The sequence below is a fragment of the Heterocephalus glaber genome, unplaced genomic scaffold, assembly GCF_053883595.1.
Source record: "Heterocephalus glaber isolate CG9 unplaced genomic scaffold, H.glaber_assembly_v1.0 deba00001773, whole genome shotgun sequence".
Lineage (NCBI taxonomy): Eukaryota > Metazoa > Chordata > Mammalia > Rodentia > Bathyergidae > Heterocephalus > Heterocephalus glaber.
In genome coordinates, this window is record NW_028258463.1 from 7,135,238 (window position 1) to 7,276,559 (window position 141,322).

At 47.6% G+C, this 141,322-nt stretch overlaps 4 protein-coding genes and 1 long non-coding RNA gene across 13 annotated transcripts in view; 3 read left to right on the forward strand and 2 right to left on the reverse strand.

Annotated features, from left to right (window-relative positions):
• Window positions 1-721: 721 nt before the first annotated feature.
• Window positions 722-71,785, forward strand: Spop (speckle type BTB/POZ protein). 8 transcript variants are annotated; one of them, XM_087202507.1, is made up of 11 exons: window positions 722-956; window positions 39,260-39,310; window positions 50,746-50,888; window positions 51,496-51,617; window positions 53,576-53,727; window positions 53,841-53,968; window positions 61,410-61,587; window positions 64,420-64,475; window positions 65,123-65,245; window positions 69,015-69,157; window positions 70,559-71,785. In XM_087202507.1, the coding sequence occupies exons 3-11, from the start codon at window positions 50,811-50,813 to the stop codon at window positions 70,701-70,703; spliced, it is 1,125 nt and encodes a 374-aa protein (XP_087058633.1). In that variant the 5' UTR covers window positions 722-956; window positions 39,260-39,310; window positions 50,746-50,810; the 3' UTR covers window positions 70,704-71,785. The 8 variants fall into 8 exon arrangements, with proteins under 8 accessions (XP_087058633.1, XP_087058628.1, XP_004859713.2 ...); XM_087202502.1 differs by lacking the exon at window positions 39,260-39,310 and adding an exon at window positions 2,973-7,024 and having other exon boundaries at window positions 728-956; XM_004859656.4 differs by lacking the exon at window positions 39,260-39,310 and having other exon boundaries at window positions 728-956.
• Window positions 71,786-86,969: 15,184 nt separating this feature from the next.
• On the reverse strand, window positions 86,970-90,902 carry Nxph3 (neurexophilin 3). Its single transcript, XM_004859655.4, has 2 exons — window positions 90,665-90,902; window positions 86,970-88,576 (listed from the first exon to the last, which is right to left on the reverse strand). The coding sequence occupies exons 1-2, from the start codon at window positions 90,716-90,718 to the stop codon at window positions 87,869-87,871; spliced, it is 762 nt and encodes a 253-aa protein (XP_004859712.1). The 5' UTR covers window positions 90,719-90,902; the 3' UTR covers window positions 86,970-87,868.
• Window positions 90,903-93,895: 2,993 nt separating this feature from the next.
• On the forward strand, window positions 93,896-95,887 carry LOC147821028 (uncharacterized). The gene is made up of 2 exons (XR_015447755.1): window positions 93,896-94,575; window positions 94,890-95,887. It is a non-coding gene; the product is annotated as an uncharacterized LOC147821028 (long non-coding RNA).
• Window positions 95,888-119,300: 23,413 nt separating this feature from the next.
• LOC101724845 (large ribosomal subunit protein eL38-like) lies at window positions 119,301-122,288 on the forward strand. The gene is made up of 2 exons (XM_021240321.2): window positions 119,301-119,476; window positions 121,984-122,288. The coding sequence occupies exons 1-2, from the start codon at window positions 119,376-119,378 to the stop codon at window positions 122,246-122,248; spliced, it is 366 nt and encodes a 121-aa protein (XP_021095980.1). The 5' UTR covers window positions 119,301-119,375; the 3' UTR covers window positions 122,249-122,288.
• An 8,100-nt stretch (window positions 122,289-130,388) lies between these two features.
• Window positions 130,389-141,322, reverse strand: part of Ngfr (nerve growth factor receptor) — a 15,836-nt gene continuing 4,902 nt past the window's right edge. Inside the window, exons 2-6 of one of the 2 annotated variants that reach the window (XM_004859654.4) lie at window positions 140,387-140,528; window positions 137,380-137,739; window positions 134,276-134,528; window positions 133,073-133,233; window positions 130,389-132,498 (exon numbers count right to left, since the gene is read on the reverse strand). In XM_004859654.4, the coding sequence (XP_004859711.3) occupies window positions 132,197-132,498; window positions 133,073-133,233; window positions 134,276-134,528; window positions 137,380-137,739; window positions 140,387-140,528 (1,218 nt within the window). In that variant the 3' untranslated portion in view covers window positions 130,389-132,196. The remainder of the gene's footprint in view (window positions 132,499-133,072; window positions 133,234-134,275; window positions 134,529-137,379; window positions 137,740-140,386; window positions 140,529-141,322) is intronic. The other variant, XM_087202162.1, reaches the window with a different exon arrangement.

Consider the following 141,322-nt stretch of genomic DNA (forward strand, 5'->3'; position numbering starts at 1 on the left):
GACCCACGGGAGCTAAAATGTGAGGCAGACGGGGGACCCAGGTGTCCAAGACAACAAATCGTCACCAAATCAGCTTCCTTTTGGTTAGCCCACCTATACACCTTGCCTTCTCTGGAAAGAATGGGTTTTATTTCCAAACGCTAATTTTTATTTTTTCCAAATGGTAATTTTTAAATGGTACTCTAAAGAGTCTCTAGTATTAGAAAGTTTTAAAAAAAATTTCTTTTGAGACAGGTCAGGCTGGCTTTGAAGGTAATCTAGGCTGGCCTCGAACTCACGGCCATCCTTCTACCTCAGCCTCCTAAACTCTGGGATTATAGTAGTGTGTCCCATGTCTGGCTAAATTAAAAAACATTACACCGACAGGATTTTTTTAAAAAGGGTTATCCATGTAAAAGGCGTTAGTAATCTATAAACGCCTCGCAAACATAAGCTCCAGAAACAAAACATCTTTATTGTTCTGCCGCCCACCTGGACCCTGGACTTGGTGCCTCTGTTGGGTCCTCGCACCTCGGGGCAGGCTCCTGCGCCCTGCACGCGACCCCCTCCGAGTTCCCGCCTCTTTCTCTCAGGCCCCTCCCTCCCCTCAAATCCCCAGTTCCTGGCTGGGCCCCGGGACAGGACGCGTGCGCAGTAGGGAAGGTAGGCGGGGTCTCGAGGCCGAGGGAGGAGGGGCGGGAACGGTGCGGGAGGGGGGCGGGAGGAGGAGGCCGCGCGGGGAGGGGCCGGCGGGTACGCGCTCGCTGCGTCGACGTGCTGACGCCAGGACGCCTGGCCGGTGTGTGTCGGGGTGTGTGTGTGTATGTGTGTGTGTGTGTGTGTGTGTATGTGTGTGTGAGTGTGCGCGCTCCGAGTGTGTATTTGTGTATCGGCGGTCCCGCAGGTCCCGGATGTTGCGGACAGTATGAGGCGAGCGCAGGGGGACGGGGACCAGCAGCTGTCGCCGCCGCTCTCAGGTGAGTTGGAGGGAGGAGAGTTGAGGGCGGAGGATGTCCTGTCGGGTTGGGGGGCGCCTCTCTTGAGAGGTGACTGACCCCACTACCCCCTCCGCACACGGTCTTCTCTGCCCCATTTCCTACACTCGGATTACGTGGCCTGCGAATGCCAGAACCTAGTTCACCGTCCCTTCTCCCTATCCCAAGCATTCAGGAGACACAAACGCGCCCCCTAACTCCAGCCCCCCCATCACCGCCCAGCCCCATCCCCCTTGCCAAATAGTGAGCTGTCGCCTGCGGCGAGATGGGTGACTGCGCATGCGCGAGTATGAACGCGCTCGGGGTGCCTGCTCGTTGCCCTCCGGGCGCATGCGCATCGCTGTGTTGCAGGGACCTGCGGAATAAAGAGCTCCCTGACTGCGCCGACTTCTTCCCGGGCAGTGGGCTAGACTTGCTTCCCAGCTTGTAGTTCCTATCCAAGAGGGAGAATTTAAATTATGTGAGGGCCTTAAGGACAAAGCACTACTCAAGTCTGTTGCCCTAGAGACTCTCGGGCTACCAACATCTTCCAGAGCCAACGTGTCCCACGCTGACCCTTGTTTTGAAACTGGCACTGCAACTTCTAGTTCTAGGATTACTTTTCCTTTCTCAACTCCCATCGTCACACTGTTCTTTTAGTACAGACTTCCCCGAGATTTAGGAGTAGGTGCCCCAACCTATTTAATTATTCTGGCAGGGGATTTTGATAGCCTTGCTAAGGACTAAGGGTCATAGAAAAGAAACTTAAGAAGGGAATTCCTTTCCTTAAAATTCTTAATTACTCTCACGGCACTGGATAAAGAAGAGATAAACAGCGCACACAATTTAAGGCTTAAGGTCATAAACTGTAAATTAAGACGTCCAGATTTTAATTTACCGGTCTTAACGATTTTCTATGACCTATTTGCCTGTACTTGGTCAAACTTTTTCCTTAGTGCTTTCATTCTAGCTCTGTGCATTGTGGATGCCTGTGACTGTCAAGTGGAAACAAAGGCACCCTGAAACAACTGATGAATGATAACTTACCTGGTGGAGGTTTTAAATAATGAGAGATTTTTTTTTCACGTTGACAGATACCAAAATAAATGTAAGGTTCAATCATATTCCATTGATTTAGGACCTGGGTTTCAATTGGCAGATTACACTCGGTCCTTTAATTTGCTCCTGTATTGCTATTCTTGGATACTTGACTGTGTCTTACCTCTACCATCAGAAAGAAAAGATAAACTCTTACTAGCAAAAACGTTTGCCAGATAGTGTTGAAATGAATAGCTAAACTCTTGTAGGGGCGCACAGCGAGAAGGGAGGGACATTTTCTGTGTTTTTCAGTTATCCTTGCCAACCTTATCTTCTAGCTGAACTGGGAATGGGACATATTAGCCTTATTTTTTATTTTCCCCCGTGTTCTGCTTTCCTTTTCTACTTCCAAGGTGTTTTTTGTTTTATTTTGTTTTTGGCTGTCATTCTTAATCCTAGGACTGTGATGGTGAACTTTAAATGCTAACAAATAGCCTGCTGTGGCATGCATGCCATAGGTTTGCCACCCCTACTTTAGGATCTCATGCTTTTAGGCCTTAAAATAAATAAGCAGACAGACATGCATGTATATATATATTTTTTTTCATCAGCTCTGGACTTTAAATGGTTCAGCTACCTTTTGTGCTATCTCTTGTTGTCATGTCACAGGTGGAGCTAAAAGATGATAGGAAGCACAGGGACTTGGGGTGCATCTGTTGTCCTCTGTTGCTAGGAAAGAGCTGGAGCTTTTCCTTGTGTGAAGACTGAGGACAGTATTCCAACAACTTCACACTTACGGTTGCGGGAGTTGGTTTCTGTTTGGTAACTTGGTGACTTCTCCTTTTAGAGCAAACTTTACAGTGGCTGATTTGGTAATCGATAATATTTAACATTGCCCATTGTTCAGACTCGATCAAGGTTCTGGTAAAAATCTAGAAGTGAAACTATTATGGTAATAAACGCCTGTCTTCTCTGATCTAGGATGCTTTGTTCTTATGTGGAAACATTTCATCTAGTTGGATTCACTGAGGCCTCATTTACAGTTTTGATGGTTCAAAGGCATGGAATGCTTTTGGGATTAAGATAAGTATTGTTAATTCGTATTGATGTGTAGAGCCTTGTTTTTAAAAATCACCCTTTAAAATGGTTAACACATGTATATACATATGAAACAATGCAAAAGGTGCACAGTGAGGGAGTGCAGGTCTTCTGGCACCCCCTTTCATCCATCTTGTGCCCTCCCTAAAGCAGCATATTGTGTATCCTTCCAGAGGGAGCCTGCAGCTACCCACACAAAGCCTATATATTCTTTAGTATTTTTTTTTCTGTTTGTTTCACACAAATAGTAGATACTATGCTTTTTATTCTGCACTTTGCTTTTTCATTTACCTTGGTGATCATTCCATGTACTATATATATACAGCATCTCTGCCTTTTTGAAAGATGGCAGGTATTGCATTGTGTAGTTGTACCATCAATTCAGCCAGCACACTCTCTCATTTATTTAGTGGTTTTTGAGACAGGGTTTCACTGTGTAGTTCAGGCTGGCCTTGAACTCACTGTGTAGCCCTGGTGGCCTCGGATTTGCAGTGATCCTCCTGCCTCAGCTTCTCAGAGTGCTGGAAATAGAAACGTGTGCTACCACTCTTTTGTCTATTTCATTTTATTTTGAGTCAGGGTCTCACTAAATTTCCCAGGCTGCTTTAAACTGTGATTCTCCTGCCTCAACCTCCTAAGTACAGGTGTGTGCTGCTCTTAGCAGCTGCTTTTTTTAATGTTTAAGTGAAAAATTTTAAACATACATAAAAATAGAAAGGACAGTGCAATAATACCCTATAACCATCACTTAGATTCAACAGTTGTTTGTATTCTGTATTTGCTTTGTGTGTATATGTGCTATGTGTTTAGATATGTAATATATAAATTTTTATATTTCAAGTCATCGCAACACTTCCCCCATAAATACTTCAGATGCGTCTCCTTGAAGTAGTCATTATTTTACTTAATTGTTGTTACAGTACTTGTCGCAGTTAAGGCAATTAACAGTAACCCTAATATTATGTAGTATTCAGTTCATGGTCACCTTTTCTCAGTTGCCTTGAAGATGATACTTTTTTAGCTGCTTATAGTTTTTTCTTCAAACATGTCTCTTTCGTCTTTTTAAAAATCCCAGTTTAGTACCCATAACCATTGGGGTTTTTTGAAGAGACCAGACCACTTGTGTTGTAGCATGTATCACTCTGGAAATTTTCTGGTTGTTTCCTCACAGTTTCATTTAATTTGCTCTTTTTTTTTTTTTTAAGTACCGGGGATTGAACTTGGGACTTGGTGCTTGCGCGGCAGGCGCCAAAACCACTGAGCTAAATCCCCGGCCCTAATTTGCTCCTTTATCCCTGTGTTACACTTAAATTGGTATAAAGATCTAAATTCTTTTTTTTTTTTGAAGCAGGGTCTTGCTTTGTAGCCCAGGCTGGCCATGAACTTTTGAGATCCTCCTGTCTCAGCCTCCCAGGTGCTGGGATTATTGGTGTGTGCCACCATGCCTGGCTGTGATCTAAATTCTAAAGGTTTAGATTCTGATTAAACATTTTTGCTAAGAATACTGCTCTTCATTCCATCATACTAGGAGAAATATATCACAGCCCTCTCTCTTTGATGGTACCGCATCTCTCTTTGATGATGATGTTGGTTTGATCATGTGTTTTAGGTGACAGATACTCTTCACCTAGAATATTGTTTTTCCCTTTGTAGTTAGCGACTTGAACAGTACCACTCTGGCACTGCACCATTTATACTTTTCCAGCAACCTTTCACCAAAGGATGATGGTCCTTGCCTGAATCGGTTAATTCACTGGTTGTTGCAAAATGATGATGTTCTAATTGTTCCATGCCTTTTACATTGATTAGTTTTCAATCTTCTTTAAAAATTTTCCTCATCCCTTAGGAATAAATTGTAGTTAGTACTAAAAAGTTGAGACGGCTAGGTGTGGTGGTGCATGCCTGTAATCCCAGCACTCAGGAGGCTGAGGCAGGAGAATCACTGTGAGTTTGAGGCCAGCCTGGGCTACATAGTGAATTCAAAGCCAGCCCAAACTACATAGTGAGACCCTGTCTCAAAAAAAAAAAAAAAAAAAAAAAAAAATGGAACAACTTCTTAATTCTTGCCCTTTAACACTTTTCTGAGAAAGGAGATGGTATAATGGTCATCTTAATGGAAGTAAATGAATTGTTTCTTTTTCCCTCCTTTAGTAGCATAATGAACTCATGGATTTTAATTTATTGTGTTTTACCAGCAATTACAGGCAATCTTTGTAATGCACAAGATGTTCCATATTTGGCTGTGGAAACTCTTTCAGCTGAGTGTATGTATGAATGCTTCCTTGCTTTCTGGCACAAGAAGTTCCTGGCTCGCTTTGTATTTTTCCTGTCCCAGATGTGGACCCCTTGCTTTACTTTTATATCTGTCTCCCTTTTCAGTAAATTAGGTTGTTCATCTTCATTATGGAGCTTCTGGAATCAAATTCTAAAAGCTGCAGCTGCCTTTATCTTGACCCAGTGGACCTAGTGTTTGTTTGATTCACTTCCGTGCCACTGGTGTTGTGCCACTGGTGTTGTTCGTTTCTAGATCTTGAAACTCAAGTTTCTTTGTGGAACACAGGTAGTATATCTGAAGATAGCATTGCTCTTCACTCCATCTTAACAGACGGGTAGCTATAGCAGAGATGGGGAATTTTTTTCCCTCATGAAGAAAATTCTTTTTTTTTCTGGAATGAAAAATACACTGAATGAAATTTAGAGACTGAAATTGTGTGCTTATAAAGCTCTGTTGGGGATGTGGCATTTTTATTGTTATATAAAAACATTTTTGTGTGTATATGCGCCAGTATGTTTTTCTTCCCTTTTCCTCATTTACACGCATTTCTCTACACAGTTGGAGTGTTATGTAAAATTATGCTGTAATAGCATATTTTTTTCATTATCACTAAATTTTCATCATAAAAAGGGAGGAAGACAAATTGTTTTTAATGAGGGAAAATTTTCAGCTAGGCTGTGAACTCTGATACCCAATAACTTGGGGTTTGGAATAGTGCCGAATCCTGTGAATTTCTGTCCTGTAGTGTGAATCACAAGTGTTGGTGCTTCCATGTTTCTGAAAATTCACCCCACTAATGAAGGTTAATACAAATGACTGACACAGTAGAATTGCATTCTACAGCTGCTTTCAGAGACTGGACTAATTCCTGTTCTAGTAAAAATGTTACTCTTCCATGCACAGTGGTATTTTCACTGATCTTACTGATTTCAGGTTACATAAAGCCAGACAATAACAACATTCTGGTACTTACTGGAAATTCATGTTTTGTATTCTTTTTCTTTTTTGGTACCAGGGATCGAACTCCAGTCCTTGTGCTTGCAAGGCAAGCAACGGAACCACTGAGCTAAATCCCTGGCCCAATGTTTTGTATTCTTTTTACAGTCTTGTCATATATAGGGTTACTAGTGTCAACCTGGTTTCATAACAATATTGGCTCCATATTAATTCTGATTGTTTATCTGTGGAAGCACGCCCGTTTCTTGTGTTTGTTTTCAGGCATGGTGAAATCACTCCAAAAGGTTATGTGGACACATTTTCTTTTTTTTTTGGTACTGGGGATTGAACTCAGGTCCTTGCGCTTGCGCAGCAGGCAGTGAAACCACTGAGCTAAATCCCCAGCCCCCACATTTTCTAATAAGATCTAATAGCTTCTTTTGTATTTATAAAGTTCCCATTACAGGGAAAAATTCTAAAGTACAAACTCTTTAGAAGATGCTGGGGCCATCACTCTTACAACCATAGCCACATTTTGAGAGAACTGGCAAGGAGCTGCCCCTCGGCTGTCTGTGGCAGAGCTGGTCCTGCAGCTGTGGGAGAGCTGAATGCAGGCCTCAGAGTGGGAAGGATCACGTTCACACGATACCTCTTGCCAACAGGGAAGACCTTTGCTCATGGATAGTTTCAAGAAACTCTTGGCATAAATCTTCTTGCATAGCAGGTACACCAGAGAAGTACTTGGCAGTTGTTTCCTGAAATTTCTCTGATTTCTCCTTTGTATCTATTTTATTTATAAGAAGAAAAATGTATGCGTAATAACTCATCTTAAATTGAGATTTGTATACTCTGTTATTTGACATTCAGAAACAGCCATGTAGAAGTTTTCTGTAAATAAAACTAATTTCAGGGCTGGGTTGAGGGGTGAAAAAAACCCCAAAAAACTAAGTTCTTCAGTGTAGAACATCATTTATACTCCCTTAGGTTTTAAATTATAAAGTACTTTAAACATATAGAAATATACAAAAAAATGAAACATATAAAGAATAATATCACTCATATACCTATCAGCTATAGCAAATCTTAACATTATGTTATATTTGCTTTTAGATATTTTGATAAATAAAACATAGAAACGGAGTGACCTTGGTGTGATCCTATTTGCCTCTTCTCCTTCCTGAGAAGTAACACCTGTCCTGAATTTGGTTGGTGTTCAACATTTTCCAACTGTGCTATATAATCCTATATATAATTATTTAATATTTGTGTTTAATATAGTTTTTGAGATTTACTTAGGTTGAGAGGTGTAACTTGAGTCTGTGTTAATTGTAATATTTTTTTACATGAATAATAAGCGGCACCATTTATGTATTTTGTGTTGTCATTTAAGATATTTAAGGGCCGGGGAATTACCTCAGTGGTTCCGCCACCTGCCTCGAAAGCGCAAGGTCCCAAGTTTGATCCCCGGTACCAAAAAAAAAAAAAGCAAAAGCGTTTAAGATATTTACAATTTTATTATTATTCATAAATTACAGCATATTATACCCGCTACCCCTTTACTTTCTACCTCTAGGAATTTGACCGTTCTTGATGTCTCATCCAAGTGGGATCATACAAAATTTGACTTTTTTGTGTGGTTGACTTGTTTCACTTAGCATAATATCCTAAAAATTCATGTTGTAGCATGTGCCAAAATTTTCTTCATTTTAAAGGCTGAATAATAGCTCATTTTGTTTATCCATTCATCTGTTGATAAATGCTTGAGATGTTTTCACCTTTTGGGTATTTTGAGTAACATTGCTGTGAACATGGGTGTACAGTATTTTTTCAAGACCCTGCTTTCAGTTTTCCATTATAAACCCAGAATTGGAATTCCTACATCATACAGTCTCTCTCTCTCTCTCTCTCTCTCTCTCTCTCTCTCTCTCTCTCTGTCTCTCTCTCTTTCTCTCTTGTGTCTCTTTCTCTCTCTTTCATAGTGCTGGGGTCAAACTCAAGGCCTCACACATGCTAGGCAGGCCTCTACCTCTGAACTCCCTCCCCGAGTCCTTTTTTTTTTGGTACCTGGCATCGAATTTGGGACCTTGCACTTGGAAGGGCAGCACCACTGAGCTAAATCCCCGCCCACCCCATTTTACATTCCCTCTTTCCAACTGTGCACAAGGTTCCAAGTTTCTACATCCTCACCAACACTTAATTTTTGGCATTCTTTTGTTTGTTGTAGTCATCCTAATGGGTGTGTTTTGTTTTTTTAACTTTATCTTTGATTGAATCTGAATTTAAAATTTAAACATAATAGATTTATTATGTTTTCCCTTTATGGTTTGATTTTTGTCTCCTGATAAAGGAAATCTCTCCTATACAGTACTGTGGTATTAGTTATGTCTTACATTTTCTTCTAAAAGTTTTACAGGGCCGGGGATTTAGCTCAGTGGTTTCGCCGCCTGCTGCACAAGCGCAAGGACCTGAGTTCGATCCCCAGTAGCAAAAAAAAAAAAAAAGAGAGTATCTTCAATAAATCACTGGGCTGGGGATTTAGCTCAGTGGTTTCTTCCCCTGCTATGCAAGCGCAAAGACCCAAGTTCGATCCCCGGTACCAGAGAAAAAAAAAAAAGTTTTACAGTTTAGCTTTTCACATTTAGGTCTCGAATCCACCTGGAATTAATTAATTAATTAATTAATTGTACCAGGGATCAACTCAGGACCTTGTGCTTGCGGGGCAGGCAGCAGCACCACTGAGCTGAATCCCTGGCCCCAGGCCTGGAATTTGTTTTGATAGTTGATATGAAGTAGGAATAAAAACTTTTCTTCCCTAAGGATAACCCTGAAGTATGAATCTAATTTTCTTGTTCATTTTCCATAAGGAAAACCTAATGGCCCAGCATCATGTATTGAATAGTTCATGTTCTATACAGCTTTGTATGTTTTCATGTAGATGATAGTTTTTATCTGTGTTTTCTCTATTCTGTACTGTTGGACTGTTTGTCTGCCTTTTGCTGGTACTATACTGTTTTAACTAGCAGAACTTTGCTGTAATTGTTCTTATCTGGAAAGGCAAGACTCAGTACCTTTTTCTGTTCATCAAGCTCCCTGAAAAACCTGGTCAAGTTGTTACATGTTAGTGAAGCCATTTGCTGTCTAAATGCATTCTCTGGATGTATATACAGTATAATGGCCTCTAAAAAGAAAAAAAAAAGGCCTTCCCTATCTGGCTACTGATTACTTGTTCTGAATGAGCCTGTAATTTCCATTTAATTTTGAGTTTTGTGGGTGTGGTGTTTAATATGGAAGGGAGCCATGTTATGAGTTGGTATCTTGAATAAAGATACCAAACAAAAGTTTTGGTAAAGCCATTGAGGTTCCATTTCCTTATAAGTTTTCTGGTTGTAGGATACCAGGAAAAGCCGAACAGCCAGCCTTCAGAGAGGGCTGGAAACAAAACCGTTCCAGGGACTTAAGCAACAAGAGTTAATGGACTCCTGCGTTCTGTTGTAAATAAACTTTAGTCTCCAGGAGGATTAATTCAGATTCCTGAGGGAGATCTGCGTTGGTCAGGCTAAGGCTTGATTTCCCCTGGGTCAGCTGTCTGCCCCAGCTTCAACTCCAATTGTAGGTGGAGAAAGGGGAGGTTTGGTACACACAGCAGTTTTGGGAATGGCTGAAATCAGATATAGATAGATTTTCTTAAAGTAGTGGCTCTCAAATATATTGCTCTTAAGACTACACTTTTAAAATCTATCATACCATAAAGAGCTTGGTTTATGTGGGCTACATATTGATATTTATCAAATTAAAAATTAAAACAAAACATTTTAAGACTATTGCTTTAAAAATAACAATAAACTCAGCTGAGGGTGGTGGCACATGCCTGTAATCCCAGCACTTGGGAGCCTGAGGCAGGATCACTGCAAGTTTGAGGCCAGCCTGGACTATATAGTGAGTTCAAGGCCAACTTAGACTACATAGCAAGAACCTTTCTAAAAAATAAACAAACAAAAACAAAGAACCCCCAACAAAACAATAAACCTAACTGTTACAGTTTATGTGTGGATGACCCCCAAAGCCTCGTGGGATCATAGGTGGGGCTTTTGGGAGGTGATTGGATCATGGGGGTGTGATATTCTTTGGTGGATTAGTCTACTGATGAGTTCATAGCTAAATGTGATTGGGAGGGGAAGCCTGATTGAAAGAGGTGGGTCACTGAGAGAGTGGCCTGGGTCTGCCTCTTCTGTGCCCTTCCCCTGATTGCTCTCTTTACTTCCTGACTGCTGTACCACCCTGCTGACTGTGGAGCCACCAACGACCAAAACCTCTACAAACTGTGAGCCATAACCAACCTTTCCTCCTGAGAGTTGTGGGTGTTGGGTATTGTGTCCCAGCGATGAGAAAGTAACTAGGACATCATCTCATATTAACAATATATTTCTATGAAAAACATCTTGAAAAAAATAGTGAGAAGAGTGCCATTTTTTTTTACATTTTTGCAGATTAGGTATCCAGTTTAACAGAAGACAGCTAGATTCTCATGTCTGCTTCAGATCCAATCTGATATGATTGTTTTGATCAGTACATATGAAGAAAATATGGCTTTAAAGAATATGTAAAAGGTATATGAAGAAAATATGACTTAAAAGGTAATTGGACAAGGGAGAAGTATTTTATAACCTTTTAAGAAATTGTGCTTGTTCTCTGATAATGTACCAAAACTTGACAAGTGTTAGTTTCTTGTAAGTTAAGTTACAGTGTGGACTCTGAAATTATGTTAATGTTAATGTTACAGTGAAATCCATGGGTGTGTCTTGTATTTGAATGGATTATTCATTTATTTAAGAGATGGGGTCTTGCTGTGTTGCTCAGGCTGGCTCCAAACTACTGGGTTCAAGTAAGCCCCCCTTGGGACTACAGGTACATGGCTGAATGGATCTTTTACCCATACATAATTTTATAATATCAGGCACTGGTCATTTAGGAAGTGTTGGTTCACTGAGTGTGGCAATCTTCCAAATATTTAAACATTTCACATGACAAGATAAAAAAAACTCCTACATTAGTTAATATCACCACCCATTTCATGAGAAAAGTTTGGCAGTACTGTGAAACTGTCAAGCAGCTACAAGTTTTCCAAAATTGTAAATTTTTTCATTAAAAGCTTAGATTTTATCATTGGCAACAAATACTGTCAGTTGTTTTCCCTGACATGACAGACTTACTCCATTTTTAAGAAAATGTCTGTTAAATATTCATGTCTGAATAACCAGTTTGTCCTTTGTTCCAGGAAAAAGTAGTGTTCCATGAAAAAAGTAGCTTCTTGAGCTGGCAGTGCAGTGCATTTCCTCGAAACCATTGTGCTTGAGTATTCTGTGAAGTGCTTTGTGCATAAATTTCATTACACAGAATATTTAAAAGCCCTATAGTCAAGAGTTCAAATTTAATAAAATAGTTTTTGTTGTTTCATCAAGAACATTCTCAGTGCAGTTGACTCTTCTCCACTCAGCTGTGCATGGTGGTAAAAGAATGACCAGTGCAGTTTGATGCATGATCTTGGTTTATGCTAAAGCACCAGCAGTTTTACCCATTGTTGCATTTGTACCATCAGAGCCAATGTCAACAAGTTCTTAGTATTACTATGAAAATAGTTTTGCCTCATGGATCCTTTGAAAGAAACCTCCAAGAATCTGTGGACCACTCTTAGAACTGCAGTCCTAGGGGAGGATGTGGATGGAAAAACAGAGGTCTGTACTTTAGGTACAAGAGTTGTTTCATGGTTTAATTTTACTGGATTGCTAGAGTAGTCACTTAACATCCCTTAACGTGATGTCAGAATGAATGAGATATTTTATTTTTAAATTTATTGTTATTTATTTATTTATTCATTTATTTATTTGGGACAGAGTCTCACTATGTAGCCCGGGCTGGCCTCGAACTCATGGTGATCCTCTTGCCTCAGCTTCCCAAGTGCTGGGACTATAAGCTTGTGCCACCACGTCTGGCTTGAATGAGATATTTTTTAAAAACATAACATTTTCAGATTTCTAGTAGAATAGAAATGTATCCTTAGAAATTAATGTTTCCAAATGTCAGAGTTTAGAGTCTTCAGATTTTTAGCCAGATAGTTTTTCAGGTACGTAGTAATCCTAGTATAAACCATTTTAATAAAACTTACGACATTTGTATCATGCAATAATACACACTAACATTTTTTTAAGCAGATTTTTCTTTTTCTTTTTTTTGAGGAAGGGTCTTGCTCTGTTACTCAGGGTTACCTTGAATTCTTAGGCTGAAACAGTTCTCCTGTCTCAGCCTCCTGAGTGCCTGGGACTAGGGGTGTGCTCTACCTCATCTGGCAATTGAATATATTTTAAAAATTGCCTTTTGATCTATGTACAGTGGTGCATGCCTGTTATCCCACCTTTTTGGGAGGCCAAGGCAGGATTCCAAATTCCAAATTCCAAGGCAGGCCATCCTTGTCAACTAAGCAAGACCTCAGGGCTTGGGGCTGGGAATGTTGCTCTGTGGTAAAGTGCCTCTGAGTTCATTCTTCAGTATCCCACCCCCCCAAATTGCATTTGGGAAAATTTGCTCTAAAAATTGCATTTGAGTAGGTACTGCCTTTCCAGAAAAGGCATAGAAGAAGAGAAGGGATAGAGGTAAGGGTGGCAGTCCCTTCCAGCCTTATAGCTTTTGGTCATTAAAGAGTCTTGCTAAAGAGGAACAGCACACCCCCCCCCCCATATGATTTACAGCAGAGAAGGGGGCAGTGATATTAACTGACTTCATTTCAACAAATATGTGCTGAGTGACTGAAAGCAAAAGGCACTGATGGTCAGGGAGGTGAATGTTCTGAAGTGAGCAGAATGTGAAACCAGTATATATATTTGGTGTCTAGAAAAAGAGATGATTTAATTGGGGAAGCTGAGGTTAGAGCACTGTCTTTGTGAAAGCGATAATTTTATGGGATTCTGAAGGTTGGAATTTTGGTTGGCAGAAATGGGAAAGGGAATTCAGACACAAGGTATGTCATGACTAGCATTGTTAGGGTCAAGAATTGCTGTGTTTGTTAGGACAATGTGTGTATTGGAACCCACGAAGAGCATGGTATCACTGAAGCAGAAGATGCATAGGGTATTGGGAGACAAGACAGGAAAGTCAGTTGGCTCAAAACATGCAACGTTTTCTATCATTGCCAAGCATGGTGACTTATATATAAGTCATGGAGAGATATTTAGAATTCTTTTTTTTTTTAGAAGAATTCTTGATTGAAGAAATAATACGATCAGAGTGTGCTTTCAGAAATTTTATTTGACCTCATTCATTGATTAATTCATTCATTGGTTAATTTTTGAATAGCTACTCCGTGCTTTGTTAGCATGAGGCAAGGTATATTGTGGCCAACCAAACTGAAAATGTGTACTCTCATAGAACTTGCAGTCTAGGAAGGGAGTTTCAACAAATAAGCACAAATAATAAACTACTATAGATGATATGAAGGGAAGGCATGAAGTGCTGTTAGAATAATGGAGAGATTAGATTTCTTTGAGGAGCCAGGGGAGGCCTTGCTGAGTCGCTGAATGTTGAGCACCTACTGTGCACCAGGTGCTATTCTTGACCCTGGGGATGTAGTTAAAGGACAAAGCAGGCAGGTGCCCCAAATCTGTGGAGCCTACACTGAGGCAGCAAACAAGATAAATAAAATATATGTTATGACTGTGTGTCCCACGGAGAGAAATAGAACCAGAGAAGGGGTAAGGGGTTTGGGGTAGAAGTGGGAGGTTGCGGTGCTAGGTAGATGAAGGCCTGTCAGAATCACTGCAGAAGCGCTGTCTGAATACATGTCTGCAGGAGGAGTGAACTGACTTTCCAGGTAGAGGCGATGGCAGGGCAAAGCCACGAGGCACCTGTGGGCCTGGCGCACTCAAGAAGGCGTCCAGGAGGCCAGTGTGGCTGGTGTGAAGTGAGCAAGGGAGAACACCATGGAAACTGTCAGAATTGAAGAAGTACAGATCCGAAGAGCAGACCCTGCAGAGCAATTAGTGAAGTCCAGACCCCGTAGTGCTAGGATCGCCTGCGGAGCTTTTAGAACTCCTGATGCTTGGGCTGTGCCTACACTTTGGAAATAGGAATCTTTGCAGGTGGGATCCAGTGGCAGAGGAGATGGAAAGAAGTGGATGGATTTGAAAAGTATGTTAAGAAAGAATCTGTTTAATTATAGATTGAATGTGGGGGTTGAGGGAGAAGAAAGTGTCAAGAATGACTCCCAGGTTTCTGGCTTAAGCAGCTGGATGGGTAGAGGTGTCACTTACTTAGATGAGGGTGGGAGACGAAGAGGAATGGGAAAAGTAGGTGTGGGATCGGAGGGAAGATCAGAAATCAGGAGTTCAATTTTAGACATGTTAAATTTGAGATTCGAATGAGGCTAAGTATAAATATGTTCAGTAGGCAGATATGTGAGTGGGGCTTCAAGTGAAATCAGAGTTTGAGGTCGTAAATTTGTATATAATCAGCTTATTGGGGGCTTTAACGTGTCTAAATGACATCATATAGGATAAATTTGTGGAAAAAGAGCCGGAGGTGTGGAAACTAGTTAGCCTGTTGCAGTAATCTGAGCAAGAATCGGTGTTAGCCTAAACTAGGGTAGAGGCAGTGGGACTAGAAAAGAAAAAAGTAGGTTGGAGATTCGAGGACTTGTGGAGCCTATACTCAGTGGGAGCGGACAATAGGCAAGAAATTAAAGATAGCATTGAGATATCTCACTTGGATGAATGATGCATCAGTAGAAGATACAAAACAGAATGAGCTGGTTTGGGAAACAAGAACGTTTAGCTTTGGATGTTTTGACGTTTGGGAGCAGCCCCTCACAAGCAGGCCATTGCATCTTTCATGTTGGATGTTGAAAGAAGAGATGAGGTTCGAAATACAGATTTAGACATTCATTTTCATACATTGAAAATAAAACAATTTCATTTATATAAAATTGATTCACCCTGGGAGCAGCAAGATCTATGATACAACAGCATCCACAGTCTTTATTACGACTTTTGAGGCTCTCTGTGTCTGGTGCTGTGCTGCCTTACTTTCTCTTCTAGTATGCGCAGCTAAGTCCTCTCGCAGGGGTTTTGTATGTCTTGTTTTCTCATCTTGACTCTTCCCTTTCTCTTGGTAGAGGGATAGGGGTGCAGAGAGAATTCAGAAGTTAGTATCTGGGAAGTGGAGAAGTTCCAAGATATCTTGTTCAGGTGTAGGAGTAAGCATGAGTATATGAAATGGAAAGGGTCTGGGAGCCCATGAAGTTGAAATCCTTCTAACACAGAGTACCATGTTAGTCTTAGTGTACTCCTAAGATGCCAAAGCAGTGATGGTACCCCTCTACCTTGGTGGTTTGTGACAGAGTGGTAGCAGTGGTGATGATTGACCTTTGGCTTGTTGTTTTTTTTGTTTTTGGTTTTTGAGACAGGGTCTTGCTATGTAGTTCAGGCTAACCTTTAACTCACTGTGTAGCCCAAGCTGGCCTTAAATTTACTATGTAGTCCAGGCTGGCCTAGAATTTGTGGTGATCGTCCTGCCTCAGCCTCCCAAGTGCTGGGAATACAGACATGTGCCACCATGCCTGGTTTACAATGAACATTTCTTGAAGTCTTACTGGGCATTTCTTTAAATATATATACATGTATATATGTGTGTGTCTGTGTTATATTTATATGAGGTAACATTAGAAAAATTGGGTTATGTATGTTGTTTTAAAACTTGCTTTAAATATTCAGTGTATTTTTTTCGTGACACTGATAAATCTTAAAATACCCATGTAGAAATCTGTTGTATGGATACATCATATTTTATTTTGCCAATTCTCGACCGGTTAATTTCTTTCTTTTCCAGTTTTTGCTTGTAATTATGTTGTCATGGCTGTCTCTGCACATAAATCTTTATATACTGACCAGACTGATTTCATGGGATTGATTTCTCAGGTGGAATTACTGTGTTAAAGAGGGTACAAATGTTACTACCTTTTTTCTAATTATTCTTTAAATATTTTTATAGTGGAAAGGTATGTTAACATCAGTAGACTTTTTAATTAAAAAACTCAATTGCATTCTTGTAGCAGTTGTTCTTACTATTTGATAAGTTGTTTAAGTTCTTATTCCTAGGTGTCTTTAGACCTGTCAAAAGAGAATTCTGGTGTAAGGAGGGCCGGAGACTTAGCTAAGTGGTTCTGCCACCTGCCTCGCAAGTGCAAGGTCCCAAGTTCGATCTCCAGTACCAAAAAAAAAAAGAGAGAGAGAGAGAAGTCAGGTGTAAGGAAAGACATATGTGGAAGAATTACAATTCCAGTTCTATGTTGTCAGTTCCTGGGTTTAAGTAGTACTTATTAATTGTGAAGAAAGAAGCAATAATACGCTAGGAATTCAGAGTGAACTGCATGGCAAGATAGAGCTCGCCCTGGATCTGGAAGGATAGTGTTCTGATAAGAGGTAGGAGATCGTGGGTGGTTTTAGGAGTGGTGGGTATAAATGTGAGAAGGGCATATGATGGTGTGAATGAGCTGACACACAGGGTGGAGTCAGCTAATTGGAGAGGAGGGTCAGTGCTGTGACATAATGGAAAGGCATGTATGGGAGTGAAGTTATATCCCAGAGGACTGCTTTTATTTTTAGCACATCTTGAGTTGTACAAGATGGAACTATAAGATAAAGCAGATGTGTAGATGTGTCCTAATTTAAGCAAATTATGTACTTGAAATCACTTTTTATAAGAAATATAAAGGGTTGATTATATGTGAACTTCCCAATAACAAATTTATTTTACTTTATCATTTGATAGACGTGTGGCAGTTTTTGTGGATCTTAATTTCTTCTATAAAGTCAAAGGGTTTAGGCAAGATATCTCTAAAGTGCTTTTTGATAAGGGATTACTACATAATCCTTGAGGAATAATACCTTGATTTTATGAAATAAATTGACCTGAGTTAGGTTGGCACCCACTTCTAGCTCTGTAGGTACAATACACCCTCCTATCTTTGGGAACAGAATCCTATTTGGATGATTCCCTAATGGCCTGACAGACCTAGATGACTCAACTTTGGAAATTCTGTTGTTCATCTCCCTCCTTTTTTTGCAGTGCTGGGGATCAACCCAGGGTCTTGTTGAGGCTGGACAAGCACTCTACCACTGACCTACATCCCCAGTCATTTTTATTTTTAAGACAGGGTCTCGTTAAATTGCTCAGGCTAGCCAGGTGTGGTGGTGCATGCCTGTAATCCTAGCACTCAGGAGGCTGAGGCAGGAGGATTGCCATGAGTTCCAGGGCAGCCTGGACTATATAACAAGCCAAGCCCTTGTCTCAGAAAACAAAACAATTGCTCATGCTGGTTTTGAACTTGTGATCCTCCTGTCTCAGCCTCCCAGGTAGCTGGGATTATTGGTGTGTACCACCACACCTGGCTTATCTTTTCTTTCTAAATCTTATTTTATAGATTTTCATTTGGAAGAATTTTATAACTGATGACTGAACTGTAAGAGGATGCTGTGAGGTCAAGGGGAATGGTTTTGTTTTGTTGTTGTTGTTTTGGGGGCTTTTTTGAGACAGGGTCTCACTGTGTAGTTCAGGGTGGCCTTGAACTCACTATGTAGCCCAGCCTGGACTCAAACTTGGGGTGATCCTTCCTGCCTCAGTCTCCTGAGTGCTGAGTTACAGGCATGTGCTACCATGCCTGGCAGGTCAAGAGGAATTATCATATAATAGTGTAAATTATCCTCATGTAAATCATGCATCAAAATTTATCTAATACTGATTGGCTTTCTGTCTTATCTTTTTTTTAATATAGTCTCACCATGTAGTTCAGGCTTGCCTTGAACTCACTGTGTATCTCAGGCTGGCCTTGAAGTTGTGGCAATCCTTCTACCTCAGACTCCCAAGTGCTAGGACTATAGGTGTGTGCTGCCATGTCCAGCTTCTATCTTATTTTGAATTTACTCCTGTGGTGTCTTAAATGTATGTCTAGGCTATGTACATCTTTTTTATTAGTTTAGCCAAAAGATAATTTTGAATGTAAATTTTTTTTGGGGGGGGGGTACCAGGGATCGAACTCAGGACCTTGTACTTGCAAGGCAGGTGCAGTAGTGCCACTGAGCTAAATCCCCGGCTGAATGTAAATCTTTAGGAAAAATGGCACAGTGTATTTGAAAACAAAATATTAAGGATTTACTGGGTATGGTGGTGCATGCCTGTGATCCCAGCACTTGGCAGGCTGAGGCAGGAGGATCACTGTGAGTTCAAGGCCACCCTGGGCTACAGAGTTCACAGACTAGCCTGAACTACATAGTTATACCCTGTCTCAAAAAGCCAAAAAAAAAAAAAAGAATTATTTTTGGTCTTTTGAATTATATATATCACTTTTTACCTCCCTTTGTGTGGATGAGTGAGAACTGACTAGTTTTTTCTTAAATTCAGTGACTTTCTCTTTAAAGTACATAATCATTTTCAAAACTGATAAGTAGCATACTTTAAGCATTTCTGTCCTAGCATCACAGTCTTTGACTAAATTGTACTGCTTTTGACCAAAATATTGCATTTTAGGGAGAACCAAGGTAAGGCATGGTAAGGTGACCACTGAAGCCTTCTGACAGGTGCTCCTAGGATGCTGTTAGCTGAATAGGATCTTTTAGACTCAGCCCTTGGCCTGCAGTTTTGTTGGTAAACACAGTTTCCTCCTTATCACTAGAGTTGATTGGTATCAGCTAAAGTAACTAAACCCAAGGCTTGATGCATAAACCAGAATGCCATTTAATCAATGAATTTTGAGGGGTAGTCTTTTCCATGACATGGAAAACATGTCTGATTAGTCTGTTCCCTTCTTAGTCAAGGTATTATTCAAAAATGAATAATATCTGATGTTTACTGAGCACTTACGTAATGTGGTAGATACTGTTCTAGACCATGTGTTTAACTCATGTATTGGTAGGTATCTATTTTACAGACAGGAGTCTGAGGCACAGGCAGATCTTTAAGTAACTTGCCTGAGATAACAGCTAGTACAGTTCTGTGCTGTGCTGATCAAAGATCCCTCAGGGGGCCAAGGGGTGTAGCTCAGCGGTAGAGTGATTACCTAGCATGCAGAGGCCTGGGTTCATTCCCCAGCACCGGTAAGCTTAAAATCTTAACAAAAGGAAGTAAAAATCCTTCAGGCCACTTTGTCCATTATGATGTATTCACTCATTCCTTGTTCAAACATTTGTTAAGCATCTATTATTTGCTAGACATTGCCTACACGTCAGGCTTACTAAGGTTAATATAAGCTAGCAAGGGCTCTCCAGGGACTCTCAGTCTAGCGGGAAAGGAAAATAATTACAACAGCAAGAGATCTACACGTTGAGAGCAAGGAGGAAGCATTTAATTCTATTTGGAGAGATTAGAGTAGCAGTTTACAAAGAAGGAGAGGCATTTTGGGCAGATGAAACATATTCAAAGATGTCATAGTGAAAAACAGCCCACTGGGCAACAATGGAAAAGGAAAGTACTGCGTTTCATGTAATGAGACAGTTTAAAAGTCATCAGCTAGGCTGGTTGTTGGTGGTGAGGATCAACAGTTTGGGGTGTGTTTCTGAGGTAAAATTGATAAGATGTTATTTACTGATGGGTGGGGTTAGTGGAGGTGGAGTAATGAGAAAAAGTGGGGAGCTAAGGCTGTCTTCTAGGTTTTTTGTTTGAACCACTTGCATGAATGTGGGATCACTGGAAAGTAATCAGGGTTTTGCAGGACGATGGGCTGTTTTTGTTTTTGTTGTATAGTTTGAGATGTCTGTGGGATAGCCACTGGGAGGTGTCACCAGAAGTTGGTTTGCAGTACAGAAGACATAGGCATGGAACTCAGTGAAATGAGGGAGTTTGTAGGATGGTTTGATTGTGGCAAGATCAAAAGAAGAGAGGGACCATCCGTTATTCCTCTGCTTCCAGTTAATATTTGTTTAAATTTTTAGATCCCATTTTTGTCTGCTGTAAGTCAAGAATTCTTGGTCTTTTGAAGTAAATACTTCTGTCAGGCATGGTGGTGCTTGCTTGTAATCCTAGCACTTGGGAGGCTGAGGCAGGAGGATTGCCCTGCCCCCAAAAACCTGTCCCAAAAAACCAAACCAAAACAAGAAAAATGAAGTAAATGCTTTAGATAACTCATTATTATGGTGGTTGTCCTAAAATTCAGCCTAAAATTGTTTTGTATCTTAATTTGTGGTGATGGTGATAACATAACATTAAATTTACAGAACTGCATACCAAAATAGTAAATTTTACTGTATTAAAAGTTATAAAAAGAAAAGAGAAATGCATCTGTAATTTATCCTAGAATTCACGGATGCTCTACTTTTGGTGCCCCCCCCCCTTTTTGGTACCGGGGATTGAACTCATGACCTTGAGCTTGCCAGGCAGGCACGCTGCCACTGAGCTAAATCCCCGGCCCTTGGTGCCCTTTTAACAGGATATAGTTACCTCTTTTTATAATGCAAAAATCCCCTTTTAACAAATTTGTCTAATTTTGTCATCAGTTCTTGGACCAATTTGGCAGGTAAGAAAATGGGTGAGTTTAAATTTATCTTTTCTCTTCCTACTTGGTAATATGTAAGAGAGGCAATTTAGGAAAGACCTACAAGTCCACAAATTGTAGGCATCGTCCTAACTCCAGCCTTTCTTTTACCAATAAATTATGAATTTTTACCTATAGTTTGTTTTAAAAGGTGTTTTTTTCCTGCTGCGCAAGCTCAAGGACCCAAGTTCAATCCCCAGTACCAAAACAAACAAACAAAAGATGTTTTTTGAAATTTCTTTTTTAATGAGCTTTCATCTCCTTCAGCTGTAGTAGGAATTGAAATAAAGTCATAATTTTGTTCCAAAATAAAGAATGAGAATGGCACTATCATCTTTATTGCCAACTACAATATAGAGATAGTTTGGATTAGATAAATTAGTATCAGCTGTGAAAGTCATAGTTTATAGACATATCTATAGAAGTGACAGGGCTAATAATATGTCATAAGTACATTGACCATCAGTATTAAGGTTACAAATAACTTTTGGAAGTTATTTGCATACACAGTCTGATTGGATAAACTTTGCTGACAGCAATGGTCAGTAACCAGTAAACACTTTGGTTATTAGCTGTCTATGGCCAATTATGATGTACTTTCTTTTATGACATGTAATTTGCATTTAACATAGCAACCCAACTAGACATTGCTTCAGTTTGTTTTTGAGAGTATGAGCAAGCTGTGTTAAGTTGAATGTCTTTGGTTTGAATTTTGAATTAGTTTCAAGTAGTCATTTATTTTTCTCTCCTTGATCCATTGCCACTTAATACCATTCTCAAGTCCAAGAAACAGATTTCTGTGTGTCTTAGGAACAGTAGATGGTATTGAAGAATATAATTATTTAATTCATTTGAGGCCTGCCTCTTTATTGTATGATTGGGATGTTTGTTTTTCTTTGGTTTAAAATTTTTATTTGAAAACTCTCAGCCTTAAAATTTTTATTTACTAATCTGTGGAATTCATTGTGATATGACTGAATATCATATGATATGAGAGGTGGAACTCTTTTTTTGTTGTTGTTGTTCTTTTTTTTGGTACTGGGGATTGAACTCGGGACTTGGTGCTTTTGAGGCAGGCTCCAGAACCACTGAGCTAAATCCCCGGCCCTGGAACTCTTAATAGAGTAAAATTTGCCAGCACCTGGAAGACTTTTTCTCCAACTGCAACCAATCTGAAAGGGCTCACCCATCTCAGATGCTAATACCGGGGGCCAACCAATCCTTATGTGATCTCAGTATTCTGTGTGTCCACTGATGCCTCATTGGATGCCTAGAGCTATCTGTTGTGAGCCTGGTGTCTGCAATTGGGACCTGACAGTAATTTGTGGTACAGTCACAGCCAACTCTAAAAGACCAGCCTCATTTTGAAAGAAAAGGTCTTGGTATGTCTCATAAATTGCCCTGGCTGGACTTGAAGTTGGATCCTCTTGCCTCAGCCTCCCAGAGGGCTGGGAATACAGGTGTGTGCCACCACGCCTGGCTCATATACTTTACTAAATCTATATTCAGAGCTAAGACAGAATTGCACTTTTGGGGAAATTGATAGACTTTGAATATAATACCTATTCTGAATAGAAATTTATTTTCTGTCAGTAGTTTTTATAAGCACCAAGTACTGCAAGGAAACATCAATGCTTAAATCTTTTAAAACAACAGACAAATACCATATTTTATGTCTGCCACAGGTTTGGTTAGTCTGTCCACTTAATTTATAAAATATATTTCTGGCCTTTTTTTTTTTAAGTCTAAATTTCACTGGCTCTTCTACTTTAAGGTTTTTTGGTCCACACACATGCCCTTTGTTTTTTGGACAGTCCCTGGCCTCCCTCAATAGAAAGTACCAAGAGATCAGATGCTCAGTGGAGAATTACACTGGAAGTACTGTATATCTTGGCATATTTTGCAGGGCAACTTGGCAATATCTATCAAAAGAAATAGTATGCATGCTCTTGGTCCTTGAGTACTTATGTTCAAATATACTTATTGGTTATGTTTGCAGTAGCAAAATAGTGGAACCTTCACAACTGGGTAAGTGGAATGGTATGCAACCATTAAGAAGAATAGATATGGGCCCTATATGGAATATGTGTACATACACACACACACATATATACGTACATTTATTATTTGCTGGTATTTGTCTGTTGGGGCTTGTATTTTGATGTCTCCCCAAAGCCTCATGCTCATAGGTGGAGCTTTTGGGAGGTGGCTGGATCATGTGTGTGGCTGAATCGTGTGTGGCTGAATGGTTTTACCTAAGACAGACTTTGGTACCAAGAAGTGGGGTCACTGCTGTGACACTACCTAGCCATGTGGTTCAGGAGCCTTTGGAACTGGCTTGTGGGAAAAGTTTGGAATGGTTTGGAAATGCCAGCTGAAGAAACAGCCCTGGAATGCAGTAAGTCAAACTTGTTGGGAGATTCTGGTCAGAGCTCAGAAGATCAGAATGCCAAAAGAAATGCAGCTGGTAAAAACCAGTCACAGGAGATTTCAGTGGGGAACACGGACTGCATTGGCTGTTGGACTCTAGACCATGTGTGTCATGCTTTGGCAGAAAATTTGTCTGTATTTTTCTCATGTCCAGAGACTTTGCAAGAGACTAAGTGTGGTATACTAATTAATCTGGTGGAAGAACTTTCAAAGCAATCTAACGTTGAACCAGTGGCATGGCTACAGTTGGGGGCTTTTAACCAGATCTTTGTTGAGGATCAAGGGAAAGAGCCCAGCAGAATGATTTATAGTTTTGAGTTTGGGCTGGGGATTTAGCTCAGTGGTTCCTATGCCTGCCTTGCCAGCACAAGGTCCTGAGTTCAATCCCCGGTACCAAAAAAAGAAAACAAAACAAAGTTTTGAATTTGCCCTGAAAGAAAGCTCCAGTAAAGGTGCGGCCTGCAGAGATAGAACAGAGAGAGAGCTTGGTTGTAGAAAAGATTAGCAGTAAAAAGCCATTTATTTTGGAAGATCACAATAGAAAAGATGGCCTGAGGGCATCACAAGACTGGGCAGGACTTCACCCTTTGCAGCCTCAAAGTTGCAAAGGTGAAAGACTTTGCTTTGAGAAGAGAACCCCAAGGCTACATGGTCCAGAATGACATGGCCTAGGGAAGTTGTTCCTCGGGATTGGGTTCATAGCGCTCAGCCAGCTGGACATTCAACCCCTACAGCCAGAGAAAAGAAAGCCTAGTTATTGCTCCAGTTGGGGGCAGACCTTGTCATCATCCATGCAGTGCTAGTTTTAGGGGCATCAGAATGTAAGAGTTGTGGGGTCAGAAGGCTTCCACCCAGAATTCAGAAGAAGGCCTGACAAGCAAGGCAGTTTGCCCCTGAGAGGTCAGTGTGTAAAGCCACGAGTATGAAGCCAGAAGTGCAGTGGAGACTCCAGAAGGTTGGAAAAGCCAGGAGTGTGGATCATCCAAGGAAAGCTGCAAGGAGTGAGCAGAATTAGACTGAGAGAGAAGCCATGAGGGCTGCAACCACTGGCAGTGCTGTAGGGATGGAGCCAGCCAAGCCTTTCGGAGTTCACATTGACACAGATTGCTGGACGTGGAGCTACAGGATCTAATGTTTCCCCTCCTGGATTTTGGTCTTGCTTTGGCTCCATACCTTTTTATCCCCCTATTTGTATCTTTGAGAATAGGAATGTTTTTCTTGGGCCATTGTATGTTGGGAATGTTTAATTTTCTTTTCACTTGTGGAGGGGCTTGAAGCTAAGAGTTTGCCTTAAATCTCAGAGGAAACTTTGGATTTGGACTTTTCAGCAATGCTGAAACTGTTAAGACTTTGGCGACTCTTACAGTTGGACTAAATGCAATTTGCATAAAGGGATGCTCATGAGTCTTTTGGGGAGCCAGAGGCGGAATGTTATGGCTTGTTATCTAGACATCCCTCAAAGCCTCATGCATTCATAGGTCGGGCTTTTCTGAGGTGGCTGGATCTAGGGTGTGTGATGCTGGAATTAGGGATGTGTGATAACTAAATTAGCCCACTGATTGGTTTAGCATAATTCTGGGTGTGGATGATGGAATCCCCACCCTGGTAATGTTTGGCACCAACAATTAGGCTTGTAACCTGCATGGTATAAAAGAGAAAGGAAAGTTTGATGCTGCTGCTTCTCTGCGATGCCCCTTTGCCACAGTGCCTAGCCAACTGTGAGCTGAAATAAACCTTTCCTATTAACTTGTGGATATTGGGTATTTTGTCCCAGCAATGAGACAAGTAACTAAGACAACGCCTTTTTTGTTTTTTGAAGATACAAAATAGTGATTGGTCAAACTGAAGTGGTTAGAGAAGTGGAAACATTGTCACAGAGTTGGAAGCTGTATCAAGTATGTTATACTGTAGCTTTTTTAAATAGATACACTAGTGTTCTATAAAACAGTCCTCAGGAGCCAGGTGTGGTGGCCCACGCCTATAATTCCAGTACTCAGGAGGCTGAGGCAGCATTGCCACAAGTTCAGGCCAGCCTGGGCTACATAATGAGGTCAAGGCCAGCCTGAACTACAAAGTGAGACCCTGCCCCCCAAAACCAAAAAAATAGTCCTCAGGAGCTTGCCCAGACTTTTCTGGGGTTTTTTGGGGGTTGGTTTTGTTTTGGTACTGAGAATCGAACTTAGAACCTTGTGCTTGCAAGGCAGGTGGTGGAACCCCTGAGCTAAATCCCTGGCCTTGTTTTATTTTTTTGAAACAGGGTCTCACATGTAATCCAGGCTGGCCTTGAACTGATTGTAGCCCAGGCTGGCCTCAAATTTGCTGAGATCCTCCTGCCTTGGCCTCTCCAGTGCTGGGATTACAGGCATGTTCCACCACGCCTGACCTTGCCCAGACTTTTTAAACATAGGTGTACTATGTAATCAATATTAGTATTTTGTAAAGTGAGGATTATTTCATTTTTAAAATATCTTTTTATAACCTAATGCTACCTTTAGGATCTTCTCTATAAAATTTCGTTTCTGAAAAATGATAGGTGTATAGAGATTTTGAGTTTACTTTGTGCCATTTATCTGGATAACATAAATGGACACTGGAAACAATCAGTTTTGGCAACAGATTTTCTGATTACTTTAGTCTTGTCACTAAAGAAGCCTGAGTGATGGATATTTAAAAAAACAAAACAGTGATCGGCTTTGGGTTTTAGAGAAGGGTTTGGGAGTTTAGAAGGAAACTTAGTTTTCCCCTAGAGCTTCCTGTAACTTTGGAATTATGTTTTGTATGTATTTGTTTTAGTTTTTTAAAAGCATGTCTGTGTTTCCAAATGTGCATAGAACTTTAACACTAGAAGGAATCCTAAACATACTTCTTGTACAGTAGCCTAAAATTTAAAGATGAGAAAATTCAAGTTTAGGGAAATCTGCAAAGCCTGCACTAGAATTCAGGTCCTAAGAGCAGCAGTAGCTTATGACTATATTGGCTTGTTCCATTCTTATTCGAAGTTGATTTAACTAATGTGTGTTTCTCACTATGAAAAATTGATTTTGAAAGACTCAATAAAATTTGACCTTTGTAAGACAATTCTTTCTCTCTCTCTTTTTTTTTTTTTTTTTTTGGAAAGGGTCTTGCTATGCAGTTCAGGCTGGTTTTGAACTCACTATGTAGCCCAGGCTGGCCTCAAACTTGCAGTGATCCTCCTGCCTCAGCCTCCCCAAGAGCTGGGATTACAGGCATGTGTTGCCAAGACTGATTTGTAAAACAATTCTTCAGTTAACTGCCTCTGGCCATAGAGATAAATGTTCTGGTTATCTGGTGTGGCTCACCTGTCATCCCAGCAGGATAGGAGGGAGAGGCAAGATTGCAGATTTACCCTGCTTGGGCACTTTGATTTAGCAAAACCCTGTCTCAAATAAAAAGAGGGCTGGGGAGTGTGAAGGGGGTTGAAGGAGGGGATAGCTATTTAATTTTTCCTCATATTTTTAAACTCTGAGGACCCAGTCCCTAAAAAGTGAATTTGAAATCCTAAGTATTATTTGAAGTGACTTTGTACCTCAAGTTTAGAGCTTCTGTTTGATTGAGTACATAGTTGACTATTTTAGATTCTTAAAATTGATTTTACTGTGTTTTTTATTCCATCTTGGGCCAAAGAAATGGAGGGATAGTCTTTGTGACTTCTAACTGGCTTGGTATTTAAAGGCGAAATTTGCTGTAAGGGATGGTAGGAAATTGTCTAAAGGAAGAAATTGTATATACGGAGGAGATGCTCTCATTTCTTGAAAATATGAGTAGTTCCTTTAACTATAAGTTCAGTCTTTTCCTGGCTCTTTTTAAGGCCAGAAACATTTTCTCCTTATTGAAATCAAGCAAAGAACTTGGTTATGGTGAGACTGGCAGTTCAGTGTGGGACCCGACATTCATACTGCTGAGGGCTAGGGGCTGGGAATTTAGTTTAGTGGTTTTGCCGCCTGCTGCGCAAGTGCAAGGACCTGAGTTCGATCCCCAGTACCAAAAAAAAAATTGGCCATACTGCTGAGGGCTAGCTGTGGTGGTACATGCCTGCAATCCCAGCAGTTGGGAGGCTGAGGCAGGAGAATCACTGTGAGTTCAGGGCCAGCCTAGGCTACATAATGAGTTCAAAGTCAGCCTGAACTACTTAGTGAGACCTTGTCTCAAAAATCAGACTGCAAAAAAAAAAAAAAAAACAGACTGCATTCAGTAAATATTTCTTATGGTTGATTGACTTTCATGCTTAAGCAGTAAACACATTTACTATTAGTATTAGTTGTTAGATTTAGGATTGAAAATCTAGTTTACTTGTTACTTGTTAGTTTTACAAGTGACTGCATTATAGGTGGGAAAACATATCCTTCCAGAATTTAAGGGATTCATGAGCTTATCTCAAAATGAATACTGTAAATAATTGATAGTAATTTCATTAGGCTGATAGGATGGATCTTTGCTTTGAAGCAAAAAGTTTTCAGAGAATAAAGAACCCCTTACATCTTGAACATTAAAGTCTGTGTTGTTCTAGTCAATAAAGATTTGGTTCAGTTGAAAGGGAGAAAAGATTATAGGGGTCGAGAACAAGTAGATTCACAAATTTATCTCTGTACCTCTGTATCCTTAGGGAGAAATCCAGTTTGTATGGCCACTTTGATTAATTTTGTTCTAGATGTGGACTGAGCATTGGAATGGGGGCTTGGCAGTTGAATTTGAGCAGTCGCGTTAGATAACCCCGGAAAGCTAGGCTGAGGGCTGTCAAGTTCCATGTGTTTCCTGGTTTGTTTCTAGTATCCTTTCTGATCATGGAGAGTTTGGTCCTTTTGGACCGCATAGTAATTGCAGTGCCTCACGGGTCTTTTTTGCATTATTTCAGTTAATCAGTCATTATTGAACCTACTGTCTTTGCAATCTGATTGTGTTTCATAAATGCATTCTCTTTCAAAAGTGAAGGTGAAGACTCACTTTGAAACTCTTGAGCCCAACATCATCTTTTCCCAACATAACTGGGAGAAGATGCTACGTTAGCCTGAGTTCTGGTCACAGCTCTGCTGCTGGCCTTGTCTGTATCATATGCCACATTGGAACAGCCACTGAGGTGCTTTGAGGTTCGGGTTTCTGATCTGTAAATTAAAGTCATTTAGCTACCTGTATCTCTAAGACTCTTTTTTTTTTTTTTTTTTTTTTGGTACCAGGGATTGAACTCGGGACCTTGCACTTGCCAGGCAGGCACCAGAACCGCTGAGCTAAATCCCTGGCCCAATTTTTGGTTTTCTTTTTTTTTTTTTTGGCACCAGGGATTGAACTTGGGACCTTGCACTTGCAAGGCAGGCGCCAGAACCACTGAACTAAATCCCTGGCCCCTACCTGTATCCCTAGAGTTATTTTATTAATTCATTTATTCAAACAGTTATGAAGCACCTTTTGTATACCATCCAAAATGTAGGGTACTCTAGGTAGAGTCCTTTGCCCTGAAAAGAAGTATAGTCTTGCTAACTACTTTACTTAATTCAGATGAGCTCGCTCCTTGACTCCTAAAAAATTTAGGGTTAGTAAATTTTCTCAAGTTTTAGTGTTACTCCATATAGCATTTTTTAAACGGTTGGAATTTTTTAGATCTGCACCTCCAAAAATACTGATATCTCTACCTTTTATTTTTCTGTTTGTAAACTAGTTTTCTATCCTAGAGAAAAGATCCCAGGGCCGGGGATTTAGCTCAGTGGTTCCGCTGCCTGCCTCGCAAGCACAAGGACCTGAGTTCAATCCCCGGTACCAAAAAAAAAAAAGAAAAGAAAAAAAAAAAAGAAAAAAGATTCCAGCTCTGCTCCAAGTATGATCAGTTGTTTTCTGTAATTGAAAGAAAAAAATTTATATCTGGTGCAGTAAAGTGACTGAGTACTCAGAAAACTAATGATATATTTATTCCTTTGCCTCCCAGAGATTGAACCTAAGGCCTTGCAGATGATGGGGAGAAACACTCTATCACTGAGCTGTACCCCAGCCCTAAACTAGGGATTTAAGACAAATGCAAAATACAGTCCAGAGGCATGATAGGGTTTTTTTTAAAAAAGACCTACACAGTGTTAGAAGAATATTTTCTGAGATTAAGTATAGTTTGCTTAAAACTTTAATGCCCAAAGAGGAAAAAAGCTTAATGGAGATCCTGTTCATGCTAAAAAGAAAGACCAGGAAGCTGCTTCTGACTGTCATGGGCTTTATCTCAGCAAGCCCCAGTATCCAGGTTCTGGTTCTCAGCTCTGCAAGAATAAACTGTCATTATTATAGGAGTACCCAGATGGTGACCAGGCTACAGACTTGAGACAGTTCAGTGGATTAATTCACATGAAAAAAATTCCTAGGAGGGGTAGGGGTGAGGCTGCTACTTTTTGACTGTAGTCAGAGAAGACCTCTTTGGAAAGAGGTGGTTTTTGGACTTCAGACTCAAATAACAAGCAGCTAGCAAAGTGAAGATCTAGGAGAAAGGTCTTCCAGGCTGAGGGAAGAACAAGCAAAGCCCTAAGATGGAAATTCGCTTGGTGTGTTCATAGAAGGCAACCAGTGTGTTTGGAGTTAGCTGTGTGGTAAGGGAGAGGGGTGTGTGGTGAATTTGGTATATAACTTACTTAAGGACCCTAGAAGGTCAGATAGGTTGAATTTTATTCCAAGTGTGGTTAAATAGAGGAGTGACATTATCTGGTTGACATTTTAAAAGTTTGCTGTGGCTGCTATGTGGAGAATAGATCAGGCTTTAGAGGAAGCTGAGAGATCAGTTAGAAACCAGTTAACACTGTTTATGGGAGAAGCTGGTGTGGACAGAAATGGATAATGCTGTATGGAATATGTTGAGAAGCAGGGCAACTGACAGAACTTGCTGATAGGGTATGAAAGGGTGTTTGGCTTGAGCACCTGGGTTGAAGATCGTGCCAGTTAATATTTTAGTCATGTTAAACATGTCCAATGAATATAATTAAGGAATTGTAGAAATTGTGTTTTTTAATTCTGTAAACTTATAGCAGAAGACAGATGGAACTCTCTGGAAGGAAGGACAGTGGTTTCTTGAAACCTCAGACTAGAAAATTGCTCTGGCTTGTTAAAACAATAGACATTTTATTTATCTATTTTTAATAGACATTTTATTTTAAAGAATTAATGATGGTGAAGTGCTGATGCATGAAAAGTCACTCTGAATTAGGCCATGGCGTGTTCTCCCAGGGTTCAGTCTGGGAAGTAGGCACGAGCCCATCAATAACTTACTGAGGTCTCCATTAATAATGGTGATCAGAATGCAGCAGAACCAAAGAACATACTTTTCTACAGAGTTGCCACTTAAAAATGAAATGAGAATTGGAAGCTAGGATATCTAAGTTGTCTTCTCTCAGATACCTATGTGTTGAGTAAGATTATCTGATCAAAGAATCAGGATGTCAGAGGATTACAAAGTATTGGATTAGTAGTTAAAAGGCTTGGATTCTAATTCAAGCCCCTTAGCAGCCACATGACCCTGACAAATAGGAACCTCTGAGTTTGTTTCCTTATTTGTAAAATATTTGCTCTGCCTGCCTGACAGAGCTGTTAAAAGTCCCAAATAAGATCATGAATGTTAGAGTACTCTGAAGTCTGGAAGCATTGAGTACACTGCTGCTTTTGAGGGAGAGTTACATTAGCCTAAAGCGTTTAACTCCAGAGGTCCTAGGAAGGCCTTGGAGGAGGAAGTGCACTCCCTCGGGCTGGCGCTCACTGCTAGGAGTTTTGAGGTTACAGTTGCCACTAGACCGCAGTACTCTTTGTACTGGCTGATTCTGAGTGGCCTTACAGTTCCCAGCTGAGTGATTTGGGAAACAGATGACCGTGGATAAATTTAAGTGCTATAACGATGATAAATATACAAGTAAGTTTGATTTTATTCTTTCATTTGATAATTACAACTTTATTTCTAGCCATAATACTAAAATGAAAGGCAGCAAAATATGGTTCGTAGTTGTTTACTTTTTAAATGTTTCCCCCTTTACGTTTGGGCTATGGAGTGGGATTCCATTTGATTTACTTGGAAGTATCCTTTCCTCTAAGTGAAAAGTATAAACACACCAGAAGCTTATTGGAAGTTGAATCAATGGAAGAAGAAAAAGTGTTTAGGGGTAGAAAGAGGAAAGGAAGAGGGAGGACAGACAGACTTGAAGAGGAGAAAAGGCTTAAATTATTTCAAGGAAGCAGAAGTCTCAAGTGCTTTTTTTAAAAATCTGTCTTTGAATTTCAGATACTAAAATTTGAGGTTACTAAAGAAGGAGGGGATTGGTCCTGAGAAGGGAAATGAATAAAATGAAGGCAAGGGCGGACTAGTTTCTCCAGGAAGTTAGCATCCTGGAGGGAAAGAGAAGGTGCCGTGTGGCAACAGATTCAATGTAAGGGTTCACAGACTCTGAAGAAGCATTGGGTCGCTATGAATGTGTTTATTTAAGAAGTACTTTCTTACTGATGTGTATGAAAATCAGTCTCTTTACTCCCTTTGATTAAGTACTCTGCTTAATCACATGATGGGAATTATACTTCCTATCAGCTATACAGAAAATATTTTACCAACATAGGATTTTCATTACTGAATTCCTTGGCTTTTTGGGGTTTGATTCAAACTACATTATTATCTATGTAAAATATTGCTCTGGCTAGGCACAGTGTCCTGCACCTACAGTTCTAGCTGCTCTGGAGGCTGAGCCAGGAGGATCACATGAGCCCATGAGTTCAAGGCCAGCCTGGGTTATATAGTTAAGATTTTTTAAACCCCTCAAAGACACACAAAAAAAATCCCCTTGATGATGTTTTGTTTTTAGCTTTTCTAATTTACCATTTTCTCTGAATTCATTGATTCGAAAAGCTTTTTTAAAAAGTCAAACAAAAATCGTGACATACTGTCTGCTGAAGTTTCTTTTATTCACTTTTGGTTCTATTTCCTACTCTGGCTCTGCAGAGAAAACCTGCTGCCACGAATGTAGTGTGTGTCCTTCCAGTGCAGTGTAGGTCTGTGTATAAAGATGGATTACTAGGCCGGGGATTTAGCTCAGTAGTTCCGCCTCCTGCCTCACAAGCGCAAGGACCCGAGTTTGATCCCCAGTACCAAAAAAGAACTTTACATAAAAGTTATATTTATATGGGATATATATGTGTGAATATAAAATATTTATATGTATGTAAATTCTACAGCAGTTTCATTTTGTTTTGAGACAGGGTCTTGCTCTGTTCCCCAGACTCTGGCCCCAAAGTCCTGGGCTCAAGCCATCTACCTGCCTCAGCCCCTCAAGTAGCTGGAACTACTACAGGCAGCTTACTGCACTTGGCTCATTTATTCTTGTTTTTTAAAATCTGTCCATGTTGGTACACATAGACTAGGTCTCCCATTTTAACTGATTTACTCTTTTTTTTGTTTTGGTACTAGGGGTTGAACTTGGGTCCTTGTGCTTGCGAGACAGGCGGTAGAACCACTGAGTTAAATCCCCAGGCCCTACTGATTTGCTTTTATTTTACTGTATCAATATTTCAGTTTTTCCATGTCTTCTTGGATAAATATTTAAATTGCTTTCATTTTTTTGTCTTTTTAGACAAAACTCCAGGAAACAGCCTTGTACATATCCCTTCTGATTTTCTTCTTCTGTCCCCCGCCCCATTAGTTGCTTGATTTTTGTCTTAAATATTTCAATGTTTGAATTCTCCCACTTGGTGCAACACTTTAGGATTTGAGAAAGGGAGAGAGATGAGGAAAACCTTTCGTAATTTGAAATATCAGTCCTCTTTTACCATTGTATGAGAGGCCCTGAAATTTCTTTCCTTAAAGCTTTTTTTGGTTCGTTTTTGTTTTTGGTACTGGGGATCAAACTCAGGACCTTGCTTTTGAGAGGCAGGCGCAGTGCCACTGAGCTAAATCCCTGGCCCTGTTTTTTTTGGTTTTGTTTTTGGTTTTTTTCCCATTAAGTTTATTGGTACATTTTAGGTATAAAATACAGTTACATTCATCATTAAGACCTTTTACCTTTACATGATGTATCTTGGTTTTTATTTTTATTTTATTTATTTGTTTGTTTGTTTATTTATTTATTTATTTATTTGTACCGTGGATTGAACTTGGGTCCTTGAGCTTATGCAGCAGGCAGTGAAACCACTGAGCTAAGTCCCCAGCCCTTGTTTTTGTTTTTTAAGACCAGGTCTTGATATGTAGTTCAGGCTGGCCTTGAACTGACAGCAATCCTCCTGCCTCAGCCTCCCTGGTGGGGGATCATAGGTGTGCAGTACCATGCCCCAGTGAGATTCGTTTTTTTTTTCTTCGAGATTCTTTTTAGAATCTGATAAATGTAACAACTTTTCATTTAAACATTTTGTATTTATGTCTCATATCCAACAGCTATTTTCCATAAACTTCAAAAACTATTCACTTTTTCTTTTTTCTTTTTAACTTTTAAACTCCTAGGATACCTTAACCCACCAAATGTGGAACTATTTAGTGATTACTGGTCCAGTTTTTGTAGTTTTCGTGTTACCTTAATAATTTAGCATGATCTAGACATAGCTATTTAACAGTTTCTTGGAGCAGTCTTACCCAAAAGCATTTTTAAAATATGCCTTTCTTTTAAAATCCCTTTAAGTTGATATTGTTCACGCTTCATAGCAGTTTCCATCATAGAAGAGAAAACAAAATTCCATGTCATTAGTGTTCCAGTAAGAACATAATAATCTTCTAAAAAAGATTTCAGATAAGAATATATCTTTAAAGAACAATGTGTTTCAGTGGCCAAAGGTTTTCATTTATAAAGTTTTCTCTGAAGTCTTTAAATCTCCTGTGTTTCATTCTTTATTGTGAGGATAAGTGTATTTTTTATTTTTATGCTCCCATGTTTTTTCCTCTTTAAACCTGGATCCTGTTCAGAGTTTCTAGCACTTGGAATCCTGAAGTGTTACAAACGAAAACTGTTACTCTTGTCTAATAACACTCTGCCTGCCCCAGTGTTTGAGAAGGGCTTCCTTTCTTAACAACTAGTTTGGGCAGCCACCTGTCTCATGAATATATGAACTGTCTTTAAGAATTTGAGAATTTGTGTGCTGAGCATTTTTTTTAAACAACCAATAAGAGCTTAAAATGGAAATCAAAATAAATATAACTCCAATTTCAGATGCCTGTGTATTTTTCTCTCAGATCTGTTCTCAGGATATGGCTCAGATCCTGAGCATTGTGCCTCGAAAGCACCTTTGGATCTAGGCTGCCTCTCATATTAATCTGGGTGATGTAGCCCAGCAGAAGTACCCATGTATCTCCCTGCACAGAAGTATGTATCCCAAGGCAATTTTGCTTAGTGAGTTATCTTCCTTATGCCATTGGAATCACTAGTATGAATGGAGTTGGTTACCTGCTCATTGTCACATCTTCCTCACATTTTATGTGGCAAAGAATATTCCTATCTGAAATCTTTCTTTAGGAGAATATTATGTTCTTATTGGAGCACTAACACTGTGAAGTTTCGTTTTCCTTCTACTTGCAACTCTGCTATAAAACATTTTTTAGTTCTTTAGTCAAAAATAATTTTTTTCTAACTGTAGATACTCTCAGGATATTTCATCTGGATTCATAACAGAAGACCTTATTTATTGCTTCCATGAGGGTCAAAATATAATGTGAAGAACTTCTTTGAAATTATATTTTGTAGGTGTAATTCATTCACTCATTCTTTCTTTTCTTTTCATTTCTTTCTTTCTTTTTTTTGAAATAGAAAAAAACCCAACTATGTAGCTCAGGCTGGCCTTGAACTCACTATGTAGTCCAGGCTGGCTTTGAACTTACTGCAACCCCCCTACCTCAGCCTCCTGAGTGCGTGCACCACCATGTTTGGCTTGAGTCTTTCTTATAGAAACCTTTTTTCTGACTATAAAAGTAAAATGTGCTCATATTTTATACTTTAAAAGTAACAAAAAGTATAGAGGAAGCAACTGCACAGTCTTAATTTTCTGTATTATCAAGTAGTTCCTGTAAGAGGCCAGTTTAACACTGCACCAGCAATACATAAGAGTTCCTATTTCTTTTTGCCCTCAAGAGCATTGTTATAATTAAAAACATAGGGCTGGGGATTTAGCTCAGTGGTTCCACTGCCTGCCTCGCAAGCGCAAGGTCCTGAGTTCAATTCCTGGTACCAAAAAAAAAAAAGTGAGCAAAAACAGATATTCCACCTTTATTAGGGAAAAATAGAATTATGTTTATATCGACTTTGTAGATGTCTTAACTATCACTCATTAATATTAAAAAAATAAGGGGCCGGGGATTTAGCTCAGTGGCACTGTACCTGCCTTGCAAGCTCAAGGTCCTGAGTTCAATCCACAGTACCACACACACACAAAAAAAACCCAAAACTTGTTAATAAAATAAACTGTGTTAAATTAATTTCAGAGAGAGGAAACAGTAGGGCTTTTTTGTTTGTTTTGTTTTGTTTTGAGACAGGATCTTGCTGTGTAGTTCAGGCTGACCTCGAACTCACTATGTAGCCTAGGTTGGCTTCGGACTCAGTGATCCTCCTGGCTCCGCCTCCTGAGTGCTGGCATTACAGACATGTGCCACCACACCTGGCTGGTGTTTGTTTGTTCTTTGAATGTTTAGAGTTACTCTCAGCTTTCAAGGATGGAATCCAAAAGCAAAGATTAATTCAGTCATTTATTAAATGTGTATTTGATTCTAGCCTTCCATGACTGTGTCTGGGTACAGCACAAAACCCAAGAATCTGCCTTTATGAAGCTTATTTTTCAGGAAACATTGTAAAAAATAGAGCATAGTAGATGACTTCATGTAGTATAGGAAAAATAATGAGGCAGAAATAGGATTGTGGCTGCAGGAGGAGGGAATTGCATTCTGAGGGTGTCAGGGAGAGCTTCACAGTGGTGACAATTAGGGGAAGCCTCAGCAGTGGTGAGAGAGCGTGACCCGAGAATGCTTCAGAGAAAGGAGAGCATTCTCCAAATGGAAAATGACAAGTATAAAGGCTAAGGCCACAAAGTGTCTTGTCTGGCTGAGGAGCCACACAAAGAAGGGCAGTGCAGCTGGAATGTAGAGAGCTCAGGCCAGAGAACTGATAGAGTACAGATTGTACAGGGCCTTTCCGGCCATTATGTGCACTGTGCTGTTTATTCAGAGTGAGATAGGAGGTTATTGAAGCTCCATCAGAGGCCTCAAACTCATAAAACCAAAAAATACTTATGTTTTGGCTCTACTTTTTCAGAAGCTTTTTTTCCTTGTGTAATTTGAGTATTAACTAATGATTCCTGGTGAATGCATAAACATTTATGTCAGTAGGAAAAATTTCCCTGAAATACAGATCTTAGTTTAACAGTAACATGCAAAGAAAGGCAGTGTGATTGGACACCCTGTCCAGGTATTAATTCTAAGGTGGCCCTGCTTTACTGCTCTGTTCCTTCTGAATGACCAGAAAAATACATAAAACACAAGTATAGTTTAAAAATAAAATTTAAAACCACACACCTATATAATCATTGGTTAGACTTAGAAACCTGTCACTGCCAGCACTAAGAAGCTTCATATGGTATCTCTTCTAGATCATAACCCATACCATTGCTCAGAGGTAACCACTGTTCTGACATTTCTGATAATTACTTATTCTTTATGATTTTACCACATAAGTTTCATTTCAAACCAATACAGTTTAATCTTTATCTGTTTTTGAATTTTGTATAAATGGAATAAGACAATATATAGTTACTGCTTTAAGAAGCACATATTCAGAGCATTTTCATTTGTTAGAGTTGGTTATCTTCTCCCTAGGAGTAATTACTTATAAAATCTTAATGGCATTTATCTTTCTGCCCTCAGAAAGTCAGGAACCTTGTCTGTGTCTTTGACCACTGTATCTCAAAAAATGCCTTGCAGTTGATGCTCGACAATTTCTTTTTTTCTTTTTGGTACTGGGGATCGAACTCAGGACCTTACGGTTGAGAGGCAGGCGGCGGAACCACTGAGCTAATCCCTGGCCCTTTTCAACAAATTCTTGTTGAATGAATTTGACTGAGCTCCTACTCTTACCTGAAGTACCTGGGATTTCTGTAGGGTTTAATTTATGGTATCTGATCAAGATGGCCCTTTAATGCTAGTGGGTTAGCAGTTTTTGGTGTTGGCCCATTCCATTACTGATAGTAATCAGACTTGGTTTACCAAAATCTAGTGTAGCCTAAAGAAACTTATTTGTACCTATGTACTAGTTAAAGTTGGAGTTTACATTTTCAGAGGATTCTTTTCTTTTTTGTTTTTGTTTTTGTTCAGATAGGATCTCACTATGTAGTCCAGGGTGACCTCAAGCCCTCCTACCTCAGCTTCCCAAGTGCTGGGATTACAGACGTGTGCCACCACCTCTGGCTACAGAAGTTTCTGTTTTAAAGAATCACTTACCATGGTTTATGCAGTGCTTCATTTTCCCAGGGAAGATAATGCCAGAATTTTCTGCCTTAGTTAGGCTCCTAGAAGTCTTGTAACTTCTATCCCTGTTTCTGTTTTGAGTAACCTTGTAGAATATGTTAGATTATTGGAGTGGTGGAGTTACTCAGCCTAAATATTTCATGGTCATCAACAAGAACTTCTTTTCTCTCTTACATAATCAGTATAGATTCAGTCTTTAGTGGACACTGCCCACCCATCTTAGTGTTGCTGCCGTTTCTTAAAACCATAAGATACACGTCTTTGTTTAAATGTTTCTTGCTGTGGAGTAATTTAACCACACGGCACTTCTTAAAAAGTATATTTTACATAAAAACTTTACCGTAATTCTTTCTGCCTTTGTTAGGAAGCTGGCAAAAGTGATCACTCCTCTCATAAATACTGACAAGTCATTTATTTCTTTTCTTTTCTTTTTTTTTTTTTTTTGGTACTGTAGGGGATTGAACTCGGGACCTTGTGCTTTCGAGGCAGGCAGCAGAACCACTGAGCTAAATCCCCGGCCTCATTTATTTCATTTTTGCTACACTCATAGACCAATTCATTAGAAGAAGTAATGTGGGTTTTTCTTTCATTTCTAAGTGTAATGTTTTTGAAAGATAACTTAAAAAATAGGTCATTTGTAGGAAGTGATGAATATAAGAATGGTAATTTTATCTTGAATATCCTTTTAACCAGTAATTTTTTTTTTTTGCAAATTTATTACCTGCTTTGCTCAGTGGCGCTTGACTGGCAATCGGGAGGCCCTGAGTTTGATTCCTGGTACCAAAAAAAAACAAACAAAAAAGCAAAAGTATAAGAATAGCCAAAGTAAGAAGGCTTGTGTGAGACTCAAAATCTAGTTAAATCTGATTCATCATCTCTTCCTACAGAAATTTCCTATTAGACTAGACAAAATAGAGTTTTTCTACTGACTTGATTTGGTGAGTTTTTATCTAGTTTAATTTTAAACGTAGTTTAATTGTGAAGGAAAAGGCACAATGAGATATTTACCATGACTTTAAAAGTGCGTATCTTGGGTAGGGATTTGGCTCAGTAGTTTCGCCACCTGCTGGGCAAGCGGAAGGATCTGAGTTCAATCCAGGCACCAAAAAAAAAAACAAACAAAAGTGCCTATCTTGACTGCAATTTACTGTTTCATTTTAGTGCAAATGGTAAGTAAAGTCAGATAAGGTGAGCATGTGAGCTTTTTAAAAATAATGAACAATGTAGTGTTTGTTTGATAAGTGGCTGCAAACAAGTTTTATTCTAAATGTCCACATCTGAAATAAAGGAGAACTTTATTCAGATCTTTCCTGGTGACTACTGTATATACAGTATATATACCAGGGTAAGGTTGTACACTATTGGTGGAGGGGAGCAGAGATATTTGGATTTAAATTTTTAATCAGTGGTTGATCATATATGATATGGAGATCTTAGAGTAAGATTATTTTTCTCACCAGAAGCCATTTTCTGGGAAGTTAAAATTAAAACTTCTTTCTTTTTTTTGGTACCAGGGATCGAACTCTGGTCCTTGCGCTTGTGAGGCAGGCCGCGGAACCACTGAGGTAAATCTCCAGGCCAAAATTAAAACTTCTAATAAGGGATGCCTTATAGACTTCATTTTACTCTATGAAAGAAGTTTGATTTTGAGCAAATTGCCTTTGTGCTTTGTACCTTAAAGGTCATCTCTTTATAGGTAACTTAAAAAATTTTTTTTCTCTCAACATGGTTACTATCTTAACATTTTTATTTTGCAGTGTGAGAATTTTACTTTGTAGTATGAGATTTTTGCTCAAATGTTTACATGTTTTTATAGAGTCTTGTTGGGTGAAATAGGTGTCATTGTATTTTAATCTTTTAAATTCTAACACAGCTCATTAGGAGCCAGGAAAGTCTGTTAAGATAGACATCCTGTCTGACTTTCCCATTTTGTTTGCCTGTGTGGTTTTAACTTTTTCCTTGAGTCATGAATTTTGGAATGTGCATTTAAAACTGAGAACTTCCTGCCCATCCTTTGTTCCATTTAGTTTACTTAGAATCTTAACATTAATTTTGGATTTTTTTTTTTTTTTTTGGTACCAGGGATCGAACTCGGGTTCTTGCGCTTGCGCAGCAGGCAGCGAAACCACTGAGCTAAATCCCTGGCCCTGGCTTATTTTTAATAATGGTAGAAGAAGAGGGAATTTATTTTCTGCAGATGATTTCTAGGTTAGCCACATGGGTCTATATGAACAGTAGTTAGCTTAACTTCAGTTAAGAACATAATGATAAAGATGAAAAGCATGCTTATACCTCTGTATCTCTGTCATAGTTGAAGGGAGGTCTAGTTGCCTTTTTTTTGGTACGGGGGATGGAACTTGGGACCTTGCACTTGCAAGGCAAGCGGCAGAACCACTGATCTAAATCCCTGGCCCCTAGTTGTCTTTTATTTAAAAAAAAAAATCTCCAAAAAAATATATATATCTTCAAAGAATACTGTGTTTTGTACTGTTAGATAATAGTTAATGCCCAACATAATTGATTGCCTTATAGAATATTAAATTCTCTGTAGCAGGTGGGGCTTTTCAGTTTTCAAATTAATAAACTTATTCTAAGAATAATTTACATTTTTCTCCTTTGAAATTCTCTCCTTGGGTCTTGTTGGTAGCCACATAGTGTTAGTAAGAAATATATTTTTTTTTGGTGGTTTTTTTTTTTTTTTTTTTTTGGTACTGGGGATGGAACTCAGGACCTTGCGCTTGCGAGGCAGGCCATGGAACCACTGAGCTAAATCTCCAGCCCAGTAAGAAATATTTTTAAAAGGTTTCACTGCAGTGGTGGCAAACCTATAGCACGCGTGCCACAGTGGGCTGTTTGTATCATTGAAAGCTCTAAAAGGTTTGCCGTCCCTGAAGTAAAGCATAGTTGACCAAAGAGAAACACCTGTTGAATTTGGCTTCTGTAAGCCGTTGGACCCTGTGGGGTTATGCCAACCTCTGTTTCATGTTTCTTCTATTTTTTTAATTCCTTGCAGACTGGACATGCTTAAATAGTATTAGACATTTCATCTGTTTACCATTTAGATTTTATAGGGTTCTTCATAGTCACAGGTGAAGGGAGCAGATAAAAGACCATAACCTCTCAAATCTCAAAACATCTTTGGGGATATTAACTATAAAATAAATAGAGTCTTTTTAGTCATAGGGTTTTCCTCTTCTTCCTCCGCTTCCGCCTCTTTCTTTTCCTTTTTAAAAATTCTTTTCTAGGGCCAGGGATTTAGCTCAATAGTTCTGCTGCCTGCCTCACCAGCACAAGGTCCCGAGTTCGATCCCTAGTACAAAAAAAAAAATTTCTTTTCTAGATCTTCTTTAGAATGAGTAAATTTTCCCAACACAGAGAAATCTTTAACAACATGTGAGATGTGTTAAAATCTTCATCCTTCCCAGGTTCTCTCTTTGTGGCCCTAGAGAATTTTGCCCAAGCCATCCAGTGGAATCAGCACATGATTCTAATTTATGAAAAGGGAGATGCTGTTAATTGTTTACTTTTGCCTTTCTAACTTCATTTCTAAAGATGTTTTCTTTTGGAATTGAGACCCACTTTGAAGTGAAATAGACCCTTTATAATCAAGTTTGTTTCTTGATTTGAATTCATGTTCATTTCAGACATCTCCCAAGTGATGGATTTTGAAAGTGATATGGAGAGAAGCTTAATCAGATGATCTCTATATGCCTTTTTTTTTTGAGCAGCTGGTAGAGTTTGTCTTCCCAGCAGGGATTCTGTAATTAACAACTGCAGCACATCACCTGATAATGTTAACCCAGACCCTGTGCTTGCTGCCATGGTTTATTCTGCCAGATCCTCTGTCCAAGTGAAAACGGGAATTTTTCCTTATGTTATGTGGATGTATTTAGCTCACTAGTCATTTGTGCCTAAACTAAAAAGAAAAACAAAACTTCTGAGGTCTTTTTAACATCTGTGGAGTTGCCACAGTGGATGGTTTTTAGGGGAAGGGAATAGTTTCCAAACCTTTAATTTAAATTGGCAATATATCACTCTGCCTTTTGTTTTTTAAAACTTTCACTACCTGGACAAGTTGAATCCAAAGTGAGAATTATTCCATGTTTTAACATTTGAGCTGAATGCTAAGCTCTCCTTGGGGACAAGGACAGTTTGTAGTTATTTATAACCTGTAAGAAGGGCAGCAAGGCTGTAAACAGCCGGCACACACCGGGGCTTGGGAGTCAGTGGGGTGCTCTGCCTTGGCCCGACTGTGTCTGCAACTCGGAGGCTTTGGAGTAGCTTCCTGTGCATCTGCAGTCTGGCTTTGTCTGGAGGAGCCTCACTAGCCAGCATGTTTCTAGAGAACTCTCTCTCTCTTTTTTTTTTTTCATAAGTTTATTGGTGTACATTTTAGGTATACAATACAGTTATATTCATCATTGTAGAGAACTCTGTCTTATGTAGCATCTTAGACTGAGAAGAAGGAAGAGTAGCTTTAATGTACAACAGCATATCTATCTAGTCCTTATAATCATTTCAGAACCAATACTTGCCTAGGAAATACATGCCAACTGGGAAAATCTTCAAGTACTGACCTACAAGCTTAATATGGTACTTGTTTCTGAGTTTTTTATGAAACAGTGGCAAGAACAATTCAACTAACTTTACTTTACTTTTCTTTTCTTTTCTTAAGATAGGGTTTTGCAGGCCAGGGATTTAGCTCAGTTGGTGCTGCCACCTGCCTTGCAAGCACAAGGTCCTGAGTTTGATCCCCGATACCAAAAAAAAGATAGGGTTTAGCTAAGTTGCCCAGGCTAGCCTCACACTCTGCGCTCAAGCAGTTCTCCAACCTCAGCTTCCCAGGTAGCTGGGACTGTAGGTGCACACCCCATACCCAGCTTGAAGTCTTAGAGAAATATTTGGTTATGCCAGAAGTATGTCCTACATCTTAGCCTGGTTTAGAGGAAAATTTAATTGTGTGCCTGGACATATTTTTTAAGATGTGTCTACATATATACATGTTTGTACATGTATGTAATGATTTAAGGGAATTAAACTGAGAGATACTAAAATTATAGGGCAATTCTAAGTAAATGCAAAAGATCTGCCTCAATTTGTTCAGTATATTAGAATTTTATAGAGTTCAACTTGAAGAAATTTAGAGGTTTAGTCCCTGACAGCTGATAGTGCTACTTTCTGTAAGCAGAATTGACTTATTTTGGGAAATGTGCTTATCTCAGTATTGTCTTATGGATTCAGAAGCTCCCTGCCATATCCCTACAGGTTTCCCTTTTCTCCCAATTGTTTCTGGGATTTAAAAAATTTTTTCATCAAGGAAGAGTATAAATAATTTTGAGACTTAATTAAATTCCTTTCAATAGGAGTGAGATGAACTGGCAATTTTCTTTTTCAGATGTTTTGTTATGAGAATATGCCTAGCTTTCAATAGCTACATTTGTTAAACATCTTCTAACCTTTAACTTATTAACTAGAACTCACTGAGGAAAAAAAATACATTCCAGAGAAGAGACTACTCAACAGCAGTTCTGTTGTCTTGCTGTCCTAGGCACGGGAATGCTGTGCTTCCATAGATCATATCTTCTAGTGAGGAAGACAGCAGACAAGTGAGAAACTAGAAACCATTTCAGCTAGTGGTAATAAGAAAGAAAGTAAGACAGGGAGAACAGAGGACCAGACGAGAAATGAGGAGTGCAGTACTTCAGGTTGGTTGGTCAGGGAAGATCTCTCTAAGGATATTACATTTATAAGAGATCTAAATGACTGAGCTGTCTGTGAAAAGATCCAGGAAATAAAAAGAGCTTCCCAGGCTGAGGAAGAAGCCTGTGTGTTCACAGAATAGAACTGAAGCCCTGGGGACTAAAGCATAGTGCTTGGCAGTTAGGCCATCGCCCAGGCCTTTAGCAGTGGAGGCCACTGACAAATGCGTGTTTTATCTCATACACGTTCATTTGTGAGCCTTCTCATTACTTGGAAAAATTAATTGTAAAGACTGCTAATTCCCTTTTAAAGTTCTTAATGTACAGTTTGAATAGGTAATATATTCACCTGACTGAAATTCAGAAAGTACCAAAAGTAATATAGTAGAAATCCTCCTTCCCTATTGGATACCTACTTTCCTTCCGTGAAGTAGCCAGTGTCCCTAGTCTTGTAGAGGTTTTCAAAGATGTGTGTGTGTGTTTGTGTGTGTATGTGTGTGTGTATATATATATATATATATATATTTTTTTTTTTTTGGTACCAGGGATCGAACTCGGGATCTTGCGCTTGTGAGGCAGGCGCCGGAACCACTGAGCTAAATCCCCAGCCCTATTCTGTATATTTTAAACAAATGTGTGTTTTCTATTCAAAAATCTTTCCTTTTTTAAAATTAGCACTGATTACATTATATATCTGTATCATAATTTAATCCACTAAGGACTTTTAGATTACTTCCATTTTCTGTGTGTTTACAAATAATGCCACAGTGAAAAACTTTTTATTATTGTCATTTTAAATACATTAGTACAAGTTTCAGAAGTGGAATTTCTGGATGAAAGGGCATTTACATTTATAGACATTGCCTTTCACAGAAATTGTAACAATTCGTGCTCCAACCAGAAATGTTCCCCTTACTCTTAGCAAGTGTTATCAAACATTTTGATCTTTGCCAATTCAGTGGGCTAATCAATATGTAGTTTAATTTGCATTTATCTTAGTATGAATGAGAGTTGAACATCTTTACATATATTTGAGAATCATTGGTATTTCCAATTCTGTAAACCATTTGGTTTTTGGTTTTGGTTTTGTGTTTTTGCTCATTTTTCTGTTGGACTATTAGCTTTTTTCTTCTTGATCTCCATATTCACTGATATTGCTAAATCTTTCTATAGGTGTGGTGATTAGGAATTTTTGAAAACAAAAAACAATCATCTTTAATTTGTAAAATTTTACAAAGGATGAACCTGATAAAAAAACATAAGAGAAACTCCGGTCTTTCCTTTGCTGATTGAGATCTCTCTTCATTGCCCGTAGTTTCATTTTCAGGAATTGTCTCTAAATTTAGGGGGAAAAAAAAACATTTAATATTTTCTTAGATTGAACTGCAAAGAGTTTACTCATAACACATGTTCAAAAGTCATTCAAACCTTGCAGCAAAGGAAGTCAGTATGACCTGCAATAACTGTCCTTGGGGTAATGAGAGAGAAATTACCTCCTGGGCTGTATATGATGAGTGCACTGTAACAGAAGAAACGGAGAGCACCTTTCAGGTCACACTGGTTTCTCAGAAATGACTGTGCCCAGGTCTTTTATAGTTTCTTTAATCAGCAGTCTTTGGCATCTTGTGTTTTAGAAAATGCAAACGTCTCTCAGGTTTAAAATAGATATGACATTGGGATTTTTCTTTACTTGGAAACTGTACAAGGGCAGAGAGAGAGAGAGAGAGAGAGAGAGAGAGAGAGAGAGAGAGAGAGACAGAAAGAGATGCTTTAAAAAGTCCCTAACAAACCATTCTCTGGGAAGAAGCTATGTTCCCAGCTGTGCATAGTGTGTGTTGTACCACATGAAATTACCAATATTCAGCTATTTTTGCCATACAAAACAAGTTTCATAGTTCAGTCTAATATCTTCTCAATCTTATTCCTGTGGGTAATGGATATAAAATAACTTACAGATACCAGTCATGAAATACATGACTAGCAGTTGATTTATTTTATTTTTTAATTCTCTAAATGATTAGATTAGATTGATGATGGAGGAATGCTTGTGGAAAATAAAAGATTAAAAGTGACTATACAAGCTGTATAGAGAATGTTCTAGCCTAGTTGTATATGTACTACCAGATAAGCTACTGGAATGTTTCCTTTTACTGTGCAGGGAATTTTTTATATCTTACCATGAACAAATTCTGATTATACAAGAGTTTTGCCCAAATTAGTTACTGATTGATGTTTTTAGAATGAAGGAAACTATAACCAGTCTTTTCCCCCTCGTAGAATGTAAATATACTTAATGCTGGGTGAAAAATTCACTTTCACCAGAGCTGGGATTTGACATGCCAGGCTGAGTTTGGGGCTTTGTATGTAATTTACCCAAAAGATCAACTTAATGGTTCTTGTTACATTGCAAGGTGGATATGTTCAGCATTGTTCAAAAGGCTGTTTTAGAGATGTGTGGAAAAAAAAAGTTAATTAAACTTGAATGCAATTAGGTAAGTGTTTTAGTCATTGAAGTATTTTTATTGAGTACCTTTGGCGTGGCCAGTCTTTGCTAGATGGTAAGGGGATAGATATAAAGAACAGTTGCAAATCCTGTTTAAGTAACTTAAAGTCTACTGGAGGCAGAAGAGTTCATAGGTAGGGGCCGCGGATTTACCTCGGTGGCACCTTCCTGCCTCGCAAGCACAAGTTCCTGAGTTTGATCCCCAGTACCGAAGCAAAAAGAGAGAGAAGAGTTCACAGGTATAAAAGAAGTGTGGGCTCAGCTCAGACCATTATTTGTAGCTTGGCATGATGGCACATGCCTGTAATCCCAGCACCCTGGGTGGCTGAGGCAGGAAGATCACAAGTTTGAGCCTGGTCTAGCAACTTGTGGACTTAATGAGACTCCGTCTCAAAATAAAAAAGGGCTGGGAATGTAGCTTAGTACGAAGACCCAGTGTTCAATACCCAGTACTGAAGAGGAAGAAGAACTCCAAGCATTATGTGTGCATCATGACAGCATTAGTACATTTTCTTTCACTTCTGTCTTGCCCTCCAAAGTTTTACCTTCTAGTTAGAAATCATACTGATTGATTTAAATCTCTTGTCGAAGACGTTAATGAGTTCATGGTCTCACAGGTTCTGCTGGGAAGCACTTCATTAGTGCTGTTAGTTACCCGATACTACCTTTGTTGGAATTTAAGCAGTGTTACGTTTGACAGTGATGTTCTCAATACATTTTTTTTTTTTTTTGGTATCAGGGATTGAACTCCAGTCCTTGTGGGGCAGGTGGTGGAACCACTGAGCTAAATCCCCGGCCCCTCAATACATTTCTTGATGTGACTCAGAAGAGGTGTGCCTCACAGGTCAGGATTAATACAGCAAGCAGGAAAATAGATGGCGTGTATATAACAGATGTGTTCGGTCTCAGATTGTCAGCATTCTCAAAAGTTTGGTAAACTCTGGAAAAAAATAAATTTCTCATTGGAGAGCCTGAACAGTGTTCTCTTAGCTTGTTTGAAACTACAAACAATGTATTTTGGCTCTAGCAATCTCCTGCAAAGATTCTCAAGCTCTGACCCTCAAATAGATCTCCTCTTTTCTAAAATTGTTTTTCTGCTGGGCATCTGCAGCAATTGGCATGAAGTGCTAGAGAGTTCAAGTAGCACCCAGCTACTTAGCTGATGAACACCTTGCTGGTGGTGCCCGCTCTAAGGGGCCACTTAATTACACTTGTGCTGTGGTGGTCAATTTCTCTCCCAGCAGGCCCTCAGACTGAGTCTCCAGTTCAGTTGGGTGGACATTTTTAAAAACTGGAAGATAGGTGATGTTATATATTTTTTTAAAAAGAAAAAAACGTGGCTATACAGTAAGTCAGAAGCAGAAAACAGTGACCAAGACCAAAATAATTCCCCCTTGGTTGTAATAATGGAGCAAGATTCAGTAACAGCAATTAGAGCATTAAAATTATCTAGTTTTAAAAACTTGAACTTTTCTTGGGCTTAGAAAATTTGTAAACTGTTAATTGTTAGAAAAAAATTGAAGATTTCTTTTTTTATCTTTGAAAGTTCTTTTAAAAACTTTAAGCTCAAATTACTATTTTATGCTGGCTCAGTGTAGAAAAGAGCCTCCAACACACATACCTCCAAAGCCAAATTTTATGCTCTTAACTAACGTGTAAAATTCACATCTTCATTGCTACCCTGCCCAAAAGTAAGCATTTTGAAATTTCTATCAAATGTAAGCCTACTTGAGAGGGGGATCACAGTAGCATTTGGTCACTTTCCTTGATGTTATAATGAAATCATGAATTGCACGAACCGAAGCTTTCCAAATGCCACTGCAGTACTGAGGCTGCTAGCATGAGTGTGTGTAAGACTTAACTTCATCTGTAGTCACATGAGATACTTTAATTGTAAATGCTCATAGAATGGTGTTCATGACCAATGGGAGCAGCACTTAATTTCATTTATCAGCAGTTTTACTCTTGAAAGGTGCAAGTATAGCTTATTAATCCCCCTCTCTTTTTTTGAGACAGGGTCTCTGTAGTTCAGGCTGGCCTTGAGGGCGTGTGCCACCACGGCTGGCATAATCCCTTATTAATGCTTATTATTTAAGTCGTCAAATATTTATGAATTGAATTATTGTTAAGTGATTCTGTTGTTGTTACTTATTTATACCTTTTTCTACCAAGGATTTGAGACAGATTACAAAAATACTTAACATAAAAAACAGTTTAGGGAATTAGCGCAAAGGGGATAATAAAGAAAATAAAACTGGTACAGAGTGAATATATAATCATACATAGAGAGAGAGACCGAGAGAACAGTATATGAGCCTATAGTTTTAAGAGATGAGTCACAGATTTGTCTTAGTACTTCATAGTTGCCAAGTAAAGAGGGCAACAAGATCAGTTACAAGATTTATATTGCCTGTCCACAGTTGAAAACAAATCAATACTCAGGAAAGAAAATTCTCCCTTGGATATTACATAAACCAGATAATGTGGGCTAGACTGGAACATATCTTTACAGTATTGCTACAATATATGTAAAAGCAGAGCAGGACAGAAAATACTTTTTACTCAAGTACCTGTCATCCTTAGTTAGCAGATATTTGCATTGTCATTTTGCCTAATATCTTTTTTTAAAACAAACAGAAATTGAAGTCTTATGTTCTTGTCTCAGTTCTATTCTTTCCTTTTCTAATTGTAAAACTGCTACATAGCTTGTCAGTTTTTTTCATTTTTAGTATTTTCAACTTTATTGTACATAAGAATGACACCTTTTAAATAAAAGACTTCTTTTTTTGTTTTTTTTTTGTTTGGTACGGGGATCGAACTCGGGTCCTTACACTTGCGCAGCAGGCGACGAAACCACTGAGCTAAATCCCCGGCCCCAAGACTGTTTTAAGAGACAGAAAAATCAAGCCTATAACAGTGTTTTTTTCTTCTAGTGCATGCATATACCTATAATAATAGTAAATCTTAAAATGTGTGATGTACTGCACATGACGTCCAAAACTTAATTAGCATTATGTTTGATGTCCATTTAATCGAGTTCATTAATTTTAAATCCTGAAACATGGTTTTATATTATATGGAAGTAATCTAATTTACTTATCTGTTCCCCAAACTAATGTATTTTTAGTGTTTTGCTGGTACAGATTGTCACAGTGAACACTCCTGTCTGTGTCTTCTTATGCCTTAAGTTCAGGGTTTCTCTAGGGCAGGGGTCCTTGTGTGGTTCAGGACCAGCATGTCAGGATCACCTGAGATTTTGTTAGGAACCCAGCCTCTCGGGCCCATCCCAGACCTCTAAATCAGAAGCTCTGGGGATGGGGCCAGCAGTCAGCTGAAGAGGTGATTCTGGGCCACTCAAGCTGGAGACCCCTGCTCTGTGCATGCAGTTCAAAGTGAGATTACAAATCTTAGGGTTCATATACTTTCAGCTTTGCTGGACATGGACAGATTCCTACTGATTTATGGTCTTACTATCAGTGTAACAGAGTTCCTATTTACTCATACCTGAATATTTTTTTGTTGGTCTCATAGATGTAAAATGTTTAAGAACTGTTTTATATCTTTGTGAGCAATATTTTTTTTAGGATAGTTGACCTTTTTCATTCTGATTTTATAGAAACAACATATATCATTTCTATATATTAATAAAATTATCCTTTTGTCTTTTGGGGTTTGTTTATGGTGCTTATAAATTGCTACCAAATTCATCAATTTTTAAAATTGTATATGTTAAAAAAATAAAATAAAATGAAATTATATATGTTGAAGGTCACAACATAATGTTTTCATATACATAGTGAAATGATTCCTGCAGTCAAGCCAGTTAACATATTCATCTGATATAGTTATGTACGCACACACCAGTGTTTGTGGTAAGAGCACCTAAAATCTACTCTCTGCAAATTCCCAGGATACTGTAAATGCAGTATCGTTAACTGTAGTACTCATGTGGTACTTACTCATCCTCTATATCTGCACTTTGTACACTTTGACTTATATTCCCTGTTCCCCCCTCCCCAAATTCACCAATTTTGAATGGCCTTTTTATTTAGAAAGGCATTGGAGGAGAGAATTTTGAGTTGGATTTGATTTCCTGCTGGGACACCCCATTGAGATATACAGCAGTTATTTGAAACTGGTGTGGGGTTTATGAGAGAGATGAGAGAGAGATTTGGGAAATATTTGTTTAAGGGCAGAAATTTGACACTGCTGAGATGAATAAAATTGCCATGAAGAGAATACATATTGATTGAGAAAATGAGGATTAAACAATGGGGTGCAGCAGTGGAGAAAGAGATAAGAGAATGAGGACAGGAGAAATCTGGAAAATCAGGTAGTGATGAGAGGAGAGGTGTAGGGAGATGCTAATGCTGCAGATACACCCCTGAAAAAGGTGTGAAAATGTTCGCCTTCAAGAGGGTAGCTACCAAAGGCTTGATGAATGGAAGGTGCCTCCTGCATTTGCAGTGAAGCATGGGAGGAGACAGGAATGCATGGAGGGTAACAGAGTCATTTTACCAGAGGAGTGGAGCATTTGTGACCTAAAGGAAAAGGAGCCAGGAGGGAGGTTGTGACTGGCTCCTTTTCTGGCAGCCTTTGGGTAAGTCCATTTGGAGATAGGCGATATGGTTGTGAGTAGGAGGCACCGAGGTGGTTTTCTCTGAAGTTAGTACAGTATCACCAGGTTAGAGCATTCTAGGCCGGCCACAAAGTTCCCAGTTCCCAGTCTTTAGAAGATCAAATAATAGAATAATAAGCCAAAACTGTATAAATCTTCTTGCTTGTTGGGTCTGACCAGGGTGAAGAAAGTACAGAAATCTTTGCCCCGTGACTTTGGAAACCTTGTTTACTTTCAAACTGGCGATGTCAAGGGTTCCAAGTCCTCCACCCCCGGCAGAAATGTCGAGTGGCCCCGTAGCTGAGAGCTGGTGCTACACACAGGTAAGTTCATGTTTTCACCTTGTATGTCTTGCATCTTGGAAGAGTTTGATGGACAAAAAGAATAGGATTGCTTTTCTACGTTGGGTTTCTTGCTTTCTCTGGGCCATAACTGCCTTGCATTCCTTGGATTTTCACATGGAATCGGAATCCCTAAGGCTGGTATTTTTCAGTGGTGGTTGAAGGGGGGATATTTGAAACTAGATTCTGTTATAGCCCCCTTGATGGAAACCTATTCTAAGGTTCTTCTGTTGGTGGAGCAAAGTTTGACATTTGTAACCCTAAACTGTGGCATCGATTTATCAATTTGCTTTCCTCCCCCATGCCCATGTTTTGTTGTTTTGTTTTTCCTGTCCATATTTTTCTCACTTTCCATCAGTGTTTTTCAGAAACCAAAAAAAGCTATAAAAGTAATTGGTCAGTTTGAGATTTCTTAAAATGTGAACGAAGGACCTAAGGCAACAAAAAGCTGAACTTCCATGCTAGCCAAACAGTGCTCTTCCTATGGGGATTAGACGGAGGGAGGAGGGGAAATGTTTTTCTGATCTTCAGCCTGTTTTTTCAGGTTGCCCACTTCCCATTTAATTGCTTCCTGGTTTTCTGTCAACAGATCAAAGTAGTGAAATTCTCCTACATGTGGACCATCAATAACTTTAGCTTTTGCCGAGAGGAAATGGGTGAAGTCATTAAAAGTTCAACCTTTTCATCAGGAGCCAATGATAAACTGAAATGGTGAGGAAGAACACCTCTAGCTGTAAACATTTTTCCATAAAAATTTTTGCCGGTTTTGCTTGGTTTTATGGAACACTGACTAGAATATAAGTTCCTTGAAGCCAAGGATTTTGTTTTGTTCTTACTGTATCCCTGGTGCCTGGTACATAACAGGTGCTCACTAAAACTTTGAATTAATTCAGTGAGCATCAGGGATCTGCAAACTTGGTCTTATAGGGCAACATAAATGAGTAGAGGGCTAGTGTTAGAAATGACACCCATACATGTTAAGTATAGTGATTATGTGGCACTTAGCAAGTATCCTTCTAAAAGGAGTGGTGGCTACTAAGCTCTGGGCACCACAGCTATCTGTGTGTGAATAACACCTGACCATTGCCAGATTATCTGATTTTTCAAGAAAAGTAAGAAATTTAGATTTTAAAATAAAAGTTTGATTTCTGAATTCCTTGCTTTTGAGCAGTAAAGGGGACTTCTTTGCCTGTGTAATTGCACTGCCCAGGGTGCAGGATGGCTTTCAGCAGGCCAGTGGTGAGGTTAAGGACCACATCTGTCTCTGTGCTCCCCAGGCTCCATGCTGTTGGACGTCTCAGCGGTAGCCTCCCTTGTGCCAGCAGGGAACATAACCCACTACGTGCTGACAAAGACTGAGCTCCCTTAGAACTGTGTAGCCAGGAATATGTGACACATGCACTGCGGGGTTAGGTCTAGGTCCCGGGGACTAATCCCTGTGGCAAGCAGGGTGTGATCTGGGAGTGGGAGGGTCAGTCCCACCTAAACCATGTGTCCTCTAGAAGAGGAGGAGCAGGCATTTTAAGGGTACACCCTGATGCCCACCACAGAAAACAAAACACATCTCTGACCTCTGCTTTGTTTCATGGTTCTGGGGCTTAAACCCAGGGCCTTAGGCATGCTGGGCAAGCGCTCTGCCACTGAGCTGCATCCCCAGCCCTTAAAACTTTTCCCTGAATCACCAGTCTGGATCCTGATAACCTGTTGAATGATTGTTTTTTTCATTCATTTATATTTGTTGACATGTTTGGTAAGCAGTGTACTCCACTACGTGTTGAGAGAAATGTTTATTCTTAGGCATTGTATTTAAATCCACATCTTTAGCATATTGTGTAGTGATGTGCATGGCATCTGCATTCCCCAGAGAGGCCCTGGATGTAGCCACCTGTCTGAGAAAGGTGCCACGACACTGGCAAGGCCTAAGGGTACATATGGCTCGTGGATTCTGGGTGGCAGAAGTGGTGTCTGAACCACACGGGTTCAGCTAATGACATTTACAACTTAACTCAGTTGAACCTGTTAATTGAGTCTGAGTTTTGTTTTGATTCATCCATAAGAGACTGGCATCTCTAACTCTACTTAGAAACCTGTTTGAAACTCTACAGTATGTCATGAGAGTTTACTTTTATCTGTGCTTCCTCCATACTGCCTCCTTTATTTAAATCTTAGAATTTCCTGCCAGATTGATAAAATATGTATAAAATTTTATGTTCTATTGACATACTTCTTTAGAATATTTTTTCTTTCAACATTGATATTAAAGGGTTTGTTGACCATTTTATTCATGGTTTCACCATAGTCCCAACAAAATTAAGGGCTTCCTTTTATGAGATTGAGGATTGGAGTATAACAAGACCATGGTGACTTTTAAAGCATTTTAGGAGGAAAAAGGGTGAATTGGGAGATTATGAGAAAGAATGGAAAGATGCAAGAAGTGTTTTGTTGATTCTACAGTGCAGCTTTATTTTGTCATTTACTTTTTAAGAGGTGACCAGTTCACTCTAGAAAAGAGGTTCCCAAGTAGTTCTTCTGCTGAACCATACTCTCCTGGCATGGGGCCTGGACTTCATTTTTATTTTAATATCTCTTAACTCTGATGTGTCCATACTGTCACTTCACCTGTGTATAAGGGTATTTTTAACCCTTTTTTTCCTATCTGCTTTGGGCAGGTGTTTACGAGTAAACCCAAAAGGGCTCGATGAAGAAAGCAAAGATTACCTGTCCCTTTACCTGTTACTGGTCAGCTGTCCAAAGAGTGAAGTTCGGGCAAAATTCAAATTCTCCATTCTGAATGCCAAGGGAGAGGAAACCAAAGCTATGGGTAAATGTCCTCTTTGCGTGACTGCTTTTATATCCAGCAGCTTCATACCCAGACAAGTTCTGAGTTTGAACTGGTTTTGAGTAACCCTAAATACAACTTTTTTTTCATCCCAGAGAGTCAACGAGCTTATAGATTTGTGCAAGGCAAAGACTGGGGATTCAAAAAATTCATCCGTAGAGATTTTCTTCTGGATGAGGCCAACGGGCTTCTCCCTGATGACAAACTTACCCTTTTCTGCGAGGTGAGTCCTTTTACCCTGCTGTGAGACTGGCCATTCCCACACTTGATGGGCACCGGTCGCCTTGATTGTGTTGTGTATCAGGGATACAGAATGAGAAAAAACCCTAGTGAAGTGCTGCTGTACAAACGTTATTTCTGTGACTGATTGAACTGCCTCATGATTTCAAGGTTTGGGGCAGCTCACCTTTCCACTTGTTACTGTTCATCAAAACAGAGACTGTATGCCATCTTAGTGTGTGTCGGTTTTGAGTAGCTTGGCTTGGGATTCTTGCTTTTTCTCTCTAGGTTTTTTCAAATAGCATTTGGAAGGGCTGTCACTTCAAGCTGAAGAAAGTGACCAGCAGCAAGGTGTATCTGTTCCTTCAACTTCCTGGCCCCCCATCAGTGGGAGATCCCTGTGTGTTTGAGAGTGGATCTCTTAGGGCCGGGGATTTAGCTTAGTGGTTCTGCTGCCTGCCTTGCAAGTGCAAGGTCCCGAGTTCAATCCCCGGTACAAAAGAGAGTGGATCTCTTTCCTTTTCTGCCCTTTGGATTTTGTGACCCCATCAGCAGATGAGTTTCTATGGTTTGTCTTGCTGGAGTCATCGTGAAACAAGAAAGTGGGAACTACTCTCTCTAGGGTGAAAGCTGAGTAAAGCTGACTAACTCAGAGCTAGCCAGGGGTTAGCTGTAGTCAGGAAGAAAGGTTCTTCTGTCACCCAGAGCTTTACAGGAGAGGCAGGGAAGTAAAATCCCAAGACAGTGAATTGGAAAGTGGGTTTTTTGTTTGTTTGTTTGTTTTGGTTTTTTGGTACCGGGGATTGAACTCTGGACCTTGCGCTTGCGAAGCAGGTGGTGAAACCACTGAGCTAAATCCCCAGCCCGAAAAGTGGGTTCTTTAGTGAGTACTGTACATACTAATTTGATGTTTCCTGCTGTTTTCTATATATATAGATATATAAGATCACATTGTGATAAATAAAACCTCCAATCCACATTAGTGTCCCTGTATGTCAGGTGGTTGGCGAAACACTTCTGCACATCACCTCATGGTGAAGATGAGCTCCCCCTTCCTGAGGGAGGGTGCAGGCGAGTTCCCTGACTGCCAGCCTGTCTGTCAGATAATAGGCTCATACTGTGAGCTAATGGCAGTTCAAAAGGCATATCACCACCAAGTTTCAGGAGGGTGTCCCATAGGACTCTTGCGCTTTTGCGGATGAATCCTGGCCAGCAGTAGCAGGCCTCTGTATTTCAGCAGAATAAGTAGTTGCTAATGATTATAAAACGTTGCAGGCATGGTTTATTAAAATGCCACACTGAATACATAGAGCATGGTTTGCATAATAGCTCTTCCCTCTCCATTTCAATTGCTAAGTAAAAGAAGAAACTATTAGAGTGATGGGATCTATACAGATAGGTAAAATGTGGCAGTGGTTTCATAATGTGATAAACTTGAATTCAGTGTTAAGTCCTGCTAGTCACAGGTCATGCTCAGTGCCTAAGAAATGAGAACAGTTAGCTGGTTTTGTGTGAGGTTAGGTATTACATAAATAGCATCCATTTTAATCTTCACCTATCTTACAGACTTGTATTTGAAGAAAAACTTTAAAATAGTGGAAAATTCTAATTTTGTTGGGAATGAAAGCCAATCTTCAAACTGTTTTCTAAAGAAAATCTCCCCTAAATAGCATCTGGTGTTTTAGGAAGTGCCGTAACCTTTACCGCAGCACTTCCAGGCCACAGTGCGCCTAGGCTGTGTCAGATTCCACAGCCTCTGTCTCTATTCCAACTGCCTCAACCCCTGTGCGGACATTACTGGTTTGGAAGCCAGTTGGCCTGCTCTCCCTTGGCAATCCAATCCTCTAGTGAAGTCTGAGGCTGAGTTCCAGCGCACTCTTCACTTCCCCATATGAAATTCTCTCAGGAGAAATCCTGTGGTTAAGTTTAGATTTGCCTTACTGACTTAGAAGGGAAGTGAGATGACACTTTGGAAACGAGGAGATGTTGAACAGGGAAGCGTCTGCTGGGTTCTGCTGATGCCATCGGTTTCTTACCATGGAACCAGGTGTGCCATCTGTTCCTCTCACTTCTCAGTTGGCTACAGGTGCTGAGTGTTGCTTCTCATGCTTGGGCTGGTGCCTAGTGAGACTCGTTTCTGTTCCAAGGCTCTCTGTGGACTTAGTAGCATTCAGCATTGCAAGACGGTTGCGTGGGGTGTGTATTGGATGTGTGGGTTTCAAAAATGTCTGCAGCTCATCTAACTTCTTAGCACTTCTCATAACTACATCCTTTTTTTGTGCAAGTTCTATCCCTTTGGCCTGTTTTTCCCCTCTATCAATGGAATATTTGTAAACAAGTTATTTTAATCATCTTGACATCTTAGGTACTCTTGTTTGTTATTTAAAGGCATTTATGAAGGTGATGTACACATGGAATTTCAGGTTATGAGTGCCCCTGTGTTCTGTTCCTTTGTCAGCCTGTAGCCCAGGCTCTTCTCTGCTGTCCTGATACAATAAGTTCAGTTTTTTCAAGGACTTTTTGGTGCTCCTAGAAGTCACCAGAGGAAATTCTGAGGTGAAAGACAGAATCACATGTTTGTGTGTTTGGCCTTTATTTCAGTGTTATTACTCTTATTGAATGTTAAACACAATTAGATTGTAAATGGAAAATACCGAGTATGTGGTCTGATTTGAAATATGCCACATTGGGTTCACTTTCAGTTCTCAGTGATGTTTTGTCTAACTATTAGGAAATGTGGCAATTCTTGCAAGTTGATTTTGTCTGGTTACCTTATGTGGAGCTTTTCAAAGCATTTCCTGAGTTGTCCCTCATCACAATCCTTTGAGCTAGATTAGCTGTTTTTTTCATTTCATGTTACAGAGAGAGATGCAGTGCCTCAGGAGGTCAGGTAATTTTTCCTAACATTGTGCAGCAAATTAATGTCAGGGCCATGTCAGCTCTCTCTTTCCTATCTCTAATCTGCTGCACTACCTGAGTGGGGCTGCCTGACACTCACCCAAGGAAGCAGGGCTCTCCCAAGTATACTTGACAGTGTTTCCTCTGGTAATGAAGAAAGGAGACACAAAAACAAGTTTAAATTACACTTTTAATTTTCTCTTTAGTAGTTTGGACCACAGAAAATCTTCATAAAATTTTCAGTTCCTATTGAACTATCTCAGTTATTTATATTGAAACAAATAGCTGTTAGTAATAAAGATACCTGTATTCCCTCTTCACTATGCTTTTGACAGATAGAAGATTCCAGTGCCTCTTTGTGATGTTGCAGTTAAAGATGAAACAGGAAATGTCATATGAAATGCGAAATTCCAAATGTGAAATATCCAGACACAAATTTACTCTTTTAAAACATCCGTTCTGAAACACAGAATATCCCTCTGGGAATATGTATTTTTGTCAAATTTTAAACAAGTGGGTCTTATTAATTTCTTTCCTTTTTATTAGTGAGTTATTTGTGTGTATTAGTTTTACACTGTATGAAAGCACCAATATTTGATTATTTTTTACTTACAAAATTGTTGATTTCAGCGAGGTGTGGTATCACACACATGCAAGGCAGAAAGATTTCAAAATTTGAGCCTGAGCAACTTAGTGACTTAGCAAGACTGTCTCAAAATTTAAAAAAAAAAAAACAAAAAAAAATTTTTTTTGTTTTTGTTTTTTTTGAAACAGGATCTTGCTATGTAGTTCAGGTTGTTCTTGAACTCACTATGTAGCTAAGTCTGGCCTTGAACTCATAGCAGTCCTCCTGCCTCACCCTCCCGAGTGCTGGGATTACAGGTATAAAGCCACCACGCCCAGCTCACAAAATTTTAAAAAGGGATTGGGGCCGGCCGGGGATTTAGCTCAGTGGTTCTGCCTTCTGCCTTGAAAGTGCAAGGACCCGAGTTCCATACCCAGTACCAAAAAAAAAAGAAAAAAAAGGGATCAGGGCTGTAGTTCAGTGACAAGGTCCTGGGTTCAATCCCCAGTACTAGGGAAAAATTGATTTAATATATAACATCATTGTAACTTATAAAACATGCTAATTAGTAAACCTACCAACTAGCGTAAGATCAGTAAGTTGAAATTAACCAATGCATTCTTTCCCTGTCTCCAGCACTTCTCTTCCTACTCAGATGATGAAAAATAGCTATTTTGAATTTTATGCTATCATTCCCTTGTTTACTGTGTGCCTCAGTAATACATTGTTTAGATTTGTTTTTGAGCTTTATAAAAATTATGTTACACTGTATATTATCATCTAGTTCCTGATCTGTTTTTTTTTTTGGTGCCGGGGGCCGAACTCAGGACCTTGCACTTGCGAGGCAGGCGGCAGCACCACTGAACTAAATCCCTGGCCCAGTACTTGATTGTTTTCATATCATGTTTCTAAAATTTATTTATATTGTGAAAATAATTATCATTCATGTTTAGTGCAGTATAATAGTCTGTGATGTGAATATACACTTTACTTATTTTCTTATTGATCGACATTTAAATTGAGAAATAGTGATGCTATTATGAACAATTCATAGTATCTGTTTATTTTCTTGGTTTTTCCCCAACGCTGTGTATTGAACCCAGGTCCTCACACAGCACTCGGCCACTGACTGCATCTCCAGGCCCCACCCGCACCCCCTTTTGAGACAAGCTCTCCCTGAGTTGCCGGGCTGGCCTCAGATTCGATCCTCCTGCCTCACTCACCACCATGATGGCTTGGTTCTTTTCTGTCAAAGTTAGAAATGTATTTCCATGGGTTGTACTTTGACTTTGTGTGTAGATGAAATGTACAAGAGTTGGCACAATCTTTAGTCTTTTATGAAATTTTCTTTCTGAAAAAAAGGAATTGACTTTAAAAGTGAGACCCTTTTACAACTCGAAATTTAGGGGATTATACAGCCTTCCTGAGACATTTTCATGCATTCATTTATAAGATGACATAAATGTCACAGTCACGTCATCTTCACAGCTGCAATTCTGAATGAGTCTCCATAGTCAACTTTATAGGCATTTTTTAAAAATCTTTATTTTTTCTCAAAACGATCTCGTTTTAGCATCATCATTTGCAGAGGAAAACAATTCCTCTCTAAAATAAAAGTTTGGGCTCTGAAGACTCATTTGTGAATGCCATTTAAAATTTATTTTTAATTAAGCGTATTTAATGTTGGTAAGAGGTGCCAGACATCGAGAGCTCTGGAGACTCCAGGCATCTATGTATCTGCAGAACAAGCCTGGCCCAGACAGGAAAGGTACATTCCCCTTCCTGCTGTGTTCCTGTCTGTGTCCAGAGAGAGAAGTGGCCCCACTCATTACCAAGCATGCACCTCGCCAGCAGAAGGTCCAGTGGTAACCACAGTTTATGTGAAAGTCAGCTCAGCTTTTGCCAATTCATTTTACCCAGTCTACTAAATTGCCATCAAGTGTTAATGACTTTGGGCTCCTGTCAGCCTGGCTTAATTCAGGCTAGAAACACAGTGCCAAAAGCATTCTCCGTTCCCTTCATTGGCCATCCCTGGAGATTCCTGCCTTTTCTTATGAGGAAGTTGGATTTACTTGGTCTTTTCCTTTTCCTTCCTCCACCCCCTTTTAATCAGTATTTTAGAGCTGTAACTAGAAACAGGCAGCCCTACTTTTGATGTTAATATTATATCAAAAGAAGTGAAGGTGTTACTGTGAGAATATGGCTAAATCAAATTAGAAATTTTACAGAAGACAAGAGAGAATCTCTGTGGGGTGATTTCTGCTAGATCCTGGGCTATTAAAATAATGTTGTAATCTGCCTCTGATAAATGTGCTACTAATGCTCAGCACATTCATAATTGATTAACTTGGCTGCTTCTTTGCTGAAGACCATAACAGCTAGTCTTAAACCAGTGAATAAGTTTCTTGACCTGATAGTGAATATCTTTTTTTTTTTGTACCGGGGATTGAACTCGGAACCTTGCGCTTTTGAGGGAGGCGCCGGACCCACTAAGCTACATTCCTGGCCCCTGATAGTGAATATCTTACTCTTGCACAAGACTGCATGTCGGGGCCGGGGATGTAGCTCAGTGGTTTCGCTGCCTGCTGCGCAAGCGCAAGGACCTGAGTTCGATCCCCGGTACCAATAAATAAATAAATAAATAAATAAAAAGACTGCAGGCCATTTGGATGGGGCATTAGCTGCGTCTCTAGGTTCATGACTACAGCTCAGGGGTGACTTGCATCTTGAAGGTTAAAAGAAATCTGGGTCATTAAGGATCTTCCTAAGCTTCCTTTCTCTTCTGACTCTCAGGAATAGCAAGAGTAGGGAGCTCATCCTCAAGGTTTGTGAGCCCAGCTTGTATTGAAGTTTCCTAACCTGATGTGATAGAGGAGATAAAGCGGGGCAGTGGCTGTTAGGCAGGCATCTACCTTGTGGGGTCTTATCTTTCATTCAGTAACTGACACAAGTTTATAATATAATGTGATTTATATATATATATATATATATATATATATCCTTGTACTTGAGACCCTAACAATTTTGTCTGAATTTCAGTGCTCCATCTAGAAGTTAACTTGGTTTCTATGTAGGCTGAATAGTCAGGTCAGCTGAGGAGGCTTCTGCTGCTGCTGCTACTGCTGAAGCCATAGTGGGAATTGGATCCCTCCACTAACCTACCAGTGCCATTCTGTTCTAAAGCTACAAGTGCATGTATAGTTGTGGCCAGTCGTCTTGTAGGTCATTGTCACAGATGACTTACGTGTGTAAAGTTATGGTAGTATCCCCATCCAGTTAGCCTCCTGGAAAGGTCTTCCAAGCCCAGTCCTCACTGGGAGTGTGGCTCAGTGATGTCATTCATGTTCATGAAACTTACATTTTTCAGGGAGTCAGTTATTTTACCAGGCGTTATACAGGTTGCACTTCAGTTGCACATTCCAGATCTAGCTGAAATAAGTGAAGTGCTTTTAGGCTGACATTACTAGGTTATTTTCTCTGCAGAGTTTTAGTGGTATTTTTATAAGGGTTCTTTGTATTTAACTTTCTGTTTAAGGTAGACTAAGATAAATACTTGAAGTTTAGCATTTGATTTTGTCAGATTCCCCCTGGTGGCTTTGCCAGGTTTGTTTCTTGTTTATTTGTTTTGGGTACCTGGGGATCAAACTCGGGTCCTTGCGCTTGCAAGGCAGGCAGCAGAACCACTGAGCTAAATCCCCGGCCCTGCCAGGTTTGTAGTGCAGGAGAAGTGGAACTTAATAGACACTGGAGGAGAAAGATCTGTGGGACATTCTTGCCATTGTCCTGAAAAGGTGGAAAATAAGTATGATTGTAATAAATAAGAAATTACTTGCTTTATAGGATAAAGCCTGGATTTATAGAGATAGTTTCAAGAAAATGTGATCTGAATGTTCTGTAGCATTGAGGTAAAAGTCATCTCTCACCTGCTGGGAGGAAAATTCCTGGTAACAAAAGCTTTGAGTTGTTTCCCTATATTTCACAGGTGAGTGTGGTGCAAGATTCTGTCAATATTTCTGGTCAGAATACCATGAATATGGTGAAGGTTCCCGAGTGCCGATTGGCAGATGAGCTAGGAGGGCTGTGGGAGAATTCCCGGTTCACAGACTGCTGCTTGTGCGTTGCTGGCCAGGAATTCCAGGCTCACAAAGCAATCTTAGCAGGTAGGTTATTTCTTCATGGGTCATTGTATAGTTCTGGTGAAACAAGAAAAACCAGACACTGTGTAATTACCTTTTGTACAACTTGAAGTTTTTTAACTTAGACACATACACACAAAAAAAACCCCTTGCAGGGCTGGGGATTTAGCCCAGTGGTTCTGGCACCTGCCGTGCAAGCTCAAGGACCCGAGTTCGATCCCCAGTACAAAAAAAAAACAACAAAAAAACTCTTGCGACTAAATGTGCCTTTATATTATGATGACATTAGTGCTCACAACCAGAAAGACTGCTCCCCATAAGTATATATTTCTGTTTTTCTTCTTGTAAGCCACCATTTCAAGGAATGGATGATGCTTTGCAAAGGTTTTAAGCACCTTACACTTGGAAAGTAGTTGCCAGGGCACCTATAAACAGTAACTTTGAACATAGGGGAAAGATCTTTGACTTGGGGCTAAATACCATCTAGCCGGAGTCCTCAGCCCCAGAAGGCTTAGCCCTGTCTGTGATAGAAATGCAGAAGAGTAAGTCTGTTGCCACTGATGTAGAGGGTCAGGCCTTGGTCTGTAGAGACCAGAAAGACTGATGCAGAGGAGGAAGGGATGAGTGAGGGCTGATTTGAGAACACAGGAAAGGGGAGCAGAAGCCAGACCATGTTGACATGCATCATGCTTCCTACCAAAACCCTCAGCTTCATCCTTCTATAGTACACGCCTGGCAAAGCACAGCCTGCCTCCCCTGCCACCTTCCCATTCCCTGTCTCAGCTAGATGTCACTGTAGGTACTGAGGAGCCATGAACTCTTAGATAAGTGTCTGCATGCCTAACAAGGTCTTAGTACTGCCAGCACTTCATTCCACAAGCAGTCAGTACCCTTTCTTTTTATCAACAATAGAGATTTCAGCCTTCAGCCATGCTCCTTTAACTTTACCTCACTCCTAAAAGATGCCCTTGCCCACTTCTTCCAAGACAACCTCGGAGGCCTGGCTCCTGCCTCTTGCCGCACTGCATTCCTCGTGTGCAAAGCAGACTGTTTCTTGCTTCTGCTCTGTTCATATCCTGTCCTGCTTTTCTGGAAACCTTACTCTAGCAGTTACTCTCTCATGTGCTTGCTCTCTCCTCAGAGCTAAATTTCTTGAGACAGCACATTCATTCTCTACTTCTTTCCTCCCACTTGTCCTCAGTTCACCTCCATGCTACAAGAGCAGTTTTCCAAAGTTACATATATGAGGGCCGGGGATTTAGCTCAGTAGCACTGCACCTGCCTTGCAAGCACAAGATCCTGAGTTCAATCCCTGGTACTGCCAAAAAATAAAAGAAAGAGAGAGAAAAAAAGAAGTACATGTATGACCTGCTAGTTCTTAAATTTGAGAGACTTTAGTTCATTTATTATTGACTCCTTTTTCCTGTCTTCCTCTACTTCTCTGGCTACTTCTAATGTGTGGCCTGCCTCTCCCTTCATTCGTCCCTTCAAACATGGCTAGCACCTGTGATCTGCTTCGGTTCTGTTGTCACTGGGTGATTTTATTTGTTCCATCGCATCAGCTGCTTTCTACCTACTGAGGACCCTCTGAGACACACCTGCCGCTGTGGGCCCTTGCCTGTTTATTTAAAAGCATTAGTCCTTCAGTCATAAGATTGGTAGCATGTGTTTAGTACCTTATAGACTATAACTCTTCTAAGAACAGTGGAGAATTAATATCTTTTTGGTACAGATTAAAGTCCTGAAGTTTGGAGGGTTAAATGATTTACCCAAGAATATCTTTAGAAAATGGCAGAGCTAAAATTAGTTCTTTCTGACATAAACTATAGGCCAAAAGTTCCAGTTCCCTGCCAGCGCATAGCCCTCCTACATGGTCCATCTGTTCTTCCACTCTTAAATAGTGGCTGGTAGACTCAACTTTGACCCAGACCCCCAATTTATTCAACAACATGAACAGATTTGTAATCTTAGCCATTTTATTATTTTTCATGTTTGAAATTAAGTTTACTTATTTTTCATAGTGTTCATTAGACTAGAATGTACATGGGTAAGAAACCAGTTCTCAACTTTTTTTTTTTTTATTATCCCTGTCCCTAAGAAGAAAAACTAAATTTAAATTCTCCCTAATGAGAAAAATTACACAGTAAGAAAGATGACTTTATCAGGTAGAATGAGCTTTGTAAAGTCACAGACCATTGTATGTCTAAGGCTTTTCCTCTCCTGGGGAATATCATCTCTATTAAGAATGTACTTCTTGGGGCCGGGGATTTAGCTCAGTGGTTCTGGCACCTGCCTCACAAGCAAGGTCCCGAGTTCGATCCCCGGTACCAAAAAAAAAAAAGAATGTATTTCTTGGAGGAAGGCCGCCTGCTGTAAGTGGCAGGTACTTCATCTGGTCACTACCCACTGGCAAGACCACCGTCTGGAGCTTTTAGCTGTGTGGTCCCTAGCGGTGGAGAAAACATGGTGCCATTGTTCCAACTAAAACCCCAGGTATTATGGCACTGTGCTTAGACCGTGAGGAACCTCCCATTTGTACCCCCCAGTTCTATACAGAAGATTTAGCATTGTTATCCAACACAGATAACTTGAGTAGTTTTCTTAAAACATGGATGGTTGGAATAAAGCTATTAAATCATTTTGGAAGTAGTGGTTTTTTTCTTCTTTATGTAGTATAATTTTTCCTCATTGGTATGATAGATAAAGGAATTTGCTAATTTTGGTGTAAGTTGAGGCACTAAAACCCTTTCTTTTAGCAATAGGTCAGGAAGGAAATGATCTCTTTGTCATAACTGGGGAGAACCAAGAGATTCCCATGTGTTGACCTCATCTCCTTGTTTCCCTTTTGCTTTCTAGCGCGTTCTCCAGTTTTTAGTGCCATGTTTGAACATGAAATGGAGGAGAGCAAAAAGGTATGTAATGAGTCGGAGATGTTTCTGTTTAGCCAGGTGATTAGGGTCAGATGATTTCCCAGTTTGGCAGCAGATTTATTTTCCTAATTATTTTTTCTTACTGTGCCATTATAATAGAGTAAAATTTCCCGACAGACACCTTCAAAGAGCATGGAGAGATGGGTATCTGTTAATATTTCAGATAAAGTAGTAGACTTACTTAATTCCCAGACAGATCATCTGGACAGTTCTGGGTCAGAATATTAGACATTTGTTTCTACTCAGGAAACTCAGGAAAATAAAGGGGGAAAACATCAAAGAAATAGTTCTTTTGCTATTGTATTTGAAAAGGCAAAGGTAGTCTATATGATGGGGAAAAGGCTATAATAGAAATTATATCAAATAGAATTATATCAAATAGAATTAAGGGGATATTTTCTTTTTCGTTTTTTTTTTTTTTGGTAACGGGTAATGGGGATCGAACTCAGGACCTTGCGCTCATGAGGCAGGTGGCAGAACCACTGAGCTAAATACCCAGCTAAGGAGATATTTTCTATTCATGTTAGGTTTTAAATGATACAAGCTTCTCACTGAAGCTTAAATCATGAAAATAGTTTAGGAATTTTGTTCTGTTGCAATATTTCTCATTTTCGGTTTTTCTGGCATAGAATCGAGTTGAAATCAATGATGTGGAGCCTGAAGTTTTTAAGGAAATGATGTGCTTCATTTACACGGGGAAGGCGCCAAACCTCGACAAAATGGCGGATGATTTGCTGGCAGCTGCTGACAAGGTGAAGTAAGGATAGAAAAATCATTGTAGGACTAGGAGTTATTGTGACCTCATGAATTTTGTGAATGGACTTCTGTTTTGCATTGTGGATAAATGAGCATGTATCCTAGTTCAGGACAATCTGGTTTATACTTGTTATTCCAACACAGTTATTAATAGCACCCTTTTTGTTCTCAAAAGTATCCTGCTTTGAATAATATAGTCACCGTAACTATGGAAAAGAAAGATTAGCTTGATGTTTATTTCTCTTCCTCTTCTCATATTTAACCATAGTGAGAGTAAAGATTCAAGTAATACCAACATTAGGGTTGTGCTTTATAGTTTGCAAGATGTATTTTAGTTCATTAACAAACTTTGTCAGAATAGTTGTTTACCTGGTTAATATTTTCAGCTTTTGCTAAGTAGTTACTGAAATACAGCATAGGCTTCAAAATGATGACAATTAATAGCCCTTTGGGGAAAAAGAGATACTGAATTTATCCAAGTCAGATATTTGCAGTTTTACTACAGAATTTCTCAGAACCTGTATCATGTTATACACTGAGGGTTTTCTAAAAGGGAATAGGTAGATAGCATTTCTCCAATTTAGTTAACTCTGAAATCCTTTTCTCAAGGATCACCTCTGAGGATTAGTGACCCCCAAAACACTCACTGGGAAACTGATGTTTATTATGCGGGCACATCAGCCAGGGCTCAGTGGATGGCCTGCCCAGGCTCCACAGCCTGTGGAAGCACCAGCTCACGGTGCGAGACAGGGTGGTGTTGGACCTGTAGATCCCTTGCTTGTGTGGAGATGGGGCCAGTTGATGTGAAAGAGACACAGTGTGAAGGAAGGTACTCTGCCAGAGATAGCCCCTCCTCCTGTCATGATGCTGCAACCCCCCAAAAGTGGGCTCCAGCTGAAGAGTGCAGAGCCGTCCTTCCCAGGATTGGCTCAGGGTGATAGTTGCCTGCCTCCCTTTGTGCCTGAGGACAGTGGAAGGTACCTCGGTTTACAGTAGAGGTTTTACCTTTATTGTCAGCTTTTTGGAGTGTTTGTAGAGGATGAGGCTTATGGACCTAATCAGTGCTCCTGATGATGATTAGAATAGTAACTGTATCCTTCTTGTCATCTTTCAATACCTTATTAGTACACTTAGCAATGTGAAAAGTCCATACCTTCCAGTCCACCTCAGTTCTGACCAGGGGAAGCATGTTTTCAATGGGGACAATAAGAACATACTCACTGCAAGCTCTAGGAAAGTAGAAGACAGCCCAGTGCCTGCTTTCCATGTAGTTTATATGTTTGCCCTGCCCTCTGTTTTTCAATGGAGTGGTCACTTGTACACATGAGGGATTTATTTATTCTTTTCATCTTCTACATTCCATTAAGAACAAATAGGGTTTTTTACAATAAAAATCTTTGTTCAGGTTTGATCAGTACAGGTAAGATGTATGGGAGTCACAGAGCAATATGCATAACAGGATACAACAGTTAATAAAAACTGAGTAAGTATGCACACAAATTTCCTCAACATTCAGTCACCTAAAAAAAATGCCCAAGTATGTGGCAGGAAAAACTAACTCCATCAGCAAGTCCAGCTCTTGGTGATAAAAACTACTGTATAGGCAGACTTGGCAGTCATAAGCCCACGTCTAGAGTCTGAATGGCGCATGGTATATAACAGCATGCTTGAGAATGCCCTTGCATAGCACAGATATATACAGGTGTCCTGGTGTTACACTCTAAGGAAACCACACGTTAGCTCATAAAAAGAAGGACGAGTAATGTTGCAAGACCCACACTTAGAAACAGTGAGGCCCAAGCCGGGGTTAGACTTCTGAGTCTCTGGTTCTCATTGTGGCTGCCCAGCCATAGAGCCCACTGGTGCCTCCTGTGAGCACGCGGCTGGGGATCAGCCTGCATTATCAGGCCAGGGATGGGCTTCCAACATGACAAGTAGACTGACATCTAAGAAATAAAGCGATCGAGTCACAGCTGAGCTTGGAATCTGTGAATGAGAAGTATCTGAAGGGTGCATTTTCAAATTCCATTGAGAATTTCTTGTTAGTCTTTGCTCTAAGTCTATTTGAAAATATTTTTACCTTTACACTTGCCTGTGCATTTTAGAGAAGTAGAGTAAAAATCTTTCATAGAAGGGTCTAAACACCTAGACTTTACCCGAGAGGCTGAAACAGCTTCTTCTGAGCTTTTCAGTCTCCTGGGGACGTGTGTAATTAGACCAAAAACAAAACAAAACACATCGCCCAGGCCTGGGAGACACAATTTCAATCTCTCGGGTAAGTATTGCCATTAGGCAGGTTTTTCAGAAGCATAATTAAGAAAAAAACTTTGTCCCCCAAGGGACAAGAATGGCTACTTTTGTCTAATTATGCAGTAGGGATCATAGCTATTCACAGTGAAAGTCCTTTTGAAAGAATGTATTAGGAAGGATAAGAGGAATAGCCTGTGCAGTGCTGTATAAAGATGGAACATTTACTCAACCTTTTCCAGCCTTTTAATACAAAAAACAGCACCCTCATTTCTTGCCTGTCTAGTGTCATTCCCGTTTTCCATGGAAACTGTTTTCCATTTACTCAAATGTGAAAAATTAAAGCTGCATCAAAAACAATAAAACTCTTTTTGCTGCAGGAGATCCCAGTGCCAGCAGAATTGCCTCCTCACCCAGAACTCATAACAGTCACGTTGTCCTGGTGTGAGTGCCGGGCCTCAACCTGCAGGGCCGCGCGTCATGGCGTTCTGAGGCCCTCGAGGCTCGGCCTGTGAGGAGGCTGTGGATAGCCTCAGAGCAAACTGCTCCCATGAGAGCCGGGGATTTAGCTCAGGGGTTTCACTGCCTGCTGCGCAAGTGCAAGGACCTGAGTTTGATCCCCGGTACCAAAATAAAAACAAAAAACAAAAACACTGCTCCCATGAACTGATTCGTGACATTTTTATTTTGTGCCGACTTTTATTTCCTTCCTCTTCCTTAGCCCTGAAGTTCCTTAGTAAGTTCATAATCTCATATTTAGAGAGCAAGTAGTAGTGTTCCATCAAACCCAGTCAACTATATCAAGTGTGCCAAGCATTAACCTAGACCTTCCATCTCCAGAACATTTTTGCCCTTTACTTAGAAGGTAGAAGTTTTAAAACAAACTGAATTCCTCGGTCTCTGCTGCTTTATCCTTTTACCCCAAGAATCTTAACCTTAACCCCAATAAAATAGGGCATCCTTTATCCTTTCCTGTTGGAAACAGGCCCTTACTTGACCTCATTCAGGAACAACTACTGGCAGAGATGCTGGTGAAAGTCACCACGGGGCTCCTTTGCAATGCCTGATGGGCTGTTGGGATACCTGCTGGGCTAGTAACAATGCTCAGGTAGAAAGGACTGTGCTTCACCTTAGCCGCTCTAAATGAAAGGGTTGCTGGAAGCTTAAATATAATGCTCTGTCTGCCTGCAGCAGGCCACCGCCTCACCATAAGGGTAAGTGGTGATGGTCTAAGAAAGGCTTCAATCATAGTCTAGAGATGAGTAAACTTTAGGGCGGGATTCTGCTGTGGGACTCTCATTTTCCTAATGGGTAGATTTGAGAGTTTACATGGCAGCTCCCCAGGTTATTTTAGTTGTCTTCATTTCAAGGTTAAAACAGCTACCATCAGAGACTGGTTATGTTGTACAGTCAAGTGGTAGCTTCTCACGCTCTGTGCGGTTCTGGTCAAGTATCCAATTACACAGTGGAACCACCAAAGAAAACTGCCACTCTGATGCACAGGCTCGTGTCTTCCAGTACGCCCTGGAGCGCCTGAAGGTCATGTGCGAGGACGCCCTCTGCAGCAACCTCTCTGTGGAGAACGCTGCGGAGATCCTCATCCTGGCTGACCTCCACAGCGCAGACCAGCTGAAAACTCAGGCAGTGGATTTCATCAACTAGTGAGTTGCATCTTCAAACTTCCTCTTTCAGAATAATTGGAATAGCTGAAGAAAAGAGAAACCCTTTGAATTAGTGAGTGAAACAGGCAAGTGGATTCATTAACCTTTGGTAGTGAGGATGGAGTTTTCATCGTTTCCTTCAGCTTGACAGTATAGAAAATGGTTTCTCTTTCATGGATGAAACTCTGTTGGTGAGTGAAGTGCTGTGCTTCCAGATGGTGACCAGAATTGATATAAATGATAACTTGCTGTCTTGAAAAAGCTGTGTGCCCCAAATGATAGTATCTTTACTTCACTTTCACTGTCTTAATAAAGGACACACAGATTTCTCAGAAAATAGAAGTAAATTTTTTTTTGGTACCAGGGATCGAACTCGGGACCTTGTGCTTGCGAGGCAGGCAACGGAACCACTGAGCTAAATCCCCACCCCTAAAAGTAAATTTTTAAAATGTACTGAACTAGTAAAATACATCTGACAGCCTGTGGTGAAATTGGGAAAAGAACCAGGGTGATTGGGAGCTGAGATTGTTAAATACTCTGTTTTGAGAAAGAAACATTCCACCGGATCTCTCCTTTACCCTAAGGGACAGGTGCCCCGGCCATAGTACTCTGAAATACCACGCGGGCCAGATTGGGTGGTGACCGCAGCCCATCTTCTCAGGGTGCACTCTACTCCCTTGCCTGACAGGGAGCAGAAGGTGGGGAAACCAGCAACTAAAAACATCTCCCTGACAGCAGCTCTGGGGTAAGACAGGTCTAAGACGTTCCAGGGAATGAGTGAACAGTATTTAACACAGAAAATACCCAAAGCTAGGAATGAATGTCCTTGAGGTCCAGTTCTAATGTGATTTCTAAGCAGTTAACAATGGAGGCAGAAGAGGGAGGGAAGGGACCGATACTTGTTAGCTCTATTGAGTGCCACTCTGTGCTGGGTGCTTGCTTAGTACATTTTGGAAATTAACCATTGAAGAAAGAATGCTGGTTAGGCTCTCTTTTTTGACACTCCAGTAGGTGCCCTGCAATGACCTGCCCTGAGAATAGAAGATTGAAAAATGGCCAAGGCGGGTAGGAGCTCTGAGCTGCCTGACCCAGGGAGCCCTGGCTTTCTCATTAGCCTCACCAGTGAGTGTGAAGAACATTGATGACACTGAAAAGAACCTGAGGAACATTCCAGTTTTTGTTGTGGAGAGTGTACTGGCTCAAAGTCCTGGTTTGCAGAATTACAGCAGCCGTAGCTCCAGGCAGCACTCTTACCATCGTCTACCAAGCAAATTCTACCGCAGGAGAAGGGTTCTGAGTGTTCCTTGCATTAACATCCTGTACACCAGACCCTGAGAAGTTAGACTCCCCGGACGACTATTTCAGTCTTCTGCTCACTTGTCTCTTCTGTTTTTCTTCTAGTCATGCTTCGGATGTCCTGGAGACCTCCGGGTGGAAGTCCATGGTGGTGTCACACCCTCACTTGGTGGCCGAAGCCTACCGCTCTCTGGCTTCGGCACAGTGCCCTTTCTTGGGGCCCCCGCGCAAGCGCCTGAAGCAGTCCTAAGACCCCACCTGTCATAAGACTCCATTTATTTTCCAAAAGCAGCAGCTACTGTTGCTGCCATTGAACACCAGGTAGACAGCAGTCTGTGGAGTTTTCACTCTGTTGTGGGGAAAGACTGCATCGTGCCCCAGACTTTAAATGGCACTAAATAACTTTGGGGATGGGGGGAGGGAAGGGCCCAGGACTCGGAGCTGCTGGACCAAGGGAGAACCCTGTGCTGCATCTCCGTGCTCCCTTTGGCCTGGCCCAGTCTGACACTGGGGTGCAGTTTCGAAGCCGGCCCAGCACATCCCAGCAGTGGTACTGTGAGAAACTGCCCGCCTCTGACAGAGCAGATCCATCGTCAGGTACCTGGAGCAAACGGAGGGAAAAAGAAAAAGATGTTTAGTTTTAAGAGAAGGGAAAAGCGAAGAAAGGATTTTTGCAGAATCAGTTTGTGGATTCTGGTAGTATTTATGTTGAGAGAAGCAAATTTTATTCCTTCAGCTGTGCTAGAACTTGGATGTTTGTGAAGACTCCTTGTCACCGTACAAGCACCAGAAGAGCTCTCTCACTGTTAGCACTTACTGCTTGCAAGGACAGAATACACCCTTTTCTTCTCTCATGAAAAGTGACAAGTGAAGGCGAAAGGGGAAGGAGGTGATTCGATCTGGAAGATGAGTGTTCTGATGGTCGTGGCTTTTGCAAAAATCTTTATTGGTGTTGAAAACTGGAAAAAATAATTCATCCAGAATTCATACTGTCTTGACAAGAACTGTGGTTCTCTGGTTTTAGATATTGTGGAAAATGTTTTTTGACATTTTTCTCCAGTTTTATTTCTCTTCCCTTCTCTCCTCCCCTTTTCTAAAACAAAAAACCCCAGAAAACACACAAAAGCAAAAAGGAGAGAAGAAAAATGGAAATTTTATTATTAAATGCTGTATGAAAAAAAATCACAGCCCAGATTGCTCAGCTGTCCGTACCTGACTTGCCGCCTGCGTAGGAGCCAGCCCTGTTCCTTCCGTTTAGCCCCTCTTCCTACAGGGGAGAACTTCTAAATGTTAATTTTTCTTTTTGAAAATATAAATAATTACTATTTTGTACTGTGTGGTATCTGTGGTCTTTTGTTTCATTACCTGCCTTGTCTCTTGAGTGTGAGTTCCTTGCTTGTGGGATTTTGAAGGCCTAGTTTGATCCTTCATCTTGCAGGGATTATGTTTGAAATGTCTAATAAGCAGTGGGGGTTGATTTATTCTCCTTAATCTCAAGTGTCCTTTGTGAGCCATCAGCATCTGCCAGTCTTTTGTCCTCCGCAAGTATGTGACAGTCACATCCTCAGGCGGGACCAGGCCTCTAGCTCATTCAAGGCCTTTAAGACCCAATCCCAGCCTCTCCTCTCTCCTAATTACATCTCAGAAGATCGGGGCACATGAGTGTGGAGATTAAATAAAGGAGAATTCTGTCTGACTGGCCTGTCACTGACCTGCTGCATTTCCGGACAGGCTGATGCGTACGTAACTCCCGAGAGCTCACCCCCACACTCCAGAGGACAGCTCGGTGGCTGGAAGGTGCGCTAGCCATTTGGCCCTAGAGCCTCAACTTAGTTCACCTTCCATTTCCTGTCAGTGGACTTGAGCCTTTGCACTTTCCAGTTTCATGTATCTCACCATCCCTAGAGGGAATCTAATCTATTTGCAATACTGTCCCAGGTGGGATTCACTAGAAAACACTCCCTTAACCCTTCCCTTCCTGCTTTCTTCCTCAGTGTGGCCAGTGAGGAAATGCAGTTCTCTCCCAGTGCTGGCTGCTGTCCTGTGCCTCCAGGGCCCTTGCTTTCCAGATCAGAACCAGACCCCAGAGGTCAGGGCAGGGATAAAGTCCCTGCTGCCTAACCGCTCTCGAAGTGAGCTCTCCAGTCCCAGCCAGCCTTCATCCCCAGTGTCCTTGATTCTCTGAGCGCTGTGTAGCTTGGTTGGACAGGCAATAGATAGCATCTGCCCATCACATAGCTAGGAGAAGGTGAGACCCGGGGAAGGAGCCTGCCTGAGGTCACACAGCTACTGAGTGCTAGATCTTCTCACATCGTATCCTGAGGATTACACAACGAACTGGAGGAAGTTCCATTTCTGGAATGTTAAGGTACAGAATTGGAAGTGAAGCCTTCTTCCTCTGGGAGTAGCAAGAACAAGGCCCTGGAAAGGCGCCTCTACTGGCCTGCTCTTGAGAGGTTCCAGGAGGTTGAGCCAGATTTGCTTCCTCTTCCCTCAGGATAGTGTAGGTCGGAGGGTGATGCTTCCAAGGAATGTATCCTCAGGAGGGTGACAGCTCTCACACTCCGCTTCTGGCAGGACAGAGGCCTCTCCCAGGGTTCTGGAGATTTTACAGAATCTCCAACATGAACTTTACATTGGGTAGGAAGCTGCTGGAATGCCAGGTAGAGGTGAAACTTCGGAACTCTCCCGCATGATACTATTTCTGGACAGTTTGTTTTTGTTTTAAAGGATACAGCTGAAGCCATCTGGTGGTGACAGCACCAGAGCCCCAGCATACTGTTCCTAAGCCTCCCCCTGCCACCACCCCTTCCCTCAGCTCCCCATCTGAAATGTAATTCAAGTCAGCGCCACAATGTGGGGCGTGTGCTGTCACTGCAGAGACATCCGTGCCAGTGGAACAGTTGGAGATGGCAATTCCACAAGGATACGGCTTATTTATCAAAACAGTATTCCAGGCAAGCAGTTTCGCAGAACCTTTGTAACTGCACTTTCAGATCCAAATAGAGTATCTGACATGGTCCACATTTCCCCTCCTCCTCTGCTGTCCGTGTCCTCTGTGCACCTGGACATTCACAGAAAACATTTCCCCATTCCTTACGTGGAGATGCTCCCTCTCTGTATCATTAGATGTCTTTATAGGTTTTGGAAATGTGGCGAGGGATCCCTCTCCCATCCTTTCACTGGTAAGGCTGCTGGCCTTTTTGAGTTCGTCCAGAGCTGCTGTTGGCTGTGTGTTAATTAGGTTGCAGCCTGGGACATGCAGATCACTTCTTAGGCCAGTGCCTTGACCACTCTGAGTTCCTTTTTCAATCTGTTGTAAACCTATTGTGGGATCTCCATATTGAACGAGCTGTACAGATGAGAGGAAACAGCTTGTATGTTTATGAGCAGAACAACAAACAGAGGGGGAGGGAGCTGCACTTTGAAACTATTGCTTGTTCTGGCCCTTCAACTCTTATAAAAAAGAACAGCTAAATTCTACCATCATGACTACATTGGATCCTTTGGTTTATCTCTGTCAAAGACAAATTCTTGGCTGGAGCCCAACCTTATTTTCCACAACTAATTTATCTTTTGAATCAGCTGGGCCTTGTGTGTCTCCTCTGTCTCATGACTTCTCACTGAACTCTGCCCTCCGTTGTTTAGATTCGTTCCTGACAGCTTGCTGACTCACCTCCCATTCAGGTGAGTGCCATTGGGCTGCTCTCCGTGTATGTGAGTGTGCAAGGTCCGTGTGCTTCCCCTGTTCACTTCAGGGTGACTGCACCACCATGGGGCCTTTGACCCAATGGATGGACACCTCATGGAAATCAGATGGAGGGTGAGCAGTCTTCAGGCTAATGAGCTGGGAGCACCAGAAGTTTTGACCTCTAGATGAGAACAGAATCTCGAATGCTGTTGACCAATGGGATCTTTATGCCACCAAGCCATTAGTGAGATGACTGCTGCCCCCGAAAACCCCATAATGCCAGTGGGAGAAGCTGCATCTGAAATACTGTTTGGTGCCGGTTTCTGCAGCTCTAAGAAAAAAAGTTTCAGACTGAGGGAATTCAGTACAAGCAACAGAAATGATTAAGGAGTTGAGGGGGATCAACTCAAGGGGAAAGCAGTATGAAGAAAAACTACATGTCACTCCAGTATAGGAACATAGCACCAGTACCTGCAGTCGACAGATGTCGTGGGCATTCTGAACACTTGCCACTTGTCATGCAGCTCCCGTCCGTTTCTGTTGTGGGGCTCGGGAAGGTGGGGATGGGACTCCCTCAAGCTCGCTCTGTGTGGGCCAGAGCAAGAGAGCAGGCAGCAAAGGCATTGCTTTGGGGCTTCAGCCCAAGGGGAAGTAGAAATCCAGGAGTTCGTAAGGCAGTGACATGTACTTGTCTGGTCCTAACACTCGGATGAAATGGGGAGAACTCAGTACACTTAAAGATGAGCTCTGCACAAACTGAAGGAGAAGGGGGCCCCCCACACTGTTCACCTTGTGTTCATGTCCAAGCAAAGATATTCGGGGAAAGTGTGGCGACATGCTCAGTGTCACTGAGACTAAACTCAAGCCACTGATTGAGTGAACAATTGCGGACCATCTAAGACCCCTGACATGGTGCAAGGCCAGGCCTAAGGTAGGGTTTCTGCTCTACTTAGACCTATGCTGGCATGGTGGTGCACACTGTAATCCCAGCACTCAGGAGGCTGAAGCAGGAGGATCAAGAGTCTGAGGCCAGCCTGGGCAGTTCATCAAGCCCCTGTCTCAAGAGCAATAAACATAAACCACAGTCCTATGGAGGAGGCAGAAAAACCAGAGAGGCCACAGAACTGAGGCTTATAGAAGAAGCTATTAAACACAGCAATAACGAGGGCAGTGGTTACCTTAAAGAATTTCCAGTCAAATGGAGACAAGGCAAGACAGATAAGGTCATAAAACCTTCGAATTTTAACATAGAAATTTGTCTCAGTCTAGTCAGTCAGTACCTTTGCTTTTGTCTAAAAGTATGAGGTACACGCAAGGACCCAAGTTCTATTCCTGGTACCAAAAAACCTTTCATAAAAGTATGAGGTACAGGTTATTCCATAAATTAATGGGCACATTAGTGACTGATGTGTAGTATAGTGACAGTCATGTTTGTAGAATAATTACATTTTTAAATTGAGAAAAAATGTTCACCTTCAACCCTTCCACTGTTTTGAGAATGGTTTCCTAAAGGTACGCTCTTGTACTTCTTTAGTCTATCCACCTGCCAAGTGCTTCACACTTAAAATGTTTTCAGAGGCCAGGGTTTAGGTTCAGAGATGAGCCACTAAAGGCAAACCATTCGGTCCCCCCAGTGTGGAAGCCCTGAGTGGGAGCCTTCTCCACTTCCCATGGTATAAACACTCCTGCCACGCTGCTCTCAGATCCCCGTGGCAAGCTGACCCGGCAGGCCTGGGGAGAGGTGTGCTGGGCACCGCCATCGCTGTCTTGGCTGTCCACACTCAGCACCACCACTAACCTCATAGGCACAGGTACAGGAAAACATAAATAATTAGATTAATTTTGAGCCCTCACTGTCTTTGCTAATTACATGGTAATACAATTTAATTTTCAATAATGGCTATTTAACGACCAGTTCTCAAAATTCCTGAAAATTTATCAGTTGTCTAGAGTGCCAGTGTGAAGCAGCTGCCGTGCACCACTGGGTGGTTTGGAATTTATCCCCCTCACTTCTCCGTGCCTTACTGTTTCCTGCTGTCCCACAGTGCTTTAAATGCACCCCGTAGCTTATGGCAAAATGAAATACTGCCTTTTACTCATCTGTAGGTACATTGACACATGAGCCAGTAGTCATATTACACATTTTAATCTCTCTGGGTAAATTAGCACATTTTTATTTCTGTCTGTTACTAGTATTGGAAATGTCTTCATTGGAACCCTAATGTAAAGCTGGCCTTACTGAGAGGTCATCCAACATAACCTGCAGTCATTCCAGGGTGTGGCCTCCATAATGCATCCCCCTGCCCCTATTACAGTGGACCCTTGACTTACAAACTCAATTCATTCGTGAGGGCTGGTTGTAACTCAAGTTGGTCAGTGAAAGCTCAGCCTCCTCTTCAGTCATAAGGCAGATCTCAGTGTCCTTAGAGAGACATTGGCCCAGGATTTCTCAACCCCACAGAGAAAGGGATATTGTGATGCCTTTCTAGAACTCTTAGGATTAAACCTGTGCCTGAGACCATCTGGAAGCACGAGCAGCTGGCATTGTGGTTGTAACTCAAAACTTTGTTCATAAGTTAAAACAAATCCGGTCATAACCCAAGTTGCTCATTTGCCTGGCCAGTTATGACTCAAGGATACCTCTGAACTGTACCTCTAAACAGCCCTTTAGCAAATCTTGTTCTCAAATTATTTGTTTTTGTTTTTGTTTTGGTACCGGGGATCAAACTTGGGTCCTTGTGTTTGCAAGGCAGGCTTCGGAACCAATGAGCTAAATCCCCAGCCCCAGCAAATCTTGTTTACTGGGTTTTGTTTGTTTCGGTGTTTGCTGCCCTGAGGATTGAACCCAGGGCTTCATGCATGCTATGTAAGTGTAAGTGCTCTGCCCTTGAGCTCCAGCCCCACCCTGGAAGAAGAGGAAGAAGGGGGCACTGAGTGTGGCCAGTGTGCCAAAAGGTGGCCCAGGGTCTTCCGCTCACCAAAGTTGAAGAATCTCCTGCCTTGATTTGGATGTGTAGAAGGAGTTTTTTTGTTTTGTTTTGGTACCAGAGATCCAACTTGAGACCTTGTGCTTTCCGAGGCAGGCACCGGAACCACTGAGCTAAATCCCTGGCCGTGTAGAAGGAGCTTTTGAAGCCTGTTTCCTTCACTGATAGATCACCATATATTCAACACACAGTGTGCCAAGGACCATGGTAGTTTGCAGGAACACAGCAGTGAGTAAAATGGGCTGCTTCCACCATCATGAGCACTTGGAGTCTGATGGAATAAATGTTTGTCAGTCCTGTCAATCCATGGTGCGTGCCTGGAAGGAGGCAGGTGGAGCACCGGCTAGAAAGCAGCTTCAGAAGCAGGAACTGGAGGATGAACTGCCAGCTCTGTAAAGTCCGGAAATGGTGCACATGCAGCCCTGAGGCAGGAGGGAGCCCGGGTGCAGATGTGAGCCCAGCTCACTTTTAGGACCTGGTGCTTACACTGAGAGCAACTGGAAAACCACTGAAGAGCCAGGGAGGAGTGGATGGCAAGATTATCCCCTTGATAGCCCTCTGACTGGGGGGAGCCTGCTGGAGCTGGGGTGGAAGAAGGGAAGTGGCAGGGCTGGGGGGCAGTAGACGTATCTGGGGAATACTTAGGGTCAAGTTGGACAGAGCTTGGGGATGGGCTGGGCAGAGGCAGGATAAGGAGGTTTCTGGGTTATGTGATTAGATGAATTCACCAGAACAGAGGCCAGTGGAAGGCGAACAGGCTTGAGGGAATTCCATCCTGGGTTTTATTTGTTGATTATGAGGTGAGAGCTCCGAAGACAGGTAGCACATGGGCTGCTGGATTATGGGCCAAGAGCTCAGAGGACAGGGGGGACTGGGGAGGTGGACTGGGAGGTGAGGGTTCATGGTGTCCTCAAAGCCGTGGGTGTGGCAGGGCGAGGAGCAGAGTGAGGAGAGGAAGGGCCCAGGACTATACCTTACGGAGTTCTTACATTCAAAGGCCAGTAAGGGCAGGAGGGCAGCCCACCTGGAGAGTACATGCTCGGCCCCTGGAACCTAAAAAGAAATAAAATGTAAAAGGCTAGTGAGGGAAGATATCCCAAAAAGGAGAAGTGGTGGCCAGACAGCTAGAGGAAGAAAATATAAAGTCAAGAGAACAAAGACTAGTAAAGTAGCTGGGAAGAGGTGCCACACGCCTGTAATCCCTGCTACCTGGAAGCTGAGGCAGGAGGACTGGAGGCCAGCTGGGGCAACTTAACAAGAGACCTGTCTCAAAAATGTTTAAGAAAGGACAACAGGTGCCCCTTGTGGCTCAGTGCTAGAGCACCTGCCTAGCGTGTGTGAGGCCCTGGGTTCTCCCCAAGAGCGGGGAAAAGCTTACAGTGTCAACAAGAGAAAGAGTAAAAATTGCCTGTTGAACTTAACAACACAGGGCTCTTTGATGACCTTAGGGACATTTCAGGAAAGCGACCCCAGCTGGGGTGGGGTGGGGTGGGGAGTGGGTGGAGGTGAGGAACTGGACACAGGAGCATAGACAGCCTCAGGCATGCATGAAGTGGGACAAAGTTAGGATGGAATCTGGAGGGGCCCAGTGCATAGAAGGGGATGCTCCAGCTTATAGGATGAATGAGACCTTCGCGTGCTTAAAGCTGATGGGAACCAGCAAAGGGGAGTGGTTGAAGCTCCCAGGCCCCCGAGAAGGGGCGAGCTATTCTGTGAGGCTGATGGTGGGGTGGGCTCAGCTAGGAGGAGGCCAGCAGCCCCTTCACATGTGGGGCAGGTGGTGTGAAGGAGAGAGGAGCCTGTGCACTCTGGGCAGCGCTGAGGGGTCAGCCCCAACTGGGCCTGGCTCCGTCACCGCAGTGATGCCGGCCAGAGTACTGGGCTGGGAGAGCCTTCGCTTTCTCATCTGTGAAATGGGCATATGCCGGAGTCCTCCAGGAAGTCAATGAGAAAACACTTGTCCCACCCTCAACACAGCACCTCCAGGGAGGCAAACTGCCAACAGTGTGGCTGGGATTGCTATATACCTATAGCTGTTTCTAACCCAAGCCACGTGTGACCATTTCTGTTTCTGATTTCTGTGATGGGAATTAAAGTCTACAGGGAGGCCCCAGGTGGGCGCTGTGAGCCACGTGGGGATCTTCAGCAGCAGGAGCTACTCTGGAAAAGGCACCAGAGGAGCCCGGCTCGCCTGGGTCCCGGGGCTCCCCTGCCTCACCACTGCCCTGTGTGGAAGAGAAACAGTTGTGGTCCCAGGACAGAGCCTGCGCCAAAAAATCATCCTGCCCTTCATCCTTTGTAGTCCGAGGTGCTTCCAAAGCTTAGCAGATCGGCCTTCCCAAGAGGAAGCTGAGGGGCAGGCAGAGGACCCTGGCTTAGGGCTATAAAAATAAAGGCCGGGAAAGGAAGGGACCTGGCGCCCAGAGCCTGTACCTTGGGCTTTCCTGCCTGCGGTGACCTGGCCAGGAAAGATGGACACATCTGCTAATCAAGGCACCTTCTCTGCACGATCTTCCTCCCTTTGCTTCTCCTCTTCCTTCCTTTTCCGCCTGCTGTTCCTCCCTCCTTCTGGAGCATGAAAGCTTCCACTTATTTCTCCCCTGTTTTCCTAGACATTTCCCTGTCTCTGGTCCTGCTCACTAGAGAGACATCTTGAGCCTGATCCTGCCGCATTAATAAAAAAAAAAAAACCCACAGCAAAACCTGCCTCCCCTCGCCCTCCTGTTCCGATCTCTACAACACTGTGGCAGATGGCAGCACCCAGCTGAGCGGCAGCAGCCCCCACCCCTGCCTGTGAGCTGCGAGGACTGGGCATGGGACAGTTACAGTCTTTGCCCTCTCGAGGACTCCCACCCACCCCCACTCGGGGTCTCTCAAACTGGAATCGCTCTCAGACACCTCGGCCTCTGTAGCTGCCTCTTCAGCTGCATCTCTCCCTGTCCTTATGGGAAACTTCCACATTGCTACTGAGTTCAGAGTTCATCTGTGAGTCAGGACTCGCTGGCCAGAGGCTGTGTACACCCAGGCACATGGTGTTCTCTGTGGTGGGAACGGTAACACCAGGCCCATCCTCGGGGAAAGCCTCGGCCCAGAGTGGACACTGGACAGGCTCACGCTCCCTCGCAGGTACCAACAAGAGACCCACAGCCATCCAGGCTGGTGCGAAACTGACCCTGGGGTGAAGAAGGTGGGTAAGAGAGAGGGAGGGAGCTGGGTTTGACCAGGGCACGGTTTGTGGGACCAGAGAGCAACCTCGTCCAGGACAGCACGCTTGACCAGCTGCCCTCTGGGGGGCTCTGAATGGAGACCCTCTGGGTGCCCTGTTCTCAGATCCAATGTGCGCTGCGGGTGGAGGGCAGGTGAAGCCACTCATGCACCAGATGGGGCTTCTGAGCTCCAAAGGTGGAGTTCTCTGGCCACAGAGCACCAAGTAGGAATGTAAACAGGTGCCCATTCCTTATCCAGAACCAAGGAAACCAGGGGAGGTTTCTTTCATGTGTCACCTTGTGCAGACAGGACCAGCTCTGACCTTCCCGGGGGTTGCTTCCTGCACATGCTTCCTGCAGCAGGGCTGGTGGGGCCATTCGCCTCCCTCCTCCACCCAGGGCCATCCAGGCTGGGGGCTGGCACCTCTGGGGCACGGCCTCTGGGTCCACACAGTGCTGGCTCACAGCACCCTTCTCAGGCACGGAACATCCCTATTGTACACGGGGAAATGGAGACACAAAGGTGCCAGGCAACTTGTCCAGGGTCTGTGCCAGCTCGTGCCATGATTTGCAGGTTGGACACACATGGAAGGAGAAAGGACTGGAATCCAAGCCGGCATGGTGGTACACACCTGTAATCCCAGCACTCAGGAGGCTGGGGCAGGATTTTAAGGATAGCCTGGGTTACACAGCAAGACCCTGTCTCAAAAAACAAAAAGATGCAAGGGAAAATAGAATTTAAATCCAGGCAACCTGGCTCCAGAATCCCTCCTGTCAGCTCCTATGCTACACAGTGTACCCCAGAAAGAAAGACTCCAATCCACTCCACCTTCCTTCCCTGGGGTGCCCGGGAGACCAGCCAGGGAGGGGGGCACTAGATGGTCATAACCCGGCACTGACAGAGTCAGTCTGTCCCTGTCCAGAAGCAGGTGCCACTTTCCCACCTGCTGGCAGGATACAGGCTGCAGTCACTCCACTGAGCGCTCAGGGAGGCGGTGCAGGGCCTCCCATGTAGACCTCAGTGTGCCCAGCAGACTCCCCGCAACCAGACAGGCCCTGCCCTCAAGGAGCCTCCCGTCTGAGTGGGAGACAGCTTGGGTCCCTGCTCTGGTTCATCCAGAGGGGGCAGTGTATTTCCTGCTCTGAGAGTCCCGTGGTTGGCAGGTGCACAGCCAGGGGTGAAAGCAGGCTCTTCCGAGGCTGCAGTGGTGGGTGATAGAGGAGCTGGGTGTGGAGATGTCTGAGGGGAAGGGAAGAAGGGTGGGTGCACAGGCCTCGGTACTGGAGAGCTCACCCCATAAAGCAGAGCACAGCAGCTCTTCGGCTGTGGCTGGGAAGGGGAATCCAGCATGCAGAAGGGCTGGGCCTGGCTGCTCCTGCCCCCCTGAGCCTAGAGCTTCTCCTTCCACCGGGGTCTCTTGTTCCACTTCCACCCCGGGTATCCTACGGCCCCCAGCAAAACTTTGGGTGTAAGGTGATGGCTCCAGTGTGAACCAACACTTCTTGCTCTGGGTCCCCCAGCCCAGCAGAGACCAGCTGGAACTTTTGGAGGCTTTATTAAACAATATTTGCCGAGTGAATAAGGACTAAGGGAGAACAGAAGGGGTATTAACGGATGATGTCCACGGGGCCTAAAAATAGCCCAGCTTGCGAGTCCAGGTTGCTGTGTCTGTCCGTGCCAGGCCTTGGCATGCTCTGACTGGACCGGGATCCTTCTGCCTTCGTGGGGAGGAACCGCTGAGGCCCAGCACCATGGCAGGGGGCTTTGTGTGTCCCCACTGCAGCCCACCTAAGTCACCTCCTGGACCCTCCCTCCCCCAGATGAGAGCGTCTTGAAGAAAGACAATTTCTAGAGGCGCAGCTGACCTTGGGTAGGTGAAGAGGTGCCCGTGTCGCTCAAGCCAAGGCCCTGGGGAGAAACCGGGGCTAGGCCTGCTCCTCCCAGCAGGCCCTGAGCAGGGCCAGGGTCTCAGGAGGCTCAGACTTGACCCAAAATGGCCTGTGCTGGCCTCACTCCCAGCTTGAAAGCGACACGGACAGCTCCAGGCCTGAGAGCCTGGTGCTCGGCTCCCAAGGGCTGGCCTGCCCCAGCCCCCGTTCTGTGTGCCCTGTGGACCAAGCCAGAAGCCGGGCCACCCTGGCTCTCCCTTCCACATGGCTTGTGCCCACCAGTGGGAGCAGCACCTCAAAACCCTGGTCTGTCTCCCGAGGCCTGGAAGGGCAGCCTCTCCTGCCCTGGCCCCCTTCTGCCTGGGCCTTCCAAGGCTGTGTTGGTGCAGGTAATTAAAGGGTTTTAATTAAATTAGGATCCCATCTGGCTGGGATCATTCAGCCCCTTAACGAGGATTGTGTGTCACCAACATCAGACTGCGGATGGGGACTGAGACACGTGAGGCTGAATTTGGGGACTGGAGGCCCCTCCGACTAGGATAGAGGATCCTTCTGAGCCCCTCCTAGGGTTCCCGGAATCAAGCAGCTATTGCACCTCCAAAACTGGAGGCCTTGGAGGGGAGGAGAAGGACCAAGCTTCCCAAGTCTATCGTGGCCTCGGAGTCTAAGCCTCCCTGGTGTGGGGTGACTCTGTGGGCATCATGCGGTGACTCTGTGGGCATCATCTCAGCCCCGTAGAAGAGGACACAGGGCCACTCAAGAAAGAGCTCCAACTGGAGGCCCAGGCCCAGGACACAGGCGCTTAAATAAAGCTTCTTCAGCTCACCACTCTGCTGCTTGTAGTCTAAAATGGCAGCAGACAGGGCAGAGGATGGAATAAAGGAGCAAAGGGTTCTAAGCTGGGTGCAGTGATGCACCCATTAATCCCAGTGACTTGAGAGGCTGAGGCAGGAAGATCTCAAATTCAAGCCCAGCTTGGGCAACTTAGCAAGACTCGATTTCAAAACGAAAAATAGAAAGGACTGGGGATGTAGCTCATTGCTAGAGCATCTCTGGTCTCACCACTAGTATTGCAAAAAAAAATAAAATAAAATAATTTTAGACCCTCCTATATCATCACTTGGCTTAAATGTCATTGACCCGATCTTAGGCACCTGGCTACACATAGGTGAAGGGAGGCAGAGAAATGTATACTAATCCGGGCAGCTGTGTGGCCAGCTAACAGCTGAGGACCCCATCATAAAGGAGAAAGGGGAAGCAGATTACGAGGGGCAATTGCCGCCTCTGCCACGTGCATCACAGGGCAAAACCAGGACAGGAGCCCAGGACTCCTCCTTCCAGCCTGCGCCCTTTCACGGTCCACATCAGTGCAAGGCTGAAGTTCAGTGAACCTGTCTCCAAAAGAGAGGAGGAAGTAGTATTTTTGTCTTGTTTTTTTGAGGCAGTCTGGCTCTGCAGTTCAGGCTGGCATTGAACTCACTATGTAGTCCAGGCTGGCCTCAAACTCATGAGATCCTTTTGCCTCAGCCTCCTGAATGCTGGGGTGACAGGCGTGCACCACCAGGAGAAGTAGCATTTGATGAACGACCCATTTAATTTTTCCAACACTCCCAGGTAGGTAGAACAACAGTTTTTCATGTAAGGAGGCTCTGGGAGATTGTGTCATTTGTCCAAGGCCACTCAGCTAGTAAATGACAAGGCCTGGGTGGGGACTCAAGCAGAGCTTCCCCCACACCCAACCCCTCTACTGGGCATTAAACCCAGGCCTTCTGGGCTGCATCCCCCAGCATCTTTTTTTTTTTTTTTTTTTTTTTGGTACAGGGATCGAACTCAAGTCCTTGCGCTTTCGAGGCAGGTGGTGGAACCACTTAGCTAAAACCCCGGCCCCACCCAGCATCCTTTTTATTTTGAGACAGGGTCTCATTGAGTTGCTAAATTGGCCAGGCTGAGTTTAAACTTGCAATTCTCCTGCCTCAGCCTCCCAGAGTGCTGGGATCACAGGCAGGCACCACCACACCCAGTTCCACATTGACATGTCATTGGTTCAAGAGGAGCTGGCTTGTCCAGTGGGGCCACCTAGGGAGGTGCCCTGGATTAGGTATCCTCGGCCTGACTTTATCATCAGCTCATCCCTGAGCCGCGGCCAACAGGAAGCGAGGTCCCTGTAGAGCCAGCTCCCCACCCCCAGCCAGCAAGCGCCAGGTCTCCCTTGGCATTTGTGGTATCAGCTGCCACTCCAGGACTTTGGCATCATCGCAGGTGCCGTCTGCACCCTACCTTTCCCCTGACCGTGGGGCTGATGGTGCCTCTCATCACCGCTCCTCTGAGCCCGTTCCCCCAGCAGTGCCACAGGACTGTCTTCAGAAGTCACTTTTCTCTCCCACTCCCAGCCATCATGTTGGATGGCTTCCCACAGAGCAACTGGCTCACTGTGTCTCCCTTCCGGTCCCTGATCACCCTGCGACCTTCAGCTGCCCCCAAGTCCTCTCTCCCATCTTCCCTACCCACCCACCCTGTGCAGCTCTGAGCAATGGACTCGCTGCAGGAGTCTGCCGCACCCAAGGTCATGGGCAATCCTGCCAAGGATGGGGAAAGGGGTGACTCAGTTCCCGCCTGCTCATCTTGGGAAGGAGATGGGGGGAGGAAGGACCGGCCTCTGGAGTGCAGAGGGAGGCTCAGTGCCAGCTCTGCTGCCAGCTGACCTGACACACATTCCCTCTCAGACGAGGGATGATCTGCCCCTGGAGACCAAGGTCGATGAGGCCAGGCAGTGTGCACAGAGCTTGGGGACAGGCGGCCTTCAGCTGTCCTGGGCTTAGCAAAGAGCAAGGCTTCCTCTTCTATCCATGGGACCGTCCTTGGCCTCAGGGAGGCTCCTGTCTGATGAGGGAGGCGCAGCCTCTGCCCCAGGGCCCCCAGCAATTTCCCACTCTTAACAGAGAAGGCTCCCGGCAGCCTGGGTGTCAGCTGCAAGGCCCCTGCCTGGTGCCAGGGCACACTGAGATTTCAGACTGCCCTGGAGTGTGGTGAAGGGAGGGCAAAGAGTTGGGGCAAGGGTGGGACCCCAACCTTCTCTTGTGAAGAGACGGGGTACTTTGAGCGGGTCTGCTCCGAGGGGAGGGCTGGGATGGAAGGGGCAGAGGTTGGAGCTCTTGGGGTTCAAGTTCCAAGGGGTACATGGAGATGCTCGAGGTGCAGGGGTGGGCATCTTCTCACCCAGAGGAAGTCGTGAGGACCAAGGGGCTCAGAAAGTAGCTGGGAAGAGTCACAGGGACCCAGCAGGGCATTCCAGAGAAGGCAGATTTGGGAGGAAATCTGTTAGCAGAATCTGAGCTGAGAACAGCAGCCCAGTTCCCGGGGAAAGCAGAGAAGGAGGAATGAGGCGCAGAGTGTGCACGAGGGCGAGATGAAGTTATTAAAATGAACCCACCCCTGTGCGGGCAGAGCTGTGTGCCAGGAAGGCCGGGCCCTCCAGCTGTCGGCAGCATCTGGCTCTCCGTGGGAGAGGAGGAGGAGGAGGGGTCCCAGTACCCCAGGTCCACAGGCAAGGGGGCCTGGCCAGCCCAGTGCTCCCTCCTCTCTCTCCTCCCCCAGATGCCACAGGTTGGGGAACTGCGCCCAGATCCTGTTGGGGTGTCCACAGGGCCAGGGTCCCTCCAGACCCCTGCAGTCCCATGCCTTCCACCACAGGGCCAGACCCCGGGTCCCCTGGGCAGGGGAGAGGTGTGGAGGGCCGGTGTGGCTCCAGTCTGCTCGGGAGAAGTGGCCCAGGAAGCGGAGTGCAAGGGGATGCTGAAGTGGAGGCAGGAGCTCGAGGTGCCCTTCCTGGGTCACTTTACCCCAGGGTGGGGTGGGGGCTGCAGGGAAGCAGCTCCCAAATCCCTCAGCTCCGCGCGGTGTGGCCACGGGGGTGGGGATCGCCCTGGCTCAGTGCAGCAGCCGGGCACAGGCGGAGGTGGCATCTAACCTGCATGCTAGGACTTTCCCACTGTGGCAGCGCTGCTCAGAGACCCAAGAGAGCAGACCCGGAGAGGCTACCAGGGCACTGGGGGGAGGACTCCAGCCTTCCTGTCCCCGGGCAAGGATGCTCGCTCGGCTGTCCATGCTGGGGCCTCCTGGCAACCAGAGAAAGCAGTGGCTGCTTTTAGGGCCCCTCGTCCCTGGAACACCCCAGCCTGTTTTCTCACTAGCGTGTTGGGCCTGGGAAAGGACCCCACCCCAGGACAAGGACTCGGGAATTAACCGGACAAGTGCTCGGAGGACTCACCTCACCCTACAGAGCCAGAGCCAGAGCCAGAAAGGAGCTTGGGGGTCATGGGTGACTTTCGGGGTACCTGGACAGCTGCAGCAGCTTCTAGCTGGGCGCTGACTACAGTCACAAGTCCTTAGGCCACACCCAGACCTGTACGAACAGGGAGGAGTGGAAATCGGTGTGATTGCGATGCTCACTTCTTCTGAGAACCCACGCTCTAGGTAAGGTCATCGAGGACACACAGAAAAGCAATGGCAGGGCTAAGACAGCCCTGGACATCCACCCCTACCCCTGAGGGGCCTCAAGATGGCCATTGAGGGAGAACAAGCAGGACCCTGCTCTGGCCAATCACCCAGAAAGGGCCTGGAGAAGGCAGCAGCGAAATCTTGCTGAGCACCAGGCTCTGGTCCCCAGCAATGTCCGGCTGCCTTCTGAGAAACACTGGCAGGACCAGGGGCCCTGGGCCCTCTCCCATGGACAACTCAGAAGGCCGAGGCCTGGGGAAAGCTTTATTCCCTGCTCCAAGGACAAGACTGCACACAGAAGTCTACGGTCAGGTGATTTCACAAGACTTCCCGCCCCCCACCCCCCAGACAGACACGAGGGACGACCCGGGTCCTCAGGGCCAGCCTCCACCCACACCGCTGGCCGCCCCAAGGGTGGGGAGGGAGGGCCCCGCCTGACAGGCAGGGCCACTATGAATGGACCACTCTCAGCAGGGGGTGTGGTGGTGGAGGGACACATGACACGGGTGGGCACCCACCAGTGGCCTTGGTGCCAGGAGGACCAGCATCGTCCTAAGGACCTAAGGACAGGTATGCTAGCACAGAGGGTATAGAGTGCTGGCAGGAGGAAAGGGGTGGCCTGGCTGGAGACGATGGACTCTATGCCACAACAAAGACCTCAAGGGTCACCACTTCAGCCTCACACCGGGCTGGGGCAGGGAAGGGGCTTGGAGCTGCCTGCTGCGGTCTCCCGCGATGCACTGTTTCAGCCCTGCACCCTAAGCTGGCTCCTGAAAACCCCTCTGCCACTGCTGTCCTCGCTCAGGAGGACAGGGAGGGACCCAAGGACTTAGGGTCTCCTCTGTGACTTGACCTGGGGCCCCCATGATCTCCCCGACCAGAGGCCTGGGAGCCAGCATCAGCCTGCGGCTTGGTGGGAAAGCCAGGCCCCGAAAGGCTGCGGGATCGCCGTCCACCCCCAGGGCTCCCACCTTCTAGTGGCTGAGGCCAGCCTGGGACAATGGCCAGCGGCAGGCCCCTGAGATGGCCCCGCCCACATCTCCTAGACTCCTCCCCCTCCCCGCCCTGTGTCCAGGCAGATGGCATCTGGCCCGGGCAGGCCCATCCTTCCAGCCCTAGCCTGGCCTCTGAGGCCTGCCCAGGGTCAGCCAGAGGGGTAGTAGGGGGTGTCGCTGTGGTAGCTGTAATCTGGGCACACCTTCTGGACCAGCCGATAGTCCGTGCTGTAGAAGGCGATGTACACGCACACGACCTTGAAGGGCTGGGAGCAGCTCCAGGCGGCTGAGCTCTGAGAATGGTCTCGGGAGCAGGTCTTGGCTGGGTCATGGGTGCAGAGCGAGGTCCGGCGGCCCCGTTCCACCTTCTCCCACTCCATGCGGCAGTTGAAAATTTTGGAGGCCTTGGCTTCGATGAAGATCTGCTGTTCCTGGTGGAACTCGACCGCTTTGCTGGGGGGCACGAGGCTGATAGAGATGTTGCCCTGGCCCGTAGCGTTGTGGCGGAAGTGGACGCTGAAGGTCCCGTTGCCGTGGTCCACAATCTTCCCTGTGACCAGCAGGTTCAGGGCCACCGTCTTGATGTTGGAGTAGAAGTCGCCCCAGCCAAATATTTTCTTCACCTTGGCAGAGGGTGGGGGGCTATGGTTTGGGCGGTTGGGGGGCTGCCCAAGGACACCCCAAGCTTCGGAACCAGGTGGAGCCAGCAGCCCTAGGAGAGTGGAGTTGGCCAGGGGGCGGGACTTCAGTGAGATGTGGCCCCGCTTCCGAGGGACCCGGGGCCGGGGCTGGCTCTCGTGGTCATCACGCTCAGGGTCCTCGGAGCCGTGGGGACCGTCATCCTGACCACAGATGACCTACAGGGGGCGTTGGGAAGAGTGAGCGTCCTGTGTCCAGAGGACCTGGGGGACCACTCCCCACCACCAGAGGTGACCACCGGAGTCACTTCTGTCCCTGTCCCTTCCATGCTGACTCGGGGCTGAGGAACTTCATGTTGTATACTCACTCTGGGGTCAGGGCTACATGCTGGCTTGTGTCGTGGTCCCTTGTGTCTCATGTCCCTATACCTGGGTCACTGCCCCCCCCATCCTCTCCTTACTATCCTGCCTCTGGCCAGGATTCCAAATCTTGAAGGATGTTCAGGAACTTTCTCCAGCAGACACTGGCACCAGAGACGTGTGGCCCCTACCTCCTGGGCAGTCCCCAGTGTGACAGGGAAGGCTCAACTGCTGCTCACAGCGCAGCCCCGGCTGATGGCAGAGCCCATGTGACAGCAGGGGCTGGGTCCCTCGCTTGGCGAAATACCAGGCTGACTGGGGAGGCACAGTCTCTGCCTCTGAAGAACCCCAAGTCACCAAGGGGACTGACTGGAGCTCCCTGTTGGCAGCGGGACTTCCTGGCGTGTCTCCTCATGAGACTATTCCTAATCCCTTGAATAACTTCTACGGTAGATGCAAAGGAAGTCCATGAGACAAGAGCACGGGCCCAGCCTAACACTGCAACAAGTACAAACACAGTGTAGGCTTGGGCAGGAGGGCTGGGGGGGTGGGGAAAGAGTGGCACACCCAGGGTGAGGAAAGCAGACGCTTCTTTGGGGGACACTGGTGGATGGTGACATGTCAAGATGTCATCTGCATTTTGAGGCAGGAGTTCTATGATTCCCTTTCTCAGGTGAGGACACCACGGCTCAGAGGTTATGTTACACAAGGCTAAGGTCACTGGGTTGGCCCTTCTACTACACCACACACTGCCAGGCTCACAGTGACGGCCACACCTTGGGGAGGACTTCCGGAGGAGTGGCAGTGGTGGAGACAGCCAACAGGGCTGCCCGGAGGGCCCAGGCAGTGCTGCCGGGCGTGGGGAGGGGAGGTCACTGGGTGTCCTTGCCTGGGTGTCTCTGCCACCGGCTCCCCGGTCAGCTGGCAGCACGGGTACAGTGGTGACGCTGGGAATAGGAGGAAGCTGCCTGAGCCGTGGGGCAGGAGAGACCCAGAGGGGCCTGGGGTCTTCATGCCCTGGCGGTGCCTAGAGCTGGGTGCTATGGCCAATTCACCTCTGTCCCAGGGTCAAGACTGGCCCTCCCCCGGGGGGTACAGGGAGGGCAGCTGCCGGGACTGGGTTCAGGGCTGCTCACCTGTGAGGACTGGGCCCTGGGGGACACAGCTAAAGGGAAGGGGACTGAGGAGAGGGCCACAGGCAAGGACGGGTCAGGGAAGGGGCTTCCTACAGTGGCCTGGAGGTGCTGGCAGAGGAGATCATTGTCTAGAGGGAAGGAAGCTTCTCTCGGACAGGATTGGGGCGGGGGCGCGGCATCGCAGGGGAGTTGGGGCCGGGGTCCCCCTTGTCCTGGGCGCTCGGCTGAGCGGCCGCGAGCGCCCCGGGCGGGAGCCGCCTGCCCAGGTCCTGTGGGGCTCGGGCCGCGCGCAGCCGGGAGAGGAGAGGAAAACAACAGGCGGGGAGGGCGGGCGGGAGCGGGGACGCGGGCGGCGGGCGGCGGGCGGCGGGCGGCGGGGACGCGGGGTCGTCCCTCGCTTGCACCGGCTCCGCGCGCCCAGGGCTCTCCAGACCCAGGGGCCCGGGGGGCTGCGCCTGAGCGTCCCCCGAGCTAGCCGGTCCCCAGCTCCACACCCCCTCCGCCCCCATTCGTGCATCCCGGGTGCAGGGTCCCGGAGCCCTGGGCGACCCGGCTTGGGGGCCTTTTTCCCAGCGCGGATCTCATCTCCCGCCACCCGCCGCGGAGTGGGTGGGCCGGCCCGGCGCCCTCTCCCCGCCCCTATTAACCCTTCCTGTCCGGCCTCCGGCCCGGACCCGCCCTCTCCCCCAGCCTGCGGTCGCCCCCTCCGAGCCCGGGCTGCCGGGGGCAGGAGAAAGTTTCCGGGCGCCGAAGCTTCAAGCGCTCCCCGATCCCGCGGGCCCCCGCGCGCGGCTCCCCGCGGACCACTCACCAGGTAGAGGCTGCCTTGCACCAGGAACACGAAGCAGCAGCGAGTCAGTTGCATCCTCCTCCTCGCTCACGTCCCCTTCCTCGCTGTCCCCGGCGGGGTCCCAGGCCGCGTGCTCCCTCTCTGGCCCCTCAGGCGCGCCGTCCCATGCTCGGTCCCCGGCGCCTCGCGGCCCTCGGCTCAGCCTGTCGCCCAGGACCGACCCCGCCCCCTTCGGTCCACCTGTGCCGCCGCCGCCCCCTCCCCAGCCCAGCTGCGCGCCGCGCGGCCCCCGCTCGGGTCCCAGGTGCGCGCCTCGAGGGGCTCCAGCCGCGCGGGGCCCCGCCGCTCCCGCTGCTGCCCGGCGCCCCTCTCTGCTCCCGCGGCTCCGAGCTCGCCCAGATGTGCGGGACCTGCGCGCGCGCCCGGCCCCGTGCGAATTCCCCAGCCCAGACGGCCCCTCCCGCCCCGTCGCGGCGCGCCCCCTGGCGGACGCCCCGGCCGCGCCGCGCCCCGCCGGACTGAGCGCTCCCGGCGCCGGGCGGCTCCGCTTCCTCGTCCCTCCCACTGGCGGCAGCAGCGCCAGCAGGTACGGTGAGCCCAGTCGGTACCTCCGGAGTTAACTCCTCCCCTGCCGGCCCGCAGCCGGGGGACCTGGGCCCTGGCTCCCCAGTGGAGAGGGCGGAGTGACCGCGATGGGGGTCGCCAGGGGACGGGGCCCCCGGGCTTCCAGCTCTCCGGCAGGAGCCTGTTTGCCCATAGCTGACATCCATCGGGGATCCCAGGCCCTACCCCCCAACCCAGGAGTCCTGGAATTTGGAGAGATAATTCTTTTCCAAGCCCATTCTGGGAGCCGAAGGGCGTCTTCCTCACTGCAGCCGATGACAGCTGAGAGACCTGCTCTGCCTGCATCCCCTGTTGTCACGCCCTTCCTTTCCTCCTCTCCTCTGCTGGAGGGACTGCGATGACCCCTGAGCTCCGTCCAGTCACTGAGAAGCCCTGGGCGGGGGTCCTGTGCGGCCAGCAGGTGCCAGGCTGGATTCAGGGGCAGGGGCGAGATGAAAAGTTGCGGAGAGGGGTGCGCGAGGCCTCCCCAGACGCTGCCCCTCCTTTCTGCGAACTCACCCTCCCCTGGCACAGAGGGTCACGGGCTCAGGGGCTCCCTCCCCAGTGGGTCCCAGGTTGTCTGTGGTCTCTGCCATCCTCCAGAACAAGAAGGGAACTCGAGACCCCGGTTCCCAGAGGTGGGTGCCCACCCTCGGGGCTCCCGGCCTCCTTCCTGGCCTTCAAGGCCTCTGCGGTCTTTAAAAGAGAAAAGGTCACGTCCTAGCACCCTTCGGAGGACTTGGGAGGAGAAGCACCAGGCATTTGCAGTCGCCCCGCCCCGGGGGGGGCACAGTGGGCAGTGCCCCAGGCCCTCTGAGGTCCACTTGGTGCGTGGCTGCAGCCCCCAGCACGCGCCTGGCTGCCTCCCCCACCATCTGCCAGGCAGGCGCGCGGGGAATGCAGATGAATCTCAGTATCAGCCTGGGCCAAGTGCGAGGAGGGAGACAGGCTGTGCTCCAGGCAGCGTCTCGGGTCCCTCACCCCTCCCTGGCCCCCCAGACCCCCTGAGGACACAGCAGCTCTCCCCATGGATGGTGGTGAGGCACCAAGTGTGTCCCGCCAGAGACCCCCAAAGCCAGGCGAGGGAGGAGCAGGTAAATGAGTATCTGGCCTCAGCCTCCAGTCCGGCTGGGAGGAAGGAGCTGCCGGCCGAGTGTGGGCAGCTGGTTCCGGTGCTCACAGGCAGGGGCGGCTCTGCCCACTCCTTGTCCGTCCGCGAGGCCCTTGTTGCCCAAAGAGCGGCATGGCCCAGCAGAGCTCAGCTCTCAGCCCAGACAGTCCCCGGTCTGCTCGGGTCCTGGCCCTGCTGTGTGACCTTGGGTAGGTTACTCCAGTTCTCTGATGCCAGTTTCCTGATGTGTCACTGCAAGAAGTAAATGAGACGAAATGTACAAGCAGAGGGCAGCCGCTAGGGCTGGCGGGCAGCCGTAGGAGGGCCGCGGTGGAAGTTCTCACTTTGCCACCTCCCACATGTTGGCTCCAGCTGCCCCTCCTGCCAGGCTGGCCCTCGCTCCCTCTTGGTCATCCTGGCTCTTACTTCCTTCAAGTTTTGGCTCCGCATTCATCCATCAACCACTGGCCGAGGCTGTCCTCGGTGCCAGGCACCCAGCCAGGGCCTGGAAACAGATGAATGGGACACCGACCCTGCCCTCCAGGATCTCAGCGCTAGTGCAGAGCAGACGTGGGGATCGATAGTTATAGCTGGCGGGTGGGGGGGCTCGCAGATCCCCAGGCCAGGCGCTGGACGCGGGCAGGAGGGGTGGGAAGGGCAGAGCCGGCTTCCCGGGGAGCTGATGTGCAGGGGAGGGGCCAGCCAGGCATGGCTACTCTGCAGGGTACTGCATGGGCACAGGTCTAGAGCCAGGAACTGGGCACAGCTTGCTGTTCCTGGAGCCCAGGGGAGGAGGGGGGCAGGGACCCGAAATGGACGGACTCCTGGGTCAGGCAAGGGCTTGTCTATGGGCAACCTCTGAAAGGTGATTTTGTTTGGGGTTCTTTCTTTTTTTTCAGTACCGGGGATTGAACTCAGGACCTTGTACTTGTGAGGCAGGTGCAAAGCCACTGAGCTAAATCCCCCGCACCTTGTTTGGGGTTTTTTTGAGACAGGCTCTCACTAAGTAGTTCAGGCTGGCCTTGAACTCACAAGGATCCTCCTGCCTCAGCCTCTTGATTGCTGGGATTACAGGTGTGTGCCACTATACCCGGCTGGGAACCTTTGAAAGATTTTAAGGGGACTGGTGATTATAGTCAGATTTGCCTTTAGAAAGCTTTTGGAGCCAGGGATGGTGGCTCATGCCTGTAATCCCAGCACTTGGGAGGCTGAGGCAGGAGGATCCCTGTGAGTTGTCAGCCTGAACTAAACACCAAGACCCTGTCTCAACAAGAGCAACAACAAGCTTTTGGAAAATTTTATAGGAAAAGGGAGTCCAGAGGGAGCGAGAAAGGGAGGGAACCCACTAGGACATCAGTAGTGGGGAGACCCCCTGGGGTGTGGAGGAGGCGTAAGGGCCAGAACGCTGCTGTTAATGAGAGGCAGGGGCAGGAAGGGGCCTGGGTGGGCAGCGGCCTGCGGGGTCCGCAGGGCACCGCCGGTGGGGGCGGGGCGTTGGGGAGGGGGCGGGGCCAGCCCGTCTTCGTCTGGGTGCCGTTTCTCCCTGAGGCAGGACCCTGCGGGCACCCTGGGCACGCCAGCTCCTGGGCGTGGGCAGCACCAGGGAAACCCAGAAGATCCCGGGGGCATAGGCCCTAGGGTGCAGGCGGAAGTGGCCTCCGGACGGCGCCGCAAAGCCAGGGCGCAGGCAGGGTCAGAAAGGGGGGACCGGAGCCACGCACCAGGGACAGAGGCCTGGCGAGGGAGGGGCACAGCCGAGGCCCTGGGTTTGGCTGAGATTCATCCAGACGCCGGATGAATCACGTCATCCCAGCCGTGGTCCCTCCAGCTGCTGCCAGGGCGGGAGACGGACCACAGCGTCCACTCCGCAGGCAGTGACAGCTGCGCTGGAGGCGACCTGAGGGTGGAGCGGGAAACCCTAAGGCAAGTGAGGGCCTCGGGCCAGGCTGTGGGCCGCAAAGGATGCGGGTGGCTGCCCAGGCGGAAGGGGGAAGAGCCTTCCCTCAGAAAGAAGAGGAGATGAAAGAAGCCCGGAGCGGGGTTCTGAGGAGGACGGGATGAAAGACTCATTTGTTCCCCAAATAGTGATCAGGCGCCTGCTTTGATTCCGCCCCTGTGTCCGGCCGGGTGTGGGGCTCTGCGCCGAGAGTTTGCGCCGTGAGGGAGGCAGAGGCGAAATAACCAAGCGCGGGAAGACGGCGGCCTGAGGCACGGACAGGTGGCTGGAGGAAGGACGGCGGGTCGGGCAGGGAAAGGGAGCGAGGGCCTGGTTCACCTGCGGCTAACGGACGAGGAGCCCGGCCGGGGCCCCGGGGTGGGGCCTTGCAGCTTCTGAGCCCTGAGCCCAGGAGGCCTTGGTGCCCTGCAGAAGCGAAGGAGGCTCAGCATGGGGACATCGGAGAGAGGGACACAAGGCCACCAGAGGGGTGGGCAGGGCAGGGGCTCGATCGTACAGGGCTTATGGGTCCAGATTGAGGTATGTTTACTTTCATTTTGATTACAAATCTTTTTTTTTGTTTCGTTTTGAGACAGGGTCTCACTATATATTCCAAGCTGGCCTTTAACTCACTATACAGCCCAGGCTGGCCTCGAACTCGCTGTGTATCCTAACCTGGCCTCGAACTCACGGCAATCCTCCTGCCTTGGCCCCCCGAGTGCTGGGATCACAGGCGTGTGCCACCATGCCCGGCTTGATTAGTATCCTGTAGAGAGATCAGCAGAAAGATCATCCGGCAGCAGTGGGAAGAAGTTCTGGAAGAGTGGATCAAACAGGCTGGAGGTGACAGGGCAGAGACCCGGGCCTGTCTGGAAGGGGCGAAGTGGGATCCAGCAGCCCTGGACTAGGGTCTGGTCCACTCCGGGCGGTCTGCACTGTCCTTGGGGCTCAGTTCACGCCCTCTCCAGAGGGGATCACCCCACTCTCCTGACTGATCGCGGAGGGGAGGTGGGAAGCCGCTCCGTCCAGAGGCGGAAGTGCTTTGCTGAGAGCGCAGACCGAGCAGAAGCAGCCGTACCCGCCCGAGCCCTCCCGCCACACCGGGAGGTGAGAGGCCAGGGCAGAACACAGGGCCCGAGCGAGGCCACCAGACTGTAGGGCGCCTGGCGAGGAGCCAACACCTGGCACCAGCTCAGTGGCTTCCTGCCCGGCCACCTGTCAGCTGGCCCCAGGTCGCTGCGGTCCGCGGCGGCTCCGCCAGGGGCGATGCAGAGGCGACGCGGGCCTGGTGGGTGCGAGCGCATGGGCTCCGCGCGCTCCCTGGTGGGCACTCGGGGAAAGCGCGTGCGCTCGCGCCGCCTGCTGGGGCCCCCAGGAGCTTCCTGAAGACTTGAGCCGGAAAGGTGTGTGCGCCTCGGGGCGTGTTGGACACCACTTAGGCTTTGGAGTGGAATCGCCTGGTCCCTGTCCTAGATTTGCCTTTGTGTTTTGGGCAAATGATCTCATCCCTCTGTGTCTTCGCGTCTTCATGGGGGTCATAATAGCATCTGCTCCCGGCACATACTAAGTGCTCAATAAATGCTGCCCGCTGTTATGGTCGCATCATTTACTCATCTAAGCGCAGATTTCCAAGTGTCGCTGTCGCTTGGGGAGTACCTTGGAAGGCAGCTCTGTCAGGGCAAATGGGCTTGGCTGGAGGGGGCCGGAGTTCATGCAACTTGGGGCACGAAATAGAGCCCACGGTTCCTCATTTGTGAAATGGGTCAGTCCAGGACCTGCTACTCAAGTTCCCGCTCCCCCAGCAAGGAGGGGCGCCGAGTGGGCAGAGACAAGGGCGTCCCGGGGTCCGAACCCCACCCTATCCCTGCATTCTGGTGGGGCAGGCACACTGGCCCGAACTCGGGGCCACCTGCCCCTATGCATCCCATTGAGGGACATTGAGGCCAGAATGCAAAGTGGCAGCCACTTCCAGAGAAGTCGAGTCTTCCCCTCTCGGGGGATCCTGGGTCCCCCGCCTGGCCTGCCCAGGTGCTGCCGCCTCCACCTCCGGACGTAACAGAGGTTCCCGTGGTGTCCGCATGAGCCCGGCTGCACTTCCCATTTCCAGGCCAGCAGCGACGCCTGGCGGCCCAGGCAGGGATAATGGCGACTCCACTCGTCCCGCGCCGCTCCTGGCAGGAACCTGCTGACCAGCTTTGCTCGGCACCGCTGGGTGGTGTTGGGGGGAGCAGCAGACACTGCTGAGGGTTGGGGACAGGAGGTAGACGGGGCGACCTCCAGATTCCAAATCCGATCGGAGGTGGACGGAGAAGGGCAGGCGAGCCGCGTCTCCCACTCTGTGCCCCTGGTCACACGGATCCCTCAGATCTGTGGCCCCTTGTTCCGCCCCACAGAAGCCCCCTTGTGAGAATCTCTTGGTGGTGCTTGGCCTCTGGTCTCTCTTCCCCATGCCCAGTTGCACCTCTGCTCCACCCCGTGGCGGCTGCAGGACGCTGGCACTGGTCCCGGGGCCACAGCAGCCCCTGACGCCCTCCCTCCCCTAAACCTCCTTCAGCCCTGGCCTCTGAGCATGCGCGGCTCCCACCAGGGCCTCTCTGCTTTGCGTGTGCTGTTCCCTACCTGATCTCCCTTCCTGCCTAGCTGTCCGTCCCCAAAGCGGGCGTCACTTCCTCCTGAGACTTTTTTGAAACGGAATGGACTCTTCCCATCACTGTACGCCAGAGTTACCTGTCCCCAAGCATAATTGCTGAGAACTCCTAGAAGACACGTATAGTCTTCTCTGGATCGGCTCCTGACATCCAAGGGGAGCTCAGTCCGCAACTTTGCGTGCAGTGAATGCATTCCGTGGGGAGGGGCTGGGGGCAAGGGTGGTTCCTGGGGGGAGGATGGGGCAATGGGCACCGCCTCTAAGGAGAAGGGGCTGTGGGCTTTTCTGTTCTGTTTTGAGACATAGGGTCTCACTCAGGCTGGCCTTGAACTCACTATGTAGTCCAGGCTCAAACTCTCAGCAATCCTCCTGCCTCAGCCTCCTGAATGCTGGGATTACAGGTGTGCATCACCACACTCGGCTGGGCAATTGGCTGTCAAAGGAAAAGGTCAAATTAGGGGGAAGGTCAATTTATTTAGTAAATGATGCTGTCATATCACATATTCCCCTCCCATCTGACATCATCTACAAAACAGATCCTAGAAGGATTAAGGATCTAAAATAAATAGATAAATATATTAGAAGAAACTAAAAATATCAGGAGAAATGTAGAAGCCTTTTGTGTGTGCGTGTGTGTGTGTGTGTGTGGTACTGGAGATTGAACCCAAGGAGCATTGAACTGCATCGTTAGCCCTTTTTTAAATTTTATTTTGAGACAGGGTCTCCCTAAGTTGCCCAGGCTGTCCTTGAACTTGCAATCCTCCTGCCTCAGCCTCCCAAGTAGCTGGGATTACAGGTGGGCACTACCATGTCTAGCAGGAACCCTAATTCTTTAATCTGGGAGATGAGGGAGCTCTCTGTAAAACAAGAAAACTTGAGAAGCCTCAAAACAAAGAGAAAGAGAGACAGAGATACTTGGTTTTGAAAAATTGAATGACATAATGTTCCACAAACAAAAAGATCAACAATAGACTGAAAAATATTTCCAACATGTGTAACAAATAATTAATACCTTCCTATAAAAACAGATGAGAAACCAGTGAGAGACAAACATAAAAATAGGCAGAGGCATAAACAAGTAGTTGCAGAAGATATATGAGAAGTGATGCCACTCCACCAGGAGCCAGAGAAATACAATTTAAAACAACAATGAGATGTGTATTTTTAAAAATTAATGGGCTATATTTTCTAGAACAGTTCTACTTTTACGGGGGGAAGAAAGAAACAGCAACCCAGGAGCCAGCACAGAGTGTTCCCATACACACCCTGCCCCAGGGCCCGTTAAGGACTGTGAGGCGCATATGTCACAAGGCGCGGACTTGAGACAGAATGATTGAAGTCCATTGCTCCACAGAAATCCACCTGGTTTCCCCCTGCCCAGGTTGTGGGCTCCTCAGGCGGACATGCCACTTCTTCAAGGTCACAGCAAGGGTCCAGCCCCAGCACATGACTTATGCTGCTGGCGTTGACCCCAAACACCTGGCTGCGGAAGTCTGTGTCGCGTTTCTCTGCTGTGAGGCCACTGTCCCCGCCCACACAGTGCCCTTAGAAGGAAGTCTCTACAGGGAGCCCACAGCTAAGAAGCAGGGAGCTCTGCTCCCCTCCTTTAAAATCCCTGCCTCATTGAGGTGGGAACCTGCAGGGCGGATGTACACTTCTCCCCATTCATTAATTTATCCAATCATTTATCGCATAGCAGTATGAACTCACGGATATTTCTTTGGGTTATAATCCAACACAACTTTATTTTTGTTGCTTACATTTTGGTGATGTCGGGCCGAGGATTTAGCTCAGTGGTTTTGCTGCCTGCTGCGCAAGCGCAAGGACCCGAGTTCGATCGCTGGTACCATTAAAAAAAAAAAAAAAAAAAAAGAATCTGTCTGTCTACCGGTCCTCCACCCACCCGTCCATTCAGTCCGTCTCCGGACAGCCACACTGCCCTGGTCTCTCTCTGTTGCCCACCCAGTGGACACCTGAATGTCCTTGGGCCACACACAGAAAGGCCTCTCCCGGCCTGCAGTGGCTTTCTTCTGCTCTTAGAATAACGTTCAAACTCCTATGTTAGCCACAGTGCCCCCTACAGGGGCTCCACTGAAACGTCTCTCCTCAGAGAGGCCTCCTGGAAAGAGCCCATTTGGAAGCCTGGTCCCCTGCCCGCGGCCAGGTCACTCCACGATTCCCTGGAGAACATTCCCAGCCCCCAGCTCCAGGGCGGCGGGTCCTGCCGTGGACCCGTTTGCTGCTTCGGCCGGGGGCCGGCGTTCCGAACCCCAGGGGTGCAGCTGAAAAGGGAAAGAAGAGATGCTCAGCTTCATCTCCCCATACTTCTGGTTTAAGCGGTTACAAAGAACATGTAGTACTGTGGTTTGTAATTAAAAAGAGAATCCAATAAAGTTAATAAAAAAAAGAAAAGAAAGAAATTAAAGTTTTCATTTCCTGGGAACAAAAATAAGAAAGAAGCAGAAGGCTTGGAGAGGGAGCTGGGGGGTGGGGTGGGGGGGTGGAAGGGGGGTTGTTGGGGGCCCAGAGCCCTGGAGGGGGTGGGGGAGGGCAGCGGGGAGGCAGGGGCCCCCAGGATTGTTAGAGAACAAGTCTGGTAGGAGGGGTGGGAGGCGGAGGCGTGCAGGGGGAGGGGCAGACTGGAGGAAGGACAGAGGTGTGGGGGGAAGACACAGAAGCTGTGTTTGTGCTGTCAGCTCCATGTGGATTTATTTGGGGTGGCTCGGGGTGCAGGTGGCTAAGACTGGCCACTCCCATCCCCCAGTGCCTTTTGGGCCCAATCCTGGCCCCTCCATTGGCCTCAGTTTTCCCAGCAATAAAGTATGGGATTGGCACAGGACTCCCCAAGGTTTCCCCATCTGGGATGACCCCCTCAGTGGTCGCTGACTCCTGGGGACGCTTGGAAACTGAAATTGGGTCAGGGTCCTGGGGGACCCGGGTCCCCAGCTGCATCACGGGCTCAGAACGGGCAGCTCCGCCTCTGGCCGCCAGAGGGCGCTGCTAGACCACAGCCCCAGCTCCGCGCGGGATTGGGGGGCCCGCGGGTGTCCGGTGCGTCCCCCCGCCCCCCAAGAGGCGGGGACACGGGACGGGCTGACGCGTGGCCAGTGTGCTGGTCCTGGCCAGCCGTCCTGGGCAACAGCCGCCTGGGCTCGGGGCCCCCCCTGGTGGGGGACATGGGTGAGCTGACCGGCCCGAGGGCCAGGCCTGTCACTGCCGGGGACACCTGTGCTCAGAAGGTCCCTCCTCGCCCGGTTCACCCAGGCCTGGCAGGGTCTTGGGCAGAGGAAGCTCTGGCCCCTCAGTCACCCCATTTGTCCCTCCTGGGATTCTGGCCGTCTAGAGTGGCCTGGGGACACGTGGGGACCAGGCCGGCAGTGGGAATCCCAGGACTCCTGCTGGGAGGCGGCCAAGACCCCCTCAAGGCCAGGGGACGGGGGCTCCCACTGAGCGGCCGGGATGGCTCAGACCTGCGCTGGGAGGAGCCACTGTCCAAGGCCTGTGGCCTGCCACTCCCTGTGCCGCCCAGGAGCACAGCGTCCCAGCCTGGCGGTGCATGCGTGCGCTGAAGGGGCTGAGTGGCCGGCGGCCCAGCCAGCCTGGACAAGGTCCCTCCCCTGTCCCTGCCCGAGGCCGTCTTGTTCCCAGGGTGCTGAACTCTGCCGGCTGGCCCGCAGTGGCTGAGTCAGGAGGAGCACAGGAAGTCCGGGCTGGACATCGGAGGGGACAGTGGTGAGGACTCTGCCAGCTGCCGATCTGAGTTTTATTTTTTTATTTATTTTTTATTTTTAAAAAATAAATTGTATTTCATTTTATCCCATTACCCTTCCTTCCTTTCTCCTTCCCTTCCCGTTCCCCTTCCCGTTTGAACACTTTCTTCCCATTTCCCAACAGCAATTACACCTCAGTCCTTATTTCCACTTTCAGATTCTCACACCAGAGAAACAACATGGTATTTAAACACGTGTGTCCGATTTATTTCACTTAAGAGTATGTATGGTCTATGAGGGCTGGGGATTTAGCTCAGTGGTTTCGCCTCCTGCTGTGCAAGCACAAGGACCCGAGTTCAATCCCTGGTACCAAAAAAAAACAAAAAGAGAGAGAGTATGATCTATGAGTTTGATTGATTGATTGATTGATTGATTGATTTTGGCCTTGAATTCACTATGTAGTCCAGGCTGGCCTGGAACTCAGGGCAATCCTCCTGCCTCAGCCTCCAGAGTTCTGGGATGACAGGCGTGCACCTCCACACTCAGCCAGAGCTGAGTCTTATTACTGTTCCTGTGCCAGCTTGGTGAAGGAGCCTCTAACCCTCCCAAGCCTCACTTACCCTGTCCGTGAGGTGGGAACAGTGTCTCTGATGGCCAGGGCTGCTGGGAGAAGGAATGGAGCAGGTGTGTAGTAACAGAGGAGAGGGTGCTGGGCAGCTGCAGGGACGTCCCACGGTTCTCTCTTATCTGTGATCCTTGCTGTTGGTCTGCCCTCTTATCTCATCTTGTAGATAACAAAGACCTGGCCTTGCCCTCGGAGAATCTCCAGTCCAGCTGGGTGCAGTGGTGCCTGCCTGTGATCCTAGCACTCAGGAGGCTGAGGCAGGAGGGTCGCTGTGAGTTTGAGGCCAGCCTGGGCTACATAAAAGGCCCTATCTCCAAACAAAACAAAACAAAACAAACAAACAAGGAAATCTTTAGTCCAGCAGAGGGGCAGAGAATAAGCAGAACTTCTTTGGGCCATGTTAGTCTTCACTACTCAGGGAACCACAGCGAGCCACGGTGCAGACAAGGCAATGAGCTTCTGAGATGCTGTGACACTTCCAGAAGGCACATACCAGGAGGGGGTGGAGCCAGCATTCTCTTGACTGGGGGCCCATGATCGTTACCCCAAAATAAACACAAAATATTGTTTAGACAAAGTGCTTGGTTCTCATTACAAATGGAGGATTGAGCCCATGAGTAGCTCTAAAGATATGAGGGCTGCCTTGTCTTTCCCCACACTCTGTGTGCATCCCAACACTGGATGTATAGAGTGAAGAACGATTGCTTTCATCTGGTAAAGAGTTCACACAGGAGGTGACACTTGAGGTGAGCTTTGAAGTATGCATAGGAGTTCGCCAGGAGGACATGCACAAAGGTGAAGAGGTGTGAGTGTTTCCGGAGGATGAAGGCAGGGAGGTGTTCTTGGTGGGGAACAAAGTGAAGCAAGGTAGCAGGCAGGTCCTGGCACGGGAACCCTGGGAGGCTGAGTTGAGTGAGCTTGTGCACTAATAGTGAGGGGACTGAGGGGGATCTCTATGAAGGGCTGATGGAGAGAGGTGAGAAATTCCAGGGTTGCTTAGAAATGACCAATCAGGAAGTGTATGCAAATCAGATGTCCGTGGTATGCAAATGAGCAGACTTCTTTTTTCTGGCCTCCCAGAGCACCCCAGGCAGCACAAAGCCGGGCTCTGGCAGCTGGCAGTAGAGGCTCAAAGCCCACAAGACCCAGTGGCTTCCCTGAGACCCTGTGGGAGGCTCCCAGCTGCCACGGCGCCTGGCTCCCCACCGGGGCTGAGGCGGAGAGGATGGGGCTCCCGGACCCCACCGCGGAGAATGGATGTCACAGCGACAGCTGGCCAGGCGCAGTTGTTGGGGGGCCGGGGCGAGGGATCAAGGGCAGACAGAGGCCTGGGGATGGGAGGGCAGGGCCCCCCAAGCCAGGGAAGCCCTCGGAGCCCCTTTCAGCCTCAGGGGACCCTCAAGAGCCTGGCACGGACTTGCGGGCCACGACTGTGCCAGCTCCCCTGGGGCCAGTGCCCTCCCTGTGCCGGGAGGAGGTGGCCTGACTTGTGCACATGCGCCTCGAGTGCAGCCACACACCCACCCCTCGGAGGCCAGCCCGGGGTTCTCCCCTCAGTCCAGGCTGTGGGGGATGGTGGTTTCCTGGCCCTGTGCGCTCCCCCAAAGCTGCTGGGGGCCCTGTCTCTGCGCCTGCAGCTCAAGATCCATTTTCAGGTTTCCAGGCACTTGGGGTGCAGCTGCCTCCAGAGTTGAGGGTTCAGTGCTTGCCTGACTCCCGAGCCCTTTCTTTGTGTGCCTGGTCCCTCCCTGAGGCAGGAGCTCCCTGGGGGTAGGGACTGTCCCCTGTCCCCACTGTCCTGTCTCTGGGAGGCAGACAGGACCCCACACAGCCCTCACTGGGCAGAGTGGACAGATGAACTGCTTGCCCTGCAGCCTGGGGCGGGAGGTCCTCGCTCTGCTGCCACGGCCACAGTCCCGCCAGATGAAGCCTGGAAATCAATAACACGGCCATCCAGGGCTCGCACCCCTGTCCAGGGGGGAGACCTGCTGAATGGCACCCTCCGTTTCTGGGCCATTTCCCCTCATTGGGCTTTGCGGACTGTCCCGCGGGGTCCTGACCTTCCAGTCTTCCTAAAGGTAGTGTCTTTGTTGAATCAAAGAAAAACATGAGGGCCAGAAAGGATTGTAGCAACCCCCCGCCGCCCATGGCCTCCTGGGTAAACCAAGGCCAATAGAAAGAACAGGGCTCGCTGAAGTCCACAGGCAGAGGACCTGACTCCCTGCCCTTGCTGGGTCCTGGATACTTTCTCCAGCCACCCCTTCCGGTCCCAGACGAGAGCCCAGCACTGGCAGGAAGCAGAGCCTCCCTCGGGGCTCCCGCCTCCTCCTGGAGCACACGCTATTCCACCCTCAGGCAGCGCCGGACCTCACAGCCCCATCCTTTCCTTGACCCATTCGCAAGCATGGCTCCCGCAGGTTGGATGTCTCTGTCCCCCCTGGCTGGGATCTCGGAGACTTCTCTGGCTCCTTCTGGGCCGTCTCCTGCATCCAGAACGGTGCCTGGTGGTGCAGGTGTGAGCTGACGTGTTGAACTAGGGGAGTCGTGGTCCAGCTCCTGGGGAGGACTGGATCTTTTCCTCCTGCAGGCTCGGCAGCCACAGGAGCCTCAATTTCTGGGCTCCCTGACTCCACGGGGCCAGCCCTTCCTGACCTTCTCCTGAAGCCAGCCTGGCCCCCCCCCCATCCACAGGAACAGCCCCTCGGGTGCCGCAGACCTCCCGTGGCTCCCCACTGTCCCCAGGGACTGTCCCAACTCCTTCTCTTGGCTGGGCCTGTGTCACCTGTCATAGCCCCAGGCCTCTCCCTCCTCGCCTGTCCCAGGATGGATGCAGGGCCCTGCTCTGCGCTCCTGTCACCCTGTGTCCCTCAGCATTTGTCAGGGCTGCAAGACCTGGGCCAAGCCTGGCTCCCGCTCACTTTGAATCTTTCTCCAGCCCTGGCCAGCTAGGCAAACGCTGCCCTCTAAACCCCCGGCCCTTCCCACTGCTTCCTCCCCAGCCCCTTCAGATTTTCTTCTGTCACCTGTCACATCGGGAGGGTCTTGTTAGCTCATTTGCCTCTGTCTTCAGCCTCAGTGTCTGCAGTGTGGGTTCAAGATGGCTCCAACTTTGCCACTGCCTGGAGGGTGCCCGGCCCCTGCTGTTGTCCTGACGGTAGCCGGTGGCACTCGAGCAGCTGCTCTGTGCGCCAGGTGGCACCCCCTCCTGTCCTCCCTGGAGTCTGCACGAGCAGCTGCTGTGCTCACTGTGGTTTTACAGCAGGGAAGCAGGGCCCGTGGTGCCCTGCATGGGACGCGTGGTTGGTGAGTAGGGAGGGGCAGAGCCAGGGCACAGGCACTGGCAGCACTTTTGAAGGTGCCTGAGCTTCCCCCAGACCCGCCATGGCTCCTTCTCCCGCTCTCATGACTCCCGGGGCTGCGGCAGGAAGTGAGTTTGAGGCTAGCCCCCACTACATAGTGAGACCTGGTCTCACAAACAATTTAGAAATGTACAAGTGAACTGGCAGCCAGCAAGGACTGTCTTCGTCTAGACGGAGGAGCTGGCTGGCGGGGTTGGGGGTGGAGGCTGGGAAAAAGCAGCAAGGAGCTCACAGGGGACTCCCAGGGACCCGGCTGGGAGAAGGCGGGTCAGCCACCCCGGCCAGGCTGCCTGCTCAGACCCCGACTGTGGATGCTTGGGCTGGGCTGGGGATTCGAGTCTGTTTGTCTGAGGTGTCCCCCCGCTTTGCCCCCTTCCCGGGCCGCTGTCCCGCAGGCCAGCTGTGCGGCTGTCTGGGACAGTGTCTGGCGCGATGTGGAGCACACCAGGGCCCAGGCATGCAGAGCAGAAAGACCGCGGGCAGGAGGCTTGGGTCTGCCGAGGCCAGCACGTGGGCAGCCACCGGAAGCCCCTGCAGCCTGGCTTGCACAATTGTACCGCTCCGGCCACCTGAGTGTCCCTGTGCCAGGTGGAAGGATCCGAGTGAGGGAGCTGGCTCAGAGCTGCTGGCCAGGAGCACAGCTGGTGGCTCTTGTTTGCAGAGAGGTGAAGAATCTGGGACTCGGCTGCTTTCAGGCTGAACCGGCGGGTAGAGGAGCAGGAGGTTTTCTGTTTTCTCTCCCGGGATGCCTTCTGGTACCCCACCTCTGGGGCACAGGGACTTGGCAGGCTAGGTCAGACCCCAACTTCTTCATTCTTGCAAGACTCCCTGCTTAGTCAGGTGTGGTGGCGCATGCCTGTGATCCCAGCACTCAGGAGGCTGAGGCAGGAGGATTGATGCACGTTTGAGGCCAGCCTGGGCTATATAGTGAGACCTTGCCTCAACAAAACAAAACAAAACAAAAAACCCTATTCTTCCTCTTAGTTCGTTTTCCAGATGTAATGGATGACTGGGCTTCTGTCTGTGTCCCCTGCTCATCTCTGAGATCCCTGGGGTCCCCTCTCTACTGATTCACTATTGCTTTCCCAGTGTCTGGCTTTCGGTGGGAGAAGGAACAGAGAGATGGAAAGGAGATTCTCAGAGGTGTCAGTGACAAGATATCATCATGAACTTCCTCACTCACAAATGTCCAGGCCCCCCATGCCCCCACCCTATCTGCTCCCCAGTCTCCTCTCTGCATCTGAAGCCTGAATCAACAGCCACCTTGTTCCCGGATTTGTCCCTTCACCAGAACTGCCCTTTTCCTCCCTGCTACACCCAGGTGGTTGTCAAACTCCTGCCAGGCTGTGCTCCAAGTACCCCAACTCTTCCACGCGTTCTTGGATTCCCCTTGGATCTGATTTTGGTTTTTCAGACAGTTTTGCTATGTAGCTCAGTCTGACCTTGAACTCCTGGTGATCCTCCTGCCTCAGCCTCCCAAACACTGAGATTACAGGTGTGCACCACCATGCCCGGCCACATCCATTGATTTTGAGTTGTCAGAAGGGGTCACTCTGGGTGGGCCTGGCTTAATCAGGTCAGAGCTCTGACAAGAAGGACTGAGGCCTCCCTAAAGTCCAGACTCTCCTGCTAGGAGTGCAAGGACAGGCACGGGAGAGGCCTGGTGGCAAGGGAGGGGCTGCAGACAGACAGCAGCTCAAGGCTGGCAGCCAGTGAGCAAATTGGAACCCCAGGCCTGTGGAGCGGGAAGTGAATTGTGCCAACAGCCACCCAACCTTGGAGGGGGACCCTGCGCGCCAGAAAGGAATGCAGCTCAGGAGGCTGAGCCGAGGACCCCAGCCCTGGGCGGGCAGAATCTCAGGTGTTGGTTTAAGGGGCCGTGTTTGGGGAAATCTGTCACTCAGCCGGGGATATGGGGATGGGGTGGGGCTCAGAGAGGGAGGGAGGTGGTGAGTCATGGGGTGCTCAGGGGTCCCTGGAGAACAGGCCCTGAACTCCGGTCATCGCACACTCCTGGTCCTGGGCTCACCCACCGTACTGTCCCCAACCTGAGCACCAGGCCGAATCTGGTGCCACTGAGTCCATCTCAGTGGGTGACTTGGGGATACCTGGTCTGGGGTCCCACCTCTGGTGTCTGTGAACTCAGACCAACATTGAGATAAAGCTAAGCCTACCCCAAACACCCGCCCCAGCTCTGGCACCAACTGTACGGTCCCAAATGACCCTAGAGTCAGGTGACACATGGATCCCCCTGTCCCACAGAGCCTGGTGCTGCCTGTGGCCTAGACAGCCCCGAGCAGACAGCTGCTGCCCCTTGCTCTTCCTGGGAAGAGTTCACAGCGGCCGTGGCGGGCCAGCAGCTGGGGCTCCAGATGTGGGGGAGCCCAGCGCCTGGGATTGGGTTACGCCCCAGTGGCTGCTCTGCTTTCCCAGGAGTGCCGGGCTGTGGGGTGGCAGGGAACGGGAGCCTGGGTGGGAATGGACGATCTCTCTGCTCCCCTCCTCTGCTCTCGGGCTCCTCTGGGTTCGGGTGACTTGGAGTTAGCGGAAGGGAGGCTGGGAGAGCTGCCTCGGCATCCTCAGCCCTTTAGGCCTCTCCTGTCCCGGAAGAGAAGCCGACCAGGTGTCCCACAGCTCTCAGGGAGCCTCCAACCAGAGCAGCGGAGCCCCTCTCCAGCCCCCTCCCTTTCTCCACAGTGAATCCCCAGGGTTTGGTTTCGCCACTGACCCCCACCCACCACCCCGGGCTCCGTGCTTGCGGTCCCAGCCGGGCCTCTCCAGGATGCAGACAAAGGCAGCGGCTCAGGTTCCCTTGTCAGGGCGCCTGCCCTTTGATCTGCCCCCGCCTCCTGCTCAGGGGTTCTGGGGTGCCCTGGGGGAGGCTCCATCCAGGGAGGGCACCCAGAGATAAGATCTGGGATGGGAAGGAGCCAGGATAAGAGAGACTACAAAGGGGTGTTGACAGAGACCCGGCCACGCCCCCCTCTGTCACCTGCCCAGCCCTCCCACTGTCCCCAGTGGTCTATCGCAGGCCCCGGATCCCACCAGGTCCCCATCGGGGAGATTTTCAGAGCATTGAGACTTCCAGGCCCTCCACCTTCCCCTTCCCAGGGGCGGCTGGGGCAAAGGTGCCCATTGCATAGAGCAATACACTGAGTCCCAGGCCATGTGCTGCCACAGGCCACCCTGGGAGGCGGAGGTGGGGGTCCCACCCACACCCCAGCCTCCTACACATCAGCAAGTTCCCAGCTGACACCACTCAGATAGCCCCTCCCCCCCCGGAATCTTTCAGGGCATAACAATGGGTTCCCCCTGGACCCTGGCATCTCCGGAGGGATAGGACTCCTGGCAGGCCCTGGGAGCTGAGCTGCTTACATTGTGAGCCCCGGCCACCCCTTGGAAGGAAGTGCCCAGGAGAACCTGGTTCTGTCTTCCTTTTCTGCCCCCCTGAAGACCGTGAGCCTCAGAAGTGTCCCCAGGGCCCTCTCTCCCTCCTTTACCCTTCTCCCAAGGTTTGCAGAACCTGCGGGGTTGCAGGTGCCTGCGGTCTCAGCCTCCCAAGCTGCTGGGATTACAGCATGTGCCACTGCACCCAGCTGATTTCAAGACTTACAAAACCACAGTGATCGAGATAGGGCAGTGTTGGTGTAAAGACAGACAAATAGATCAGTGGAACAGAATGGAGAATTCAGAAATAGACCCACTATACATGGGCACAGACTGGTCAGTGGAGAAAGGAGAGTCTTCAACAATGGTGCAGGGACAATTGGATGACCACATGCCAAAAAGGGAACTTTGTTCCATATATCTCAGCCACATACCAAAATTAACTCCAAATTTCTCATAGTCCTAAGTGTAAAACTTGAAACTATAGAACTTCTAGAAGAAAACATAAGACATAATATGTGTGATGCTGGGCTGGCCAAAGACTTCTTAGCTATGAAACTGAGAACAGGACTTGTAAAACAAGTTGATAAATTGGATTTTGTCAAAATAAACTAAAATCTTCTTTTCAAAGGACAATGTGAGGAAAATGAAGAGACAGCCAGGTGTGGTGATGCACACATGTAAGCCCAGCACTCTAGGAGGCTGAGGCAGGAGGATTACAGATTTGAGGCCAGCCTGGGCAACTTAGTGAGATCTTGTCTCAAAATAAAAAACAAAAAAGCGTGGGGAATATAGCTCAATGTGGTGCTTGCAATCATGGAGGTAATCTTACTGGCATTCCATCCCTCCCTCCAACAGGTCTCATACCTCTGGAGGAACTACATTAGCAGGTGCTAAAGGGAAGGGACAAGTTCATACAGGATGTCTGTCAGCCAGTAGGTTTTGCTTTCTAAGGCCTCGGAGTATAGAGAGAGATATTTATTTGTTTGTTTGTTTATTTATGGGTTTGTATTTTTTTTTGAGACAGAGTCTCATTACACAGTTCAGGCTGTCCTTAAACTCACTATGTAGCCCAGGCTGGCCTCAAGCTCACAATGATCCCCCTGCCTCAGCCTCCCAAGTGCTGGAATTACAGGTGTGTGCCACCACACCTGGCAGAAAGAGATCTTTAAAAATCAGATGAACAAGCTGGGAGTAGTGACATAGACCTATAATCCCAGAACTCTGGAAGGCTGAGGCAGGAGGATTTCAAATTCAAGACAAGCCTGAACAATTTAGCAAGACTGTGTCTCAAAAATAAAAAGTATCCAGGCATAGTGGTGCATACTTGTAACTTTAGCACTCAGGAGACTGAGGCAGAAGGATTACCTTGAGTTCAAGGCTGGCCTGGAATACGTACTGAGACTTTTCTCAAGGAAAACAAAAGTAAAAAAAGGAGAGGAGGCAAGAATGATGGAATGATCTATGGATCAGAGATGAAGACGTCAGCATAAACTCATCTGACTTATAATACCAGGGATCATCAAACTATACAGTGAATGTCTAAAAAAAATACATATTGCTATTAATTCCCTGCAAAATACTCCCCCTAGGGCCGGGGATTTAGTTCAGTGGTTTTGCCGCCTGCTGCGCAAGTGCAAGGACCTGAGTTTGATCCCCAGTACCAAAAAAAAAAAAATACTCCCCCTTGCTTTAAACACATTTATCCCCGTGTTCTTGCCACTTTTTTTTTTGGTACCGGGGATCAAACTGGGGTCCTTATGCTTGCGCAGCAGGCGGCGAAACCACTGAGCTAAATCTTTGGCCCCCTCTTGCCACTTTTTGAAGCAGTTCTGGGGTTCTTTTCCTTTTCTTTCTTTCTTTTTTTTTTTTTTTGGTACCAGGGATGGAACTCGGGTCCTTCCGCTTGCAAATCTTTTCCTTTTCTTTATGAAACATGATCAAAAGTACAGTGAATGCTGCTGCCTAGTGCTGTCCAATGGAAAGGCAGGCTGTAAAAACATTACAGTGGGCCTCACCCTCCTTATTCACTGAATCTTTCCCAAAGTCAAAATGATTGTGAAAAGTAAATGTTTTGAATGGATTCAGGATGTGGAGGCAGCCATGACCACACAATTAAAGACATTCATGAAAGAGGACTTCCAGAACTGCATCAGAAAGTGGCAAAAACAGTGGGATAAGTGTGTTTGAAGGAAAGGGGAAGATTTTTATTACTGTAATAAGTTGTTATTTTTTTTTTTAATTTAGGGCCGGGGATTTAGCTCAGTGGTTTTGCCACCTGCTGCACAAGCGCAAGGATCCAAGTTCGATCCCCGGTACCAAAAAATAAATAAAATAGAAAAAAAATAATAATAATTTAGGGCTGAGGATTTAGCTCAGTGGTTTCGCCGCCTGCTGCACAAGCTCAAGGACTCGAATTCGATCCCCAGTACCAAAAAAATAATAATAATAATAATTTAAACTTTCACCATATTTTTATCATACCACATAGATAAAGATGATCACACGTCAAAATATTTACAGAAATAGCTATATACTATGTGGGCTACTATACACGCACACAGCTACTTGCTCTGTCTGCTGAGAAGACTTGGAACAACCACACTCTATTAGAAAAGAGCTCATCTAGTGCCTAGGTCTTGGCTTCTAATAAAAATTCCAAACAAAGAAACAAGAACTGTGAGAGGAACGGCTGCTTTTAGGACTTGGGCAGGAAACATACAAGATGTTCCTGGAGTATCTTGTCGTGCCAGAGGTAATCCAGTGCTCAAACAAAACAAACAGAGAAAAGCCCACAGCGATGAAGCTTTGTCAAAGGAACACAGAAACTAACTGCAAGAGCCACTCCCAAGAAAGCCAAAGCTGGAACAATTTCAGCAATGAAATAAATAAGTTAGCTGGGCGTGGTCATGCATGGCTGTAATCTCAGTGAGGGTCTTGAGTTGGACTGCTGCCCAAGCAGACTCACTACCCGCATCCGAATCCTGCATCCGCAGGAGCACAGAGATAACAGGGAGCCTGCAGCTGCTACACTTAGCTACACTTGCAAAAAAGCTGATTCTACGAAAAAAAACCACAAGAGACTTGCTGCTCCTACCACCGCCCTGTTTATCAGCCAGTCCCGGGCCCATCACCCGTGGGACTCAAAATTTTCCTCCCTCTCTACCACTGCCCCCTCCCCTACCTAAACTCCCCTTTAACAGCCACACACACCCTCCTCTCAGTGCCAGCGGCCTTTTTGCCCTTGGCCCGTCTGCACCCAGAAGGCAATAAACTCATCTCATGTTGCTTTGATTTTGCCTGCCTTGGTGGTCTCGATCATACTCAGTCTGACCTTACACTCAGCACTTGGGAGGCTGAGGCAGGAGGATTGCTGCAAATTCAAGACCAGCCCAACGTACATAATGAGTTCAAGACCAGCCTGAACTGCATAGCGAGACCCTGTCTCAAAAAACCAAACAAACAAATAATTGAGAGTAATGCATTTAGATGCAAAATACAAATGAAATATCCTTGAGTCCATATGGATGTAAATAATGATTGAATAAATAAATAAATGGAGAGCAGACAAACTTCTGGTGCCAAAGAATACCCAGTAAGATGTGTATGTACAGTCTGGCCTGTGTATCCATAGATTTCCACATCCACAGATTCAACCAAGTGCAGATGAAAACTATTTTTTTAAAATGGCATCTTTCGGGGCCAGGGATTTAGCTCAGTGGTTTTGCTGCCTCCCCCACAAGCTCAAGGACCCAAGTTTGATCCCCAGTACCAAAAAAACAAGACAAAACAAGACAAAAAATGGCATCTTTCGATCTCCGGTACCAAGAAAAAAAAAAAATGGCATCTGTACTGAACGTGTGCAGACTTTCCTTAAACAATAGGGTGTAACAACTATTTGCATAGCACTTGCATTGTATTAGGTTTCAGTAATTTAGAGATGGTGTAAGGTACACAGGAGGCTTGCATGGGCTCTATGCTGTACGCTGCTGTTTTGTGGGAGGGATTTGAGTGTTTGCAGGCTCTGGTACTGAGGGGCATCCTTGATTCCACCCCCACGGATACTGAGGGGTGGCTGAGAACCACCCCAAGATGGGATCCTTTCAAAGGGTGCAGAGTGGAAGGAGAAAGGAGTAACTTTGCTGCAGAAATGCCTGCCGCACTCCTCAGCCAGGTGATGGGGGCAGCGCCACAGTGCAGTCCTGGATGGGAGGTGACAGAGAGGGTACCTCCTCCCCGAACCCCAAGCCCAGTTCAGTCACAAGGAGATCTCAGGCCAAGCCCAGTGAAGAGGCCTTGCACAAAATACTTGACCAACACTCCGCCAAACTGCCAAAGTCAAAAAGCAAGAGAAGCTCAAGACATTGTCAGCCAAAGAGGGCTAGAAAGATATGACTACTAAACATGGTGTCTTGGATAGAGTAGAAAAAGAACATTAGGTAAAAACATTAGGTAAAAATCTGAGCAAAGCACGGACTTTAATATTAATGTTCCAATATTAGTTCATTAATTGTAACAAGTACAAAGTATTGATGTAAGATGTTAATAATAGGGAAACTGGATGTGGGCTATGTGGGAACTCTTTGTACTATCTTTGTAATTTGTAAATCTAACATTTATCATCTCAAACGGAAAGCTTATTTTTTAAATGAAAAGCGTATTTAAAAAAGAGACAAGTTACAGACTGAGAGACAACATTTTAAAAGCTCATATTTCATTAAGGACTTGTGTCCAGATGTATTTAAGGAACTCTCAAAGCACAACAGTATGCTAAACATCCCATAGGTAAGTTGATTTAATAATTTTACAATGTGTACATGTATTATTATTGCTGTACACTGGGAATACACACAATTTTTATTTTTCAGTTATACCCTGAAAAAGCAGAGAGTAAATACAATAAAAATTAAAACAGAAAGATAATTTTTATTACATTCAGTGGGGAGTAGGTAACATAAACATAACACATCTTAGTTCTCTTTATTCCCCTTTATGCACTTTAATTTGGAGGAAAAAAACCAAACTATAATAAGTGGCAAAAAATGGACTGGGGATGTAGCTTCCCTAATACATGTAAGACCCCAGATTCAATCCCCAGCACACTCATACACACACACACACACACACACACACACACACACACACACGCGCGGGAAAAAGACGAATAGACCTTTTACTAAGGAAAACACACATATAGCAAATAAGTAGATGAAAAGATGCTCACCACCATTAGTCATTAGGGAGATGTAAATTAAAATGACAATGAGATACTATTACAGATGGTGAGTGGGTAAAATAAAGAAACTCATTGTACTAAGTGCTGGCAAAAAGGTGGAGAAATTAGGGCAGGGGTGTGCTGTTGGGGTGGGGTAAAACATGAAACAACCTTTTTGGAAAGCAGTTTGATGGTTTCTTAAAAGTTAAACATATTTCTATTTTGACACAGCCATTTCTCTCCTAAGTGTTCACCCAAAAGAAAAGAAAATACATGTCCACACAAAGACTTAACATGAATGTTCATAGCAGCTTTACTTGCAACAGCCACATCTGTCGACATCACAAATGTTTCATTCATCAACCAGTGAGAGAATGAACAAAGAGCAGCATCTCCATACAGTATTAGTTAGGGTTCACTAGAGGAGCAGAATCAATCTAAAACAGATGCATAATTATAATTTTCCGAGGGATTTATTAGGCAGGCTCACAGGATCCGAAGGGGAGGAGTCCCAATGGGCATGTGCAGAACCTGTGAAAGGATCCAGAATGGCAGCCTGTGCACTAGAAAGCCAGTGCATCCAGTGCCACTCAAAGATTGAAAGCCTGGAAGCTCACTGCAGAGTCACTGGTGTGAGTCTGTGTGGAAAGCCTGAAGGGACTGGAGACCAACTTCCGAAGCCATGGCGAAGACCAGTGTGCATCCCAAGAAGAAAGCAAAGACTTCTTTCTTCTTTCCCTTTTTATTCCATCCAGGTTAGAAGCATGTTAGTTGGTGGAACCCATTTCTGGGGTGGGTGTCATTCTCAGACACACTCAGAGCTTTACAAATCTGCTAAGTGGTTCGTACTCAAGTCAAATTGACATATTATGATTAATGATCATACATACAACAGAATACTATTTAGCAATAAAAAATGACATGGATGAACCCCAAAATAATTATGCAGAGTGAAAGAAACTAGATGGAAATAAAAAGAGTACATGGTAGATGATTCAATCCTATAAAATGTTATTGTTTTTCTGTTGTTGTTTTGATACAGGGTCTTGCTATGTAGTTAAGGCTGGCCTCAAACTCCCAGGGATTCTCCTGTTTCTGCTTCCCGAGTGCTGGGATTACAGGTGTGCACCACCACACCTGGCTCAATCATATAAAACTTTAGAAAACAGAACCTAACCCCTAGTGAGAAAGATCAGATCTTGGGTTCAGGCAAGGGGAGTCATTACAAAGCATAGAGAAACTATGCAGGTGATGAGTATATCTAATACTGATTGTGGTGAGTTTCAAGGTGTATACAGACATCAAAATTATCAAATCATTAAAAAAATGATCAATCATAAGGCTGCAGTGTGACTCAGTGGTAGAGCACTTGCCTAGCATATGTAAAGCCCTGGGTTCAATATCTAGCGCCACAAAACAAACAAAAGTATTGAACTGTACACTTCAAATATGTGTGAGGGCCAGGGATTTAGCTCAGTGGTTCTGCCATCTGCCTCGAAAGTGCAAGGTCCCAAGTTCGATCCCCAGTACAAAAAAAAAAAAAAACAAAAAACTCCTGGGCTTCAAATATGTGTGGTTTATTATTTCAATTGACTCCAATGAAAAAAAAATATCTTAAAAGACAACTAAAACAATCCTTCCAAATGCTGGGGATTTAGCTCAGTGACACTGAGCTTGCCTGGGTCCTGAGTTGATTCCTTGTACCAGAAAAAACAACAAAAAAAGTCTTCCATTGAAATTTCTAGTTAAATATTTTTGTTTTAATTAAATAATAAATGCTTTTTTTGTGTGGAATCAGGAATCAAACTCAGGACCTGTGCTTACCAGGCAGGCACCACTGAGCTAAACCTCCAGTCCTTGAGTGCATTTTGAAGCCAGCTGTGGTGCATACACCTATAACCCCAGAATTTGGGAGGCTGAGGCAGGTTGATTACCATGAGTTCAAGGCCTGCCTGGGCTGCCTATTGAGTTCAAGACCAGCCTGAACTATAGAGCAAGATCCTGTCTCAAAGAACATGAATGAATGAACGAATGACTGAGTGGATAAATAAATAAATAAAAGCATTTGGTTAGAAAAATAAATAGCCCACAAGGGAATAAAGTGAAAAACAACTTCTTCCTCTTCCATGTGGGGTCCAGTTCCCCAGAGAAAGCTTTTTAATCATTTTTATTTTTAGATATTCTGATGATTGCCTTCTTGTCTCAAATTTTTATACTGCTTTTAGAAATATTTTATTTCTTCCTCTCCGTTGACTTGGCATCTTTGGACATTATTGATAGACAGGCTTTTAGGACTGATGAGTATTCAGCTCTCAAACTCACCCTTCATGCCTTCCATCCCCGCAAATGTGGGTACCTCCTGCTTTCATAGGGTCCTCTGTTTCTCACCCTCAAGTCCCTGACCATCGCACATCAGAGGCCCCATTTCCTGTCCCACCTACCTTGGAAGTGAAGCCACTTGTCCCCGTGTCCCTTCTCCCCCTTCCACCTCCCAATCACGGTAGGCTGTGCTTTTGACACCGAGTCACTAACGTTTACCTTCTAGATTATAACACAGACACAGCTTCTGCGATTCATCTAAAGGCTGATCCTTGTGAAAAAGAAATAAATGCAAAGCAGTATTTGGTGAGGTAAATATCATCCACTGCAGAGCCCGGGGGTGTGCGATGATCACAATATCATTGATCGAGGACAACGAACTCTCATCATTTTGCAGATGGAATGGCCGAGATAGATGGGCTCAGAGATTTGTTGATGAACACAGAGCTCACGAGTGGTAGGGACAGGAAAACGTTTTGAGTTTCTGCAAATCTAGCTTCCAAACCCTCAGTTGCCTTGGAGGGAGGGGCCCTTGAACAAGGGTAGCTGCCATTTAGTTTGTAGTTCCAGGTAAGAGAGAGGCAGACTCCATGTAGCCAAGATGATAAGCCTCCATGGGTAACAGTGTCATCAATTAAGGACAGAGAACTCAAAGACAACACAAATAGGCTTATACCTTTTTTTTTTTCAGTACTGGGAATTGAACTCAGGACCTTGAGCTTGCCAGGCAGGTGTGGCGCTACTGAGCTACATCCCCAGCGCAGGTTTATATCTTTTAAAGAAATTGAATCAATAATTAGAAACCTTCCAAAACAGCACCAGGCTTAGATGCGGTCCCTGGCGAATTCTACCAGACATTTAAGGAAGGAATTATACCAGTTCTCTATGGTATACTCAGAAGTTACAGGCAAAGGAAATTATTCTTAATTCATTTGAAGAGGCCAGCATTCCCCTAATTCCAAAACCAGTCAAAGCCAACACGAATAAAGAAAATGATAGGCCAATATCTCTCATGAACATAGATGAGAAAATCCTCAATATATTAGCAAAAGGAAGCTAATTACACCCTGCAGTCTGGTAGGTTTTATCCCAGGGGTGCAAGGCTGATTTCACATTTAAAAATCAGTTAATGCAACCCATCATACCAACAGGTGCAGAAGAAACACTGGACGAAATCCAACATTCATTCACAACAGACACTCTCAGGAGACTAAGACTAGGAAGGAATTCCCCTAACTTGATAAAGAATGTCTACTAAACATCTATAACTAACGTCATACTTACTAGTGAGAAACTCAAGGCTTCCTGTTAGGAGATAGATAGATACAGATATGAAGAAAACCGCAAAACTTTGCTTTGATGAAAGAGATCAAAGATGAACTAAATAAATGGGGAGATATTCCATGTTCAAGGATAGGAAGGCTCAATTTTTTTTTTATACACTAGGGATCGAACTCGGGTCCTTGCGCTTTCAAGGAAGGCAGCAGAACCACTGAGCTAAATCCTTGGCCCAGGAAGGCTCAATATTGACATAATGTCTATTCTTCTGACCTCAGTCTGTAGATTCGGTTTAATCCCAATTGGAATCTCAGAGAAATATCTTGTGGATATTAACAAACTGATCCTAAAACTTACATGAGCAGGCAAAAGACCCAAAATAGTCAATATGGCATTGAAAGAGAAGAGCAAAATCCAAGGAATGATACTACTGGACTTTAAGATGTACAAAGCTACTGCAATCAGAGCAGAGTGGTATTGGTGAAGGATCATACAAATAGATCAATGGAACAGGATAAAGTCCAGAATAGAACAATATAGATTTAGTCAATTGATCTTTGACAAAGGAGCAAAGGGAATATAATAGAAGAAAATGATCTTTTCAACAAATGGTGCTGAAATGACTAGAAATCCACATGCCAAAACCAAACCAAATCAAAACAAAAACCCTATAGATACAGATCTTTCACCTGTCACAAAAAACTAACTTAGAATGGATAATAGACCTACATGTAAAATACAAAACTATAAAACTCATAGAAGATAGCACTAGAGAGAAAAATCAAGTTGACCTTGGGTATAGCAATGACTTTTTAGATATCACACCAATGACACTGATATCAGATAAGCTAAACTTCATTAAAACTAAAAACTGTGCATAAAAGGCAATGTTAAGAGAATGAAAAGACAAGGCAAAAATGAAGAGGAAATACGAGCCAAAGACACATCTGGTGGAGGACTGTCATTCAGAATGTCCAAAGAACTCCTGGAACTCAAGAAAATGAATAATCTGGTTTTAAAAATGAGTGAAAAAACCAAAATGAACAGAAGACCTGAACAGAAGCCTCACCAAAGAAGATATATGAATAGCAAGTAGCCATGGGAAAAGATGTTCCACAACATGTCATTAGGGAAATGCGAGTTAAAACACCTACTAGAATGGCCAAAATACCAAACACTGACCCTACCCAGTGTTGGTAAAGATAGGGAACAAGAACTCTCATCCACTGCAGTGAGACCAGCAAAACCACTTTGGAAGACAGCCTGGAAGGATCTTATAAAACTAAGTACACTTTAAACACACTCTTGCCATATAAACCAGAAAGCACATCCCTGGGTATTTACCCAACCTTATAGCTGTGTCTAGATGTCCCCGCAAAGCATCATGTGGGTATAGGTGGGGCTTTTTCAGAGGTGGCTGGATCTACAGTGTGTGACTGATTCATGGTGCAATGCTAGGATTAAGGTGCTAGGATTAAGGGTGTGATGCTACCCATCCTAAGGGAGGGTAGCCTTGATACAATATAAGGGACAGACAGAAGCTTACTGGTAGTTACTAGTAGTTGGTCGCTTGCTTGCCTTTGCTGTCTTCTGCCCACCATGATCTGTTTTTCTTCTGCAATTCCCCTTTGCCATGCCACCCTGCCGTGGAGACAGCTGCCTATGGACTGAAACCTTTGCAAACTGTGAGCTAAATGAACCTTTCCTCCCTTAACTTGTGGTTGCCAGGTATTTTGTCTCAGCAATGAGAAAAGTAACTAAGACACCCAGTGAACTGAAAACTAAAGTCCACCCAAAAACCTGCGTGTGCAGGTTTCTGGCTATTGTATTCATAACTGTCCCAACTTGGAAGCAGCGTGAGATGTCTCTCAGTGGTTGAGTGGATAAACTGACACAGCTAGACAACGGAATACTATTCATTGCTAAAAAGAAATAAGTAGGCCAGGGATGTAGCTCAGCAGCGCTGAGCCTGCCTGGCAAACTCAAGGTCCTGAGTTCAATCCCCAGTACTGAATAAATAAATAAATAAATAAATAAATAAATAAATAAATAAGCAAGGAAGCAAGCTACCAAGCGAGGCAAAGACATGGAAGAACAGTAAATATGTATTAAAAAGGGACGGAAGCTCATCTGAAAGAGCTACCTACCGTCTGATTCGTATGTGACATTCTGGAAAAGACAGGACCGTGAGGGCAGTAAAAGGGTCAGTGGTTGCTGGGAGTTGGCAAGAGGGAGGGACAAATAGGATGAAAGGATTTTTTTTGGGGGGGGTTGAATCCGAAAGATACCATGATGGTGGATACAAGAGTTGGTGATACAGTTGTCAAAATCCGCAGAGTACAGTGCCCAGAGTAGCATCAATGTAACTACAGACTTTAGGTGACAGTGATGTAACAGTGCAGGTTTGTCGACTGTCACAAAGGTCCCCCCACTGTGGCACTGGCTGTCAGACGGGGGTTGCCTGGGGGACAGGACAGTGTACATGAGCTCTCCACACTTCCTGCTCAGTTTTGCCATGAACCTAAAACTGTTCTGAAAAAAAATGAAGTTTATTGAAACAACTACAGAGCATAGAAGGAGGAATTTAGTTACTGCTTGGAGAGGGGCGACGGAGATAAAGCATGAATTCCTGTGGCGTGCAGAGTGCGTTGGGGTTGGGCGGTTAGCAGAACACACGCAAGGAAGTGGGGTCTGGGACCCATGCGGTACCAAGGCAGTAGGATTGAGAAGGCAGGATGGCCTAGGCGGAGCAAAAGGCCCAGAAGGCCACTGGGCAGGCAGAGGGGCAGGTGGCAAGCAACTGTGCCTCAGTGGCCCCAGAGAACACCCCAGTACTCAAGCCACCTGGGCTCCAGGGACGCTGGGACCCTGAGGCTTGGAGGCCACGCCTGGGTCCCACAGGAGGGAGTAGGGGAGGTTGGAGGGGAGAGGGGTGATGTTGGTGGCCGGTGGGAGGAACCAGGGCTGAACCTCTTACCCAGAGCCTGAACTTGGCGGGAAGGACAGAAGTTTGAGAGGTATGGGCCAGGGAAGGTGTTTATAGGGTGAGGGAAGTGGGAGAGTGTTTATAGACTGAGGCCTCCATGCAGGTGGAAGGAGGAGGGGACTCCTCAGGGGCGGCCTCCACTTCTTGGAGAAAACTACTGCCAGGGATTTAGCCCAGTGGTTCCGGCGCCTGCCTCGCAAGCACAAGGTCCGGAGTTCGATCCCCGGTGGCAAAAAAAAAAGAAAACACACAACATGATTAGAAAAAAGGAGAGGGAATTGAAAAGATCTATCATGTCATCTCTTGGCTTCTTAGTGGTTCGGTTTTCGTCTGTCAAGTTTTCCTGGCGGAGAGAGAAGGTCACTCAAAGAGGTCCCATCCCAAAACTGTGTCAGCCCAGGGACCAGCACACAACGTGGGGAAGACTTGCCACAGTGGACGGGGGGTCAGAAGTGGATAGAAAAGCTTGTTCTCCTCCTCCCCCAGCCTGGCTCCCAGTCCTCAGTCCCCTCTCCCCTCAGCCCAGCCCTTCTCGGGGACCCACCCCTGACCCCCAAGTGCATGGAGCGGGTGGGAGGACCGAACCACCGTGCAAGTTGAGGAGGTCGGGCAGTAATTGAATCCAGGGACCTCGAGACAGGCAGAGGCCAATGGTTTTTCTCGGCCTAATTAGGGGGATTTTTTTTAAACCCAGGAAACAAATCCATATGGTCTGTGATTCTTTTCTCATGCTCTTTACCCTCCTGGAGTTGTAAATGTTGTGGGCTTTTTAGCACCAGGGGATTGGAAAGGGGGAGAGTCTGCAGGCTAAGGTTTCTCCAAGGCAGCCAGGTCCAGGATCTGGGCCCCGTGCCGGGGTCCTGGCCCCCACCCCAGCCCCTGCACCCGGCCCGCGCCTGGCAGGCAGCCGCACCCCACCCCCAAGCCAGCCTCCCTCTCCCCCAGGGCTCTTCTTGGGCCAAAACCTCTGCCCCCAGCCAGCCCTTCTTCTCCAGCCCCCTGCCTGCACCCCCCTCCTACTCTGCCCTCCTCTGTGTGCGACCTGTTTCCACCATCAGCCTGGGAACTGACCAGAGTCAGAGATTGGCTTTTCCCTCAGTCTGGGGGCTTCTGAAAAGCTGCTCCACATAGTTTTCATCTGTAAATAGCAGAAGGCCCTGAGGCCAGACCTAAGGCACACAGGAGGGAGGGTATGGAGCTTTTTGTTTATATACACTGCAGGACTTGGGATTGAACCCAGGGCCTTTATGCTAAGATACACCCCCTGCCCTTATTTATTTTTTATTTTGAGACAGGATCTGGCTAAGTCACTAAATTGTCCAGGCTGGGCTCAAACTTTGCATCCTCCTGCCTCGGCCTCCCAAAGTGCTGGGATTATTACAGGCCTTCGCCACCATGCCCTGCTCAGAGCTTTGCTATTTCTTTCTTTCTTTTTTTTTTTTGGTACCAGGGATCGAACTCGGGTCCTTGTGCTTTCGCAGCAGGCAGTGAAACCACTGAGCTAAATCCCCAGCCCAAGAGCTTTGCTATTTCTATAAGAAAGAGGCCTGAGCCCCTCCAGGCTGCACCTCGGGGGGGGGGGGTCTCCCCTCTACAGGACTAAGAGAGCACCCGGAGAAGATGGGAGGCATGGAGCTTGTAGTAAAACCAGGAGAGAGGCGAGTCTCTGGTCAGTAGCTGAGGGACTCTGCTTAGGGCTTTCTAAGCCAGGAGGTCCCTGCTGGAGACCTGGGGCTGCACATGTGGGGAGGGGAGCCTGTTTTACACTCGTGTCCTAGCTGAGCCTTTGGGGTTTGTTTGCCCCAAGAGAGCCCTCCCACGCACAGGGCTCTGGGGAGGGGGCCCAGGCCAGGGCCCCTCAGCAGTCACACAGGATTGGTTCTAGGGTCCTGGCAGACCCCAAGTCCCTTGTATAAAACGGTGCATCCAGCCCACCTCACCCTCCTGGATGCTCTAAACCATCTCCAGATTACTTTAACACCCAGTGCAATGTACGTGTGACATGAATGCTTGTCACACGTATTCTTCAGGGAATGAGGAGAAAGAGTCCATACCTGTTTAAAACAGGCACAATTTCTGCCGCCTGCCTCCCAAGCGCGAGGTCCCGAGTTCGATCCCGGCACCAAAACAAAACATGTTTCATGTCGTCTTGGGTTCTTGCCAGTGGCTGTCTCTCTGGCGGTACAGATCCGTGCCCTCTGAGCGAGCGCCTTGTCGCCATGCCTCGAAAAATTGAGGAAATCAAGGAATTTCCGCTCACAGCCAGGTGGAAGGATGCCAAATCCATCCAGATCAAGAACAAAGATAATGCGAAGTTTAACGTCCGGTGCAGCAGATATCTTTATACCTTGGTCATCATAGACAAAGACAAGGCAGAGAAACTGAAGCAGTCACTGCCCCCAGGCTTGGCAGTAAAGGAGCTGAAATGAACCAGCCAGACTGATGTCAAGTGTATTAAAAAGCTTCGAAAGTCAAAAGGAGGGGCCACAATTTATTTATTTATTCCTTCACTTATTTACTTTTTGGGGTTTTGGACAGGGTCTCACTATATAGTTCAGGCTAAGAAAAGATAAAGGCTAAGATCCAAAACCCCAAAGTCCAGGAGAATCCTTTCCATGCAGGTTCCTGAGACCACATCCGAGGGAGGCCCAGGCAGGCTCCAGGCAGTGGGGACAGAGGGCAGCCACTGCAGAGGCCCTGTGGGAAATATGGGCTGTGCCCAGGAAGGGTACAGGGAGGGCAGGGTGGGGTCCCTCTGGGGGCCTCTAATGCCAGGCTGGGAGGGACAGTGACTCAAGTATAATTTAAGACAATTATGTTAATAAATATAATTTGACAAGGGTGTGCTAGGTCTGGCCTCACATGTAGAGTGCTAGCTTTCAGTCCCACAGCACATTGCCACGGGAACTTCTGTTTATCCCCACGTCAGGGTTTAGGGAACAAGGGCTCAGACAGGATTTGGGACCACCCTGGCCAAGTCCCCAGAGCTGGCAAGTGGCAGGTCCTGACTTTGGGTCCAGGATTATGTGGCTCTCAAGGCCACACATTGTCCCCTGGTGTCCCAGGGGATGGGGCCAAACTCTGTCCACAGCAAAGGTCCCTGTGGGGCCACCCAGAGGGACCCAGCAGAGACCCAGAGAGACAAGTCTGGGTGTCTCAAAAAGGCAGATTTATTTGGAATCCCAAGAGAGGGTGGCAGGGCACCAGGCATAGTGGTGCATGCCTGTAATCTCAGCACTCAGGAGAGTCACCAGCCTGTGCCACATAGCTAGGCCCTGTCTCAAAAAACAAACAAGCAAACAAACAAACAAACAAAAAAATAAAGGTGTTGGGGTCCTGGTGAACTACTACAGAGGGCAAAGAGGTGGACAGTTGAGGGTGTGTGGAGGGGTCCGGGGAAGGGTCCCCAGGGTGAGAATCGGGTCTGCAGCATGTCGTGTGTCTCCTGGCCCCACCAGGCCTGGTCTGGCACCAGTCCCCTGCTGCCTGCCATGGGGGGCTGAGAGCAGAGCAGAGCCGGTGCTGAGCCCACATCAAGGTTAAGGCGCCAGGCTCCGAACTGGGATCCCTTTGTTTTTCCCTCATAGGTTCCAGCTGTCCCTGCCACTCTTTGAGGGATACTGCAAGGGGAATGAGCCGAATGGAAGTAGGCTCAGTTCAATCTCCCTCTCCCCCTGCTCTGAATCCCAGCCCCAGCCCAGGCTCTGCGCCCCAGGCCCCTGTCCCGTCTCCGTTTCCATCCTGTCTTGGCCTCCACCCCAGCCTGCGGGCAGCAGAGCCAGCCTGGCACAGGGGACAGCACAGGAGGAGAAGGTGCTGGGGGTTGTGGCTTGGCTTTGCCAGCTTCTCTCAGGGGTCTGTGTGCAAGTCTCTGGGTACCAGTGGCCTCATTTCTAAGGTGGCACAATATTGCCACTCTGCCAGGGCTAACAGATGATTGCATGAAGGTGCAGCCATAAAGTGCTTTGCAGGTTTTAAAATGCTAGACAGGTGTCATCTGGGGTCACTAAGCAGTGTCTCTGGGGGCTCAGTTAACAGGCAGCTGCATTAGCTCCCTGTCCCCTCGGGTCCTCCGGGGTCTCCAGGCCTCTCTCCCATCCTGAAGCGGGTCTCCTGGGTCAGTGACCCCTCTACCCCCTGCAGGCCTGAAGAGTGGGGTCCCCAGGCCTGGATGGTGCTGCACCTCTGTTCTTGATGGAGGGTCCCCAACTCCATTTCAGGTCTCCTGGGTTGGTCTGTGGCAGTGTCAGCTGACTAGGTTCCCTCCTTTGTCCCTGGCTAGCCAGGCAGCTGGTGGGGTGCAGTGCCACAGCCTAGCCAGGATCACAGCTTCCCTCTCCCCTGCCCTCACCTGGATCACTGCTGGGTTCGCCCGGCCCCAGGGCCTCCTGGTAGCTCCCCAAGAAGTGTGCAGCAGGCCCCGGCCTGCCAGGCATGTGGCACCCTCTGGGCACGTGCCAGCCCATGTGCTGCCCCAGATGGGGGCCCGTGGTGCCCAGGCTGCTGGGATGGCTCCCTCGTGACCCTGATGTGAGTGTGGCGGCACTGGCTTCCAGCCACTCAGCCCCCGGAAGAGATGCCATGAACCTGACGGAGGCTTATTCATCCCAAAGAGGTGGATGGGAGCTCTAGGCTGAGGGTCTCCTTGCAGAGCACGACCTCACTGAGACCTTTAGACGGTTTCTCTCTCCATTTTGACTGGACTCGGAGTTCCTAGGGAAGCAGGTGCTGGGGCATGGGCAGGACGAGAGGAGTCGGAGCCTGAGGACCCAAGCCAGCCCCCTTCCACTGGCTGAGGAGCCCCCAGGGGGTGGAACCTCACAGGCTGCGGAGTCCCGGAGAGGGGGCGCAGCTCAAAGTCACCCAGCTGGCAGGCGATTCAGAAACATTCCACCTGAACTCTGGCATTCCCTGCACTCCTGACACAGCTGAACTGGGGCTCCTGCTCCTGGGGCCACTCCACCTCCGCCTGGCATTCTTGGTCTCCCTGAAAGCCTCCTCCTCTCCAGAGCACCCCATTTCTTTCTTTCTTTTTTTTTTTTTTTTGGTACCAGGGATTGAATTCGGGTCCTTGTGCTTGTGCAGCAGGCGGCAAGAGCACCCCATTTCTATCAACAGCTCTGTCACCCCCAGCTGCCAAGGCTGGAGCCTGGGGCACGTCCAGACTCCCCTCTGCTGTACTGTTTTCCACTGGGTCTGTTCCCCTCTTCTGAGTGTTTCTTTTTTGGTACCAGGGATCAAACTCGGGACCATCTCTTAGTGTTTCTTGAGTTGCTTTCCAGGCTTCTTCCCCACCTCAGGCAGCCACCTCACAGCCCTGTCGGCCCCTAGGTCCTTCCAGAACATTCTCTGCTTCAGGCAATCTCAACAGTCCCTCATTCGACCTACATCCTAGCTCCTCACCTTGTTCCCATGACTGTGGGGATCAAAGTCAGCCTCTTCTCTGCCTGATGGTCTGTCTCCAGCTGTTCCATCCCTGTACCCCAAACTCTGTCCAGTCCCCAATGAGCAACCTGCGTGGCTTCCCTGCATGACCCTCTTGGGTCCCTGCAGCCACTAAGACTTCCTCTCCAATATCTCCTGGATGGTCTTGCACCCCAATACCCACTTGCTTCACAGGGGTTTCTATCAGAAAATCACTCTCAGGTTGCCTAGTGAGGAAGAAGGAGCCCCAGTGTTGAGTTAGCAGGGGGGCTGCAGTTTCGGTTCTGGGAATCTCTGTTGGCAGCCTGACCTCAATGTCCCCCGCTCTCAGTTCTCTTGCTACCTCATGATGGAGTGTGTGGCCTCCACCTTAGCCAACTGGTGATCCATCACCTCCCAGGCCAGAGCGATGGGCCCACCAGAACCAAGGGCACTGGGGACTTTTGCTGGGACTCTTGGGACCAAGTACTCTGCTTCCCATGGCCTTGAACCTGAAGTCCTGCAATTCTCTTCCACCACAAGGAGAAGCCCAGTTAGGAAACAGACGCAAGGAGAAGTGAGAGAAACAGGTCCCGGGTATTGCTTGGCCTAGTGCCCTCCCACTTCTTTTTTGTTGTTGTTTTGGAGACAGGGTCCCGCTATGCAGTTCATTTCAGGGTGGCCTTGAATTCACTATGTAGCCCAGGTTGGCCTCGGATTGGCAGCGATCCTCCTGTCTCAGCTTCCCAAGTGCTGCGATTACAGGTGTGTGCCACCACGCCCAGCTGGACTTCCACTTTCTGATGAACAATAAATTCCCTAAACCACCCTGGGTTGTGTACCCCACACCCCGGTGCAGCACAAAGGTGTCTGATTAGTGTATGCAAGAAGGAGAGGGGAACTCCCAGGTGGCTGGCTTCCGGCTCCCAGCATCATCTTCCAGAAGGTCACGGGTGGCCTCCCTCGGCTCCAGCATTGATTGCATGTCCTGTGTGCACTGCTGGCATCCCGAGGGCTGCAGAACTAGATGAGAACCATCTGTGCTGCTGATGGGGTCCCAAAGGTGGATGCTGAGCCCCAAGCCAATGACTTCTGGGGGGGCTCCAGGCCCTCCTTCCTTCCTGGCTGACTCAGGCAGTCACTAAAAATCTGTGAGTCACTCGAATACAGGAAGAGGGTGCAAACATTCTTGACTTGTCCAAAGGGAGCCATCCCAGCCCAGGGAGGAGACCCAAACCCACCTCTCCCAGGAGCCCTTTGAGAATGTTGCTGGAAGCAGCTGGAGCAGGGATTGCTGGGAAGGGAGCCCCAGGGATGGGAAGTGCCTGGATGCTGTGGGAAGAGGGCAGTGCAGAGTCTCCCAGGAGGAACACAGGGTGAGAGCTGGTGAGAGCTGGAATGTTCCTGACTGTTCCTCTGTGCTGGAGCCTCTGGGAAATGCTGCTGGCCTCAGTGCTAGGCTGGTTCTGGGGCTGGAAGAGGCAGACAGCTCAGCTGGAGCATCCTGGGAAATGGTGTGACTGTGCAAACCCCTAACTTCAAATCCAGGGATGACTCACCTCAGATGTGGGGCTAAGGAGGGCCATCGGGCCTGGATGGGCATTGCACTGGAGTGGCCAAGTGTGGGTCCTGAGAGTGCACCCCAAGGACCTGGCTCCAGGGGGGGCCCAGGCAAGAGGACTGCAGAGGAGAGCATGGTGTACCCAGGAACGGTCAGCTGGAGGGCAGGGTGCTGGGGGGAGCAAAGCACAGGAGCCCGAGGAAGGAGCCCTCCGAGCCTCAGATCTCCTGGGGCCAGATGCGTAGGGCCTGGCCTGGTCCCTTGGCCTTCTGCCTACCAGCTGCCACCAAGCTGGGGAGGAACCTGCTTTGCATTATCCCAAGAGCTGCCTGCCCCAGGCATATGGTCCACAGACCCCAGCCCAGAGCATCATGGGAGATGGCATCCCTTGACCCCCAGCTCTGGCCCAGCCCCTTCCCTGGGAGCACTGGGTGCAGAGCCTCCCACCGTGCTCCGTGGTGTAGCTCCCTGGGGTTGGCAAAGATGAAAGATGAAAGAGCCGATGGGGAGCCTCCGGGTTGGAGGCAGGGTGAGGGGGACACCTAAGAGGTGGGGTGCCGAGAGCACTGATGACACAGGAGGAAGCAGGGGAGTCTCTGTCTGTCCTCTGAGCCCCCTTAGTGCTCAGAATGAGTGGATCCTACAGCCTAATGTGGTGGTCACCAGCCACTATGGCTACTGAGTGCTTGAAATGTGACAAGTCCAAAGTAAGAATAAAACACACACAGCATTTTCAATAATAATGTTAACTTGGGCCGGGGATTTAGCTCAGTGGTTCCACCGCCTGCCTCACAAGCTAAGGACCCGAGTTCGATCCCCAGTACCAAAAAAATAATAATGTTAACATATTGATTACGTGTTGAAATAATTCTTTACATTAGGCTAAATCTACTTGTAAATTCACCTGTTAGCTTTTCTTTCCTTTTTTCCAGTACTGGGGATCAAACGCAGGACCTTGTGCTTGCCAGGCAGCTGCAGTGCCACCAAGCTACATCCCCGGTCCACATGTTGCCCGTTTGCTCGTGTAATGTTGCTACTAAATGGTTTTAAATTGCAAGTATATCTCTTGTATTAATTTCTGTTGGGCAGAGCTGTTTCCGAGCGCACCCATTCTGTTAGCCAGTGTGAATCTGTCAAATGCCAACTCTGTGTCAAGCAAGGTGCTAAGGATTAGAGGGTTAGCAAAACCAGAGCTTAACTCTGGTTTCCTGGAATTTACAGTAATCAAATATTAGGCATCCCAACGGGTGCCTAATTACAAAGAGAGATGAAGTGGTCTAAAGCAAAGGAAGGGGGCATGGTAGTTTCTGAAGCTGAAGTCAGGAAGCCTGATTTGGGCTCTGGGGTTTTTCCCAAGGAAGTGCTGGACTGATGTGGCTTGGGAGAGAGAGTGCTAGACAAAGAAGCAGCAGGTGCAAATGTCCTGTGGCAGAGGGAATAGCACAGCTGTGAGACATGCAAGGAGACTGGTGGGGGGGCTCTGAGAGTGAGGAAAACAGCACAGAGAGCAGTGAGCCTCAGGAAGGTGTGGGGTTCACACTCAGCTCTCCAATACCACAGCAAAGATGGGGAGCTCTTGGGGGAGAATTAGAGGAGGAATGGAGGCCAGGCTAAGGAGGACAAGAGGGTCTGTCTGCACTGCAGGGGGCGGGGTGCAGAGGGACCTCTGGCAGCACGTCTTTAAGGATCTGTACCCCATAGCCCCAGGAGTGCTGGGTCAGCTGCAGTCACTTCCGGCCTCCTCAGATGCTCACTACAATGCAACCTGGAGGCCGGGAGTGTGGCTCTGCAGAAGAGCTAGAGGCCTGGCTTCAATCCCCACCCCCAGCAACAAACAGAAGGCACCCCAGCTCTATGGGTGGTGCCTCTTCCTGGCTCCGCCCCCTCCGAGGTTCCCAGTCTACTGCATCCAGACCCCTTTGCCAGACCCTCAGAGGCCTGCCCTGTGCATCCTGCCACTCCCTCCCTCTGCTCTGGCTCCCAGCCCTGCAGCCTCCCCAGGCTGGCTCTGCTCCCCCCCACTTGGGGCTGAACCTGATTTTAGGCCACACACACTCCTCCCCGAGCTTCCTAACTTACGGCCCTTAGGGCTCAGCTTCTGTGGCCCTTCCCTGACCCCTGGTGCCAGGGGCTGCTGGGGCCTCCACTTGCCTTGATGTGGCAGTGCACACCACGTAGGGCCTGTCTGCTCAGTCTTCTCAGGCAAGCACGAAGTTGTGGGGCTGGGGTTGTGGCTCCTCGGTAGAGTGCTTGCCTGGCCTGTCCAAGGCCCTGCACTTGCTCCCCAGCACCACAGAACCAACTAAATAAATAAGAGTGTACAGTTGCAAGCCAGGAGTGGTGGGGTACAGCTGCCATCTCAGCACTCAGGAGGCTGAGGCAGGAGGATCACTGAGAGTTCAAGGCCAGCCTGGACTACCTAGTAAGACTCCAAATCCAAAGAAAGAGGAAAGAATGTGCCATCAAAATGGAAGGCTTGGGCCAGGGATTTAGCTCAGCGGTTTCTCCGCCTGCTATGCAAGCGCAAGGACCAAAGTTCGATCCCCAGTACAAAAAAAAAAAAAAGGAAGGCTGCATTTACACCTCCCTCAGCCCCGAGGGACAGCACCAAGAGACTACATTCCTTCCATCAAAACGAGGAGCAGGGCTCCCTTAGGACAGGAGTTCTGCCTCTCATCAGACTAGGAACACCCTTGAGTCCCGGACTGTCCCTCCATCAGACAGGAGGCACCTTTGAGTCAGAGACTCTGCCATCTCACAGGCTGTTCCCTAATACGGAGATCATTTCTCTGACCTCCTCTGAGGCCTTCCTCCCCACACCCAGTCTTCTTGCCACTATCTGTGTGTGTGAGTTGGGGAGAACAACAAAAAGGCCCCTCCTCCTTGTGTCTGACTCCCCGGGGTCTGGCTGGCTCATCTCCCTGGACGTGGAGTCAAGAAGGTTTCTCTGTTGCTCTTTCTGGAAGTCCATGCCTCCCCTGCCTTCCCCAGTAACGGAAGACCTGAGCCAGCTACCAGCAGAAGCAGCTCTGTCCCCTGCCCAGCTGGCCTCAGAGGCGGGTAGCAGCCTGGGCCCAGAAGCCTGCAGCCCCAGCAGTCCCCAAGCCTGGGCCAGGCCAGGGCACCCAGCCAGGCAGGCAGAAGCCAGGGCTGGGATCCACCCATCAGAGTTGGAGGGCCGGGCCAGTCAGCCTCCTGCAGAGCCATCTGGAGCCAGATTCTGTGTGCGCTTGTGTGTGTGTGTATGTGTGTGTGTGACAGGCCATGTGGGTGGCTGGGAGCTGTGGGGTCATGACCTGGGCCTCCTGGCAAACCTCAGGGTCCCCTGTGGTCAGTTTCACTTCTGACATCTGATCAAGTTCACAGCTGGCCAGCTTCCCCCATGACTGTTTCTACTTTCCCTTGCCAAGACCTGGGGGCAAAGGGCCCCCTCTCCTCCCCCTCCCACTAAAATGAGCCTCGTGGCTACACAAGGGAACTTGCTGGACTTCCCAGGTGGGTGGAGGGGAAAAATAGGACAAGAACTCACCGAGTTGGCAATTACACCTGGAGTTCCCGGGACACACGCAACCCCAAACAACTCTGACTCCCAGAAAGCCTCTTCGTACTTTTTCTTTCTTTGCTATTTAATGTTCATCACTTATGTTCTATGTGTAGGCTTCAGGAGGGCCCAAGAAATGATTACACAGGATGCGAGGGGAGGTGACAGGCCGGTGGCAGGAGGTCTGGAGCACGCAGCTCCCAGCTGCAGGGCCAAAAGGGTTCCGTTGTCGCAGCCCAAGGGAGGGAGGCGGGGACCCTAGAACCAAACACATGCTACAACATACTCGCAGCCCCTAACGCCCTCCCCAGCTGTGGTGCAGGAAAATAAATACCCTCAGTCTGTTCCATGCCCCAGGGGCTTGGGTGAGGGGCCAGCAGGTGTGCTTCCTCCTATCACAGACTGAGGTCACCAAGTGTCACCTAGTGCAATGCTCCTAGTCCCTACTACAGGCTTGGGAGAGCCCTGGGTGGGGAGGGACGGCGGTCCCTGCACCCCCTGCCCGGGCTCCTTCATGCTAAATAGAGGGGGCACATTCATTCCAACAGCAAGCAAAACAACAGGCCAAGAAAGGGGTGAAAACGCCACTGAGACCCACGGCCCCTTTCTGGCCACTCTAAGGAAACGGGTCTTCTAAGTTGGGAGGAACCCCTAGAGGTGATGAGTCCAACTTGATTCCTTCTTGCTTCGTTCCCACACCACCGGCCTGCTTTTCTTCATCAAAATCTCTGGGCCCAGCCAAGGCCCGGCTGTGGGAAGGGGCGGGGAGCATTCCCCCACGCAGGGCCCTGGAAGACAGACGGACGCCAGGCCCGGGCTCAGCATCCTTGGCCGGCCAAGGCCGGGGTGGAGGAGACAGTCCGGCCGAGCTCAGCTCCCACCAAGATGCAGCACTGGCAGCGGCCCCAGCAGGGACCAGTCCTCAGCTGAGACGGGACTCAGAAAGTCCCATCCTGTGTGTGTGTTGCTGGGGGGAAGTGGGGGCCTGGTCTCTGACTCCTAGGGGTGTGTTGGCTCCAGGTCTGTGCCAGGACAAGGGGCACCAACAGACAGGGGGACAAGCCCACGGGGCACAGGCATCGGGCAGCAGCATCCCTTCCCACAATCCCCAAACCCGACTCCTGCGGACAGACCCGAGGGCCAGGCCTCGGGCAAGCAGCCCAGCCCAGAGGGGCCACACAGGGGCCTGATGGGTACCCTAGAGAGGACTGAGCTTCAGGACATTTCCCCGAAGCCACTTGGACTCCTCCCCCAGCCCTCCACAAACCTGGGGGCCCTCATTCAGAGAGGGGGGCTGCACGGCATCCCCCTTGGCTGGGTGGCCTGGGGCGAGTCACTGCCTCTCTCTGGGCCTCACTGTCCTGCATGTAAAAGGAAGGGGGGACAGGGTTCCACACCCGCTTCCAGCTCAGCCAGGCCCCTGATCTCTCATCTCAGGCCAGCAGGGAGGGCGCGGGAGGGCTTAGGCTAGTACAGTCCCCCTCGCTCCCCAAGTTCACAGTGTAGAGTCCATGGCTCTGGCTCCTCAGGACCTCCTCCTGAGTCTCTGGGCCTCGTCACTGTCCCACACCATCCTTGAGGGCAGCTCCTCCCCAGCTGAGGTGGGAAGGGCTGCCTTCCTAGCGTGGGTGGAAGGGAGGGCAGGCGGGGGCAGGGAAGGCCACTTCTCTCGCTGGAGAGGGTTGTGATCAGAAGCGAGGGGCCACAGAGAGGTGTGGCAGGGCTGTAGTGTGGGCCAGGCTCGGAGGCCCTGCCCAGTGGAGCCCAGCTCTGTGGGCTGGCCCACCCCTGGGGACATGGGCTCCGAGGGGGCTGGCCGGAGCTTCAGTCGTCGGAATGTGGGGACAGGGCGGGGGGCTCCCGGCCGTCAGCTCACACGGGGGACGTGGCTGTGGACTCGCTGCACAGGCTCTCCACGATGTCAGCTCGCTGGATGCGGCGCAGCGCGGCCAGGAGGGCGTCGAGCGTCGCGCTGTCCTGGGCGGCCCAGCTGGCGAGCAGGGCGCGGGTGGGGCAGGCCTCGTGGGTGAAGGAGTCTATGTGCTCGGGCTGGTAGCCCAGCTCGCCTGCCAGGTGCCGCCAGGTGTCCCCGGCCGAGCTGTTCAGGAGCTTCTCCACCTCCTCCCGCTTGGCAGGGGGCAAGCTGCTGTAGAGGCCGCCGTCACCCTTGAGGGCTGCGGGAACCCAGAGGGCATCAGTCTCAGCCCTGCACCCTTCTCCCCCACAGCAGGCTGGGGGCTGGCATGAGCCCCTCTCCTCCCACTGCAGAGGTGCAGGAAGGCAAAGAGGAGTCCTCGATGGAGGCAGGGCTAGGAGGGGGCTGGGGCACGCTGGCATGCTGTCCCCTCCTTACCCACTGCTCTGGCACCATCCTGGCCACCTAACCCCTCCCACTCCTCAGCAATTAATCAAGGCTGAGGCGGAGACAGGACTCCTAGCTCCAGACAACTGTAGCGACTGAGCGTCCTGGAGCCTGAGGACCACTAATTAGGGTCCATACTTGGCCACTTGTTCCCCAGAAGCCCAGGGCAGGAGGCTAATTGCAGTTACTTTGGGCAGTAATTAGCCCCCAGGGGGGACAATTAGCTTGATGAGTCTGGATACTCTGACTTGTAAAAGCTTCCATTTCGCTGGTCACCTGCTGGAAAGGCCCGCCCTTCCCCTGCCCCTCCCCCAGCGGCTCCCAGCCTGGGGGTCCCTCCTGTAGTCTGATCTCGATCAGGGTACTGGCCACCTGCGGCCACTCACCCTGACCTGAGGCCGTCTGCGTGTGGGGCTGCTGATCATGCAGGCTCTGGCTGTCCACAGAGATCCCGCTGTCGCTGTGCAGCTTTTCGCCCTCGGGTGGGGGCGTCTGGTTCACGGGTCTGCTGTTGGCTCCTTGCTTGTTCTGCTTGCAGCTGTTCCACCTGGGGCCGGGGGACAGGCCAGCCCTCGGGTGAGGGATCTGCTCTGATGTGTAGGGCCAAGGACACAGAGGGGCCCCCAGGGTTATGACAGCCTGAGGACAGCTCCATGAGGTTCGGGGCACTCTGAAAGCGTTCGGTGGATGTTCATGGAATGGGCAGTGCATGAATAAATAACTTCTCAGGAATTCTACTTCTCCCAATCACCCCTTCCAAAATACTCCCACATGTGGACAGCTATACACACAAGGATTTCCTCTGCGATTATAAGCAATAACAAAAAGCTGAAAACAAGCCAAACGCCCATCACATGGGGACTGGCGACACAAATGATTTTTTGCCTATCCACCTTACGGAACAAATGGTTGCCAACAGTCAGATAATCTGTGACCCCAGGAAAGTTGGCGGAACTGGAGTAACTGCACACAAAAGCAGGAAAATGGGTAGACTGTGACCTCGTTGAGGCTTTAAGAAAAACCTGCGTGTCTACATATGCTCATAAAAGGCCTTATATACATGCAGTCATACAAAAAATGCATAGAAAATGATTGGGAAGGATCCTCTCCAAACAGATGAGAAATTTTACAATCATGTATTACTTTGATGACTTAAAATAATTAAGAATGGGAAATGCATTTACAACTTTAAAACACTTTCCTGGAGTTCTTGTACCTTCCTGTCCCTGGATGTGGATGTCAGGAGCCAGTGGTGAGGGGCCGGAAGAGAGGCGAACACTGAGGGGTGGTAAGAGAGGAGCCTAAAATGGGGTTGAGTTAAAGGAGCGAGATGGTACACGCCTTTAATCCCAGGCAGTCTCAGAAGCTGAGGCAGGAGGATCACAAGTTTGAGGTCAGATTGGGCAATTTAGCAAGACCCTCCCCCAAAATAAAAAGTTAAAAAAGGGCTGGGGATGTAGCTCAGTGGGAAGGCCCTGGGTTTAATCCCAGTGCCACCAAAAAAAAAAAAGACAGTGTTTGTGTTTTAGGTCAAGGTCAGCAAACAGCCCTCCTTCAGGGCTCAAGTGCCCACTCTTGGGGCCTCTTACCTCTTGAACACGATGTAGGCCACGAGGCCCACGACCACGGCAGCCAGGATGGAACAGTAGACGGGGATGAGGTTGTCGGCAGTGCCTCGAGTCACTACGGGCTGGGAGCTTCCCATCACGGTGGTCACCACGTCTGCCACTGTGCTGGCCACAAGGTCTTGTCCGGGAGGTACCTCAGGCTCCTGGGTGCTGGGCCCTGTGCTGTCTTCGCCCTCTGGGGGTGTGGGCCGAGTGATCCAGCGGCCAGGGATCTCTGGGGGAAGAAGGGCCCAGCTTGTGAGGTTGGCCAGCTTCACTTCCTTCTGGGCCCCTGGACCTTCTTGGGTGCTCATGGGGCTCAGCTATTGTTATGCACAGGCTCTGGGCTGTCCTGTGTGTGTACATGTGTGTGTCCATTCTGGTGGAAAAGAACAAGGGCTGCTGCAAAACAGGAGGGCACTCAGCTCCTTCCTGTCTCTGAGGCCCAGGGTCTAGGCAGAGGGGGGTTGGGTACAGGGCACAGCTGGCATACATCCCTACCGCCTGTCCTTGGGCATGGCCAGCCTCTGTTTCCCCACATCACCTGGTGGGGCCACTGACAGAAGACCGTGCCAGGTAGCCTGAGGCCTCCTTGGCAGGAAGCAGGGTGCCAATGGAGAGAGCCTACAAGGCAGGTAATGCCCACTGCTTCAGGGGAGGGAGCTTATGCCTGGCCACCAACTTGAGCCTTCTCATGCCAGCTGGGTATTACCAGCCTCTCTGGCAGGAGCCGGGCACTTGCTGGCACCAGTGGATGGGATTTTCCATCCTACCACCCAGCCAGGAGCAGCGCTAGGGGTTTTGGGCTCTGGATGGCCTGGGGATGCCTGCCCGGGCAGAGCTGCCTACTGAATCTGTCCTCACTTCCCACACCTGGGGCAGGGAGGGAAAGCAGAAAGGGCATGTCAACGGGGTGAAGGGGAGGGCACCCTGCTCCTTAGTGTGCCCACCCAAGTTGGAGCCAAAGCTGCCTACCAGCCTCCTGGCCTCCAGGACTCAAGACGGAGATGGTCAAAGGTGCTCATTGTCAGCACCTTCTGAGAGGTGAGGCCCCCAGATGTGGGCCTGGAACCCATCTGGCTGGCAGTGGGGAGAGGCTGCCATCCACCACCCCATCCTACCTCCCCATCTCAGCCCTAAGAGGGGGTGCAGGCTGCAGATACAGCTCAGTGCAGACTAAACCCCAGGCCCAGAGGTGGGAGGGTGGGAAGATAAACTCAGACCACCACAGAAATGAGAGAACACAGCAGGGCAAAGAGAGCCTGACCATCCAGGGCACTTTCTCTCATCTCCTGAGTCCCCCACGATGGGGACCGGATGAGATCCAGATGTGACCATGACACTAGCATTCCAACCTGCTAAGCCCTGGGCTGGTCCTGACGGCCACTTCCGGTGTGGGTGCTACACAACTTGGGGATGGAAGGAGGGACGGGACTACCCCTCCTGAACTTCACTGGGGCCAGGGGGGCCTTCTGGCCTGGGGTGGCTGAGTCACCAAGCTAACACCTGAAATGTATACCAGGTAGAGGAGGGGGCAATCGGACCAGAATCAAATTCCACTTCCTGCAACAGACGCTGGGCCTCAAGCTGAGGACACTTAACCCTTAGAGGCTGGGGATGAAAAGGGAACAGGACAGGGATGGACAAACCCCTCGGATGCCCTTCTCCTTAGAGGTGGCTGGGAAAGTGGACGACCCTCCTCTGCCACCAACGTTTCTGGCTCTCGCCGCGCGCCTGCCTAAGTGCCCCACTGGCTGGCCCGGACTTGCCCATGGAATGCTGCTGCCCACTTGCCTGCTGTCTGCCTGCTGAGCTCCCACCCGACTCAGCCTGGCACCTGATGCCACTTGCCCATCTCCTGGCTCAGGGCAATCTCCACAGAATCCCGCTGGGGTTAACGCCCCATTTCTCCTCCACCCTCTTCCCAGGCAGGAAGCGTCAAACACATGCCTGGCCTCAGCCCAGCCCCGAAGCCCTCTGCACACCGGGGCACTCACAGGACTTGGAGGGCAGGCCCAGTGCACTGGAGCCAGCGTCTGATGGGAGGCTCTCAGATGGGCTGGAGGCACACTTCAGGCAGAGGCTGTGCTGCCTCCAAGGTGGGGACCGACCTCTCCCCCAGCTGGGAACTAGATGCTCCCCTATCAGACTGGAGCCAAGCCTGCCTCTCCTGTCTGTTGTACTGCGAGCTCCCTGAGGGAGGCACTGTGTGCCTGCTCAGCATGAGGCACAAGCCCAGGTTGGCTCTCAAAGGGAAACAGCTCTAATTAAAGGCTACTACTGGCTGCCTGTGTCTAGCCGGGGTGGGAGCACACTCAGTTCCCATCCACTGCCCCATATTGAAAGCATCCGTGAGACCCCACCTTGTCCCCCACCCTCTGGGCTCCAGGGCTGCCACCCCCTTCTTTCTGCCTCAGACCCCCACCTCCCACCACCTCAGTGTTCTCTGCATCCAACTCCATCTTTCACTAAACTGCCACAGGACTGCGACCCTGTCCCCAGGCTCACAGGCAAAGTGGGGCCATCCCACTGTGTGCTCTTCAACCCTAACAACCCCCAAACCAGATGGCCAGGCAGGAAACTGAGCATCAGGGACAGGAGAGACACTACTCAGTGTCAGGGACAGTTCCGCCCCAGGTCTTACAGCCAAAAGCCACAATAGACCAGGCCTCAGAGTGAAAGGGTCCCCACTCCTGCCAGCCTCGGGCCCCTTTGCAGGGCAAGGAGTTTGCCTCGAGCGGAAGATGCCCTGCTCTGAGCTCTGATGGCCATGGCCCCCTTCAGTGGCTGTGCTGCCATCCAAGCACTAGCTGGTGGGCACAGAGGGACGTGGTCCTCAATGTGGTTAAATGGAGCAACTGCGCTCTGGAAGAGGATCAGACTGGCTCTGCACATTTAGCCCGAAGAAGGAAATGAAACTTAAGGATCCCTGAGGGGGACAGGATCAGAAACCATCACGAAGGCCCACCAAGGACGCCTGCTTGGCCTGAGGTCTCAGAGCTGCCTGGAGGCCGGTGGACCCCTGGCGACCCCCAGAGGGCGCCCTCGCCCGACTCCAGCCCCGCGCGTGTGCACCCCGCGCTCACCCTCGCACTCCGCGTCCGCCCAGCGCGTGCAGTCGCGAAGCTGGCGCTCTGTGTCCTCGCACACGGTGCAGGGCAGGCACGGATCCACGTGGTTGGCCTCGTCGGAGTAGGTGCCGTCGGGGCACTCCTCGCACACGGTGTTCTGCTTGTCCTGGCATGAGTACACGAGGCCGGAGCCCGCCTCGCACACGCTGCACGCCTCGCAGCGGCCTGTTGCCTCATCCTGGTAGTAGCCGTAGGCGCAGCGGCATACGGCGTCGTCGGCCTCCACGCACGGCGCCGACATGCTTTGCAGGCCCACGCACTCGGTGCATGGCTTGCACGATTCTGTGGCGCTCACCACGTCGGAGAAGGTCACGCCTGCGGGCAGAGGGGCCGGCAGGGAAGCAGGAGACTTAGCCACCTGCTCCCTGGGCACCGGGGGTGCAGAGGCCAGAGTCCCTCCCACCACATCACTCGCCAAGGTGCTCGGCTTCTCTTCAGCCTCGCCCCCTCATCCATCGAGTCCCACCCTCTTCCCCGAGTCCCTGATCCCAGCCAGGAACCCCATCCCCCAGGCCCCAGAAGCATCTGGCCTGAGGCTTCCCCGGGAACTCAGCTGGTGCCCGTGAATTCCTTGGCTGATCATCTCAGAGACTTCCCAGCCCTGCGCCCTGGTTTCCAGCATGATTAAGGAACAAGCTGAGCATCGCTCCCACCCAGCCCTCCCCTCGGGCCAGAGTGGGCTTCGAACCCAGGCCAAGCAGGCAGGAGGCCTTCGTTAGGGAGCCTCCTGCCTCAGCCTCCCTGCTCCCTCTCCGTGGGTGGGGGCTCAGGCGCTGCTGGAATGGACCACAGTTAGGTGGCAGAATTTCCCACCCGTGGCGCTAGGGTTCAGCCCTGGAGGGTGGCAGCGACCCCAAGAGTTAGGGCGCAGCAGGAGGGATCCAAGCTAGAAAGCAGGAAGGACTGGCAGGGATGGTCCTGTGGCACACTTTTGGCTCCTGCTTCCTTAGTGGGTGTGAATGGTGTGCTCCGGGGTCCTCTCCTCCTGGTGCTGGGGCCAGGAAGGGGCAGAGCCAGATCTTCCTGGTTCCTTCCAGCTGGGGTGGGACATTCTGGGACACTTGGAATTGAGAAGGACCTATCCTTGTTCTGAGGGCAGGAAGTCCATGGATTCAGACACCTGGGAATCCTTGGGAGTGGGGCTCGGGAGGCAAGAAGGAAAGGTGGAGAAACCCTAAGGGACTGAAATTAGGCAGGGGAGGGAAGGGTCCATCGAGGGAGGGGAGCCTGGGGGCACTCGATTTGGAGTCCTTTCTGGCCCAGGAGTCCTACCCTGGTCTCTTTTCCTAGGGAACAGGCAGATTCCAGTCATCTATTTCTGTCAGTAGTTAGCTGTGCGACTTTGAGGGTTTTACTTAACCTCTCTGAGCTTTTTTTCTTTCCCTGTAAAATCTGGCATATTAGTTCCACCCACAAGGTTTCCGCCAGGGATACATGAAGCTCATGGTAGAGCACTCAACACTCGGCCAGGATCCTATAAAGGTTGGGTCCTGTGGGTGGGCAGTGATAAGCACAGTGAACTTGGGTGGTGAGGACACAGTCGCACCGGTGGGCAGAAAGGACTTCCAAACCCAGACAGCCACGGCAGGATGTCCGATCTATACAAACAGGAGCGTCCTATCTGGTGGGCTTGTGGCAGGGGCCAAATCTGGTCATTCTGGTAGGGAAGAGGAGAGGCCGCTCCTGGGAAAAGCCAGAAATTAGCAGCAAACTCCTGGGAGTGGGTTTTAGGTGGTGTGAAAAATATGGGCTTTCTTGGCAGAGCATGAAGGCAGGAGCTTAATCGGTTTCCTTGTGGAAACGTTTTGAGGATAGAGGGAAAGTCCGCTGGGGTCTCTAGCCCATAAAGTGGGCTTGTGAAGACAGCCCATAAACACAGCTGGAGTCGTGGGGGAAGGGAGGGAGGAAGGGGAGGGGGAGGGGGAGGGGGAGGGGGAAGGGCGAGTACTCCTTGGCAGAAGGGAGTGGGTGCCAACCCTAGGGGTTTAGGCTTGGGCGGAGTGCCCAAGCTAGAGAGTACCCAATGAGACAGGCAGACTTTGGTGGGTCCAGGACCTGCCATGCCCTTTGATGCAGACCTATTAGGCCAGGGCCAGGGTGGTGCCCCAAAGGTGCCAAAGCCTTCCCACTAGCCCAGATGTCTTGGTGCAGGAAAGGGGATTACAGGAACCATAGCCCCCAGACATAGGAAAACAGTGTGAGTTGAGAGTTGCCTGAAGGACAGCTGGGCTGGGGGAGGTGGCACCCGGGTTAGGGGGACGACCTGGCTGGCAGATAAGGGGGCTCAGAGTTTCCAGCCCTATCCCTTCCTCCCAGCAGGGTTAAAGAATAAGCAGGGTATGGTTTCCTCTGGGCATCCAGGTGGGCACTGAATGCCAGGCAGAGGGCAGGCTGACTGGTAGCAGTCGGGGTAAAGACTCCTGCCTCCAAAGGGCACAGAACTCAGAGTAGACTAGAGCCCAGGGGCCCAGACCTGCCAACCCTGGGCCTCCCTCACCCCGGGAAGTGAGGTTCCTGCACTCCTTTACCCCCCAGAGCAAGGACATCCTAGCGCTCCAGTCCCCAGCGCTGCCGCCTCGGGAAAGCTCGGCTTCCTTCCGGGGCCTGGCGGGGAGGGGCAGACACGCCCTCCCAGGAACCCCAAGGTCAGTCTCGGGCCAGCGCGGATGAGCTTCCTCCCCTCCCCCAAACACACAGGTTAGTTGCAGCCATTGATTTTGCAGTGCGGGGGAGATATTTTTAGCTGCTCTTAGCATCTGCTTGTCGGCCACACTCTTCTACCAACCTCTCTGCTCGGGCTGGGAAGGGGCACCCCTGGGGATGCCCCCTGCGCCCTCACCCACTTTCAGCTTCTCCTCTCGGCCTCCTGTGTTGGGACAGAGCTGCTGTGGGTGACCACTGGGCATGCTCCTGCCCTCCCCTCTGTCCTGTCCCCCGTCCCCACCGGCCACGCTGTACTCACTGTCTAGGCAGGGCTCACACACAGTCTGGTTGGCTCCGCAGGGCTGGGCCACACCCTCACCCAGGTTGCAGGCCTTGCAGCACTGGCCGCTGTGGGTGTACAGGCCTGTGGGACATGTCTCCGTGGCATCTCCTAGGGACACCTAGGTGGGGGAAATCAGAGGTCAGCCTGGCAAGAGAAAGGGGGCAACTTCCGAGGGATCAAGCGCCCCATCCTAGTGCTTTGTATTGGAACCACCTGTGCGAGGGTGAGCTCACAGGGAGGCATTAGGCACATCAAAGCTGGCCTCGGGGAACAGGCAGCGGGGGACAGTGGCTTTGACAGGCTGCTGGGCAGTGAGGGCAGAGCCCCGGATGCTAGCCTTCTGCAGAGTTCACCTTGGGGTTACGGCTGCTCCTGGGATCCTGAGGATACACCAGATGGGGAAGGCGGCCTGAGACCCAGCGAGGGCCTTCCTTCCGGCAGGGTGTCATGAATGGTTGGACAGGTTGCAGCCTGCACAGGGCCCCCAGCCAAGGGGGCGAGCAGAGCTGAAATCTGGTCCAAGCTCCACTCGCTAAGCTTCACACCTGCGGGGCTGCCTTTCCCTGGAGGAGGGGCCTTTTCCTAACAAAGGCGAGCAGGATGCTTCTCCTGTCCTTAATTCCACATCTTAAATATCAAACGGGAGGTGTCTGTGCCCAAGAGCAGAGGGCTGGGGCCTCGAGTTCAAATCCTGACTCTGCATGGAGGCTCTGGCCTGCCCCAATTCTCCACTCGGAGTCTTCATCTCTCCATAGAGACGGAGACAGCTTGGCGCCCCGAAATTGACCAACGGATGGGCAAGTGTCTGGCGCCAAGGCAGGGAGAACGGGGACACCTGTTCTCAATGAGACAGCAATGCTCTCCCCACCAGGCTGCCCTGACCCACCAGGGTTTGATTTCCAGGCACCGGCC

Coding starts and splice junctions, on each gene's coding strand:
- Spop (XM_087202507.1), top strand. CDS start 50,811: ATGTCAAGGGTTCCAAGTCCTCCACCCCCGGCAGAAATGTCGAGTGGC. Junction 51,618..53,575: donor GCCAATGATAAACTGAAATG/GTGAGGAAGAAC, acceptor TGCTTTGGGCAG/GTGTTTACGAGTAAACCCAA. Junction 64,476..65,122: donor AAATGGAGGAGAGCAAAAAG/GTATGTAATGAG, acceptor TTTCTGGCATAG/AATCGAGTTGAAATCAATGA.
- Nxph3 (XM_004859655.4), bottom strand. CDS start 90,718: ATGCAACTGACTCGCTGCTGCTTCGTGTTCCTGGTGCAAGGCAGCCTC. Junction 88,577..90,664: donor TGCAAGGCAGCCTCTACCTG/GTGAGTGGTCCG, acceptor CGCCCCCTGTAG/GTCATCTGTGGTCAGGATGA.
- LOC101724845 (XM_021240321.2), top strand. CDS start 119,376: ATGAAGTTTATTGAAACAACTACAGAGCATAGAAGGAGGAATTTAGTT. Junction 119,477..121,983: donor GAATTCCTGTGGCGTGCAGA/GTGCGTTGGGGT, acceptor GGTTCTTGCCAG/TGGCTGTCTCTCTGGCGGTA.